Raw genomic sequence first — 144179 nt, 5'->3', positions numbered from 1 at the left:
TAGTAGGGTCTTCTAGAAGCTCACCTGCATCTGTGCTCAGCTTCACATTCTGCTCCAAAGGAACTGAAATAGGCTTACAGCTTGTCATCCCATATTTGGACAGCATGTCCAATCCATACTGCCTCTGTAAGAGCTATATCCCACTTGGTGATCTAATCACCTCAATGCCCAAGAAATAACGCAGCTCTCCCAAATCCTTCATCTCAAACTTTTGCTTCAATAGCATTTTCACATGAAGGATATCTTCATCACTGTCACCTGTCATAATCAAATCATCAACATAAATGACAAGTAGCATAATACCTTTCTCTGTTTTTCTCACATAAAGTGAGAAATCTGCCTTGGAAATCTGAAAGCCAATAGTGACAAGATACTGTCCTATCTTGTTAGACCATGCTCTAGGTACTTGCTTCAAGCCATACAATGCTTTCTTCAACCTGCAAACAAACTCAGGATGAACAGCATGCACATAACCTGGTGGCTGCTCCATATAGACCTCTTCTTGCAAATCACCATGCAAGAAGGCATTCTTTACATCCATCTGATGTAAAGACCATCCCTTTGATGCAGCCATAGCAATGACTGCTCTTACGGTTGCCATCCTTGCAACCGGACTGAATGTTTCTTCATAGTCAATGCTATATGTTTGTGCATACCCCTTGACTACTAATCTTGCCTTGTATCTGTTTACAGAACCATCTGCATTGTGCTTCACCTTATAAACCCACTTACAGCCAATTGCATTCTTACCTTTAGGCAAAGGTACTAACTCCCATGTAGCATTTGCTTCCAAGGCATCCATTTCTTCATCCATGGCTTTCTCCCATTTTTCTTTTCCCATGGCTTGCTCAAAAGAAGTGGGTTCTGGTTCCTGTATCACTTTGACCATATATGCATAGTGAATGGCTGTAAATCCATCATATTTCAGCCTATCCACGGGATATCTAGCTCTCGTAGACCTGCGCAAAGTAGGTTCACTCCCAGGTGCTCTCAAAACATCCCTGGTCTTCCTTACTCCAGGTGTAACAATAAAAGGAATACCCAACTCATCATCAATGCTCTGTTCTGAGCCACTGGATTCACCATCCACATAAGAGTGACCTGCATTCACATCAAACATGGGCTGATCAACCTTCTCTTTTCCTTTTCATGATACCTGCATACCACTATCTGCATTACTTTGAGAAGATTCTCCTGATCTCAATCTGCCTGTCCATGGCGAAGAATGTGAACCACTGCTAGAGGACGCTCCAGGTCCACTAATATTTTGTGACTGCTGCTGTGAATTCTGTGCAGCATTACCATTTTGTGCATCTACATCATCAATTACATTTATTGGTTTATACCAGCTACTCATCTCATCAAAAACAACATCTCTGCTCACTGTAAACTTACGAGTAGAAGGGTTATAGCATCTATACCCTTTTTGCCGCAGAGAGTAACCAATAAAGATGCAATTCTCAGCTTTTGGATCCAACTTGGATCTCAACTCATTTGGCACATGTACATAGGCAATGCAACCAAAAATTTTCAAATGAGAAATATCTGGTTTCCTACCAGTATACCTCTCCTCTGGAGTCATTCCATGTATTGCTGCAGTGGGAGTCCTGTTCATTATGTAGACTGCTGTAGCAACTGTTTCAGCCCAATAAAAATCTGGCAGGTCTTTTTCATTGAGAATGGCACGAGACACCTCTCCAATATGTCTATTTTTTCTTTCTGCAATTCCATTTTGCTGTGGGGTATAACTGCATGAATATTGCTGCTTTATGCCATGCTCCTGCAAGAACCATGCAAACTCATTTGAGAGGTACTCTCCCCCTCCATCTGACCTTAGGCATTTTATTTGCAGACCTGTTTTTTTTTCAACCATAGCTTTAAGAGTTTTGAAATGGCCAAACACTTCACTTTTCTTCTTCATAAAATACACCCAACGTTTTCTGCTATAGTCATCAATAAAAGTGACAAAATAATGACAGCCTCCAAGAGATGCAGCTTTAGTAGTCCACACATCAGAGTGGATTAATTCCAATGGCTTCTCACTCTCTTGAACATGTCTAGGAAATGGTTTCCTTGCCTGTTTTCCAAACTGACAGGCTTCACATATCTTATGCATTTCTGCAACCTTGAATTTGGGCAATCCTGCAACAATATTTTGGGTCTGCATTGATTTAAGTCGCTGTACATTAATATGACCAATGCGTTTATGCCAGATATCAATATCTGCAACTACACTGGTCCCATGTGCAAACATTGCTGCACTCAATTCAGACATGTCTGCATCCAACGTAAACATTCTGCCCTTCTTCTTTCCTTTTGCTATCAAGCGACCTTTATTTTTCATATCCTCAACAAAGCATCCATGAGGATTAAATCTGACCTGCAAGCCCTGCTCAACCATTTGACCAACAGAAACCAGATTCTTAGTGATATTCGGGACATGAAATACATCGGACAGGTATTTCTTTTTCCCATCCTGCATAGACAAATGAATTTTTTCAATCTGCACAATAGGATGTGCAGTATCATCACCAGTCTCCACAAATCCTGGTTTTTCCATTTTCCTTGCATCCTCCATCCATTCTGCATGACCTGTCATGTGGTTTGATGCACCTGAGTCAACATACCATACATCATTGCTTTCTTCTGCACTTGTCACAGAATTGTTCATGTGCTGCACCATGAACAAATGCTCATTTCTGTCATTACCCTGTCTACTAGAAGATGCATAATTTCCTTGTTGCAGTTTTCCATTCATGATGTCATTCTGCTTTTTATAGCAGTCTTTAGCCATATGACCCATTTTACCATAGTAGTAGCATTCAACATTACTGTTTGCATTTTGGCCTCTTTGCCATCCACCACGACCTCTTTGGCTCCCCCTGCCTCTAGAGTTACCACGTCCTCCTCCATAGGACTGGTTTTCTTGAGTTTGCTGCATATTCTGATTTCTACCACGGCCTCCAAATCGGCCTCCTCTACCTCTGCCTCTACCTCTTCCAGCATTTGAGTAGAAGACAGCTTCTTTTGAAGTTCCTCCTGAAGAAGATGCACCACCATTTCTCTGCTCCTCAGAAATTAGAAGAGCAATCAACTCCTCAAAATCAGGAAATCTTTCACGAATTGAAATGGATGTCCGAAACTGTGCATAATCCTTTCCTAGACCATTCAAGGTCACAGAAACTAAATCATAATCTTCCACTGGCGACCCAATGGAAGCAAGTGCATCTGCAATCTTCTTCACCTTCATGTGGTAGTCATTGATGCTCATATTTTCTCTTTGCACATTATGCAACTCTTGCTTGAGCTGCATTTTCCTGGCTTGCGTATTTGTGCTATACATTTTTGACAAAGTATCCCATGCCTCCTTTGGCGTACTTGCATCCTGAATATGCACAATCATAGAGTCTGAAATACTGATAGACAGTCAGTACATAACTTTCCTGGCTCTCTCATGCCATGCTTTGAATGCCTGCATTTGCTGTTGATTGGGAACATCAGGAAGAACTGGTTCTTCTTCATTTCCTACAACAAATTCCCAATATCCTTTTCCCATAAGGAAATTCGTCATTCTAAACTTCCATGCCTGGAAGTTGTTCTTGTCAAGCTTTTCAGTGACAATCAGTGAAAGAGAATCAGACGCCATTACAGAATACTACAAAAAATTCTGTCACTGCAAAAAACACAGCTTCACCCTCACAAGGGCAAATCTGCAAAACTGGCGAAAGTGGTATTTGACCACACAGTCACTTCCTAGTGACGATTTTGCATAAACAGGAACCAAGGATGATTCTGAAACTCCCAATGTCTCTGCGCACAAGCATACGATGCAATTTCTACAGTAACTTTTCACCGACCTGTAGAACAGTGGCTGCACAACATAAAACTGAGCCTTTTCCTGAGTGCGTGCAGAAAACTTCCGTCTGCAAAACAGGCCCCGAAATGGCCTCAAATAAAAAAAACAAGGTTGCCACGGGCTAAAGCCCTGTCCCGCAGCATATACTACCCTCTTGCTTCACCGCGAAGGGCGTCTCAACTTGAGACAATGCACTCCTGCAATTTCCGGCTGTGCTACCTGCAGAGATCTCTGCTCCCAAAACAGAAAATGAAAGCAACACTGCTCCTCTTACCAGACCACCGCGAGCTTGGCTTGCTTTCTTGAGCTCCTTACCACGAACAAGGCTCTGATACCATGTCAAGATTGTGGGAGAGAAGGAAGGAGTCTCGCTTGAAGCTTTCTTGCTTGCACAATGGGGGAAGACACACAAGGGTGGAGGCTGAAAACAGTTTTCCTCTTCTTAGTTGTGTAAGCCAAAAGAACTCTCATACAAAGAAATAGAAGAACCCTATATATGGGTCTCAAACTAAACTAAACTAACTAAGGTGGCATACTAACTGAGCCACGAACTAGAGTAGATAAGGATAGCTATCATGTAGCTATTATTCATGGGCGGTGTACCAACCGCGTCTGCAACTGACAAGTCGGTGACATAAATGCACAACGGTCACCCTGGCGTATCACGAGTGGAGCTCGATATCTCAACAGTGTTGCACGCACGGAATGGGCCTCTCAATGCACAAAGCACAATTTGTTTCTGTGCACTGCACCATAAGGCTCCGTTGCCTTCCTTCTTGCACTGTATGCTGGCACAGGGCCGGATGCACAGTTGCACCATCAAATGCGCACAATGCATACAACCTTTGCACAAGTGACTGTGAGGATTATATTAATGGGTTTCAGGAAAAGGCTGCCCTCCTGTATCTATCAACAGAGAGTGAGACAGAGGGTGGGTTGAGTTTGATTGGAGTTTCTTCAATCACTTACCGAGAGGTGCGTTTGAGGGACGTTACGACACTTGGAGTCAGGTATGTTCCACTTTCCCTATGCACCCACGGGATGGGTTTTTGCCGTCATCACAAGACACATCACCCTATTCTGTACACTGCACTGTAAGGCTCCCTTGCCTTCCTCCTTGCACCTATGCCAGATGGATTGGACGCACTACTGCACCATCAACTGTGCACCTTGGCATACTCCTTCTGCACCATTCCCCCTTGTCGATTCCTCAACCGGGTATGAGATATGGGTTTTAATCATTCTTCCTCGAGTGATATTGGTCATGGGGCGAGTGACTATTCTTTCATTTCGTTTGAGTGATTGTGAGTTGAGTGTAGTATCCCTCATCATCGACGAATTTCCTGCGATTCCTTCCATCAGCCTCCTCCCTGGGTGCTGCCGCATGGTCCCTTCCATGACGGACGTGTGCCGAGAAGATGCCTTGGTCCCTCTAGCGCTGACAACAACACTGGACGTGCCATCGACACTCAACCTTGCTTTTTGACAAAATGGGCCAAGTTTTTCTAACCCTACACTTTGGGTTCTTCGTGACGTTCATGTTTTAAGTGTGGGGACGTTAGTGGATGGTCTATGGCGTGGTCCTAGGCCCCTATTGCTCAGTTAACCCTATCCGTTAAGGTCTTAAGTGTGGGGACGCGTCCCTGCGCGTCTACATTGTATATCACCTGCATATGCCTCAACTTGTTCATGCATGAATGCCTTGCCTTGTTTTTACCTTCATGGGATCCCTTTCCACCCATCCGGTTATGTTCCACCCACCCTTGGGGCTGTTCCCCTGCAGTTTTCCTTCATTCTCTGATTTTGAGGTCCTTCCATGTGAATGCATCCTACGTTCACCAAAGTCCCAATCCAACCTTATAGCCCTGTTCCTCCCTTTGAACTGATCATTTTTCCTTTTTACCTACCTTTATTCCGGTGCACGGTTTTTGAGTTATTAATTTTTGAAGCATTTTGCGCAAATTAGTCGGTTTCCCATATGAACGCGCTTTTCTTGCTTCGGAATCATGCTCTGACGTCATAGCCCTGACCACACTTTTCCCTTGACATTTTTCCTTTTTCCTCCGCATCATTCCGATACACGGTTTGTCCATTATTAATTTTTCGGTTTTTTAAGACTTTTTCTTGCGTCTTTTTGCTATTTTTCCATGTGAACCTGCCCTATTTGCATCGGAATTCCAATTTGATTTGACAGCCGTGTCCCATGTGCCTTCCCCCACCTTTTTCCTTTTTCCTCCACCCTCTTTCGACTTCTGGATTTTTTATTATTCATTTTTAAATGAGTTTTCGGGTGTATTTTTGGAGTTTTTCGCATATGAACCCCTTCTATTTTCACCGAAACTGCGTTTTAACGTGATACCCCTGTGTCACTTCTTCCTGCGGACATTTTTCCTTCTTACTGCATGTCATTCCGGTGAATGGTTTGTCCGATAGTAATTTCCGATCCCATTTTTGGGTTTGTTTTTTGGGTTTTTCCCATGCGAACGCGTCTTATCTCTGTCGGAATTATGTTTTGATGTGATAGAATTGTCGGGCACATCTTTCTGCACAGTTTTCCTTTTTTTTGGACCTCATCCCGATGCATGGATTTTTCGATATTAATTTTTAATTGTGTTTTTGGTTCGTTTTTTTTGTTTTTTACACGTGACCGCCCTTTACCCCTCCCGGAACCTCCTTCATATATTTTTCTTGTTTTCCCTCTGTCGCCCTGCCCACTTTTTGTTTTTACGCTATTTCGTTTTGACGTCCGGATTGGGAGTTATTAATTTTTCTTTATTTTTACGTGTATTCTGTGCCCATTTTGCGCGTGAAGGCTCTCTTTTTCGATTTTACGAGTCTCCACGCGCCCCGGTCGTGTCCGCATGACCCGTCCCGTCATCCTAGCGCCATTTCAATCCCGTCACGGCAAATTTTTTTACCCCGCCTCGCGCACGTGCGCGGGACGGGGGTATGCGCCCTTGGGCCCTGCCTAACCCCCTTGGCCCTGCCCACCCCCCTTGGGCCCTGCCTAACCCCCTTGGCCCACCCTCTACCCCCCCTTGGGCCCTGCCTAACCCCCTTGGCCCACCCTCTACCCCCCCTTGGCCCTGCCCACCCCCCTTGGGCCCTGACCACCTACCCTGCCCACCCCTTCCCCCCAACCGCCCGACCCCTTCCCTCCTACCCCCTCCCTCTCCCTCTTCTCCCTGCGTACTCCTTCTACCCTCCTCTTCCATCTCCTCCTACCCTCCTCCTCCCTCTCCCTCCTTCTCCATCTCCCTCCTCTTCTCCTTTCCTCCCCCCTCTTTCCCTCCCCTCCTCCTCCCTCCCCTTCTTCCTCCTTCTTTCTTCCTCCTTTCCTCCTCCTCCCTCTCCACCCGCTTCTCCATCTTCCCCCCTCCTCCTTTTCTCCTCCTTCCTCCCCTCTCCTTCCCCTCCTTCCTCTCCCTCCAGTGCAGGTCGCCATCGTCGCGTTCCGTCCTGCTGCCGTCGTCGCCCCAGGCGCCGTCAGACGCCCGTCTCGCCGCCGTCAGGCGTCGTCTCCAAGCCCAGGCGTCGTCAGACGCCCGTCGCGCCGCCTCCCCCGTCCCCTACCCTGGTCGCCTGTGGACGCCGCCCTGGTCGCCTGTGGACGCCGCCTCCGTCGCAGGCCGCCCCGCCAGCAGACGCCGCGCCGCCGCTCCTCGCCAGCGTGCCACCGCCCGCCGCCGCCATCCACCTCCCCTTCCTCCTCCTCTTCCTCTTCCACCTCCTCCCTCAGGTTAGTGACTAACCTAATTAGTGTTAACTAACCTAATTAGTGTTCACTAACCTAATTAGTGTTAACTACCCTAACCGGTTCAACTAACCTAACCATTGCTCTTAATTAACTAATCCTAACTAGGACTGACTCGGTTAAACTAAACCTAACTAGGATTAACTAGGACCCTAGTTAACTAACCTAACCCCACCCCCTAACCACCTAACCCTAGTTAGTTTACTAACCCTAGTTAACTAACCTAACCCCACCCCCTAACCACCTAACCCTAGTTAGTTTACTAACCCTAGTTAACTAACCTAACCCCACCCCTAGTTTACTAACCCTAGTTAGGTTACTCTAACCCTAAGTTAGTTACACTAACCCTACCCTAGTTAAACTAACTTTAGCCTAGTTACACTAACCCTCCTTAGGTTAGTCCCCACAGACCTAACTTAGTTTACTACCCTGACTAACCTAACCTGACTTGACTTCCTGTGACTACCATGACTTACCCACACTAACCAGACTTAACTGACTTATTTCTACTTGACTTATGTGATTCACATGATTTATGTGATTTACTTAATTTTTAAATTAATTTTTCCATAAAAAAATTCAAAAAATTTTCTAAAAATTCCCTTTGCTTTTTGCCAATTTTTGGGGGTTTGTCCGCTGGCCATTACCTACCCTACGATTTCTGAAAATTAAATATTTCCTAATTTTACCCCTAAATTGCCAATAAATGTAGAAAATTCATTTAAAAATAGTACAAAATTCTAAAAAATTCTAAAAAATTCCCCTCACCTCCCTTGCTCATTTTTCATTTATTCAACCATAAATAATCACAACTTAACAAAAAAATAAAAAATAAAAACAAAAACAAAAATAAAAAATAAAAAATAAAAAAACAAATAACAAATAATAAAAAATAAAAAAAATAAACATAAACAACCACCACCAATCAAATCCACACATCCGTTAAGGTGTTGTGTTTCTTGTTTCATCAGTGATCTTTACTTTTCCTTTATTGGATTTACTTCTTTTGGGGGACTCTTCCGTGCGCATTTCTGCATTACATACACACCCCTTCTAGGTATTTATTTTATGTATTTTATTTATTTTCATTTCCCCCTTCATCACAAATTAATTGTTAAAATGAACTCTTAATTCACCCACAGTTTTCACGCGCATTCGCGCTATATACACATACTTTTTAATTAAAATAAACCAGCCGTTCACTTAGCACGTGCTACGTACGCTAAAGAGGCACTTTAATTTTTCATTAAAATGAACCAGCCGTCACATGAGCACGCGCTGGCAAAAAAGCGCTCCACATCACCTTAATTTGTAATCAATGAACTTGCATTTAGAGACCCAGTCGGGAATCGAAGTCCGGGAATCGAATAACTGTACCGCTTCACCTAATAATGGGTAATTTAATTTATAATAAGGAACCACCGTTTTCTTGCTAAGGTTTATCACCTAATAACAATTCACTCATTTTTAATAATTGATTAAAATCAACCCTTCATTAAATTAATTCCCCCCTCACTGCACTTACTTCCCCTTTTTAATGAACCGTTTCGTGGGATGGGTATGCGCAGTCATTAGCGTTATTTTCCATGGTCCCGTCTTGGTTTATCACAGATATAGTTTTGATATGTGTCGGATGTGGTCTTATTTTGGTTTCCTGTCTTAGTTACGGTTATGGGTACGGTATGCAGTTTTTTTTTTCTTTTGTTGCCTGATACGGGGTTCTGGGTGTTTGTCTGATGCATCGCATGAAGCTTTCGGTCGCATTTGTCTCAAGGTCATGTCAAATTTTTTCTAGGATGTGGTTTGCTTGGGGTTAGTTGGTCGAGTCACGTTTTATTGGTTATTCTCTTATCCTTGGATTTTGTCAGTTGCTTTGCAGGCATTCTCCTTGATTGTCTGTGTTTGTGGTGTGTGTGTAACCATCTGAATGGCGCCTTCTCATGCTCCTCCCCCTATCCAGTACGTCCCATTAGTTAGTAGGGATTACTCTTCCCTACTTACTTTTGAGCCTCTCACGAAGGCGGGACTTGCTGCTTTTGTGGCCACTCCTTTTCCATTGCTTCCAGAGGATCCGTCGTTATGTGATGAGTTCCTGGCCTCTTACAGCAAGAAGACAGGATTAGTCCAAGGAATGTCTATGACTTTGACACCTCGAGGCTTAGGGAAGGCTCTGTCTCTTCCCTTCAAAGGTGAACCTTTTGTGACCACTCGTCAGCTCTTCTCTAATGAAGAGATTCTCAAGCTGTTGCAAAAGCAGACAAGGGAAATCCTCGATGTTAAGAAGGTGATAAACTCTTCAGGAGTTTCCTTTTCTATGATCACTGATCCCGTATGGAAGACGCTCTGTCAGTTCCTTCAGGACAGGTTTATGCCTGCCAAAACGCCGTCCCATTATTTGTCCAAAGAGCTTTTCACAGCTTCCAGGATGGTGCTGAAAGGAGTTGCTATTGATTGGAGCACTTACCTCCTCACTAAAATGGATCAGCATTTTGTTAAAGTCACCAGGGGTAATGTTACCAATGTTACATATGGATCATATTTGTCTACCTTCTTGACCTATTCAGGTTTACAGAAGACTGTGCCTCCACCTCCTCCATCAGATCCAGTACCTCCTCCTCCACCTTCAGAAGAGTCAGAACCCATTGACATAGAGGATGATGATTCTCCGCCTCCCCTGGTCATACAACGCAAATGCTTGAAGAGGGTAGCGGATAAAGCCCCTTCTGTACTTCCCTCAGTGCCTATCCCTGCTACCTCTGGCAGTGAACTCCCTGGGTATCTCACTTGTAATAACCTGTTCAGAGCACATCGAGAAGGATCCTTGGAGATCTCAGTTCCTTCCCTGAACAGTCTCGTCTCAGGAGATGCCATTCCTTTCCTCTGCAAGGATATTCAAAGTTCCATTGAGTTGTCCGTGACAGCCTGTGTTCAATAGCTGTACGCATCTTTCTATGAAGAGCTCATGCAGTCTAAGGACCAGTTGCATAAGGCAACATCTGAGTTAGCTTCTGCTAAGGATACCCTAGCAGATTTATTTAAGCAAATGGAACAGCAAACCCAACTGGTTGCCACCCAAAGCGATGAGATTTCTTCATTGAAGACGCAGTTACTCGAGGCTCAATCCCAGGTTACTAGCCTTTCAGCAGAGAAGGAGAGGATGTCCAGAGAAGCGAAGGAATTCCATTCTATCTTAGATGACAAACTATCAGCTTTACAGACTGCTAATGACACAGTGGCCAACCAAGCCTCCCAAATCCAGCAGTTGCAAGATCAGCTTGCAAAGTCCCGCTCTGTTCCTCCAAGCCCTCCTGTTCCATTGATTCCTTCTCTTTCACAGCAGGACTTGGCTGCTCTTCAGAGACAGGCTACTTTGTGCCCTCTATTCCAAGATAAAGTGGAAAGATTGCAGTCCAGAATGGACTTGTTATGGTCTACCTTTGAGCAGTTTCAGGAATATGTCTTACCCGACCATTCTTTCTTTGTCCACTACCACTTACAGAAGTTGGTCTTCTATATGAAGCTTTCCACGATGGATTTACCTTTTCCAGAGGATGGCTGGAGTGGGGCTTGGTCTGCTGAGTTGTTGACAGAGGTCGTCCGAATGGTCTTTGAAGATTCTGTCACGCCAGATACCATGTTGATGTCATACATGTATCTCCGAGGAGATTTGTTAATTCCAGATGAGGTAGATATGGCATGGTATGTGGGGGATATGGTCTTACAGGCTGTTTTATATGTCAATCATTTGGAGTTGCGCATAGCTGACATGTTCCAGAGTTATTCCTCCAAAGTAGCTGATTGTCATGATAATTCGTGGCATCCCATGATTGATTCGGTGGTCCTAAATCAAAGACAAAACACAGCTCCTACCTTTGCCCAGAGTACTAACCAACTGAGGATGGATCTCTTAACCTATCTTTCCAAACATAATCCATTTGATGCTACCTTCTTTGATGCCTATCATAGACGATCTCTTCTGGGACCTTCTGTTCCTACCCTCCTCTATTACCAACAAATGGCTCACCGCTATGCTATATATTTTTCCCTTTGTCAATCTAATTCCACCATTATTTTATCTCTTCTTTTCCAACCTTCATCTTTCCCTCAAATTCCTATTTTCACTTACTGTTCCTTTATTGAGGATAGGGTATTTTCCCCTTCTCCACCCTGTCCTTCTCCCTCCATTAATGTACCCTCCACATTTCCTATTTATCAGTTAACACCGTTCCTTAGTGAGTCCTTACAAATTTCTGCCACTCCTTCTTTAACCTTTTCTTCCTTTTATGATTTTTCCTATCCTTCCCTTCATCCACTTTCTCTTATTCCACTACCCTCTCCTAACACTTCCATATCTCAACCACCTCAGTTGGTTAGTGACTGTGACGGGTTTGATAATCAGATTTCCAGAAGAAGGGGATGGAGTTCGGATGATTGCCTTACAGGACCGCAGATTAATTGGCCAGTAATTCCAGGAGAATGGACAGCTTCCAGTCAAGCTTATCAGAATTATGTTCATTTTGCCTAGCAATATTCACAGTCTGCAGATCCCTCAGTGAGATTAACTGCTCACTTTGCTTGGTACCTAGCGTATATGCATAGGCACTCTCATAATGATTCCAAGCCTATTCCAAAGTTGTGCATGAATGTCAATGTTAGCATTGATTCCCAACAGTTGGAGATACTGTATTTTCATGCCCTCTGTTTGCCTAGCAGATACTTGTCCTGTTGGAAAGGATGTGTTGTCTTCAATTTTTTCAAAATCCTCCTAAAAACTTTGTAGATGAATCCTTATCTATGGATCGATTCCGACAACATCAATCTTTTAAGAGGGATCATCTTCATTGATACCTTTCCAATGTATAATGGAAGCTTTTTAATGCAAAACTCTCTTTTTGAAGGAGTCATTCAGATGGTTGTGTTGTGTATTAGTGTTTGTGTTGTGAGTTCATTTATGTCAAATGAATGTGGTGGTTTCCTATTGGATTTCGTGTACGAGCTACGTTTTGGAAAATTGTGGTGATGGGGTCGTGGTTGGAGAGTTGAAGCTGATGCTGATGAAGAAGAAGCAAACTCTTATATCCTTTACAAATTTATTGTGATTTTTTTAGTTTGATAAGAGGTATTACTGTATAAAGAGTTTTCCTTTCTTTGTATTTTTCTATCAGAAACAGGTTATAAGTTGGGGTCGTGGTGGATGGATTCTTTGTGAGAAGATATGGAAGATCAAACTTGAGCTTTTCCCTGAACTTGTATTCCCTTTTTCCTGGGTCGCGAGGACGCTTCCTTATTAAGTGTGGGGATATGTTGAGTGTTGAAATGACTTGTTTTTTGGCTGATTTTTGTTGTTTTTGAGAGCTGAATGGTTGATTTTATGAGATGATTGATTGATTTGGAAGTGGTTTGAGAATGTTTTGGATGATATTGATTGTGTTTTGGAAGATCATGATGTTTGTTGGTGGTTCTGTGATGTTCTGATAGGTTCTGAATGGTTCTGTATACCTTCAGTTTTGTTCTGTTTTGGTCTGTTTTGTTCTGATTATCTTCTGTGAAGAGGGATGGAGTATTGATTGATGAAGAATGAGATATTGTGAAAGCTTATTGAATGGTTTGTGAGAGTTTGGAATGATTTGAGAATGAGTTATGTGGTTTTGATAACCTTCTGTAGGTCTTCTGTAGAGCTTCTGTTTCTGTTCTGTTCTGTACTGTAGCTGTTCTGGTACTGTTCTGTAGACTGTTCTGTATGCTTCTATAAGTGTTCTATGGAATGTATGTGTGACTTTGGGAAAGTTTTCTAGCCTTGGAAAGAGGTGAATACAAGTGCAAAAGAGCTGAAAGAAGTGGAAGAAGTAGCTGCTAAAGACTCAAGTGAAGACTAGAGTGAAGTGACAGTAGTGAGTTATGAAAAGACACTGTAGTGGATCTGGTGACTCTTCATATCAGACATACCTCTTGGGAGGGGTATCCACGACCTAAGAGTGATTATTGAGAGTGATTTTTGAGAGATTGTAGTGAGGATATGATGTATTATTGATAGAGAGAGAGAGAGAGAGAGAGAGAGAGTTAGAGATAGCCAATTTTACTGAAACAGAGTGATTGTATATGAGAGATTGAGAGAGAAGACTATGAAGATATTGAAGATGAATACTATGTGATGTATTTCCATTCAAAGATGGTGTACTTCTTTGCTTTCTTTGTTCTATTGATGGATTTTGTGAAGATATTGAAGAATATGGTTGATTCTATTAAAGCCATGGGAAATCTACATGATGCTGCATGAAGATTTGTTGTGCTGCTTGGTGTTCTTTTCTTCATTGTGATCATATGAAACATGATAAACAAGCTTGTTGATATTACAAGATAGATTTTCTTGCAAGAGAATTCCCTTTTCCTTGGTGTTCTTCTCGGGGCTCCACTTTGATTTCCCAAGAGGATAACAGGCATCATAGGCATAACATTGCTCATGGCAAGGCTGATCACTCAACAAAGCAAATGGCACAATCGTCTAATAGCCTTGAGCAAATCATTCAGCGAGTGCCAAGTCCACCTAAGAGTCCTAGATCTCCTACACCCTCTTTTTCCAAACAGACACAGGAAGCACAACAGCAGTCATTAAGGGCGGCTGCTCAATCCCAACATCGATCTCCATCTAAGCTTCCAAATGTCCAAGAGGTAGGACGTGACACCATCCGTCGCTCTTGGCCCAAGGATATGCCTGTGCAACCTATTGTGACTAGCTCAACTCATGCTCGATCTACATAGGTGAATGCTCAAAGGGCAACAAAAGACACAACCACTTCCGATCGCCCTAGGGACTTGACACTGCAATCCACCAAGAGTAGCCAGCCTACTCGACTAGCTGCTACTACTTCCAATCAAGGATCACAGCAGTCACAGCCCTTGGCCGTGACAATGCCCCTTGCGGAACATGTCCTTAGTAGTTTACCTATGGAGGAGGTGCCACGACCAGCATCCTTGACAACTCCAACACTTCCAAAGTTCTTAAAGCCTAGGCTGGAGGAGTTAAACAGAAGGGAATTGGCTGAAGAGCTAGACTCTTCAAAAAGAGAGGCAGTTGCACCCTCACAACCTGGCGAGGCTATTCAGCAGGCCGCAGCTATCCCGTGAGGACACACTAGAGAGAGAGAATGCTGAGACCCAACCAAGCACATCGATGGTTGATCTAGTCCAGGGTCTTGAGTCATTGAGAGATGCACCTTCAATGACCAAGAAAAAGAGAAGGAAACAACGAAGACAACAACAGTCACTCACAGGTGGTTGGGGATCCCAAGAACATTGACACCAAGAGCACTGGAGAGCTCAGGAATAAAGCATCGAGTCCATCCACCAATGATCCCATTGATGCCTCTCCTAATAGCGGTGAAGCCTTAGACACATTCGTGTGCTCTGAAAAATCAAAGCAGTCATTATCATCAACGGTTGCTTACAACACTCAATCCACCGACAACAGAACTCGCATTAACCAATCAAGAGTGGATACAACACTGTCACAATAGGGTGACAAAATCTATACCAGACACGTCCAAGGAGAACCATGATGCAATAACGAAGCCTCAGGAGAAACATGGAAACCCCGAGAGCATAAGAAATCCTAGCGTTGGCCAAACCTGCTCGTTTAGGCCTGAGCCCCTAGCCATGCTAAAGCCCAGGCAAACTCCTAGAACCTTGCATGAGATAGCAACCGAGCAAGCCCTTGTTGAACATAGAAGTGTCATAGAATGCTTAACCGAGTTGGATGTTAAGCTCAAAGTGTTTGCACCTGTCTATGGCCTGGCAGATATGGGCGCATTCCCTAAAGAGTAGCTTGAAGAATACTTGCCATTTTCCTTATCCTGGGAAGAGCAAGAACATCTTGATGAGCACTATAACAGGCTCCTGTATGAATGCATGCGACTCATCTCTGACGAGGAAGCCGACGAACTACGCTTAACTGTCACATTCAATGATGTGCTCTGCTTACCAAATCTCTTAGAGATAGAGCAACTAAAGTGACTATCAGAGGGTCGAAGTCAATTTGAACAACGTTGGTGTGAAAACTGCATTGCAATGGCCAAACTAGGAGCCCAGATCATGACAGTCTTAGAGGAGCGATTGGCCAAATAGCGGTCTCAAAGAGACCCAACCTATATGGCACCAACTTCCTCTTGAGTGCTGACTGCCATTCGGGGTACGGACTTAGCTGAACCTAGCCAAGAGAACTCTTTGATTGATAAGGTTCTCAATGAGGAGGAGTTACATGTTGCCAATAGACTCGGACAAGGTTCCATGCTACTCGATGTTGCAAAATATCTATCAGTATTGAGTAAGCTGCCACGAGTACTAGATGCGTGTGCCACGCTCCAGTACAATCCAGAGTTCTACAATTGGCTTTTATCCTCGTGAAGTGACATGGATTCATAGATATGTATATAAATAAACAATGATCTTTGTGACCCTGTATAGACACTATCAACACACACAAGTAATAATAGTCAAGCGAGGGAGAAGAGTTGGGTTCAACAGGCTAAGCTCCTCAGGTCCTCCTCTCACTACACATTTAGAAGTTGTGTGACCATTACCACCTCCAAGCGGGGGGCATGCAACCCTCATTACCACCATAGGAAGCCCTGACCAACATCTCTGATGGTGTAGATAGGGTACCGTCTCTTTCTATACACCTTTCCCCCTTCCCAGTCTATCCTTTCGAGGATGAGCCCTGCCCCACTCCATGACCACCAGTCCGCTTAACTTAGCATAAGCCAAGATCTGCTAATGGCTGGATGAACATTATCATGGGGGCCATCCCTCTACAACAAACACTACATGCCTCACCCCTCCCCTTCTCGTCATATGCGCTTGATAACCCACACTTTAATCCCTTCCATGCGAATGGTTTTATCCTATATCAAGGCCTAATCCTTGGTTCGCATTTTGCAGGCCCCCCTACGAGGAAGACATGGAGCACCTAGGGCAGCTGGCTTGCAAAGACGCTCTCCACTGTCAAAGGGAACATGCAGCACAAGCTTTTCTACCAGTGCGCTATGTGCCTACCCTCAAAAGGTATGCAAAGAAATGAGGTCCCAAGTAACACCGCCCGGTAGGCCGAAGAATCCCTAGGACAGGGGAGTAGAAGCTCAAAGAAGCACACAAGGCATGGCAACACCGGTTGTGCAATCCCCCAACAGACGTTTGGGCACCAGGTGCTCAAAGGCAGAAAGGGCAGCTCGAGATAATAAAGAAATCGATGCATTGTTCAAAAGCATTTTGGAAATGGTTGCGGCTAGAGACTACACCATTCAGGTCCCGGCCGACATCTTCCCTGCCCAACCTCACAAGAGCCCCTCACCAGCAGATCCTCAGTTGCCTGACTACCCGGACTCACCCCGCCTCATGCAAATCGAGTAGCCCCTATGATATACAAGCAACTTAACAAGCCATCCTGCCATAACTTTTTGTCTTTTGATGATTAAAGGGGTAGGCTCCCCCCTTGTACACACTTCCCTTACCTATCGCTAATATATGCCACGTCTTTAACAAGCACTAGAATAGGCATTGCAATCAGCATCATAGGATTTTGAAAAAGTTATATCTTGACATGATTGCATTTGTTTGTTGTACTTGACGCATGCGACTTGCATATACTCTCATGAAGTGACAAGTGGATGCAGGATGACACAGGTCTTCGTGCAAACGTATTCAATGCCCAAGCCACCGCAAGACCACCAACCTCACAAAGAACCGCGACAAAGCCATGCTACCGAACGCGAAAAATCACCCTTGCGAGTGCCCACATCGCATGAACCAAAGCATAGTCATGGGCTATGCTCTCTTCCTGGGTCAAGCTCTACAGGGGGCTCACAATGGTTGTTACCTCAATTGTACCAACAACGTGTGTCGCAAAGAGATTTGCAGTGTCTCAAGTGTATCTCCCCATCTCAACAACTACTTCTCTAACAACGAGGCTAGGGCACAATCATCATTGTAATATCCATTTCCTGAGCCTTCGAAGCTTGACATTTTCCAATCCATTGAAAGGCTGATAGCCTCAACATATTGCAATGGTTGTACTCAGGCAACGTCGAAAAAAAAAAGAAAAAGAAAAGAAGAAAGAAAGAAAGAAAGAAAGGACAAGAAAAAGAAACAAAAAAGAAAAGGGAAAAAAAAAAAAGAAAAGAACGAAATGATAAGAAGCACCCACGATCACAGCACAGCACCTAGGGGTCCTCAAATTAGGTGCGTCTAGTGACCTTGGTCGGCTAGCTCCGTCCCTAGTCCCCTAGCCCCCTAGCATCACCCATAATAGTTCAGGGCACATCAAGGGCGAGACATACCTAGGGAGCTTGTCTGACCTTTGGTTAGACTTGTCACCTTGACACACTCACACGATTCCCTCTTGCACTCCGCCTTAATACCATTGTAATCAATTGTGGTAAGCACTGCACGAATGACCATGAAAAGTACATTGTCCTCATCACATAGGTCCAATAGCTACCAGCTACCGATAGTGCAGTGTCCCTGTGTTCAATTATGTTATGTCATGCAGTCACAATGCAAAGGATGTCACATACACCTTCATGTGTACTTCTTCTCAACATGGACAACTTTGCTTCATCCACATTCTTATGAGAAACCAGCCCGTGGTTTTCTAACTACATAATATCTAAGTATGCACGAGCACTCACATAATATCTGCACCAAAATATATACACAGTTTGGGTCCTCAAGTGCAAGACAATGCTCTCAGCTTGCTTAGAGTTCGACCTGTCTCCCAAACTAATTAAACTATGTCTTGTGTACGATAGAGAAGACTAGCACTACCCCTAGGGAGAGACCATCTATAAGAGGTTTTCAATTGCAGGCATTGAAGACTCCAACGAAGGTGTCATTTGCTCTTCATCGACACTCAAGTCTGAATTCCTATCCTTTATCATCCTGCAAGCCCGCCAAGAATCGTCATGTGTAGAACCCCCAACAAACCGCCACTTGTACTCCATCTGCCACCTAAACCACCAATGTGCCCCCAACAACCTTCCTCCCCACCACTACCAACACTCCGCCATGGCAACCATAGATGTCTTTGCCACCCGCATCCTCGGTGCATGCTAAAGCCTACTACCTACGATGGTGAGTGCCATGGGATTGGCACTCATCTAGGAGGGGGGTAATGTTAACTCTCAAATGAAAGAAGGTGAAAAATCCAAAAAAGCTAAAGTAGAAAACAAAGACAAAGGCCAAGGCAAAGAGAAACGGAAGACAAAGACACACAAGGAGAAAAGTCCTAAATAAGGGAGAAAGTCATGCAAGGAAAAGCGCAAGTCAATACTTTAGTAAAAGAGCGCAAGCGCATCATGGTTTAACTCAAAGAGCATCGGCTCTCACCCATACAATTTGTATATGTAGACGGGCGGTGGAAAGGAAGCTAGGAAGATAGAAGGACAATGGGAAAAAGGGCCTAGGCTATGGCCAGCCATGTAAAAAAGGGGAAAAGGGGACGACCGCCCAAAAGGGATTTAGGGTTTTGTATATAAAGTTGAAAAGTGAATGAGAAGCTCATTCTTGTGTGTGGCCAAAAGTAGCTCTCCTCTTCTTCTTCTTCTTCTTGTTCTTGCTTGCTTGAGCTTGTGCTTGAGAGAGGGAGTGTGAGAGTGTGAGGGAGTGAGTGTGTGAGGGCGAGGGACCGGGAAGGAGAAGCTCTCCATCTTCTCCTTTCTTCTTCTCTTCTCTTCTCTTCTCTTATCTTGCTCGCGGCAATGGAGCTTGGAGTGTGGAGCTTGAGGATGGAGCTTGCTTGAAGCTTGCACTTGGATCGTGGAGCTACTGGAGTGCGCGGGAGAGGAGGTAACTCGATCGGCATGGAGGTAAGCTCACTACACTCGTAGATATGGATGGCGCATTGGCTATGTGAGAGGTAGCCATTAGTGCTTGGCTTGGAACACTTGAAACAGTAAGCGGTCCAAGGGTCTTGGCGGTTGAGCAAAAGCTCCCATAACCAATTTGAAGGGAAGAAATTATGAGAAAATTAATGTGGTTTGAGCTAATGTATTCTACAATTACAGAGGCCATGATAGCTCATCTAGATCTGGAAGATCTTCAAATGGTCATGGTGAGGGGAGCTACAAGCTCAACCGACGAGACCTACGGGCCGCTTATTGGTTAAGCATGTCAAGCCGAGTGGCCATGACTACCTCTCGCATAGCCGACGCACCCTCCCTATCTATGGGGTGTATTGAGCTTACCTTGATTCCCGATTGAGTACCCTCCTCTCTCGTGCACATTGGTAGCTCCACAATCCTTGAGGCAAGATCAAGCACCCTCAATCCCTCTTCAACAAGCTCCATCTTCCATAGCCGTGCAAGACAAGAGAAGAGTAGAGAAGAGAAGAAGATGAAGAGAGGAGATGGGGAGCTTCTTCTCCTCGATCCCTCACTCTCACACACTCACTCCCTCACACTCACTCACTTCCTCTCTCAAGCACAAGCAAGGAGGCAAGAAGAAGAGAAGAAGAAGAAGAAGAAGCTTTTTGCCACACACAAGAATGAGCTTCTCATTCACTTTTCAACTTTATATGTAAAACCCTAAATCCATTTTGGGCGGTCATCCCCTTATCCCCTTTTTTACGTGGTCAGCTGTGGCCTAGGCCCTTTGTCCCATTGTTCTTCTATCTTCCTAGCTTCCTTCCTACTTTCCAACCACCTTTACAAATTGCACGGTGAGAGCTTGGCACTCTTAAAATAAATCATGGTGCGCCTTGCACTTTTTTTACAAAAATATAGACTCACACTCTTTCTCGTGCTCCTTTTTCCTTGATTTAGGACTTTTATGCACTTCTTTTATTTCCATATTCTTCTTGGCGTGCCTTCGTCTTCTGTTTCACTTTCTCCTTGGCCTTGTCTTCTTCTTTAGATTTTTCGGCTTTTCCACCTTGTTGTTTGAGGGTTAACATTACCCCCCTCGTAGACGAGTGTTAGTCCCGTGGCACTCACCGTCGTAGGTAGCAAGCTTTGGCATGCACCGAAGATGTGGGTGGAAGGGACTGCTATGGCGGGTGTTGGAGAAGTTTTAGTGGTGGTGCGGATGAAGGTGGTTGGTGGCACTTTGTTGGCCTTCTTGGTTTGTGATAGGGGTATTGAAGTTGGAGATATGACCAGTTTTTGTTGGGAGTTGCATTCATGGGTTGGCACAGGTGTTGATGTTCAGGGGATTCTGGGGTGGGCGACGATTTGGTGGGCTTGCAAGATGATGAAGGATAAGAATTCAGAGTGGAGTACTGATGAAGAACTGACAGTACTTCCGTTGAAGTCTACAATAACTGCAATTGAAAAGCTTTATATATGGTCTCTCCCAATGGTTAGTGCTAGTCTTCCTATCGTGCACAAGATGTAGTTTGATTAGTTTGGGAGACAGGTCAAACTCTCTGCAAGCTGAGAGTATTGTCCTGCACTTGAGGACCCAAAATGTATATATATTGTGGTGGTGTAGATATTATGCGAGTGCACATGCATACTTAGATACTACATAGTTAGGAGACCGCCGGGGGTCTGGTTCCTCGTAGCAATGGCTGGATGAAGCAAGGGTTCGATGGGATGGAAAACATTGTCGATGTTGAGGAGAAGTACACTTGAAGGCTTCTTGAGACATCATTTGTGATTTTGACAACACGATGTAGCATAATTGAGCTCATTGATGCCTTAGCTTTGGTAGTTGGTGGCTACTCGTAGTGGTTGAAGAGTACAATGTACTTTCCATGGGCTTCCATGCCTTGCTTACCACCACTATTGATTGCAATGGCACTGAGATGGAGTGCGAAAAAGAAATGTGTAAATAGTTTAGGGTGACAGGTCCCCAACCATAGGTGAGATGAGCTCCCTAGGTATGTCCTGCCCTTGGTGTACCGCCTTGAACAATTGTGCGGGATGTGAAAAAGGGCTAGGGGATTAGGGACAGAGCCAGTCGACTATTGTCATTGGACGTACCTAATTTGAGGACCCCTAGGTGCCGGTGCTGTGATCGTGGATGCCCCCCTTTTTTTCATTTTTCTTTTCTTTTCTTTCTCTCTCTCTCTCTCTCTCTCTCTCTTTTCTTTTCTTTTCTTTTCTTATTCTTTTGCTTTTTTTTGTGTGTGGATAAAATGAATACAACCATTGCAATACGTTGAGGCTACCAGTCTTTCATTTGGGTTGGGAAATGTCGAGATCCAAAGGCTGTGAAAAATGGATATTACAAAGATGATTGTGTTACTAGTCTGGATGCCAGAGGAAGAGTTGTTGAGATGGAGAGATACACTTGAGATTTTGCAAACCTCTTTGTAACATGTGGGACATTGATACAATTGAGGTAGCGACTGTAGTAGGCTATACATGGACAAGGGATAGAGCATCTAGTGGCAAATGGCATCCTAGTAGACAAAGAACTATTTGCCTTGTCATTGTTGAGAGCATGGCTCCTACCCGGCTATTGAGTTTGGCCAAGAAAGAAAGAGTAGCCAATGACTATGCTTTGGGCCATGCTCAAATGCACTGCGTGCCTTTTGTATGGTTTGTTTTCTCTTCCAACGGGGCTTCCATCATGGCTCTTTGCTCTTTGTGGGGTTGGTGGTCTTGTGGTGACTTGGACCTTAAACACTTTTGTTACAAAGACCTGTGTCGTCCTGCATCCACTTGATGCTTCGTGAGAGTATATGCAAATCACATGCGTCAATTATGGTGAACAAATGCAACACAAGAAGATATTACTTCATCTAAATCCTATGGTGTTGACCTACGATGCATCTCATCGGCGCTTGTTAAAGACATGCCATGTATTAGTAGTAAGGGAGGTTTGTACAGTTGGGGGGAGCTTCCCCTTTAACCACTTAAGAAGAAATAGTTATGGCAAGATGGCCTTTGTTAAGCAGCTTATACAACATAGGGGCTATTCTATTTGTATGAGGTGGGGTGAGTTCGGGTGGTCAGGCGACTGGGGCTGTGTCGGTGAGGGGCTCCCATCAGGTCGGGCAGGGGACCCAGATGGTGTAGTCCCTGGCCGCAATTGTATCAAGAATGCTTTTAAACAATTCATCAAATTCCCACTTGTTTCTAGCTCTCTTCTCCTCTTTCGAGCATCTGGTGCCCGAGCTTCTGGTGAGGGCTTGCATGGCTGGTGTTGCTACACCCTAGGTGCTCCCTTGAGTCTTAATCCTCTTGGCTTGGGGAGTTTTCGGCATGTGTCCTTGGCAGTGTCTCTTTGGGGCCTCTTTTCAGCGCGTACCTCTTTAGAGTAGGCATGTAGCGTTTTGGTGGAGGCGCTAGTGCCTTATGCTCCCTCTGACAGCAGAGAGCTTCCTTGCAGGCCAACTGCACTATGTGCTCCATGACGGCTATTGGTGGGGAACCTGAAAAATGTGAACCAAGGGTTAGGCCCTAAGGTAGGACAGAATTATTCGCATAACAGGGATTATCAAGCGCATATGACGAGGGGTGTGGTGGGGCATGCAGTGTTTGTTGTAGAGGGATGACCCCCATGATGATGTTCATTTTGCTTGGACTGCGGGGCGTATTTCAGCTAGTAGCTTTGCTCTTAAGTTTTTATGCATAGTTCAACTCTTCATTATGTTTTTCCTTTGTGTTATGTTTCCCTGATCACCTTACCCCCTCCCCCTCGTGGAAAGATGAAAATCCTTCCTAGGATTGAATAGGACGAGGCAAGGGCGTTAAAGCACAACGTGGTTTGTTTAATTAACAACAGCCCCACTGGTAGAAATTTGGGTTGTATTCCAATTGGGCATGACGGTCAAGTTCATGCGGTCTAATGGATGCTTGCATGATATACATTAGGACATCATGTAGCACATTGCCAGATTTGAGGCAGCTTGCAACATATAGCTCTTCTTCTGTAAGGACTTGGTTGATGTAAGGATGGGCCAACAAATGGTCGTCAAGCAATTTGTTACGCAGGATGGCCATAATCCTAAAAGAAGTAGGAGCTACGTACGTGGGGTCATATTTCGCAGCCTTGATTGCACGTCTTTGCTCGACATTCATCATAATTTGGCAATCTTTTTGCTCCCATTGGAGGCGTAAGGTGTACCATTGCTGTAAGAATGAAGAGGTAGAGTTTGCAAGACTCATGAGCTCTTCAAGCTCTTGGATTGGTGCAGAGTCGACAGGCTTTTAGTATGAGGTCGGCATCCTACCGATGATTGCTTGCTCCTTTGAGACTTCGCTGCTACTAGCAATAAGCTCAGCTACAACCTTGGGGAATTTGATGGTCGTGAGTTCGTACTCTTCCCAGGTACATGGTAAAGCACGAACTTCAGAAGCAAGTGGCTCATCAAGAAGGCCAAGGTCTAGCTACTCATAACTTGGGGCGAAGGTCGTGAATGTGTTGTCTAGCATTTTAATGCAAGTAACCAAGTCATCACCTAAATTGGTAGCAAGGTCTTTGGCCAAAGCAAGAAATGAGCATCGCTCATATGAAGGCCTAAGACTTGCTAGTGGCTACGGTGGAATAGAACTAGATGGATGCATTAGCAATGATGTTCCGCTAGATTGCTCCTCGGGATGAGCATCCGCTTGGAAGGTTAGTTGTGTGTCCTACAGCTTGGAAGACATGCAACCTTCATCATGAGCTGCTTTGAGCATGCAAGAGTCAGTCGCATTAGATGATTGTGGGACATCTAATTACTGCGTAAGTTGATGGGTTTGTGATCTCGAGAGACATAGTGGGTTCAGGCTACACGAGACTGGCTAGTCGAGTCTTTAGAGACTTTGCTCTGGCATCAGTAGTGGCTGGCTTAGAGCTAGCGGATTGCGGCTTTGGCCGATAGATGGGCTCAAGTTTTGGGGCTTCGGCCTTTGTGGTTGTTATAAATTTAATAGCTCGGGACTTAGGTATGGTTGGTTGTTTAGTGAACACGATGCTTGAAGCAGGTGTAGCCGCAAGCTGTGTAAGGGGTTTGTTCTTAATGACTGATGTCTTGGGCACTCAAATCTAGCTCTTGCCCTCATAGTATCCTTGAGTACATAATAGGGTTAGGGAGACCCATCGCAGCTTAAGGGTGCATTTACGGCTTTGGCATCTAGGCTGCTTTCTAAGCTTTGCATGAGAGTTCCTAGGTCTGCGGGGTCGCATTTGGTTATTGTGGGAAGGCCTGTCTTGATGTTTAGGTACCCATTGAGATGTAGGTTGCTTAACCTTAGGAATGGGTTTGGTGGGGTGATGTTTTGTGGGCTTAGTGGGGTGTGAAACATCACAACCCCCCTACTTAGCCTTAGGCATGGTATTCTCTATTGGTGGCGTGGTGGTCTTGGAGGGACCCGCACTGCCCTTGTTGAAAGTTGTCACAATGCTCACATTTTCTATGGTGAGGTGGATACACTACAGGTCGTAAACGTAACAATGGGTTTGTTTTTTGAAAGTGTGCCCTAGCAGCCATGTATTGCCTGCCTCCTTCGTGTTGGGCAACACATAGAAGATGATTGGCAAACTTTCAGACTCAATAGAGACAATGACTTTGCACTACCCAAGGAGTGCATAGGATTCGCCCCCAAATGGGCTAAGTTTAGCGTTAGCTGGCTGCAATTGGGGTTGACCAATGAGGGTCCAATGAGCATGGTTTAGAATATTAACGTCAACTCCCTCATCGATCAAAGCATCAAAAGAATGTGTCTTTTGGCTGTGGCCATGATTCGTAAATAAGCTGTAGCAATAGCTTTCTCATCATTTGCTATCTCGGTGATGGTTGTGATGCAGACAATGACATGGGTCTCTATCATAGGGGGCTCATGTAAAGTATGTGTGGGAGGGTAGTACTTCTTCATGCGACTGCCATTGAAAAAGCCTATGCCCTCGCCTTCCAATGTTTCAAGTTCCACATTGCCCATCCTACTGATGGCATGCACTCTAAAAGGTACAAGGCTAGCCTCCTCATCCTTGGTCAGGTCGTCTGCTATGAATACATGTCGAGGCTTCTCACCTTCCTTGCCAGGTTGACTTCCGTGACCTTGGCAAGTCCTTCAATAGGCTTGCTAGTCTGGCCCTGCCTTTTTGCTCCTAGCAAGACCGCCACTGTGTCACCCTTCTTAAACTTAGTGAAGCCTTTGGATAGGTCTTGCGGTTTCTTCTATCATTCTGCGTCTGACTCTTTTGTTTGTTTCTTTCTTTTCTCCTTTAGCCGATTGCACCTTAGGTGGACCAGCAAGTTCTTATTGGTGCGTTTGGTTTTTGGATGGCATGGTTATTTCAGGATCGCCCTCTGTATTGACTTCAGACTCCGAGTTGAACTCACAGCCCTCACTAGAGGAAGGAGTCTCCCCGGGTGGTTGTAGTTCAGTAGGTGCATCTGTCCTAAACACAGGTACCACTGGTGGTTGGGCAATTCCAACCTGCTCATAATCCATTGCCCTTATGCGTTCCAACCAAGAGTGATCGCAATCCAATCTCATAACTCCTCTCTTGATCTCATATGCATTTCTTTCTCGGGGCCTAGAGTCTGCTCTTATCTGCTTTATCACCCTTTCATCAGTATCGTACTCCACTGTATCCATTTCCTCCTTGCTCACTGATGGAGGAACAATCCTCATATTCATTGTCATAACCATCACTCCCTGACTGCTCATCGTCTCCTGGGTCCTCCTTTCTAGCCTCTTTCTCATTGGTGACTAGAGCCCAATTGTACAGCAAGTTCAGGTCATGAACTTTAGTCCACTTCCACTTGTGCTCACCTAGGAGGTCTCTGAGGGGGGCAAGATATTAGCGAAAGGATTGCCCTATAATCTGCCTGTCAAATACTCTAGGGTTTCCTAGAGTTCTAACTTATTATTTGGGACATGGAAAGTGACAGTTTTAGGTCGACCACACGCACTCCTTGCCATCATGCAGAGTGGTACTGGAGTGTTCCTCATCTGGCATGCACATGGCTTGTGCGACTTGCTTATACTCATCCTCATCGTCTGAGAATGGGAGATCGATGGTTGCAAGGACATGCATCCAATCTTGCTTATCCTCAGGGCAAGGGATATACTTGGTCAGTGGCCCATACGATGTGGTTGGTTGTGTGTCACCCCTCAATGTGGCTGAGATGGCATCTAGATCAACAGGTGTTGTCTTCTAGGTATCCATCTTCACGCTTATTGCTTCCTTTTGATTCCCTAAGAAGATTAGACCATTGCCCCAATCCTCGATGGCTCATGCGTTCCTTATCTAGGGTCGGCCTAGCAGGATGTTGTAGTCCACTCCCTTCATAACAATGAAGTGTACAGAGAACTGGACACTTACAATCTTCACTGGCCAATTCTTTAAAAGTCCGAACGGCCTTACCTTCATTCCATTTGCTAGTGTGACATTAAACCTAGCAGTCTCAACAGGAGGGTTTCCCCAGGCCTACAAGATTGTGTGGCTCAAGACACTAACCCTTGCGCTCGTGTCTATGATTCCTTTCCGCGTCATGTCTCCTAGGGCCAGGATAAGTAGCATAGCGTGCATCTCGGTGCCCTCCCAAAAAGCATTTACATGCAAAGATTTAGGCACTGAGTGTAGCGTCAAGATCGGTATTTGTGTGACTACATCATGCTTATGTAGGTTAGCAGCAATCTACTCAGTTGGTTCCTCCACCCAGTGCTTCAGTTCCAACCAAAGCATTGGATGCTGCCTAAGAAGGTCTCCTAGGCTCAGGGTTACTGGGGTGGTTACTAATGTCGTGAGGAGGTTACTCGTCATTTGTCTCTCCTCCATTTCCACACCTCTAGGCCATTGGCCTTGGGTGTTTTGTTGGCTTGTGGCTCCTAAGCTTCTCCTGGGTGGTGCTGCCTATGGCATAGGCGCATCTCTTGACTTGGTCGAGAGGGTGAGACTGGGGTGCTCACTCTAGAGAAGTCCTCAGTTTCGTCTTCTATGATGGCCCCAGCATCCTTCATTGGGCTTCCTTTACCCACTCCTTGACCTTTTCAATCGCTTCTAATTGGCACTTCGGGCAGGGGTACTCCCCTACCTTAGCACTCCCTTTATCTGTTGTTTTCGGAGTGGTGCACGCCTCTTCCAAAGAAGTTAGGCGGCCTATTCCTGTAGTATGGTGAGTTGTACTGCTGTGCGTAAGGAAACCTTCTTGGCAATCAACAATGCATTGCATCGTGGCCAAACCTTCCGCAATTTGCACAAGCCTAGATCTTGGATCCTGGCACTTGGCAAGGATGTGATTGCCTCCATAGTGCACACACTGGACTTGCGGTCTAGTGGGTCTCTTTACAAACTCCTACAACCGTGCTAGCTCCATCCTAACTTCGGCTAGCTCTTGGTCTTGTGCCGTGCTCTTGCCCTTATCCTACATGTTAAGGGCTGATCTCTCTCTATAGGTTGTGGCTTTCTCTGTGGTTCTTTGGCTAGAGCCATCTCGATTCGAGTTTCTAGCACTTCTCTCCCTAAGCTAGTCATCTACCCTTATTGCCTCATCGAAAATCCTAGCGAGCACATCTCTCTGCAAGCTCAAGTTGCTTGCCAGTGCCTTGTAAAGTTCCTCGCTGCGGATTTCGTTTATAAAAACGGTAGAGACTACTCTCTCGTTTGGTTGTTCGTTGGTAGGGATTCTCTTAAACAGGCTACGTACATGAGTGACGTAGTCTCTAATGTCTGCTTTGTCATTCTGACTGACATTCATTAGTCGGATTATGAGGTTGCCCGAATACCCTGTCTCTGAAAATCTCTTGATGAAGAGATTCTTCAAGTGATTGAAGTTCGTTTGCTCTGTTGCGTCTAGGCTGGTGTACCACGTCCTTCCCTTATCACCCAAGCAAAGCCCGAAAGCTTGCGAGTGTTGGGTGAGGTCTGTGAGACCGTTGGCTTCACAAACTTGCTCAAACTGCTCCATGAAGCTATAGGGATCGTTGCTGGGCTGGTACTTGTCTAGCTGCTTGGCCACTGCAGGGATCTTGTTGTGGCTCTTCGCCCCTGCATGACTCCTAAGCTTGTGAGCAAAGAGGTAGCTAGTGCAGTTGCACTCTATTCTGCAGCAGCTGTGTTGTCTATGAGCCGCTTGGTGACAAGCTCTCTCAGCGTCCGTCAGGTTTGTCTCTAGCTCCCTCTCCCTCTCTTCGTTCGGCCATGTTGTGCATGGCCTTACCAGCTAAGGCTAGAATGCATAGTGTCTTCTGCACCTCTAAGTCTTGCCGCAATTTCCTTGTCCTTTCCTCACAGTTATACGCCGTGATGCTCTGCAACTCTTTCCTAGCTGCCTTCTTCTCTTCCTCAAGGCTCGTAACTACTTTCTCGATCGGTCTGCTGTGGATCACAGTCCTTGTTAGCGGGTCGTATTGGTCGACCATACGCTGCAATTTGATTGGAAACTCAAGCAAGTCCAGCTGGTCATCCTCTCCGTCTGCATCTGCTCTTGACATTTCTGCAGCCTCTCGCTCCACCAGGTCATCGATCAGTCCAATTAGATTGGGTAGCAACTTGCCCTTAATCCTGTCATCTTCGAACTCTTCGGGGTCTTCAGGGTCCTATTAACGGGGCTATGTGACACCCAGTTATGTCTCAGGGTCCGCTCCTACTCGTGGGTTCTTTGAATTATTATGATTCTATGTGAGTTCCTTGTTATTGAAAGCAGGTGTCAATTTTATTCACACGTGCTTAGTGCTTTCCATTGTATAGTGCTAAATTAGGCTTTCTCCCTTTTAGTGCACTTTAAATGATGAAATCAATGTGAGGTGCGAATGCAAAATGAACAATACACTTCCCACTTTCCCCCCTTTTGTTCATAGCCTAATATGGCTCTAAGCGCATTTCTTGGCTATCCTCTCGTATTGTCTAGTGTCTATGCTATACACTCTACACTCCGTCAAGGCCAGATTGGAATCTGAGGGTCAGTTTTAGCTCTAAGTCTCGTATGTTCTATGGCCTACTACTAGAGGTTGACTCTAAGTTGCCCAGGTGTGGTTTCTCCAATTTCTGGCTTCTGAGAGTCGGGTCAGGTACTTAGGGATGTGTTCGGAGTGGCCTTGGCCTGAGGAGGTGGCTCACTTACCAGTTCAAAATGTTCTGCCCTGGTGGTCCGATTCCCAGAATTGGACACGTCCGATTTTGGAGTTGGTCCGACTGTCTGAGTCGGACTGTTCAATCGAACCGAGTGGTACGACTGGAGTTGTCCGACCGGGTGGTCCGAGTCTAAGGTGGTGCGTTTGATTTTGGGTGGTCCTATTGGTCCACAAGTGGTTCGACTGTGAGAGTTGGATAGTTCGAGTGTCCGATTCTGGGACTTAGACACCTACAGCCTAGTCCAATTGCATTTGCTGCGGCGCAATTGTGAGTACGCGAGCGATGAATGCTATACGTGGGGGTCCTAGTACAAGCTCCAACTTTCCAGATCAAACAAACACAACTTAGAGAAGGTTGAGGAATACCTGGAATGGCTGGGTGATAGCAAAACGACCGAATTGAACCCCTTCTGTACCTGCACTCACACACTCTCTCTCAAGCTCTCTCTCTCTCTCGATGTCTGACTGCAAAATGAGGCCTCCCCTGACCTTTTGAGCCTCTTATTGCCCTGCTCAAGTCTCCTTCAACCTTATGGTTGCCCCTCTTGCACCCATCTACTCAAGATTTAGATTTTATGCCCCTTTCTCCCAATTTTTAGCCTATTTTTAGCAGTAGAAAACCCTTATATTTTCCATGTTTCCTTGGTCCTAATCCTATCCAAGTGCAACAAAAATAAAAAACAGTGGGGCTGAGGTTGATTTATCTACTTGCCTACTCAACAACAAACCAAAATACTTACTTGTTTTGAAGATCAAACCACCTAAATCTCCTATCTATCTCAAGCACTGGTTCGGGTTAAAAACCCTACCTCTATGCTCGATTCGAAGCACATGACGCTCAAGGCTAAATTCTGTCAGTCCCAACAATGGAATCAAAATGGAGGGAGCTACAAGCTCAACCCCTAAGACCTACAGACCACTTATTGGTCAACCGTTCCAAGCCGAGCGGCCATGGCTACCTCTCACATAGTCGACGTGCCCTCCCTACACCTATGGGGTGTAGTGAGCTTACCTTGATGCCCAATTGAGTACCCTTCTCTCCCGTGCACACCGGTAGCTCCATGATCCTTGAGGGAAGCTCAAGTAACCTCAATCCCTCTCCAACAAGCTCCATCCTCCATAGCCGCAGGAGACAAGAGAAGAGTAGAGAAGAGAAGAAGATGAAGAGAGGAAATGGGGAGCTTCTTCTCCTCGATCCCTCACTCTCACACACTTACTCCCTCACTCCCTCACACTCACTCACTCCCTCTTTCAAGCACAAGCAAGGAGGCAAGAAGAAGAGAAGAAGAAGCTTTTTGCAACACACAAGAATGAGCTTCTCGTTCACTTTTCAACTTTATATACAAAACCCTAAATCCTTTTTGGGCAGTCATCCCCTTATCCCCTTTTTTACATGGCCAAGGCCCTTTGTCCCATTGTTTTTCTATCTTCCTAGCTTCCTTCCTACCGCCCAACCACCTTTACAAATTGCACAGGTGAGAGCCTGGCACTCTTTAAATAAATCATGGTGCGTATTGTGCTGTTTTTACAGAAGTATAGACTCGCACTTTTTCTCGTGTGCCTTTTTCCTTGATTTACGACTTTTCTGCACTTCTTGTGTTTTAAGATTCTTCTTGGTGCACCTTCGTCTTCTGTTTCACTTTTTCCTTGGCCTTGTCTTCTGCTTTTGATTTTTCGGCTTTTCCACCTTGTTGTTTGAGGGTTAACACATGGAGACAACTTTGCTTGTGGTTGTAGAGACTTTATCCCTAGAGATAGGGATCTAGAGGTAGAGGACAATCTAGTCCTTATAGAGATGGTGCTTATCATTACTGCGGATAGTTAGGCCATTTTGAGACGGAATGCTACCATAAACAGAGTGCTATGTCTAGAGGTTGTGGAAGGACACAATATGGTCATTATGTAGGTGGTTATGGAGGTACATGCTATGGTTCTAGAGGTGGTTCATCACCTAGAGGTCATTTTTTTGCTATGGAGCATATACTTGGTAGCATGGCACATCCCTTAGAGAGGATGATTGGTTTTTGGATTCAAAAACTACAAGCCATATGACACATCATACAAAATGGTCTGATAGGAAGCAACAAATGCAAAGTGAAGAGTATGTGGTTACAAGATATGATAACTTACATAAGTTAACTCGTTTTGGTAGTATCCCATTGCTAACTAGAGATGGGATAGAGAATGAGCTTAGAGATGTCTTGTATATGCCTAGTATCACTAAGAACTTGACTTCAATTGGATAAACGGCTTGGACAAATGGCTAATCGGGGGCTCTTGGCCAAAATAAAGGTAGGTTGTTGGTATCGGATGCTAGAACTCATATCATATGAAGTTCTATATATGTCGAGACTAGACATGGACAAGACAAGGATGTTGAGTTACGTCATAGAAGAATTGGGCATGCTAACTTTAAAAGGCTTAAACAAATGCAATCTAGATAGGTTGTTCATGGCCTTTTATAGTTTAGCTATGTCAACTATGATCATATATATGAGGCATATTAATTTGACAAGTAGTCTAGACTTCCATTTTCAAAGAGGAGAAGAGAAAGAATTAGCACATATCCTTTGGAAATTGTACATTTAGATATTTGGGGTCCATGTCAAAATGTTTCATTGAGTGCAAGATATAGATTTTATATTACATTTATTAATGATTTTAGCAAGATGACATGGGTTTATTTCTTACAACATAAAAATGGGATTTTGAAAAGTTTTTGGAAGTTAAAGCTACGGTAGAAAAGCATTTTACAAGCTAGATAAAGTGCTTGAGATCAGATAATTCAGGCAAATATATGTCAAATGAGTTCTCTAACTATTTGAAAGATTATGGAATTAAGAGATAGGTTACATGTTGATGTACACCACATTAAAATGGTATTGCAGAAAGAAAGAACATGATCATTGTAGAAGTTGTAAGAGATGAACTAGATACATATGCCTTTGACTTATTAGGTTGATGTAGTACATATTCTAATTTATATTATAAACAGAACTCCTACAACATTGACACATCACATGTCACAATATGAGAAGATGTGTGGAAGAACACATACAATTGCATATTCTAGGATGTTTGCTTGTGTATGTTATCTTCATGTCCCTCATGATTTGAAGGAAAAAAAAGAATTGAAGGCTTTCAAACGTATTTTTCTTCACTATCCAAATGAGAAGAAAGATTATAAATACTACAATCCTATCACTAGAGAGGTCTACATAAGTAGGAAAATAAGGTTTAATAAATATGAGTCATGGTATAGACCTAAAGCTATAGTTGAGATGGATGCATATGAGAGTAGTAATGATGATGGTTATGGAAAGAAAATTACAGCAAACAATAGTCAAAGAAATCAGCACATATGAGGACATGTTTGGTCCTTTAGACCATAAGAAAGTAGTGGGAGTTATAGCACATAGAGTGATAGGTTGAGGATTACATAAAAGAAGGAAAAAATAGCACAAAGGAAGAAATCTATGTATGAGAGTTCACAGGATGAGTCTATGGATGATGAGTTTGGCCTACCTCATGTTAGAACTCTAGGAATAAAGAGTGTCAGGAAGTATGTGCTACTATATGCAAGAACAGTTGAGACATCATCTAGTACACCTTAGTTGAGAAGATCATAAGGAGTAAGACATCCAATTGATAGGTTGACATACAATAACTTTATGAAGATGCATTATGCGTACATGATATCTTATGTGCTATACGTAGAGCCTACTTACTTTGAAGAAGTAGTTGAAAGCAAAGATTAGAAAAATGCAATGGATGAGAAAATAGATGCTTTGACCAATAATAAGACTTGGAATCTAGTTGAGTTACCTTATGGCAAGAAAGCAATTGATTGCAAGTGGGTTTATAAGGTCAATTATAAGTCAAATGGTTCTTTTAAAATATACAAAACAAGATTGGTTGCAAAGAATTATGCATAGACATATGGATTGGACTATGAGGACACATCCAATCTAGTTGTAAAGATGACTCTAGTGAGATCGGTTATTTCCTTGGCTTGGATTCATGGTTGAAATTTATATCAAATGGATATCAAGAATGATTTCTTGAATGGAACATTAAAAGAGGAAGAATATATGGAACAACCTGAAGGATATGCACATTCTAACTATTTTATGTATTCAAGCTAAGGAAGGCACTTTATGGGTTAAAGTTAGCACATAGATTAGTAGATTTCTATGTAGCATAGGATTTTAGCAAATCATGGCTATTTAGTCACTTTATGTTAGACACACAGAGGATGGAATGGTGGTTGTTGTCATCTATGTTGATGATGTTATCATAATAAGTACTCTTGAAAGTGAAATTGCTAAAGTAAAGTATGGTCTACACAAAGAGTTTGACATCAAAGGCATTGGATTGTTAAGGTACTTTTTGGGAATTGAATCGATTGCCGCTCTACATGGAAATTGGTTGGTGCAAATATCGTTTCTTAGAAATATTAGAGAAGTATGGGATGACATCATGTTGTACCAAAACATAAAGATGGTCGATGATGGATGGTATATTGAGGATGTTACCATGTTCAAGAAAATGGTTGGTAGCTTGATCTACTTAGACATAACGAGACCAAAATTTAGCTATTTAGTGGGATTGATAAGCCAATGCATGCAAAAGCCATGCAAGTCACACTTGGATGCAATGAGGAGAGTGTTGAAGTATGTTAAGAAGACAGCTAGCTATGGCTTGTTCTATGAGATAGGGATTGAGCTTACATTGTTTGGATATACAATTACAGACTAGGCAAGATGTATTATGGATAGGAGATCTAGTAATGGTTATACTTTTTTGTTTTGGTTCAATGATGGTGAGTTGGAGCAGTAATAAGCAACCCATAGTTGCTTTGTCAAGCACAAAAAGAGAATATAAAGGAATAGCATTAGTAGTATATGAGTAGACATGGCTGAGACTACTTCTATGTGATATGAGGATTTGAGATAGGTGGTGTAATTATCGTGTATTGTGATAATATCAGTAGTATCATACTTGCAAAGGACCTGGTCTATCATGCAAGAACAATGCATATTGAAGTGCACTATCATTTCACCAGAGAGAAAGTCATGGATGGAAAGAGAGACTTAGTACTTGTAAAATCAATGACCAAGTCATGGATATCTTTACCAAAGCATTAGGTGAAGATAAGTTTGAGTACTTTAGTTCACTTGGGGTATTATATCTATAAGCTCATTTTGAGCTTGAGGGGGAGTGTTGAGAAATATATAATAGGTCAAGTCATATCCTATAGTGGTATTAAAGTGGAAAAAGAGATTGTTTTCAAAGTGTCCTAAAGTCAAAGTATCTATCCAATTTGGGAGATAATCACTTATGTGCATTAAGAGAAGAAAGAAATGAAGATGAAAATGAAGAAGACGTATTGAGCCTCCATATCTTATGCCATCTCCCTTTCCCTCTGCATCTAAATAGAATTCTTTCAAGGTGGATTATTATAAGTGCACAAAATTCCTCACAATATCTACCCTTGGCAAGCACAATGGAGTGATTAGGATAGAAGACACAAATGGTCGACACAAATACACAAGGCCTTGACGTTACCAGAGATAGAAGAAAAGATACCAAGAAGTAAGATGAATGTCTACACAAGGTTGGGTATGAATAAGCAGAGGATGTTCATTAATGATGGTGCAAATAGAGGACATTGTGAACCCTACTATACAAGTCTATGCAAAGTTGATACATTCATTATTTTCTAGCACCATATATAAATCTACAGTGAATAGAATCCCAATGCGAATGCTGGAAACCATAATAACTTAGGAATTGTGGACAAGAGAAACCTCAATGCATATGTTAAGGAAACCACCCATGCAACAACCAAAACTCTAAGTATAGGAATACAAGGCCTTAAAGAATCCAAACCCACGTCAGTAATGAGTAAAAGTGTGGAAAGAAAGAGGCCATAACAAAGGCTACATTAGTAGGATTGGGGGGCATCTTGACTACAATTCTAAAGGAATCCATCAAAGGCTCACATGCAAGAAAGGTGTCAGCATCCCAAAGCCTCCTAATGCATCAATGTAGAAAGTATCTTCCACACTAGAAGGAACATTAGGGCAAGAGCCTCCAAAAGATCTAGGGGAGGAAAAGGTAGAGAAACTACAAAATGAGGTAGAAGAGACCACAAGAAAACTCATTGAAACTCAATAGAAGCTTAAAGAATGACATAGATATAGTAAAATAATATCAAGCCAAGCTTGAACGTGAAGCCCTACTATAGAAAGGAAGTGAACCAAGTAGTATGTACAATAACAAAATCTTACCATCACAAGCATAGGAACAACATTGGAAAAGAGAAGGAAAACAATTGAAGATATGTAGTGTGCTAGAATTCAAATCCTACAACAATAATAGGTAGTGCAACCATAGCAACTAAGGTTAGAAACCTATGATGAGGGAGGAAGAAGAAAGATCATCATTAAGCTAGCATAAAAAAAGGAAAAGGCTACATCTAATGAGGAGAAGATCTCAAATGGAGGAGGAGAATTGGAAGCAAAGGCAACAAGAGGAATAGGAGGAGCTCATGAGAAAAGAAGCAAAGAATTCAACCCTCACTATCAAGAGATCAATAGAGCAACCAAGGATAGCCAAAGAATTAGTGCGAATGGATCCTAACAAAAGCATGAACCAGTCAAGGGGCAAGCCCAAGTGCAATAAGATTTTCTTAGCTTCTACCAATGTTGGGCAAGGCATTGCTAAAAGCTCCACTAGCTCTAATCATGACCATCATACCCTCCATCCCAATGGCCACAACTATAGACAACTCTAAGAGTAGATTGGAATATAGGATATATGAACTAGAAGCACAAATTGCAACCCTCTCACAAGTGAGATAAGAAGAACTCACAATCACAAGTGCCAAAGGGCTAGTAAATCAAGATTCCAAATCTAAGCAAAGAGCACCTAAGATATCTAGGATTGAAGAAACCTTGACCTCCACGACTCTACTCTTGCAAAGCCCCACATAAGAATTTAAAGACTTAACTAGAGAGACCAATTGGATGAGGAAAGAAAGGCTCCTTTGGCCACTCTTGAATAGGAACGATAGACCCATGCAACATACTAATAGAAGGTGATTGGAGGGTCCTTCAAGTTGAAGAATTAATTAGTAGCACTTAGAGCTAGAAAATGTAAAGAAAAAAAAGAGAGCTATAAGAATAATGTGAACTGAGTGAGAGAATAGAGTGTAGTTGGAAAGCAACTATGCAAATTCTATTAAGGACAATGCCCGCAGATAGAAAGGGAACTAAACACATTGACACAACTACAAGAGTAGTTGAAAAGGAAGTTGGAGAAAGCAAGGAAAGCCCAAGATGATGGGGAATAGGGAAATAGAAAGGTTGTGGAGTTGGCAAAATAATTAGCAAGGGTGTTACACAATTATGAGCAACTCTAAAATTGGCTCGCTTATGCAGCAAAGGGCAAAGTTGAGTTAAGCGTAGAAGGATCACCACTCCACATTGGAAATCCTAAGAACATAGCAAACTAGGGCACTCGAGTAGAGAAAAGAAAAAATGGACCAATGGGAAGAGAAGAATGCACCTCCTATCTTTAACATGGCCATGAAATTGGCATAATCAAAGTTAATGTGAATGGAACTTGACAAAAGAATGAACTAGAGTAGTGCAAGAGATGATGCAAACTCAGGAGCAGCAGTGTTTTGTCAATGTTTAGTAGAAGTGATAGAACAAAGTAGAGAGGGAAGACAATTGAGAATTCAAGAAGAAAGTTGCAGCTCACTAGGATTCACTACTAGTAGAGTACGCAGAAAAAGCATTGAAATAAGTATGTCCCAAATGGAGTACATGATGAAAAAGGAGGATTAACTACTATGGTTAAGGGAGATTGGTGAGGAAATGATACCTCCCTCATATATCATACATAGTACATCTAGATATGTAGTGCTCCTCTGCCTTGCACTCTTTGTCAAAAGTTGGCATATCCTATCCTCTATTGGGGTATCTATCCATCCGCTTATCTATGTCCTCCATCTTTGCAACCATGGGTGATGCTATGCAATAAAGTCACTTCTCTAAAGTGTGCTTGCACAACCATGGGTGATGCCCCTAGCTCTACTTTGATCAGAAGATGTGGGATGGAGGGCTTACTTGTGATTATACACGATATCATAATCACGAATGGTCTCCATGTGGTCCCAACCATCATAATGATCTCTCTTTGGGCTAGTCTAGTTAGTGAATGGGTTCAATTATCTGTGGTATAGGCTACAACCCTAAACTTTAGATCCCTATAGAAGGGTAGATGTGACTAGAGTTTCAAATGACCATAGATTAGTGTAAGGTTCTTGCAACTATACATGGGCATGTTGGGTCTCTAAATCCCCTAGTGTTGCATAGTCTCACACCACCTGGCACTTAGTTGCCCCGTCTTAGTGAAAATATCGAGCTAGAGAAAGTGATTCCCAAAGATACATATCTCTCACATGCTCCATCTCGTCTCCCCCAAATGTGAAGTGATATACAGGTCGGAGTCACCTATGTTGTTGAAGCATTGAATACCATGACTTTGGTATTTCTAAGATGCAATAATGTGAGATCTCTATCTCTGCAAAATGTATAGAGTGCATCTAAGTGACACTCAATCCCTTTGATGAATCCAAAATGACTACAATATCATCAACATATAATAGTATTGGTATTAACACTCTAGCTAGGCTAGCTCCAGCTCTAGCTCCACCTCCCCTATCAATGTAGTCAGATACCTTGTCTATGTATAGTTCAAATAGTGTGGGTGAAAGCAAACATTCTTATTTTACTCCTATGGTGGTGTCAATCCTCTCTGCATACAACCTATCACTCACACATAGAATGCATAAATCCCCCATGCAATGCTCCCATAACACTCCAACCTCCTACAATCTAGCCATGAAATGTGCTCAAGATACTATGTCAAATGCCTTACAAAATCCCACAAAGTAACAATAAATCCTATTGTCTTAAGCTCGACCCTCCTCAATGATCACCATGAGTGTGAGGATATGATCCACTTTGGTGTATTCACATCTAAAACCAACTTGCCATGCATCTCAACCCATGCAGTGAACTATTGCTCCATTATTGATCCATATATCTTAGCTAGTGTGTCGCTAATCATGATGGTCCAGTAGTTACTATGGACCAAAGGGTCACCACTTTCAAACAATGGGATGATAATATGGTCTAACCATGCTTTAGGGAATTCCTCACAACATTGTTCAACATTCATGCTAATATGGGTGCCAATGCATCACATGCATGAGAGAGAGAGAGAGAGAGAGAGAGAGAGAGAGAGAGAGAGAGAGAGAGAGAGAGAGAGAGAGAGAGAGAGAGAGAGAGAGAGAGAGAGAGGAAGAGGGAGGGAGGGGGACATGGAGGGATATGGATGAGAGAGAGAGAGAGAGAGAGAGAGAGAATTAGGAAATGTTTCTTATTATAAAAGTAAAGTGTATTGATTTTTAAATTTCAATTGTGTTGGAGTGAGAGAGAGAGGGAGAGAGAGAGAGAGAGAGAATCATGAAATGTTAATTTTTATTACAAATATAATATTCCCTAAATTATATATTTCAAGATAAATTATAAATGGAGAGAGAGAGATGGAGAGAGTGTGTTTGTGCATGTGCATGTGTATTTGTGCTCTGTGTGTAAGATAGAAAGATAGTAAGGTAGAAGATGAGAGAGAGTGAGAGTGAGAGAGAGAGTGTGTGTATGGGAGGGAAGGAGAGAGAAGAAGAGGGAGAGCAAGAGAGAGAGAGGGAGAGAGACAAGATAGAGAGAGTGGGAGAGAGCAAAAGAGATAGACTAAGAAAGTAAGAGAGATTGAGAGAGAAAGAAAAGAAAGAAAGAAAGTTATATTAACGTCTTCTAAAGACCAAAATTGGCCTATGAGACAAACTGTGATACAACTGATGAGGTCCAGCTATCCAAAATAAAAGTGCTGAATGAAAAGCTAAAAACTGGAAACTGAAAATACGGTGCTGTGAGTGTGATAAGTGTCGTGTATGTGTATGTGCGTATGTGGCTCTGGTACTCCAAATAATGGCTACAAAAGGGGAACAAATGTCGGCTGTGATAGGGAGAGAGATCTTACCTCGTCTCTCTCTTCCCGCATAAGCTTAGATACAAGATCATGAAGAGGATGAACCAACCCACATATACAATGCAATTGAGACGAGTGGTGAGCAATCATGAGGATCTAATGATAGATTTGGATCTTACTTACATTGTAGCAAAAATGAGTGGCAACAATGAAGACCAACATATTGGGGATCAAGAGACATGTTTTAACTAGTATGTCACATGTCCATGTGCTCAATGTAAGTGCATAGTTCATCAAAAGCATCATATGTCCATAGAGCATGTGAAATAGTATAGAAAGTTCTAGCTAGAAATCTTTAATAGAGTAAGTTAGCGATTAGTAAAGTGTACATGTTTTGTATGGATAATACATTGAAGACATTCATTTTCTTGCAATGTGCATAACGATAACAATTTTGGTTTGCAATATACTATTTCTTTGTAAATTTGTACAGGATGATGATGGTACATTGCAACCGACAGATCTAGTACATGCAGTGAGAAGAGTTCATGGGCATATTATGAAAGGAGCACTCAAGTAGTTCAACCTCGTGGAGGCTCTTCCTCTAGTGCAACTTCCAATAGGAGATAAAATTGGGGATTATCCAAACTGTTGTTAGATATTAAAGCCTAAGATGCAGGCAATGATCTAGATCATTGCATGATGCATGTTAGGTGTCCCATTGAAGGATACTTAGGTTTACAAGAAAAGTATGGATGGAGTGATGCAAGTGTAATAGAGTTGTTGTAGGTACATAATACATTTGTCGTGCCATTCTTGAAAATTTTTGGATCATGGATAATAATATTTTCTAACGCTTTTGGGATTTTGAGAACATTGAGATGCCACATATTGCCTACTAGAAACCTAATGCCTGAGACTTGTGAATGATGTAAGGCAAGTGTTGGAAAAAATAGGCATGGACTACAATAGTGTACACATATCTCTTTTGCGACAAATATGAGTTCATGGCCCCATGCTTGGAATGTGGTGGTAACAGATATTGATAGCACTTGCAAGGTCAAACACTCCTTCAAAAGGTCAAACGTTTCAAAGTAAGGACATAGAAAGCTTCACAACATGGCATGCACAAAATAGATTCATGGATGGTATCTAGCGTGTACTAGTATACTTGTAAGTGTGGCATCACATTGACTTAGTGTTTTTGAAGTTTAGAAAAGAGGCAATGAATTTATAGTTTGGTATTGTTATGGATAGTATAATCCACTCGAATTGCACTCAACCACTAATAACATATGGCTAGTAGTCCTTATTACGTACAATGTTCCACCATGGCTTTCTACCAATAAAAAACACATAATCCTCAATTTGCTTGTGCTTGGATGCTATAAGGCCATGAATATGGATGTCTATTTCCATTCATTGATTAATGAGCTTAAGGAGTTGTGGGAGGGAATTAAAGTGGATGGCATGAGCAATAACACTAGGAGGCAATCTACCAATACAAGATCCATTCTCATGTAGACTAGCATGACTTATTGAGGTACGAAGAGCACTCAGGCAAATGTGTCTCTATTTTATGTGCTTTCTCTAACATATGCTGTCATGATCAAGTTGGTTATACACAATGGTTGTTTTAAGGCTAGTCATTTCACACTTCCATGCATGTCCTTTGTGTGGACCAAGTTTGGACTCTTGTAGGTCAAGCATGATGAATGAGATAGTTTATTAAGGGCATGTGATGTTTGTGATAGAGTGCCGTGAGATAATGAAGAAGTCCTTAGGTGACCACCTATGTGACTAACTACATCAAGCTGGTATGAGTGAAATATGGTCCATGAAGAGTCACCCCAAGTGAAATGTAATAGTTCTCCATGTCCTAAGAAATACCGTATTGGACTCGGCTCTTTTGATCAATCATCTTTTGGATCCCACACACATTTTTAAGGATGTTGGTAGCTTGTGATGGGACCATATCACAAGAAAAGAGAGACACTTGAGGAGCAATGATGGATTTAAAACCAATAGGTGCAATGGAGGCGTATTGGCCATAGACGACTTCAAATGGTAATGTACAACTACCTTACACTCCTTGGATTTTGCCCATCATAAAGGAGTGCAAGGTGAAGCAGATCATCAAGTCCATTTGTGTGCCAATGGGTGTAATACAACCTCTCAAGTTTGGGTCAAGATCACATTTACCAAGGATGACCAACCAATAGGACTAGATTTAAAAGTGATAGGTGCCATGGGGGCGTATTGGTTGTAGACCACTTCAAATGGTCATGTACAACCACCTTACACTCCTTGGGTTTTGTCCACCAAAGAGGAGTGTAGGGTGAAGTAGATCAGCAAGTCTTTTTGCATGCCAATGGGTGTGATATGGCCTTTGAAGTCTAGGTCAAGAATATGTTTACCAAGAATGACCGACCAACATGACTTAAATCCCACAATTGGCATAAGGTGTGTTAGGTATGTGTAGGCTAAGATAATTGTTGACTTGATAAAGTGCTTGCTATATTTTCTACTTTCCATTTACATGTTATAAATAATGTCTTTTGGTTCTCTCACTAATTTACAAGTTGTTGAACTTGGTACAATGAATCTCACAGAAGGAGATAAGATCATCCTCAATTCAATCGATAAGGTAGGGGGAAGGGGAGATAATTTATATTATTTAGAAGCACTTATCAAAGTCCATGCTTATGATACAAACCCATCTCCTAATGCATGTTGTGGAGGGACGAGGTGGAGATTGAAGGACTAGTGCATAGCTGGTGGATGTTCCTTTTGGAGTAGTTCATGAAGATCTTGAAGGGCTTTGTTTGACAATGGGCTTATCTCAAGGGTACCATGGCTAAAGGATGGCTAGTGCCATAGGCTCTTATACACATTTTTTACTAGCTCACAAAAATGGAGAAATATTACAGATTGCTATGGATTCTTAAAGAAGATGATCAATTAAGTGGGGATATTGTAGTTGGAAATGGGATAGAGAAGAGGATGGATGGAAGCATGGAATAAAAGTAATTCATTTTTGCATACTACACAACACATCCATGGAGAAGTGGCTTGCCACGTATGAGGTTACTAGAATTGAACGAGAGAAAGTAAGGTTAAAGTTCTAATGCAACACACATCAATGATGGATTTGATACCTTGAGGGCCTAGCAAAACTCCCACAATTCATGGAGAAGTGGCTTGCCAGGTATGAAGTTACTAGAATTGAACGAGAGGAAGTAAGGTTAAAGTTCTAATGCAACACACATCAATGATGGATTTGATACCCTGAGGGCCTAGCAAAACTCCCACGATTCATGCCTTTAAGAGGACTACATGAAGCATTGACAAAAGCACAACATGAAGGTGAAAGAGAGGTGGCAATTCTCTAGGAGATATAGCCCAAAGGTAAGCATGCTCTTTCACCCTCATTGTCTTCATCTATGAGCAATAAACTCAGTTTGTTTTGAATCCATAATAAAGGCTTTATAGTGTGACATGGTCACGTGGTCACATGGTATCAAGGAGAATTTTGACCAGGAAAGTTGACATTGAGCTACAGATTGGAACATTATAGTAGCAAAGATGGAATACTTTGGCGCCTTGCAAAGTGTGATCTCAGTGGATTATTGCAACTTTCAGTGATTATACTTGATGTACAATGGCTCATAATTTTTTTGGAAGGAGCGGGGGACTGCCACTCAATGAGGGCTATCTAGATTCTTAGAGATTGAATTTGAGAATAAGTGGAATGATTTTTGAGATAGATTTGTCTTATCAAATATTGCGAGTAGATGAGAGTCCTTGTTTTAAGTAGCTGTGAAGGTCATTCATGGAGTCTTTTAGCTTCCTATCGAATCCCTACACTCATTGGGTCTCCTTCCCAGCAGCCGTAGCCGATTGCTCCCATCACTCCCCGACTTCCCGAGCACCTTCCTAACCCCTTTGGATACTCTCACGGCATTCCAACAAAGGTATTCATTCATCTTCTTCAGGGTTTCATTGAGTTCACAGGTCTACATGTCTGAGAAGAGAAAGGGAGTAGCACCATTGAAGCTCCTTTGATTCATATCTCCTCATAGACCTCTTGTGGCTACTTGAGGCTTCTTGTGTGCCTCCCTTAACACTTGGTAAAGCCCTTGAGCACCCTAAATCACAACATTTACAGTAGCAGTAGACTCCAGTAGCTCATGTGAATAGCCCTCGTTATAGGTAGAAGTGGACAATAGCTCCCCAAATCAAATGATGTTCATGCCTTGCTCATAGATCATTGTGGCACACTTGGCAATGATGGTTGATGTCTTCCAATGCTTGAGCTTGATTTGAGGCATTGTTTGTGAGGCTCCTCCTTAACTGTGTATACAACAAACATGCTATTTATGTCTCACAGACCTTTACATGAAGATTGGAGCTCACCTACACTTCACTTGATGCACCATATGCTATGCCATTGATGCCTATTGGTTGGTGGATGTAATGCTAGTGATTTTCCATGACTTTGGCATTGATCTAAGGGTTGCAAATACTCAATTCTGAGTAGTAAATCACTACTATAACACAGTGGGTTGAAGCTCATCAGCTTATGTTTGCTCATGCCCATTGGAAACGGGACATGTCTTAGATATATACATTGATGTAGTGACACTTGGGGATCGATATCGAGCTTGGATTTGCTCTCGAATTGCTCTTAGATCATTGGTTGAGCTTGAACTCACTTTGCATAGCATTTGGATCTCCATCTTTGATGTACTTATGGCATGTACTCAGCTTATGTATAACCGGTCTTGACATGCTTGGCTTATGCCATCTCTATACATGTTATTTACATTGTTTGGAGTTGGATGCTTCTGGAGCCTTGCCTTGGCTTGACATTTGATTGCGAGGATCTTATCTTGTGATTCATTGGCTTATCAAAGTTTTCCTTTGGATGTACTTGATGTCTATGTATGTTATGTATGGATGCTACACAGGCTACATGCTCGGGATGTCTCATTGATGCTTTGATCTTGGACACTTGTCATTGGTGCACTCTTACATGCTTTGTTCGAGCTTTCTTGCTTGACATTCATGGCTTTTGTGCTAGTGGGAGCATCTTTGGATGCTTAATAGACATTGAGCAAGCGGTTTATGCTACTTGAGCATTCGGATACTTGAGACTGGGATCTTCACTTGTATGTTGCATGGTTGATATGTCATGGTCCTCACAGATATACTTGGGCTAATTTGGGCTTTGCACCCCTTGAGTATACATCTATTTGTGTTAGGTCTTGCTAGTGTTGTGTACACTTTTCCCTATTACATAGGGGGTGTGCCAACTTACTGATGGATTCATTGGACATGCTTGGGTGTTTTCTCAATGTCCGTATGACTGTCACATGCTGATTTATGCCCGCTTGATGTTGGTCATGCTTTGACAGTCAGTGATTGACTTGGTGCATTCATTTTGTCTACAGATTGCTCTCATTGTATGTGGTTGTAAGTAGTATTGCATGGACTATGATATATTTTTCATGCTGAATCATCCTGATTTTATGTACTTTTGATTGTACTTGGTGGGCAGCATCATTAGCTATTAGTTCGTCGTCATTTTGCATTGGTTTTGGTGGTATTTTGGTTGTTTACGGGGTAGAAAACAACAAGCAGTTTTGAATTGTCTGCACTGTTTTGGATTGCAGTATGCCATATTCTTCCACTGACAGTGCTATCTTCAACATTATTAAGCTTGATGGTACAAATTATGCCTATTGGAAGAGCAAAGTTTGGCAGGTATTGGTGCAAAAATCATAGATAAAGCCACTAAGGTTGAGTGGAGAGCAGCCTGAAACTATGACTAATGACAAATGGATGGAGATTGATGAGTTATGCAAGTCCACCCTCATCTTGTCTCTCATTGAACATGTGCATTACAATGTGGTTGAGCAAGCACTAAGGCTTGGTAACTTTGGGATAAGATCAAGAACCTCTATGAGAAGAAAAGTCCAGCAAGTCAGATGTATTGAACTGAAGCAGCTTATGGATCTGTGCATGAAGGAGAATGTGACAATGTCTGCTCATTTGAGCCAGTTCCATACTATTCTCAAGAACTTGACTTCGGAGGGCATTACTTTTACTGATGAGGTTACACCATTGTTTTTGGACTCTGAGTGAGTCATGGGATGTATTCCACACTACCTTATCTACTTCTGCCTACTACTTTGAACTTGCCTGATGTAGAGAGTGCTCTTTTGTAGAAAGAGATCAACAGTAAGAACTTGGATGCCTCTTGTGTGTCGCATGCTTTGGCTGTTAGAGGCAGAGATAGTAATGGAAAAAATGATCGTGGGAATGGCCATGGGAGAGACTCATAGAAGTCTAGGTCTAAATCGTGTGGCAAGTCGCATAGTAGGTCAGTCTCGTGGGAGAAATGCTAATGTGACATGTCACCATTGTGGCAAGAAGGGTCATATATGGCCACAATGTCATGAGTTGTGCAATGAGAAGTGCAAAGAGAAGGGGAAGGATAAAGTACAGGAAAAGTCCTCTGATCACAACATTGTGCCTGCGAAATCCAGTGTGAAAATCAAGGAGATAAATGTCATACAGATTGAGGACTCCAATGGGGAGCACATACTTGCAACTAGTTCTTGTGATGCTATGTAGTTGACCGAGGTTCACTCTATGTATGCACAGTGCTCGCATTTGGATTTTGGTGCTTCATTTCATGTTACACCATGCCGTGAGTGGTTCCACTCCTACCGCACTGTCTCTGGTTTAGTTTGCTTGGGTTATGGCAGCTCACTTGCTATTGTTGACATTGGGAATGCACTGTTGCAGTTCTCTACTAGTAGTACTTTTTTGTTACAGGATGTACATCATGTACCTGTGCTTATACGCATTCTTATGTCTACAGGGTAGCTTGATGATTCTGGGTTTCATGTTTCATTTGGGGATTCTGTTTGAAAAATAATGCGTGGCAGACTTGTGCTTGCTCGAGGTGCCAAGGCTGGCATCCTCTATCCTCTTGTAGTTGATGGGTCTTCTGTTGACCATGTTTTGTCAGTGGGTTCCATCCCACATGTATCTCTTTGGCATGTTTGTTTGGGCCATATGTCCTTGAAGAGAATGAGAATGCTTTCTAGTTTGCAATACTTACCGCCCCTTGACTATACATGTTTTGATTCATGTGAGCATTGTCTTTATGACATACAAACTAGGAATACGCATAAGAAGTCTAGTAGGACATGCATGAGTGAGCCCTTGGCATTAGTACATTCGAATATCTGTGGGCCCATGCCTTGTGAGTCCATGAGTGGTGCAAAATATTTTGTCACGTTCATTGACGATTTTTCACAGAAAGTGTGAGTTTATCCCATTAAGCTAAAGTTAGATGTCTTGGTTGTGTTTCAGAGATGGCTTGCATTGGTTGAGAACCAAACTGATGGGCATAGGTTGAAATACCCTAGGACTGACAATGGGGGAGAATACATGTCATGTACCCTTGAGCAGTTATGTGATGAGAGGGGTATTAAGCGTCAGTTGGCTCCCCCATATACCCACCCTAGAATGGTTTGGTTGAGCAGATGAATAGAAACATCTAGGAGTGTGTACGCATTATGCTTAGCCATGCAGACCTCCCACATAGCTTTTGGGCTGAGATACTTAGTACATTTTTGCATATCATAAATAGAACGTCTATTAGTGGTTTGGATTTCCAGGTTGTAGAGGAGGTATGGACTGGGAAATCTCACTCTTATGCGCATCTATGTGTCTTTGGAGGTGAGGCATTTTGCCATGTGCCCAATGTGAGAAAGAGAAGAAGATTTTTTGTGTGTCTTACTCACCTCCCAACCAAATATACCCTCTTCCCACCTTCTAATCGGGTCTCTAGGGCCTGTTTTCATGGTGCACCTGACCAGTGTTCCCAAATAGACAAGTCCTTCCCAATTTAGCAAGAAATCTGAGGGTACCCCCTGAGCTTTGGGCCTTGGCACTTCTTGCCCTTGTCCGGGACACACTAATTAATGGCCGTCTTGGACTACTTGCCATGTCGAAGGTTATTATGTCTAACATTCTCTCCCCCTTTCAAAAAATCATTGTTCTCAATGATTAGTGATGGGAAGTGTCGTTGAATCAGAGTTTCTGATTCCCATGTAGCATTAGTATGGTAGACCCTTCCAGGCAACTAGATACTCGAGGAGAGTACGATTACGCAACTGTTTCTCTCTCTGATCTAGTATCTTGTCTGGTCCATGGTCAACAATTGAATCATGTTCCTGCAAAGGTACTATACCATCAATTAGATTATCATCACGTGAGATATACATTCTTAATTTGCTAACATGAAACATTGGATGAACACGGCATCCAGGAGGAAGTTCCAATCGGTAAGCTACATCACTTAGCTTCTGAATAAATTTCCATGGTCCACAATATCTTAGAGATAACTGAAGGGGAGCTACGGAGATCTACCCCGAGACCTACGGACCACTTATTGATCAAGCATTTCACGCCGAATGGCCATGGCTACCTCTCACATAGCCGACGTGCAATGCCCACCTTACAACTGTAGTGAGCTTACCTTGATGCTCAATCGAGTTTCCTCCTCTCTCTTGCACTCTGGTAGCTCCACGATCCTTGCGGCAAGCTCAAGCAACCTCAAACCCTCTCTATCAAGCTCCATCCTCCATAGCCGCATGAGAAAAAAGAAGAGAGGAGAAGAAGAGAAGATGAAGAGAGAAGATGGGGAGCTTCTTCTCCACGATCCCTCACTCTCACACACTCACTCCCTCACACTCCCTCAATCCCTCACTCAAGCACAAGCAAGAAGGCAAGAAACAAGAGAAGAAAATGAAGAAGCTTTGGCCACACACAAGAATGAGCTTCTCATTCACTTTTCAACTTTATATACAAAACCCTAAATCCCTTTTGGGCGGTCACCCCTTATCCCCTTTTTTACATGGCCAGCCGTGGCCTAGGCCATTTTTCCCATTGTCCTTCTATCTTCCTAGCTTCATTTCCACCGCCCGTCTACATTTACAAATTGCAAAGGTGAGAGTCTGGCGCTCCTTAAATTAAATCATGATGCGCTTGGGCTCTTGTACAAAAGTATTGACTTGCGCTTTTCCTTGTGCGCCTTTTTCCCTTATTAGGGACTTTTCTGTGCTTCTTGTGTTTCTAGATTTTTCTTGGCGCGCCTTTGTCTTCCGTTTCACTTTGCCTTGGCCTTTTTCTTGTGCTTTAGCTTTTCTAGATTTTCCACCTTGTTCGTCTGACGGTTAACATTACCCCCCTCCTAGACGAGTGCCAGTTCCATGGCACTCACCATCGTAGGTACCAGGCTTGGGCCTGCACTGAAGACATGGGTGGAAGGGACATCGATGGTTGCCGTGGAGGAGTGTTGGTGGTGGTGTGGAGGAACGTCGTTGGGGGCATGTTGGTGGCCTAGGTGGCTGGTGGTAGGGTTGTTGGAGTTGGTGGTAGGGCTATTCTTTGTTGGGGATTACACTGATGGCCAGCACAAGTGTTGGTTTGTTGGGGATTCTGCACATGACGATTGTTGGCGGGCTTGCAGGGTGATAAAGGATAAGACTTCAGAATTAGGTGTCGATGAAGAGCGAACGACACTCTCGTTCGAGTCTTCAATACCTACAATTGAAAACCTCTCATAGTTGGCCTCGCCCTAGGGGTAGTGCTAGTCTTCTCTATCGTGCACAAGACATAGTTCACTTAGTTTGGGAGACAGGTTGAACTCGAAGCAAGCTGAGAGTATTGTCCTGCGCCGCTTGAGGACCCAAATTGTGTATATATTTCGGTGCAAATATTATGTGAGTGCTTGTGCATACTTAGATATTACATAGTTAGAAGACCGCGGGCTGGTTTCTCATACCAATGTGTGGATAGAGCAAAGTTGTCCATGTTGAGAAGAAGATGGTCAATACATCAATGTACATCTCCAAGACATGACCCGAATAGCATAGGCATAAGCATATATGAGTAGAATAGCTTCAGCCCAACTATTAACAATAGACATTCACTACTCCATACTGAGTATTTCAGGCCTCAAATTAGTACAAAATGATGGAAATCCATTAACATAGCATCTCCATACATGTAGACATCATCCGAGTATCAATATGCATCAAGTGATCAATCCCGGTAAGCATAGACTTCAAGAGATAAGTGCTGCCCTGTTTTGGCCAGATCTAGGACTATTCAAAACAGTCAATGACTGAGCTAAATCAGCTCCAAATGCATTTCATATAAGAGGCATAACATCCATAAGTGATCTGGTATCAATAAGTAGAAGCATCACATAAGCCATAGGCATTCAAATACATACTGTCTCAAACCTGAAATCTATTGAAAAATATTTTGTCATCAAAATTTGGCAAATCCGATATCACCATCGCGTTTGGAGCGTGTCAAAACCCCAACTTAGACTCTTACCTTGCCTAAATCGGGTTCCGAATGTTCGAGATATGACAAAAAGAGTGATTTTTGAGCCATTTTTGCAAAGATGCACAAATAAAACGTGAGCATGCTATACTTGAGGGGCCAAATTAGGGTGGGTAGGGGATAAGCAAGAGCCCAACGAAGGCTTACACAAGCCTAAGACAAGTCCAAGCAAGAGGTGAAGAGAACAAGCTTCAATGATGGAAGCTATGGCTGCCTCTTCATGAAACCCTACTATTCATGTCAAAGAATGGTTGAGAACTGAGTGAGAAGCAAGCTCTCATACCTCATATAGATGCCGAGGAAGGCTGGGAAGCACTCAAGAAGGACCTGCTCTGATACCAATTAAAAGGTGAGAAGGATCGAAGCTTGCACGCGAGAGCTATGGCGGGAGAGCAAGAGCAAGAAAGAGAGAGACAAGAAATGGAAACTCCAACAACCACAATGTGTGGCCGGGCCTTCCTTTATTCAAATTGTCACTAAAAGAATAAAGAATAAGTGACTGTGATGGGCACTCACCACCTGTAGTGTGCAGTGGTGGGTACTGTCAGTGCAGTAATACACAGGTGGCTAGGCAGAGGCGCCTTTACCCGCAACAAGAAGTGTACAGCTCTCTCTACCACCGAGGCCGAGTATGTTGCAGCCGCTGAGGCTTGCAAGGAGGCCATATGGTTGGGCAGTTTGATTCATGACCTTGGGATTGATTCTATACCTACGCTGCATTCGGATTCTATGAGTGCTATTCAGTTAGCCAAGAATCCGATATTCCATGCGAAGACAAAAACACATTGGTGAGATATCACTTCATACGTGGGGTCATGAAGGATAGGCCTATTGACCTTATCAAGATCTCCATTGATGAAAATCCTACAGATCTACTCATGAAAAGCCTCACTACTAAGTGCTTTGCCTTCCTCAGGAGATTGATGGGCGTTGAGATGACGTTTTTCCTCATCCTATTGTATGTGTACATTGTACAATTTTTTCTTTTTTTTTTTTCTTTTTCACTCCTCACAGGGGCAGATTCACCTTTAAGTGGGAGGTTGTTGGGGGTAAAGGTGCCTTTGCCTAGGCGCCCCTATATTACTACATTGACAATACTTGTCATTGCACACTGTAGGTGGTGGGTGCACATCACCGTCACTTTATTCTTTATTCTTTTAGTGACAATTTGAATAAAGGAAGGCTTGGTCACACATCATGACTGTTGGTGTTTCCATTTCTTGTCTCTCACTTTCTTGCTCTTACTCTCCTACCATAGGTTTTCAAGTGCAAGCTTCGATCCTTCTCACCTTTCACCTAGTGTGGAGAAGGAGGTGTGCAATAAGTAGAGGATAAAAACTTCTAGGAAGTGGAGGACAAGGAGTGTGGAGGAGACATGCTCATGAAATTTGGCATAAGAAGTGGCAGAGATGGGACTATAGGAATTCATTGAGAATGAATTTGTCTCCTCTCTTTGTGGAGACCTCTATAAAGATCTTCTAATGTATGCCAAGCTATGCCATGATAAAGTTATGGAGTCCTAGATGAAATTATGTGCATGTGAGCTTACTATTACAATTGATCACTCATGTTGGTACTCCATTACATGTTTTTTTCTTTTGTGCAAGTCTATATACATGCTTTTGTTTGTTTATCTTTGTCCCCCACACTAGACTTATTGATGTCTATTTTGTCTATGTGGGTCAGCACACTTGGTTACAGGGGCATTATGAGCCCCAACAATATGAAAATGAGAAGCTCAAGTGGAATTTCACATTGATGTCTCTCGATCAAATGGTCCATTTTAAAGATAGAGTGGACATCTCTTTGTTGTGTTTACACCTTCACATTTATAGCCTAGTGGCCCTCATGCTTTTAACATGCTTAACTATAGTGCACACACACATATTCCCCCTTGGCATGGAAGTAATTGAGAAGAAGGGGTTAGGGACAACTAGTATAGTGCATTAGACAAATGTGCCAATGTAGTGCATAGTGCAAACACCCACACGAGTGCAAGGGCTAGGGTAAGAAAAATCATACCTTTAGAACATGGCATGTTATGTTTGTATCTTAGAACGTACCCCTCCCTAGCTTTTTCTACTTTATTGCAAGCTTCAAATCATACACGAGTAACACAACAACCATAAACATGACCAAAGCTCCCTAATAAAGAGCACATTATAAGTCAAAAATTTCATGTTACATAATCATCAAGTATTAGGAAAAGACTCTGCCTTTATGGATGCTCGGTTTTTATGGTTGCCTATGTCTATGGATGCCTATTTTTGACAAATGTCTACATTGTATGTAAGGAGTTTACGTTTCAAAGAGCCACCTAGGGAGACACTTGTTGATCTAGACAAGTTTGCAATGTTGTTAGGCTATCCATTGTTTGAAAGTTTGGACACACACATGTAGGTTGACATGCACAAGTTAGCACAATCAACCTTGACTAGTGTGTTCCATTGTCATGAACTTGTACCATACACGATAGAGGACTTTGATGAGTCCACAAGTGCCTTGAAAAATGATGTACTACATCAATTAGGAATGGCAAATCCATGTGGATGTATTATTTATGTGACCTCATCCCTTCTCTCACCTTGTTTGACATGTCCATAAATATGTTGGGATAATTTCTATTTCACACATGAAGTACTAATCGCTCAAAATTATAACTATAGTAAGCACTTTATTTATGTGTCAAGCTCACTCTAGTCAATCCATAGAATGCTTGATAACCATGGGAAGGTGATGTGTTCCACAATTTCAAGGACACATGCCATAAGGAAATGATGCTTTATAGTCCTTCATTTTGGAAAGCAGATGACTGTGTGGTTGCTTGATGTGTGCCAAACTTGAAAATAGAGCACCCTATTTTCAATCATAGTTAAACTACCTTAGCTTGCCCAATACCTCATGTGCAGAGGGTATCATGCTTCTTTCTCTCTTTTGGACTTTGTGAGGTCGCTTGTTTTTTCTCTCCTTTACATAACCAATGGCAATTGATCGACTTACAAGTATACCATCGTTAGAACTTGTGTGTGGCCATGTTGCTCTACCTTGATTTACCAACATGTGCAAGTTCACATACTTGCACGTGACTAAGCTTTGAGAGGGTATGCTAACGATGGTCCGAGGCAACCCACTTGTGATTATCAAGGATTCAAAGTTCAAGTACTTGCACGTGACTGAGCTTTGAGAGTATATGCTAACGACGGTGTGAGCCAGCCCACCTATCATGATCCAAAGATTCAAGAATCAAGATTGAGGAATATTCGGGCTTTTACTACAAAAACGTTCTTATTGGTCAGATGCCGAAAGGAGGAACCATGTTTGACTCTACCCTCAACCGTCCATTTAATGTGATATCCAATTATACTAGAATTTCTATAGTGTCAGATCATATCATCATATTTATACATTTTGTTATTCTATGAACGCAAAAAAGAAAAGAAAAGAAAAGAGGAGGTGGGGACAAGTGGTCTTCTTCTTCTCTTCCTGTTTTCCCTCAACCAAGAACCTTATCCTCTCTCCGTATAAATCCAGCGTAAAAACGCCGCTTTTCAATGCTGGTTTAGCGCCAGCCTCCCTCCGCCTCCTTCTTCTCCTCCTTCAAGGAAAGAGAAGCGCAAATTCACTCAGCCCCAATGTAGTGTTTTTGTCAGACTCTGTTCGTGAGAGACCGACCCAAACCAGTTTAACGCATTGAAGCAGAACAGAGCGCACCATAATTGAGGTGGGTCTTCCCCTCCCCCTTCATTAAACGGCCAATTAGGACGACCCACCAGTTACAACTTACGACCACCCAAACAGAAAGAAAGAGACAGAAAAAACAGAAGCAGTGTTAATTAGCGTTACATTCCTCCCTCCCTGTCCTCTGCTCTCTTCCAATATCTGGCGACTGGCTTTGTGCCATTGTGGCGAGGAAGAAAAGGGGAGCACGCATAAATGGGCTCTGTGGGCTCCAAAGGGGTCAGCAATTCCTCCCAGAATGGGTGCGCCGAGGAAGGGAATGACAGCGACAGTGTGGGTAGCCAGCTCTATGTCTCTCTGAAGATGGAGGTGGATAGCTGCAAACGCCTCGCCGGATTGGTGCCTCACGTGTATGGGTCTGGACACATGGTTGGGTCTTGGGATCCATCTAAAGCTGTGAGTATACGATTGCCTTGTTCATCAGTCATCTCCCATTTGTGTTCTTATATTGATCAGGTGCATCATAATGCACTTCATTATTTCTATGCCAATTTATGACTATCTGTATAAGTAAGCACCAGTGTGAGTGGTGTGAAATGACTGTTTGAACATATTCAAGTGTTTATTCTTGCGAGGCAGAAACACAGGCACTTGTTTGAGACTAATATGATGTAGTGCATCTTTACCACGAATCAGCAAGAACTCAATTATACACTGTTCAACTAAAGCAATGCACTTAGCTATTAGAGATGGACTTCCTTCACAGCGTGTGTAGTCTCAAGGGCACCTAAAGAGATCTTCAATACATTTTATGCTATTCTCAGAGAGAAAATGGATAATCTTTTGTACAGTTTTCAAGCGGCTCTGCTAATTGGCTTCAACTTCTGATCTTGGAAGGATAGTATTCACAGGGCCAAGGTAAAGCTCATAGGCGTTCATATGTTGACTTCCTATGTGATAGGAATTGTTGTGGTAATAAGGGTGGTGGGCATAGTTACCACGAACGGGGAATGGGGACCCCCGGAATGGGGGGAACACCCAAAGTTAGGGAACGGGAACGGCATACATACATACATACATACATACATACATACATATATATATATATATATATATATATATATATATATATATATATATATATATATATATATATATATATATATAGAGAGAGAGAGAGAGAGAGAGAGAGAGAGAGAGAGAGAGAGAGAGAGAGAGAGAGAGAGAGATCATATTAACCATAATTCGTGAAATTAGAGACATAATAATCAAGTTTCAACAGTAATAAAGATTCAAAACATTGTAATCAACAATGGATTGCCACATTCATGATTCAACATTATAATCAACAAGGTTACATAAGCCCAACAAGTGTGCATTGCAAAGACACAAAATATGCACTAAACTTTAAAGTCTAAAGATCCAAGTTACAAGAGCTCCAATTTCCAAGTCATACTCTAAAGTTCCAAAAGGTAAGCCGCTAAGTGCTCTGATTTATGGAAGATGGCTCCATTGTGCCTGAATGCTCATCTTGCTGAATAACATCCTCACCATCACCATCACCGTCATCACCATCATCGTCATCTTTTTCCCAACGCATAAAAGAATCAACCTTTGCAACTGATGTACGAACTAGTAAGCGAAGATTGAAGCTCACATAAACTAGGTCATTCGTCTTCATTGTACCAAGACGATTTCTCTTCTTTGAGTGAATGTGATTGAATGAGCTCCATAGTTGCTCTAAACAAGAAGAGCTAATTGTTTGGCTAAGAATACGAATAGCTAAACTTTGCAACTCTGGAGCTTCTGCCCCGTAGTTCTCCCACCATAAAGCAGCCCTAATATTTGTCCTGTCCTCTAGTGCATCCTCTGTACCAAACATCCCTAATATTTGTTGATATATAGAGAGCTAATTTTTAATTTTGTGTTGCATTTCACGGCTAGGATAAAGCCTTGCAAGCAATGTGTTCCAAGCCTTGACCACCTCAAGGTCTCTTTCTTGCATCTTTCCTTGAAACTCAGGTTCAAGCACATATGCTGTAACATGCATAGGAGAGTCATACTCATTCCATCTGTTGATGCATAACTCCTTGATCTACTTATACCTGTGTGCATTTGGTTCCAAACTCTCCAACCTCTCAATCATGCGATCCATACCTTCATAGATCTTTCCAATGCATGGATCCATGCCTTCTGCAAGCCTCAACATGTGCATAATAGGATCAACCATTTGGTTGGTGCGATTGATCTCATCCCAAAAATCTCTATTAGAGACATATACATTACATAATATAGCAGTAGCAGTGGCAGCCCCTGTCCAATTTTCATACTCATCACTAGCAAATAGCTCCCTAATTGCACCTTTGCAATAGTGTAATCGACCAAGCATAAGAAAGTTATATGCAAATCGTATATCCGAGTATTTGAGAAGTTATTTGTCACTTCTCTTGCGAAACTCAGCATGCAAGTACTGATGATTACATATAAATGTGATAATCTTGCTATCTTTTGCAACAAGAGATGCAATCCGTGGCAAGTCCCCAATATCCTTCAACAAGTTATTCAAGCAATGCGCCATGCATGGACTAAAGGTGATATATGGTTACATTGCCATTAAAATGTTTCTTGCTGCTCTGTTTGTAGGTTCACCATTTGTCACAAACTGCACTACATTTTTTGCCCCAACAGCTTGCACTGCCTCGCACCACTCGAATGCCAATACATTTGCACTCTTTCCAGTCTCTGAAGCATTATGACTACCAATGAAGTATACATTCCCACGAGAATATGCGACAATACCATGTATGGACCTATGGCGTGTGTCACTCCATCCATCTGCTACTATCAATGTCACTCCATTTCTTGCTCATTGATTGCGAATATTTGCTGTTGCAATCTCTATGGCTGCTTTCTCCTTCTAAAGCAATGTAGTCCTGATAGTTTCTGATGAAGGGGGCTTATATGTGGGTCCATACTCTGCAATCTTTGTCACCATATTTAAAAAATAAGGTGACATGACTAATTTAAATGCAATATGGTCATGGTAAAAAAAGCATGCCATTGTTGCATCTGTTTCTTGTTTTTTCTTTGGTTTCCATGAAGTGTGCAATGAACTCTGTCTAACACCACGACCTGCTGCCACTGATGGCCCACAAGAAGGCTACATAGCCACTAATCCTGGTGGTCTTCTGCGCATGAAGCACCATGCCCTGCTGGCCTTGGAGTCCATGTTGTTGGATGCATTGCTGTATTTGGCGTCCTCTTGGCATGTGAATTCCCCATAGAAGTGGCTATGCGGTCAAGTAACTCTAGCCTTTTCTCAATTGATACATTGGTGCAAAAATGCACCTCTTTCCCCTCTTCATGTAGAAGATGGGCTCTCATTTTATCAGTCCCACTAGTGCAAGTATAAGAGCAAAGTTTGCATTTCCAAGGGAGAGCCCCTTCACCTCCCAATGGCACCCCTGCATCTACCTCATCCCACCATGACCAAGTAGTGCTTTAACTTCGTCCAGTTGTTGACGAAGTACCTGCTAAGGATGATGAAGATCCCATAGATGTCAATGCTGCCATCTATATAAATGTGACAAATAATCAGTAAAGTTCAATGAAATTGCAGAAATTTGCAGCCAAAATTTCAACATGCATGTGTCAAATGTTTGCCAAAAATGCCTGAACATTGGTGCTACTTCAGCCTGCATTCCTTTTATTGAAAATGCCACAAATTTGGGGCATTCCAGCCTGCATTCCCTTGCTAAAAATGCCCCAAAATTTGGCGTATTTTCAGCTCCCAAATTTGGGGCATTCTAGCCTGTATTCCCTTGCTGAAAATGCCCCAAAATTTGGCCCATTTTCAGCTCCCAAATTTGGGCCAATGACTGATTCAAAATGCCCCAAATTTGGGGACTCTTTTAGATCCTAGGATGATGGATCCCAATGCCCCAAATTTGGGGACATTGCAGCCAAATTTGGGCCCTAATCCTTGAGAAAGCCCCAAATTTTGGGGCAACTGCCAACAATTGATCCAAAATGCTTCAAATTTGGGGGATATAATGGTCCTACTGAACAAAAATCAGTACTGAGTAGACAAACACTTTGGTTGGTGCTTTATACGAGATTCCTCACCTGATCGCAGGCGGGAGTTGAGCTAGACAGGCGAGGCAGGCGGGAGCGGTGGGTGAGGTAGGTTGGACAGGCTAGAGCAGGCGGGGAAGGCGGGAGCAGTGGGTGAGGTAGGTAGAACAGGCTGGAGCAGGCGGGGAAGGCGGGAGCAGCAGGCGAGGTAGGCGGGAGTAGGCGGGAGAGGCGAGGTGGGAGAGGCGAGGCAAGCGAGAGAGATGGGAGAGGCGGGAGTTGTCAGGCCACCAACGAATCGCGACCTTAAATGGGTGCCAGCAAATGACTTTAAAAAAAAAAAAGTCCATTGCTAGGATGGCCGTTCCAAATAGGGAGTAGCCTTGGAACGGCTAGGGAACGGCCCAGAACGAGAGGAAACAGGACATGGAACAGTGTGGAATGTTCGGCTAGCATTTCCTGGGCTCGAACCTCTCGAAATGCATTAATCTGTTCCTATGTGCCGAAATGGCCGTTCCCTGTCTCTATGGTGATGGGTAACATATTTATATCTCCTTTTTCATGATCCAGTGGCTACCCTAATCATAAGACACTTGTTTCATTAACCCAATGGCTTGGGTTCAAATCTCCCCTTCTCTCTCTCTCTCTCTCTCTCTCTCTCTCTCTGTGCTTACCAACAGTTGCTACAATTCCCCTTGTTCTAGACCTTTGAAGTGCATGCTTGAGACCAAAATGAGGTTCATTTTGTGAGGTGTGATCTCATTGGGAATGGTCCACTCAAAACTTAAATGTGATGGGCTGCTATAGGTGGTTGTGTATTAATTAATTTAGTACTGTCCGTTCAACGGCTAATAAATGCTTAGGAATACTTGGATGACAAATTGGCCTAGTTACTTTAATTGTTGAATATTAAAATTATTTTCCTAATTAGAATTATTAATTAATGTAAAATTTTAACGCAGTGTTTTGAAAATTAATTTAATTGGGCTGTAAATTGTTGAAAAATGCAATTATAAGGTTGCCACTTGGATAAAAGCTTTCCATGCGAGAGACGAAAGGCACTAGTAGAGGCTAGTGGAATCTCATTCCAACATTAGGAGAGCTGAAGTGAGGAGGAGAGAGACCAAGTTGCTATAGATGCCTCTTATGGAGGTTGTTCCAACCGTTGGAGAGTGCATAGAAGACAGGTGACAGTTGATCAAAGAGTCCTACAGGGTGTTGATAGTAGGATTGATCATTCTAGAGGATGGCAATTTCATTTTGGGCTCCAATGTGGGTTTGGCTGCAAATCAATCAGCCATTCATAGCATTACAATATTAGATTCCAACGAATTTTATTGGAGAGTGCACAAAAGGCAAGCGACGACTGATCAAGGAGTCCTATAGGCTGGCAATAGCAAGATTAATCATCCTAGAGATTGGCGATTGCATTTTGGGATCGAGTGTGGGTTTGGCTACAATCAATCAGGCATTCACAACATGAAAACATTAAATTTCAGTGAATTTTGGCGATGAAACTTTGAAATTTCAGTCTCTCTAGATTTCTCTCTATTCTCTCAACTAGTTCACAACTTCTCTCAAGAGATCTCAACCAAATTTTTAGGCCTAGGAGGATGCAATTGAAGAATTCTACTTGCAAAACTCTAATTTATAGCAAAAATTAGGGTTTACAAGCCATGAGGCCAGTTAGCCAATATTAAGTTCGGGGCAAAATTTGCTTCCCAAGGAACAAATTGAAGGCTAATCCCCAAGGAAACCAAGGAGTAAATCGGTTTGAAGGCTTGCTAGTTACTATGGACAGCAAGATGTATTGAAGATTGAAGGAGATAAGGCTAGATCTTAGTATACTTCAACCTTTAGCAATACAAGTTAAAGAAATGCCACAAGAGACACTAGTTTTGGGGCCAATCAGGTGTCTATTGTCCAAGATTAAGTGGTAACATTTGCATTTTCAATTTATGTGAATTTTATGCTTCTCATAACTAGCGCTTAATCAAGTTATTTACCACCCTATTCGAGAAGGAAGACTAGTTTCATGGTTTCATTACTGAGGATACCATCAAATCCCTTGAATTGGTGGGTATGTGGCACATGCTTCGATTAATACTTTAGTGCTGATTCCTGAATTTGTAATTAACTAAGCTTTACAACAAGAATGTCTTCATAAAGTAAGATGGCATCAAACAGTGATGAGGCCTCTTAGTTTGAACATTCACAAAATGTAGGGAAAATGCAATGCCTAATCTTGGATAAGGTACTCAGCATGGGCAGTAAGCTGAAAATGTTGGTGTAGACCAAATGCGGGTCCTTCTAGGCCTCTTGAAGCCAATCACCAACAAGAGGAAGAAGAATTTAATGACCAATTTAAGGATCATCTGATGATAATATTTAAAGTGTTTGTGTAATCGGCAAATGTTCCTCAAAATGCGCTTTTTGAACCCCTTGAAAGAGGGCAGCAAAGGCAACAAGAGGAAATAATCTTCTAGAGCTTTGGAATTGTAGGATGTGCCGAAAGAAGAGCCAATGCAACAATATGATGTTCCAAATGTGGATAATGAGCAAAAGCAAGTGATGCTAGTAAGGCAATCAATGCAAATGCAAGGCCATCTTGGTAGTGCCAATCCAATGGTTTTTGGATAGTAAGGCATGCATGCTAATGTGGGTCACTCGGGGTACTTTGGTGGTGGTTTGGTCCAAGCAATGACTAGTAATGCTTTAGTCGTGGGACTGCATTCCCAAATGTATTTGGTACTTGTATTTGGGAATGCTAGGACCAAATGTATTTGGGATGTAACTATCTATGCATGGTATGCAAGGCCCAATGCATTCGGCTATGAAAAGTGGAATATGAAATCCTATGTATATTGGCATTGGGACAATACTTGGGGCATAAGGTAACATGTTTGGCAATGTATATATGCAGCCCATTGTGTTTGGGAGTCACGGTATTAATATTGGTCATGTAGATGCTCTATATAGTGTTGGTCATGAGGAAAAACACAACTAGTAATATATGCAATGGATGGGAAAATGTATCTTGGTATGGCTGGTAGTATGCAAACTCCCATGCATTGTCACATTGCAATGGTCCAAAGTATGCAAACAAGAATTGTCCATAATGCATTTTGTGCTCCTACCATGTGAGTTATACATGGGAGCTAGTCAATTGGATACGAGGTTTCATGTTGGTTAAGATAGAATTGTAGCAATTTGAAAGTACAAAGGATCTCCATGCTCTAGAGGAAAAAAAGCCTAGAACCTAGTGTAGGTTTTGGGACATGAAGAGTTAGGGGTGAAGTTTCCATGTTTTTCTTGGTGAAGTTTTAGCATCGTTTCACTTATGATGGATACAAATGGATGGAGGATGGTGACATGGTAGATTATCCTTAGTGTGGCACTTTATTTTGATGAGCTTTGATTGGAGCTGATAGTGGATCAAGCTCTTTTAGGTTCAATAGAGCATAGAAGGTCCAGAGTATTGCGTGATGCTCAAGGGGGAGATTGCACCTTGGCTTTCCTGGTGGTGATGGACAACTTAGTTATGTAGTGTGTGTTGATAATACTTTTGCCATTGGGATCACTATTTGGTGTACTAATCACACTGTGAGTTCGAATGCAAATTTGATGCTTTTGACAAATTGTAGTGCAATTAAGGGAGATTGCAAGGATTTCAAGGGGGGAGGTTAGCCGATCATGAGGATGTGAATTTTTGATTCTTTGTTTAGCATTTGATAAATTATTAATCAAATGTGCAAATGTGAGGTGTACATGTGATGTGTTGGTTAGTTATTTCACAATGATAGGCCAAGGATCGTTAGATGTTAGTGGTGGGTGTTAAAGAAAAAAGTTGCAATAAGTTATATTAGTTAGGTACTAGGTCGTGATAGATTTTGCCCTAGAATATTTTATTAGCCATTAATGTTAGTGGTGACATTAGGAACTAGGCATTAATTAATTATTTAATACCATTAGATATACTTGCATGACAAATTGGCCTAGCCAATTTAATTGTTGGCTAGTCTTTTTTTTTTTTGAGCAAAAATTTCTAACTAAAGTAGTTTTAAGAATTAATATTTTGAAAATTGATTTAATTGGCCTGAAAATTACTGAAAAATGCAATTGGAAGGCTGCCACTTGGCAAAACCTCCCCACGCAAGAGGGAAAAGGGCTATTAGAGGCTTGTAGAATCTCATTCTAGCATTGGCAGAGCTGAAGGGAGGAGGAGAGAGGACAGGCTGGTGCAGATGCCTATTGTGGGGGTTGTTCTAGTCGTTGAAGAGTGCATAGGAGGTAGGCGACAACTGATCAAGGAATCCTATAGGTTGATGATAGTATGATTAATCATCCTATAGGTTGGTAATTGCGTTTTGGGCTCCAGTGCAGGTTTGGCTGCAGTCACAATCAGCCATTCGCACTAGGGCAGCATTAAATTTCAATGAATTTTGGTGATGAAACTTTGAAATTTCTCTCTCCCCAACTTCCTATCTATTCTTTCAGCCAATTCATAGCTTCTTGCAAGAGATCTCAGTCAAATTCAGTCCTAGAAGGGTGCAATTGAAGAATTTCTATTGCTCAACCCCGGGAAGAGTGCTTAGAATTCAAGGTCTAGTACTTGAAACTCAACACTTTAAATATGGGGATTTCAAAGAATTTCAAGGGGCCAATGAGCCAACAGTAAGTTTGGGGCAGAATTTGTATTTCAAGGAGCAAATTGAAGGCCAATCCCCAATCAAACCCAAGGGTAGATTGGTTTGAAGGCTTGTGGTTGCTATGGACAACTAGATGTATTGAAGATTGAAGGAGATCAGGTTGGATATCAGTGTACTTCAACCTTTAGCAAGATGAGTTAAAGAAATACCACAAGGGGCGCTAGTTTTGGTGCCAATCAGGTGTCCAATTCCCAAGATTAAGTGGTAACCTTTGCATTTTCAGTTTATGTGAGTTTTATGCTTGCTGCAATTAGTGATTAATCAAGTTATTTACCACCCTATCCCCGAGAAGGAAGGTTGGTTTCAACTTTTGTGTATTAATCATTGAATTAGAGATAGAATGACTTGGGGGGGGGGGGAGATCTTCCTTTTCAGCCCTTGAAGATGATTGACTGTACCAATCCCTCAAAGTGTGTTGGTGCCATGGGAGCAGGCCTGGGGGCAGTTCTTTAGTGAGGTTGGTTGAGACATCTCTATGAGTGTTTTCATGTGCTCTTGAATGCCAAGCTTTCTGAATCAAGGCTTAGGTGTTGGTCAAGAGCACCTAGATTTAATACCATGTAGGGAAATGTTGGGGCAAACATAGAGAAATGTAAATGTACAATACATGATAACAATTTGATAACTCAATGACAACAGTGTATATAGATGCTAAATGGTACAAAAGGGCAAAGAACCTTTGTGTCTCAAGGATTGGGGCAGAGGTGAGTCAAGAGTGGTGTTGGAGGCACTGAGAACAGCTTTGAGCATGTGTCGTACTTGAGGCAGATCCCAAACACAGCAGCAGCGGCCCACCATGAATGATGATGATGTGGGCAGCAATGGAGGAAGTGAAGCACAGTCTTCGAGGTAGCAAGATGTCGTAAGGGACTTTGGGAAACGAAATTTAGGTGATGCTGGTTGAAATGCGGCCCAATTTGGAGTAGTTGATACAAACGACTCTCCTCCACCTGGCAGCAGAAAATGCAGGCAGCAGGCTGTGAAATGCAGCGACAGCTGGAGAATGAGGATGTGGCAGCAGGTGATAGCTGTTTGGTGCCTGCTGGCTGCAAATCCGGACAGGCGGGCAGCTGGTGGCAGCAGGTGGTAGCCTCTAGAGGGCAAGGCGGCAGCCTCTTGGATGAAGGGTGGTAGCTCTTGATGCAGTCATGGCCAGCAAGGGTGAAGCTGGATGGCTGATGGCTGGAGCGGGAGATGAGATGATAGTGATGAGGGATGAATGAGGATGACTACATGTCCTTTTATGGTAGATTTTTGGGCATTGGTCCTACTGTCATAAAAAATAAAATGCATTTTTCATAAATAGCTCTTTCTGTTTTTGTGGAGTTAAATTAGGCTGAAATGCATGGTACTTGCTTGACACGGTCTACTTTTCAAGATTTGTGTGAGCAATTCACACATGCCTTTGCCAGAACACACATGGCTGCTTCAATGATCAGTTTCTATGTAGAACATTCATGTTTGCAGGAGACAAGCTCACATATTGTGTGTGCTTGGATTTTTAACTAGGTTTGGAAACATCTGGCCTGAAGCGATATCTTTAGTACAATGCTTTGTCTGATGGTCATGGAGTGTTTGCAGGCGGTCTGTGGTCGTTAATTGTCCTAGTCTGGCAAGTAGTATTATTGATTTTATTTCTGAAGATGATGGTTATTGAGGGCTTACATGAGGTCTGTGGCCATTAATTGCCCCAGGGTGGCAAGTAGTCTTATTGATTTTTGAAGCATGATATCATTGAGGAAGAATGTGTAATGTTTTCAAGTTTAAAGAGTGATTGGTCAGGCTCCTGTGAATTCTTGATTGATCTTAGCTCAAACATTGACCATGCAGCTTGCTATGGAACGAGAAACAACATCCATGTGGGAAATCAGCTTTGTGGCTCCTTCTGATCATGGTAAAATCACTGCCCACAATGTGTGGTATACTGTTTTCCACCAACATTTACTTACTGCAAATTGCTGCAAATGCTTGTAGAGACTTTGGATTTCAAGTTCCTTCTCAAGCCACGGCAAGGAACATCACCTTGTATACTAGAAGAAGGTTCTAAACGATTACTCAGTGGAGGAAACATTATGGACAGAGATGCTGGATCAACTGCTCTATTTCGCCTGCCAGCAGAGAACAGTGCAGATATTGTGGAATTTCCTGTTCATGTGAAAGCAGACAGAGTTTCTCCCTTTGCCCTTGCAGGTAGCTGGAGAGCTTATAAGGAAAACTTGCAATCACATGGGTCCATGGTGCGTGGAATTCCAGATGTGAGCATAGATTCTTTACCTTTGGCATCTTCACTAGAGGTATCATTTGCTGTGCTCTGCTGCTCTCCCTTTTCCTGTTCTTCTGCTCTTTATTATAGTAAGAATCTTATTACCAGGTAGCTTGTGAAACATCGTGTGTCGCCATAAGCCCAGTTCCAGGAAATTTTTAAAGAATGTAGTTGTAAGTGTGTAAGGACACATACATCAGTGTTGCAGCCACTCAGTAAAGGAAAATGAAATTTTAACACGTTACAATCAATAGTAATGGAATAGAAACTCGTGTGCCATTTATAGTTTGGCGACTAAGGCTTGAGGTTTGGAAAATAATCAAATAAGGTGACTTGACATTATGACAAGGCTAAAAGGCCTAAATACGTTTTACGGATTGCAAGAATTTAAGCATAGCTGCTACTTTTTACAAGTTGTAGAAATGATTTTACTCTCTTGTTTTCCATGCAGGGGAATGGGCCACAAGCATTAGAATTGGATTTGGAACATTATGAGGTTCCAACTCCTGCACTTGAAACTACTAAGAATGGTTACGAAGCTAATACTACAGAAGACCCTAGGTCTATCCACCGTGCTCCATCTCTGATCATAAGCTCATCTTATGATGATACGATTCCTTGCATATCATTTCCAAGGGAAGTGTCTACAAAATATTTACGATCTTCTTCTAATCTTCTTCATGTAAGGTTTGTTGAATGTTTTTCCTGTGTATGGAAGTTAATGTATAGTGTTGCAGCTATGTCACTGTATATAATATAGAACAAGGTAAGCTAGTAACTTTGGGCCTGCAGTCTACCCGAGCATCCCTTCACAAAATTTATGGAAACTCTTAGCTGCATCAAGATTGTGATGATTTATATTATTCTCTTAAAATTGGAATACCTTTTTTTTCTCATTTGAAAGTGCTAGCTGAAAAGTATGCCGCGGTTTTATATGTGTGCTCTGTATATTGCTGTCACAGATACTACTTTGCAGCAGGTAAGTCTGGGGTGACTGTAAAGTAGAGCGAAGACTAGGATGGAGGTTTAGAGAAATGAAATATCATTGTAGCCTTGAACAGGATCTTCTATATTTTCCCAGGCCAGGGATTAGTATTTTATGTGAAAGAGCCCATTTCATTCACTGGTGTTATCTGACTATCTTTATTGGTTTTTGTTAGCTTATTCTTGAACAAGGAGTGAACAATAGCTAAGAATCTGTTGCACCTTACCTGTATATCATATTGAAAGTGAGAATGAAAATTTTAGTAGTCCAACAGGCATGCAGCTTATTAAGGGGTGTTGGAGAAGCACTGGTTGGCTCATGCATACATGTAGGCATGTGCAGCTGTGGAGTGGACAGTTCAACTTGCAGGCCAAAAACGGACAAAATTCAGTTTCTGTAGACAACTTTCTCCTCCTTGGAAGGTAGCAGGTGGCTAATTGCAAGCAGGCTGGTCAATTTCACCACAGGTACAAAGCCTCTATGGTGACAGATTGTCAATTTTGAACCAATCCAAAACACAATGACGCCTTTTGGAGTTGAGGTGTAGATGCAGGAAGAGGATCTTGGAAGCCTTGCTTTCTTGACTCTGAAATCCTTATGATACTGTTGTTTTGATTTTGGGTTGAATATAAATGTCCCTGTGGAGCTTATTGACGATTGAGTTGAGGATATCAACAGAGTAGATGTTTTTATGAAGCACTATGTAGAGATTTACTTGTAGATTTACCGGTCTAGCAGAGTTGTGTTCTGAGATGTGTCTGCTCCTTTTAGGTTACCTGAATCTTTGGATATCATTGGATCTGATCCCTGAAAAACTCAGTTCTTTTATGGGAATTATGACTTCATAGAGGGGTTTGTATGCACGGATGAGTCCATTGAACAAGGGATATAGAGGTTTTGAAGTATAGTGTTATTGCTATTTTCTGGTTACAACTGAACCATAGCTATCAGAACAGGATGTAGACAACTGCTAGCAGATATATTTTAAATCAAGTGTGATATTGATGCCTTTCCTGTCTCTGTCTCTGTTTCATTTTCCTTTCTTTTCTCTGGGTCAATTCTGTGGCTTTCTTTTTCGTTTCAATCGTCACCAAAGAAAACGGCCTGCAAACTAGTTTTGTTTGCAAGCTGTTGTCAGTCTAATGTAATATAGGTAGAGTTATGTGCGTGGACTAGCTTTATCAATTTTGAAGCCATTGTTTATTTCCTTTTCAGTGTCCTATTGGTTTGTTTAGATTGAAAGTTAGGTTGGATTTTGGGATAATGAACGGTTTTTTAGTACAGGATGCACTGGTTGCAGGGTGTGAATCTCATGCTTTGACATCACCATCAGTCATGGGTGAAGTTAAGTCAGTTGGGACAGATCAGTTTGTACATCGAGGAGAAGCTTTGCAGGGACAATATGTGGACAGGGGTGTTGGCAACTCCCCCCGCCCTTTTCGTGTTGATAGTGGGAAGAATTTACTACAGAGGGATATTAAGCTGGATACTGCACCAGAGGTTGGAACAATAACCTCTTATGTCTGTTTTTTTATATGGATTGTGATTAAATCTTAACAAGTAGCGAACAAAGTCATGGGGCAGAAAAATAATACCTTATTTATTGAGGTTTATAACCTGTTAATATTCCTAAATTAGAGGCACCATGTTTTCTATTCTTGGAAGAACAGTGCATTAATGGGTTTGCATGAATGCTTAGAACTGCCCAATTTTTGCAATGATAATTTGAAGCTGCCTTTGTCTTTAATAGAGATCTTACCTATGCATGCCTTTGTTACTTGGTAAAACAGGACATGCCGAAAGCGGCTGGTGCAGTTGCAGCTGCTGCAGTTGCTGACAGAATGTTGGGGCCAAAGGAGCACAGACAACTAGCAATAATTCTTGTATGTTACCTGTGTGCATGTGTATCCTTAGTTCATTTGCAAATAATGGATTGTTTCTGTGACTTTTTAAGCATTTTTTTCCCATCTGGAGTACATTTTAGGTTGGTATAATGGCTATTCTTTGGCAAACTTGCCGGTGGACATTCACAAAATCTTTAAATTATGGAAAACTTTTATGCTAAAAAGACTTGAAAAGCCAAAACTGTATCCAAAATTAAGTTGAAAAAACTGAAGTGGCTGTAGTGCACTCTAGGAAAAAAAGTCATTTCTTCATGTCTACACATGTTAGTGCAAACTTTTGTGGGAATATCAGGCGCATATAATGGTTAATAACTTCCCCCTGGTGTTGGTCAGATGTGGCTATCACACCAGAACTTGTGGATGCCACATATGGGCCTTGTCCTTGGAACAAGAAATGCACTAGAGTGTTCTGGGTTGTGTCCTCTTCAGGGTAGATGAAGAGATGATAGTCATTCGAGAGCAAGTTCTAGGAAGTACCATGGCTATTAGCACCTCACATACCGTGAATGATGACTTGCTGCCTAGGTAGTAGGTGGCACCGAGTTTCTAACAATGGCTAATAAAATGATCTATGCCAAAATCTATCACTAGGTGCCACCTAGTACCTGTCAAGTATGACTTTTTACAAAGTTTGCCTTTGACATCTATTGACTTCTTAGGGTCCTTGGCCCATCATTGTGATATAGCAAATGCTCATCACAAGTATACCTCACATTTGCACATTTGATTATTATGGAATCAAATGCTAGGCAAAGAACTAAAATTTCACATTCTTATAATATGGGAGATGGTGCCAGCATTTGAGAAGCCGGCCTTTTCTCGGGGGTGCCATTCATAAATCACAATACTTTATAGATTCTTTGTGATAAGAACATGTCACATCATATATATGCCCATATAGGATAATTGGTGCCATCGAGCTTGTCATCAGCACCAAGCATGCCCAATAAATTATTGTTATTGCTGGCCATGAGTGCAAATCAGCAATAAGATAATACTTTCCAATTTAAGAGAGAGAAAATAAATCCCCCAAAAATGATGAACCATTGATAGAATAGTTGCTGGTTGCTTCAATTGAGTCAAATAATATGAAATAGTATGTTTCTCTTACTATTTTCTTGTTGAGGAGAGAAAAATGGAAGAAATGTATTACCCGAACAAGACAGCAATCATTAACATGCAGAAATTAGAGATTAATGGATGAGGATGCTCTGGATATGCGAAAATTAGCAGAAATAAATAATATTTGCTAAATAAATGGTGCTCAAAAGATACAATTTGTCTTCAATCTTAATGGAAATCAGCACGGATAGTCTTGTAAAAGATATCTTCAATGTGCAATAGCCAAAGAAGATGATTTGAGGCAAAAGCCCTAATTTTGGCCCAAAGGTAAAGAAGCACAAAGACAATGCCGGGAGGGGCTGTTCAAATGCCAAGGAAGTGATATTGGGAAAAAGCCCCAAATTTTTTTGACAAATGGAAGATGAAGTTGCAGACATTATAAAGAATTGTTGCCCAAATGTTGCTCGATTAATGCTGAATGTTACATTGATTTTGATGAATTGGGCCGAATGTCAGAAAAGCCCCAAATTTACCAATGAAAATTGGGTGAGCTTGAGTATCCGTGTCTCCCTACAACCATCATCATACCAACCATTTTGTGGGGCTTAGCATCTTGGTGGTGTAATGGATTGCATCATGTGTGGGAAGGCATGGGTTGCTGATGTATGTAATCTTTCATCCAAAAGTCTCATAAACTCATATAATGGAGTTTGTAAGTTTAATATTATCAATAAGTTTCAAATTGTAGCATTATATACATGTGATGTTGCCTCTATAAATTCATACCGTGGGAATCTAGGCGCATATGAGCATGTCTCGTATATGTGACCACATGCCACTGTGAAAGTTAGGATAGCATGGTCTGCTTCTAAGCCAATCGGTTTGCCTAAGATCTCAAAACTCGAAATAGATCAATGAACCAATCAAGTAATCACAATACTTACTTCTTTCTTATTATTCCAACATGTGAAACCATCTGATCTTGGCCACTATGATAGCCCATTAAGGATAGCTAAGCTATGTGCACTCCTTAATGCTAGTAGGTGTGTTCCCTATTCCATCAACTCTCTATTTTGGGCTTATTTGAGTAATCCCACCTCAATGCAAGCTTGATTAAAAGCCCCAAATTTTATTAGGAAATTGAAGAGAGATTTGAAAAATTTTATCAAATTTTTATCCAAATGTGCCAAATTCACCGAAAGATGCTGAATGTCGCACTTGAAGATGAATAGGGCCTCAATTTTGAAGAAGAACGCCAAATTATTGAAAAGCCTTAAATTTGTTATTCAAAATTGGGTGTAATTTGACCACTTTGATGAAAAGCCCTAAATTTGGCAAACATAGGGCTGGATTTCTTCAATTCAATGATGAATTTGGGAAAATTGATTAAGAAGCCCAAATTTCTAATGTAATTTGGACTAGATTGGTGAATTTTATGAAAGGCCTTAAATTTGATTTAATTGTGCTTGGGAAGGGCAAAAGTCTGAGGATGTGAATAGGGGCTTTGCTGAGGGCTGAGAATTAAAGGAAATTATTATATTCCTTTTTTAAAATGAAATTCAATGTGTCAACAAACACGAGATAGGGGTGTTGGCTAATGTGTTGGTTGTGGCAAGTGTGATGAGTCTTTGTCTTAGTTGTCGATGAAGATGGAGCGATTGACTCATTAATAACTTCTAGGTTGTGTCGACATGAAGATGACGATGAATGTGTAGGGCAGATAGATCAAGGTGGCGATGATAGGTAGCTACAAGGCTATGGTGGTGATGATTTCCGACCATTGTAGAAATGAGACATGTTAAAGTGGTAAAATTGAGACTATAGATAAAAACACGATAGGGTAGGTAGAAGTCAACCAATCCAAGCTATTGAGGGGCAATAAAACATGGCTAGGGGGACGAGTTGGTGGAGAGCTATTGGTAAGCCGGTGACTAGAAACAATAGCTTCAAAATACTGTGGCACCTTCAATAGGCACTTCCCAGGTAGTAATGAAAAGCAATTGATGTGGTGCAAAGAGACCATGTGGTGGCAATAGTGATTGAAACGGTGACGTCCAATTGTTGATTACTACTTGTCGAAGTTGATAGAGGCTAATGCAAAGGCAATGGCTTTGGGTAGCAGAGCTGGCCGAGGTGTGGCACTTCATGGCAGTGGCTACATGGGAAGTGGTCTCCAGCGATGGTGATGGAGGTTGTTATGAGGACGTGTATTTCTTAATACTTAGCTTTGGCATTATTAAGTTGTGCACATGTGAGGTGCACTTATGAAGGGAAATTTAGTTAAGTCACGGTGGCGACTTAAGTAATCCAAGTGAACAATGGGTGTCAAAGGCAAAAGTTGTAATAAGTTATACTAGACATATATTAGTTTTGGCCTAGGGCATTTAATTGACCAATAAGTATTAGTGATGACACTAGGAACTAGGCATTAATTAATATATTAATACTAGTTCAAGGGTCAATTCATGTGCATGACCACTTGGAATCAAAATGGCCTAGCCAATTTAATTGTGGATGGGCACTGTTAATTTTGTGAGTAGGGATAAAAGAATAAATTCATTTTCAGAGTTATTAGTCCTAAAAATTAATTAAATGGCTAAAAAATGCATTTAGGAGGTTGTCACTTGGCAAAGCTTGCCGATACAAGTGAGGGAAAGGCTATAGGCTAATGAAGCCCCATTTTTGCATTGTGGAGGTTGGGAGAGGAAGAGAGAGTTACTTCTACAATTTTCAAGCCATTGATGATCAGCCCAACCATCGGAGATTGTCAAAGAGCTGCCCCTAGCTAATCAAGAGGCCATTGGAGGTAGGTTACAGCCCTTGTACATTGTCTACAGGTAGGTGACAGAAATTTGGAGGCCTACAAGGATAGGTGATTGCTGTGGGGCTCTTGTTGGTGGTGGGCTGTAGTCATTCAGCCATTTCTAGTACAGTGACAACAAATTTGAGCACTTCCTCGTAATGAAAATCAGAGATTTCTCTCTCCTCAATTTTCTCTCTCATCTATAAGAAATCCCTTAACAATTCTCAGCCATTTATAGTAGATTTCAGCCGTAGAAGGTGGACAACAGAGCATTTGCTGTTGTAAATTCTAATTTATAGGAGAAATTAGGGTTTAGCAGCTACTTGGGGTCCAATTCTAGGAGGTTAAAGGCCTAGTACTTGAAATCAATAGCTGGAATTCGAGGAATTGCCAGAGATTTCAAGAAGCCAGCTATCCCAATTGAATTTGGGACTCATTTTAACTAGTGAAGGGTCAACTAGAGGCCAATTCCCAAGCAAACCAAGGGGCAAATTGGTTTGAAGGCTTGCTGGTTACTATGGGCAGCAAGATGTATTGGAGATTGAAGTAGATCAGGCTAGATCTTAGTGTACCTCATCCGATTGCAATACAAGTTAAAGAAATACCACAAGGGGCATCAATATTAGGGCCAATTAGTTGTCTACTGTTCAAGATTAAGTGGTAACATTTGCATTTCACTTTATTTGAATTTTATTGCCCATTGTAATGAGTGCTTAATTAGGTTATATACCGCCCTATCCAAGAAGGAAGGTTGGTTTCATAGGTAAGTGGATTTGATGCTAGTGTTGGTCTAGGCATGAAGTAATTGCACAATTAATTGGTAGAGAATGAAAGATAATGTGAGAATTAATCAATGCACAATAACTCAATCACAAATTGAGAGGTAATGTGTTAATGAGTAACAGAAAGTACAACACTCGAGGCAATCATAATGAATAATGCCACACTTCTGTGCTAGTGAGGACAAAGTGTCTTTTTATAAGAAAAGCTAACTTTAAATGTCTTAGTTGTCATAAGAAACCCTGGGGTAACAATTGCGTTTAATGATAGTTCAAATGCCTAGGGAGACAAAATCATGGATCAAAGGCTATCAATGCAGCTCTAGAGATGGCCTATGAGTTGTGGGGAAAAACATAGAACATATGGCAAACATGGTTACAAAGAAAACTCAAAACATAGAAGAAGAATGAAGAATGAAGAATAGTGAATCATGCTAATACAATGGAGCGGAGCTAAGAGATGACTGCATTGTCTTGGCTGATAAAGCTGCAGCACCTATGGATGGATCTGCATTGTGAAGGGAGCAAAATGGAGTTGTTTGGGCAGAGGTGTTGATGAAAAGTAAAAGAGTTGCTCTATGGAGGGAGTGAAGCACAGTCCTCCAAGTAGTGGAATGTGGGAGTATTCATTGGAAAATGAAGGACAGCAGTAGAGGGAGTGAAATGCAGTGCTCAAGACCATCAGGGCAGCCTGCTGAATATCAAAATGCTGTAGCAGCTGGTGTGAACACAGCCAAAATTAGCAAGTGCAAGGGCTGCTGATGTGGTCAAGTGCTGGAGGAGTTGGTGATGAAGCTGGACAGCTGCTGAATCTGCAAAACATGGTGAACAGCCTGAAAAATAGGTCACTAGCATGGAAGAGTGTTCACCTGTAGGGCAGGTGTCTGCTGCAAAAATGTAGGTGTGACAGCAGCTGATGGGAAAATACACAGGTGGGGAGCAGTCCTTGGGTTGGGTGGCAGGCTGGGTGGCAGCTAGCTGATGTAGAGAGCAGCTTCAGATGATGTGGGTGGCAGCAATCAGCTCCGAATGAAGGCAAGTGCTGCTGAAGGCAGCAGCAATAGCAGCTCCAATAGGCAGCATCCATTGGGTGTTGAAAGGGAGAGATGATGGTGATCAAGAGTCACTGAAGAGGGAGATTGAGTGAGGAATGAATGATGAATGTGTGGGGATGGATGACGGCTGATGCCCTAGATATTGGCACATGAGACATTGAACTGTCAATTGTTTGTTGATGCATGTAATGGCTTTGGATGTCCAAAGCCATTAAGTGCATCAACAAACAATTGTATTGCATTTATTCCTTATTTTGGTCTCCATTTATAGTCCAAAAAAGTGTTTATTTCTATTATTGTTTGGGCCACTTGAAATAGCTTGGGTGCCATCCTAGACAATTTAGTGTCTGATGTGCCTATAAATAGGGCATGGGCATTATTGTCTGTATCCATCCTCATTCATTCTATACACTCAGCCCATCTATCTTATCCAATCTTTCACCTCTCAACACTCTCCATTGCTGTCCATGCCCTGAGACAGAGGACATCTCAGCTTGGAGGATCTTAAAGTGCTGTCTACTGCTGGGTCTATCTTCCATCACCATTCAGGCTGTGTTTTCAGGGCAGACCTGTTTGTCCAGCTAATTGGGCTTCATCCTCATGCTAGCAATATCATCCACACTATTGGCGACCGTCTTCTCAAGCTGACAACCTGTTTGCATGGTTGTTCAGACTTGCATTTTGATGGTCCATCTGCCCCCAAGCTTCCTCAGTGGCTCCTCATCAGTCAACTACACCAGCTGACCCTGTGTTTTGCTGATTCCGGCCCTGTTCCACAAGCTGCAGCTACATTTTGGTCTACAGCAGGCCACTCCATTGGTCTTTAGCATCTGGAGCACACTTGGATTACTGGTCATCAGCTTTCTTCCTCTCCAACAGCTCGTAAGGACTACGCTTCACTCCCTCTATTGGTGTTCTTCAATTCTAGTGTCTTCTTTGACATTTTATTGCCTGGAGGACTGCATTTTGCTTCCACAAAGCAACTCTTTTCCTTATCATTGACACCTTTGCCGGAAGGACTGAGTTTCACTCCCTTCACAATGTAGTTCCCTTCCAAATGCTGCCTCCCTAATCAGCCAGGATTGTGTAGTCATCTTTGAGCTCCGCTCACCTCAGTATTGGTCTTAGAGACACGGTCAGCTTGAGGCTCACTCTACGCTCAGCTCCATTTTATTAGCTTTTAGGATTGAGTGTTCATTATTCTTCATTTTCCTGTGTTTCTGAGTTTTCTTTGACACAGAGTTTGCCATACACTTTGTGTTTCTGCCCGCAAATCCTACTGTTTCTTGATACATGCAGAACACCGTGAGAGGCCTTGTATATATGTGATTTGATTTGCACCAGCCAAGCTGTTGAACATTTGTACTTTTTTGGATTTTCTTTCATGTAATATAATTAGTCACACCTTTTCTTGTAAAAGAGCAAGGCCTGTCAGCATGGTCTAGGTGCAAAAAGTGAAAGGAGCCAAATGGTTTGAGTGCTGCTCCATTGGGGGTTGCCATCATATGGCATGAAGAACAAACTATGGTATCTCCTAGTATGGAGGAATTTGTCTAAGTTCTGATTGATATCTCGAGTCTCCCTTAAGCTGCTGCCAAATTGTGAATAAACTGAGTCAATGATGGAGGACCTGATCTTGACAAGGATGGCATATACGGAGGGGGCTGTCATGGCTGAAAACTGTCTAGCAAGGGGCCTTCCAGATACACCACCCTGCAAGGCTCCCAATGTGAAGCTCTTATATGAGAAGAACATTCTTTTTGCATTGTGGAAAGTGGAGGTGGAGTTTTGTTGTTTTTCAAGAGATACACAATCAACCTCATGAATAGTTGGTTTTTTTTGACAATGTAGTATATTAACAAATTTGAATTTAACAAATTGTTAGCTCTGATTAAAGAGAGCTTCTTTTAGCTATGTGCTGCTCAATTTTGATCAGTATTAGAAAGCTGCTTGTATCTATACCTGCTGCTTTTAAAAGATTATGTTTCTTTCAAGAAAACAGAAATCAATTAGTAATTACCTCAGAAAAACCTTCCCATGGTAAGAAGTCAATACCTGTCCTAGACTTTTCATAGCAAAGACTAGTGAAAGGATATCTGCTAGCTTAAGTGTTTAAAAAACTGAATCTTGATGGTCAATGAGTTTATACATAGAAAAATGCAGCAACGTAAAGTGCTGTCTTAGCTTCAAGAAAATGAGGGCTCTTTCATGTAGTGCCACACATGTTCTGGCTTTATAGCCTACCAGATTGGTGGTTCACTCAACGTCTGTATTTATGATGTGCTTAGGAGTCCCTTACGGGGTAAGAAAATGAGGGCTCTCTAGCTGTATGTCAAAACGTCTCTACTTATTGTGGTGTAGCAATTTCCTTTGTTTGCTACTTCGCAGTCTTTGCTGTCATGAAGTTCACAGCCTTGTTCAGTTCTCTTTTGGTTTGAGCTGTACACAACCATCTTTCCACTGTGTACTAAATGATATTACTTTTCTCTCTCACAAATGGTTCTACTTTTGTCATTGGAACGTAATGTTTGTAAATTTGGCTCCTCTATTTAGATTTGATGATGATCTCTACGACATGCTAATTTTGCAAGGTGGGACTTCCTGCTCGTGGAAAAACGTTCACAGCTGCAAAGCTAACAAGATATCTCCGTTGGCTAGGTCATGACACAAAACACTTCAACGTTGGAAAGGTATGCAGCTTGTTAAGGTTAATGCTAAATAGAACAAAGACTCGCAAATTTATAAACTGAACATACCCTAACCCTAGAGATAATCACAGCAAATCAAATTTAGCTCTTGCATAAGCTACGATTCTTTGAATTGTACCTTCAACATGACTGATGCTCTAAAGGGATGCTTTAGCAATCGATTTAGTTGAACTTGTTCTGAAGGTGTTTGGTTCATGATTACTTAAAATAGACTAGTAGGCTTTAAGTATTCATGCTGTTTAGTTTTTTAATCAAACTGATGACTTTTTTCTTTCTGCTGCAGTATCGAAGGATAAAACATGGATCCACACAGGTGAGGCAACTGCTTTGTGGCTTTTTTGGCCCATAGTTATGATTATTGCTGCAATGTCTGTTTAGCTCAAATTGAAGGGGCAGAAAATCTGAAAGTATTTGTGTATCCAAATTGTATATCCTTTTTAGTAAACCACTTTAAATTTGGTTATAAACTTCTAGACTGCAGATTTCTTTCGAGCAGACAACCAAGAAGGTGTGGAAGCTCGAAATGAGGTATGTCATCAAGCTCTTTAAATTTTAGTAGTATGATGATGGATTGTGTACATTGGACAATTGTTAGAACATGGCATTTCTTGTTATTGGTTTCCTATAAAGGTGTCAGAATATCGAATCCAAGCACTAGGTTGTCATATAATCTTATCATTTTCTTAAGAAAAAAAAGGGGGGGGGGGGGGGGGGGATTTTCTTTCTTTTACCTAGTAAGTGCTCTACATCGTACTAACTTCTTTGATCCCTTAGGGATATACTTGGCTGTTGGGAGACCATATGGAAATGTGCAGAGAGAGAGAGAGAGAGAGAGAGAGAGAGAGAGAGAGAGAGAGAGAGAGAGAGAGGAAGCGATGGCGGATCTGGATCCCCCCTAACCTGGTGACATGCATCCTGCCCTGTGCGCTGCGGGAGTTCTCCCTTCAGACCTGCATGCGGTTCTGCTTTGACGTCAACATCGAGCCATCGCCCTGCCGACCTGTAAGTACCCTGCCGCCCTGCACAGTCTACTGGCATGCGACCTGCCATTCTGGGTCACCCTGCTCTGACAGAGAGAGCGACAGAGAGAGAGAGACAGCGCGTTGTTGGACCAAGGCACTGCGGGTCCCTACTTCTGTGCGCCCGTCTGGCTCGTTTGGATCTGCTCGTGCCTACCCTGCCTGCGAACAGTCTTCGTCCTGTGCTGCGCGCCCTTCTTCCCTTGGCTGCCCTTCTCTGCAACAGTGTAAGAGAGAGAGAGAAAGAGCGTGAAGGCCACTTCAGACAGCCTGCTTAATATCGAACTGTCAGTTCGTAGTTCCAAGACCTGCGCAGAGAGCCTGTAGCACATCCTGAGGGTTTTGCACAGAGTAGGAGAGAGAGAGAGAGGAAGAATTTTGGGATCGGAATCTGCTTCTGCTATGGAAAATCTGCAGGAATCTAATGGTATCGATATGGCCTTTCTTGATCAGCAGATTGGGCAAGGGAATGACAAAGACTTGGCTGACTCGGATGGTGATTTGTTGGCAGATGAACCCGGGCTGTTACTGGATAGTGTAGAGATGGGCAAACGTCGTAGGTTGTTGGTTGAAGAACCGGCCTTCAGCCCAAATTTGCCTCAGCTTGAGGTTCATGTTTCCTGTTTGCAACCTAATGGGTCTTTACAATTCATGCTAGCCATTGCCAATCATCTTATGTCGGATTATGCCCACTGTAATAAGGATAAAGCTAACACATTACCGGAAGGGGATCAAGTAGTAGCAGTCATGGGAACCGACCTGGTCCTACAATAGATAGCTGCTTTCCATGAGAGGGCAGCCATATTTTATTTTATTGGAAGGACTCCTTTGATCACCAGAATTCATGCTTGGCTGCAGTCTATGCTTGTCAGTTCTGAACAGTGCCCAGATGATGCTTCAGGGGATATGCAAGTTCCCCTGGTTGAAGAGATTTATGATGGCCCGAAGGGGTTCTTTGAGGTTCTTTTTCGTTCTCCGGAAGTATGGGCTCTTGTTATGCAACACATTCCTTTGTTTATGGATGGGCAGCTAGTTCATGTGGTCCCTTGGAGGCCCATGGCTGAATTTCAAGACATGCTGAGACAGGCATGCCCAATTTGGGTAGAGGTGGTGGATTTTCCTGCGCATCTTTGGAGACTCCTCCCTATGGTACTGAGAACCCTTGGTGAGGTTTTGGTGGAACCTCGGTTGGCTTCCCGCAACAGGAACATGGCATGTATGCTGTAGGATACAGGCAAACCTCGCCCGACAAAAATTCGTTTTGAAGTTCCAGGCTTACAAACGTTGGTGTATGAGTTGAAATGGGGTACTTTTGCAGGACATTGTTTCAGATGCGTCCAATTGGGCCATTTCGTTTCGGAATGTGACAAAAATACGAATGTAGTGCAGGGCCCTATGGATCAAGATATGGAAATGCAAGACCACCACCCTCAGCAGATGATTCAGCACAAACAACACCTGATCCAGAGCAGCTTCCCCAACAAGATTGTGAGGAAGGCAAGAAGAATGATCCGAAGAGGGTGGGGAGCATCCTTCGACTGTGGTTGGGTGGAATTTGTCTCCTCGGGAGGATTCTTGGGTCATTGTGGTTTGTCGTAATACTAGGCAAGATTCTAGATTGAATCCTACCCATCCTCCACTGCTCCCAATCACTCAGACCTTCCAATGCAGAGGTAGGGGTTTTTATATGAAACCTCAATCTTTGCGTACTCCAGTAGTGGAAGATAAAAGGACTTCTGATTCAGCCTTGCGATTCGATGCTTGTGGAAGGCTTGTGCCCCCTCGGGACGTTTTCCACTCCCAGCAACTGCAGTTTCCTTTCCAAGCTTCGATTGCAGGTCTGTAGAGGGCAGATCTTGTAGATGTTATACGTACTGAAATGGAGAGATTCCAGGCTGCCAAGGCTATTGATGTAAAAGGGAATGGGAAAGTGCTGGTTTAGTAGTTTTTCTTATTGTCTGATTGATCATGAAACTTGCTTTGTGGAATGTGAAAGGTATTTCTTCGGGCAGCAAGCAATATTGGTTGTGGAAAGTTGTGCTTGCTGGAAATTGGGATGTTTTTTATGCTGTGGAGCACAAACAACATTTTTTGGCTGGATCTTCTTATGTGTATAAGGATTATGCGGTCTTTTTTAGTGGTCGCGCTCCACATAAATTGGGAGTTATGTTGGCTGTGAAATCCTCCTTGCAACCAGCTTTGTTTTCTCAAGATACCCGCGGCTGATTTCTGATCCTGGAGATATGTTACGAGGGGGAGGTTTTGTGGATTGTAGGCGTGTATGCTCCTTCTAATGCAAGGGACTTCGTCAGCTTTGGGATGACCTACACTGCCTTGCCTTGGCTCGTCAAGGCTTTGTTATGGGTGATTTTAATGCTTGTGTTTCTGCAGATCAGGCGATCTCTCAGCATTCGGTTATGGATGGTCCTGAGCGATAGGCTTGGGATGCGCTTGCAGTGACATCTTTGAAACAGGACATGTGGTCCTGGATGTATCCATCACAAGCCGGATATACTTATCGCTCTTTTCAACATCCAAATACTTGGGCTAGATTGGATAGGATCTACATCTGCCAAAGTGACTTCTTTCTTCCTGCAGTCATTGATATGCGGGTGGAAAGACAACATGTTCTATTAGATCATTACCCTTTGTTTCTAGAAATGAGCCATAGGCCTGTTCATGCATTCAAGGCTCTCCTTGCCCATTTACCTCTTCGGTTTAATCAATCTTTTTTGTGGAAAAATCAGTTTTTGAAAGCTGTTCAGCACCTGATAGCTTCTTTTAGCTTGAAGGTTCTATCTAGAGGGATGGAAGCATGGGCGGTTTTTAGGGATAATGCGTGAGCGTTATCCTGACAATATGGTATTCAGCATGCTTTCTCTTTTCGAGCTGAATTGCAACATGCTCAAGATTTATTAGCTCATTCCTCGTCTTTGTGTCAGACTGGGGATTCTGATGATGACTTGCTCACTTGCATTGAATGGCTGAAAGGCAGGGTCCAATCTCTTCAGGAAGAGGAGTATGCAAAATACAAACTGTTAGCTAGAGCTGAAGCTTTACATGACAACAACTGTCAAACTCATCAATTTTTTGCTCGTCTGCATCAGAAATACGCATGGGAAAATATTGTGCGCTTAAAGGATGGGCAAGGTGATTTGATGACTAATCATGCCTCCATTATTCGAATGACTGTTGACTTTTATAGGGTCTTGTTGGGTCTGCAAGAGATTCTTTCGGATGCTGTTCTCTCTGCTCGAACATACATTTGTGATCTGGTTAGTAATCAGGTCAAACTAGAATGGGTGAATTTAATGGAGGTCAATATTTCTGAAGAGGAAGTGGAAGAAGTGCTGTCTCACTTGCCTCGAAGGAAAAGTCCAGGCTGGGATGGGCTTCCTAGTGAGCTGTTTTCAGCCAATGTGCAACTGCTTAAGGACCCATTAACTCGATTGTGTCAGCAGGTGTGGAACTCGAGTATGATGCCTTCAAATTGGAAGATTGTAGTCATCAGGTTGTTGCCCAAAGTTCCCTCTCCGACCTCTTTGAAACAATGGAGACCCATTTCAGTTATGGGATCGTTATATAAAATTTTCTCCAAGATTATTGCCAACAGATTGCAGAAAGTATTTCCGCACCTCATTCATCCACATCAATACGGTTTCATTAAAGGTTGGAATATAATGCACAACATTTTGAATGTCCAGCTGGGAATCGATTATGCCAAAGCTTCTAGCTAGCAGGTTGTTATGCTTCAATTGGATATTGAGAAGGCATTTGATCATGTTAGTTGGTCATTTTTACGGCAATTGATGTCTACAATGGGTTTTGGGCCCGGTATGATTTCTCTAGTTGATACCATAAGTGAGGGGGCTGTGGTCCATATTGCTCTTAATGGAGGGATTACGGAGGAAATCACCTTATCTCGGTCTCTTCAGCAAGGCTGTCCACTCAGCCCCTTGCTGTTTGCTTTGGTAACTCACCCGATGCTCTCATTATTGGATAAGTTGGCAGCTCAAGGTGAGATAGTTGGCTTATCTCTTCCTGGCGGTGATTAGCTTGTGGGTCAATCTTTGGCAGATGATTCCTTTATGTTTCTCAAGGCGGATCATATTAATGTCAATCGGGCAATGGTGGAACGGAACCTTTTTGCTTTGGCATCGGGTCTTCACATTAATACTTAGAAATCCACCCTTCTCTCTTGTACAAAGAATGATCTGCAAGCCTTGGGATGGAGTGGAATTGTGATCCCGAGGGGCAATATAACCAAACACTTCGGATATATTATCTCGCACACACTATGTGCAAAGCCACTCAGCTTGTACTTTATACTGTCAAATTAGAGCAATTTCTGTGATTCCTGCAAATTTCCAGGGTTTCCCCAACCCCTCACTAAATTTTTGCAAGCCTAGTAATCTTTTACGAGCCCAAATGCCTTCACACTGTTTATAGTCACTGCAGAAATACAAATTGCAGCACTAGTCAGTGCATTACTGCATACTCCAAGACATGATCAAAATCAAAGTCAATGCATCATTGCATATCCACAAGCTAGTGCATCAATACATTCACCTAGGTCTGCATTCATGTCATTCTGAGTACATTTGTATCATATCAATCTAATTACATCTGCAATCTTAGTACATGTGGCATCTGGGTCTGTGTCAGTACATTACTGCATATAGTACGCCTGTGTCAATGCATTCAGTACATCTCTGCATCACTATAGTGCTAACGACAGGTCTGCCTCATGCCAGGTACATTCTTGCTCACGACAGGTCTGCCTCACACCAAAGAGGTGTGCGCCTCACGACAGGTCTGCCTCACGTTAGAGGGATACTGCCTTACGACAAGTTTGGCATCACGACAGGTCCCTCATGATAGGTTTGACATCACGACCTTTTCTTGATACACCCGTTAGTATTCACCCATCAGCATTTGTCACATGCCCGTCAGCATTTTCCCGTCAGCATTCGCGTGTTAGCACACGCCCATCATTAGGACACACTCATCAGCACAATTGACCATGAGACAAAGAAATGAGTACAATTGACCATGTCATCTCAACTAGAGAACAACAATTTAAATAAAAAACGATGAAATATGTTGATGCTTACAATCGTAATGATTGCAAGTATAAGCTACTATCATGTGGAAAATGATCTCTCGATGATTCTTTGTTGACCTATAGGATCCCACCCTGCTCAATAGGACCTCGCTCAATTAGTCTCATCTTTACCAAGGTTCACTAAAAGCCCATTGTCCAGTGCATAAGAGTGTAATGCATCTGAATGTCTCTATAGCCCCTTGGGAAGAGTCTAACTATCAACACAATGTCATTTACATATAGTAAGAGGAGTATCTAAGTACTAGCTAGCAGAGCTCCTCTATCGCTCCTCTATCTCCTACCTAAGAGATATAAGAAATCTTGTCAATGTATAGGCTAGATAGGGTTGGAGAAAGAGGTCATCCTTGCTTCACCCCAATGGTGGAATTAACACCTGCTGAAAGGCCTACAATTGCCTGTACTCTACCAATAACCCTCATATGTGAGCTTTGCAGAAGTCCACAAAGCTGTAGTAGATCCCTTCACCATGAGCTCTGCCCTCGCTTTGAACGGAGGATGTGATCTAGTGTAGAAAAGCCTCTCCTAAAACTGGCTTGTCCCTATGCTTTGAGACCCCATCTTTGTGCCTTGCCGCTCGGCTCATGCTCAATAATGGAGGCATAGAAATGAGATAGATGATCAACATAAGTAAGAGAGGAATGCGTGCTACATGAGAGAAAAAAGGACGAGGGTGCCTTTTCACACGCGTGCGCGTGCACACACACACACACACACACACACACACACACACACACACACACACATGCGTGCGTGTTTGTGTACATATACATATACATACACATACATACATACATATACACGTACACATACATACATACATACATACATATACATGTGTATGTATATGTATATGTGTGTGTGTGTGTGTGTGTGTGTGTGTGTGTGTGTGTAAAACGTTGTAGACCAAATCTGAAGTGTCCTGGGTATTGGATGTGTGCCCAAAATGGCCACTAATAGAAAGCCCCGAGCCCAAAGAGGCTAGAATGCTTTTTGGATGTCTGCCCAAATTTCAGTGTGCTCACAAGTAGCAGTTCTATTTTCTTGTGGTGTGGAGTTTGTGGGACATGTTTCTGAGTTACTCAATTGCAAACAGGTAGCTATTTTGGCAATGGAGGACATGCTAGCCTGGATGAAAGAAGGTGGACAGGTAGAAGAAACATTTGTCTTACCTCTCTTTGCTAGCCATATCTGGTTTACAGTGCTTTTGAAATAGAAATGCTGTTTGTAACACAGGTTGGCATTTTTGATGCCACAAACACCACAAGGCAACGCCGCAATATGCTTTTGAAAATGGCGGAAGGTAAATGCAAGGTATGAGCAGTCCTCCTTTTCTCTGAGAAGTAGATTCTCGCCACTTTTAATATGTAGTGGAAGGAATCATCAGAGCAACAAGTTGTCTTTTACCTTGTAGCAGAATAACTATCATGTTAACAACAGCATGAGATGCTCTGGGAAAAACCTCAGAATTGTGGTCTAACGGACCTGCTTTTCGATGATGCATAGGTTATCTTTTTGGAAACTATTTGCAATGACCGGGTGGTAATAGATAAAAATATTGGACTGAAAATTCAGCAAAGCCCAGACTATGCTGATGAGTATATCTTCTTACCCAGCTTGGATTATGTTTATGTTTCGATTGCATCTGTACCGTGGTTTTGAATGCTGCCATCCTTACTGCTTGTTCTGTATATACTCACAGGTTAGACTATGAGACAGCACTGAGAGATTTCAAAGATCGACTCGCCAATTATGAAAATGTTAGTTACCTTTCTCAAGTTCTTACTCTATTAACCTCTGGGTCAGGCATCATGATTGTTTTCAAAACAATTTCTTTATGATATTTGGTATTATCTGGTTTTTGTTTCCAACAACAGTTATACAACAAGTCAGTTGGTGATGAAGATCCATTAATATTTGTTGGTTAGGGCACACTAGGGATCAAGTAATGTTAGTTAACTTGCTGATTTGGTAGAGACAGGATGAATGACTAGAACATGCTTTCTAACATTGTTGTTTTCTTCTTCCTATATGAAATAGCTTTTTGTTGAATTGCCTTTTTTAAAATGCTCACTCACCCACAGTAATCTTGTGTGATTGTGTCCATCCAAGCAAAGCAATCTTTGTCCCTTGACTGTTCACACTTGGTTACATATTTTGTTTCCATTGACGCGCATGAAGGCACTTAGTATCCAAACACAGTTGATATTTGTTTAAAATACCAAATAAACATCTGAGAGACTATGATACTATTAAGATAGCCATTTCTATGAGCATGCAAACAGCTTTCCAAGAGACACAAATCATCTAGTTACTTCTTTCCCAATAACATACATAGAATCTCATTGTAGTCTGTAGAATCATAACCTTCCCTAAGGTCAAAAACCTACATAAAAGAAAACAAGCACAGGGAATAGATATGTCCCAGCTTTCACTTTCAAGGAAGAATGCCTAGTAGAAGGACTAACAGAAAAGCCAGAAAGTTCCAAAATCCTAAATGTCTAAGTAAGCATCTTTCTTTAGCCTCTCCCAGGCTCTTAACCTCCTTGTAGCCTCTTCTATTTGCCTCTTAAGTGCATTTATCTCTGCATCTAGCTATGTAGGCACACTATGCAGTACTACAGGATATGGGCTTCCATCTGTGATAGTGTCATGAGGTCCAGTATGCCATTTCTGTGAGAATGCACAGAAGAGTGAAGAGCAAAACAGAATCAAGAACATGAACATGACAAGAAAGACAGGGACACAAGATCACCTAGAATGGACTTGTCATAAGCATAGAGACAATATTATACAAGAGCAACAGCAACATAGAAGCTCAACAGGACTTTAGCTCTCCTCTGCTTAACTCTCCAAGCACTGATCATGATAAAGAAGAGAGAGGGGCTCATATACATAGCCACAAGCCACATAAGTGGGCTGCCCATAAATCACATAAGTAGGTGGCCATAAACATGACCTATAAGTGACGTAAGCAATATCCCAACACAAGACATACGTAAAGTCCATGAGATGCCCGATAATTACAATGCTAACTCTCTTTCATATGATGGGTGACTGGTATGGACTATCAGTTACTTAGTGGCCGAGCTCTTGTACTATTCTTGTGCCTTGGTGATTCCATTTTCTGAGGATATCCTTTGAGTTCTTGTGTTCCTCGCAATGTTTCTCTGTGTTCTTTGTGTTCTTGCAGTCTATTACAACAGTGTCCCTTTGTTTCTGTGGGAGCTTTCGCTCAACCGCCAAGACCCACGGATCGCTTATTGTTTCAAGTGTTCTAAGCCGAGCACTAATGGCTACCTCTCACATAGTCGATGTGCCATCCACATCTACGGGTGTAGTAAGCTTACCTCCATGGCGATCGAGTTACCTCCTCTCCCGCGTACTCCGGTAGCTTCACGATCCAAGTGCAAGCTTCAAGTAAGCTCCATCCTCAAGCTCCACGCTCCAAGCTCCATAGTCGCGAGCAAGAGAAGAGAGGAGAAGATAAGAGAAGAAGAGAGGGGAAGATGGAGAGCTTCTCCTCCCCGGTCCCTTACCCTCACACACTCACTCCCTCACACTCTTACACTCCCTCTCTCAAGCACAAGCTCAAGCAAGCAAGAAGAAGAAGAGGAGACCCACTTTTGGCCACACACAAGAATGAGCTTCTCATTCACTTTTCAACTTTATATACAAAACTAAATCCCTTTTGGGCGGTCATCCCCTTATCCTCTTTTTTACATGGCCGGCCGTGGCCTAGGCCCTTTTTCCCATTGTCCTTCTATCTTCCTAGCTTCCTTTCCACCGCCTGTCTATATTTACAAATTGCACGGGTGAGAGTCCCGTGCTCCTTAAATTAAATCACGATGTGCTTGCGCTCTTTTACAAAAGTATTGACTTGCGCTTTTCCTTGTGCGCCTTTTCCCTTATTTAGGACTTTTCTGCGCTTCTCGTGTTTCTAGATTTTTCTTGGTGCGCCTTCGTTTTCCGTTTCACTTTGCCTCGGCCTTTGTCTTTTGCTTTAGCTTTTCCAGATTTTCTACCTTATTCGTCCGACGGTTAACATTACCCCTCTCCTAGACGAGTGCCAGTCCCATGGCACTCACCGTCGTAGGTAGCAGGCTTTGGCATGCACTGAAGACGTGGGTGGAAGGGACATTGGTGGTTGCTGTGGAGGAGTGTTGGTGGTGGTGTGGAGGAAGGTCGTTGGGGGTACATTGGTGGCCTAGGTGGCTGGTGGTAGGGTTGTTGGAGTTGGTGGTAGGGCTGTTCTTTGTCGGGGATTTTGCACATGACGATTCTTGGCGGACTTGCAGGATGATAAATGACAAGAATTCAGAGTTGCGTGTCGATGAAGAGCGAGCTAAGCTTTCGTTGGAGTCTTCAATGCCTGCAATTGAAAACCTCTCATAAGTGGTCTCTCCCTAGGGGTAGCGCTAGTCTTCTCTATCGTGCAAAATAGTTCAATTACTTTGGGAGACAGGTCGAACTCTAAGCAAGTTGAGAGTATTGTCCTGTACTTGAGGACCCAAACGGTGTATATATTTTGGTGCAGATATTATATGAGCGCTCGTGCATACTTAGATATTACGTAGTTAGAAGACCGCGGGTTGGTTTCTCGTAACAATGTGTGGATGAAGCAAAGTTGTCCATGTTGAAAAGTACACGTGAAGGTGTATGAGACATCCTTTGCATTGTGATTGCACGACGTAGCATAATTGAACACAAGGACACCGCACTTTCGGTAGCTGGGAGCTATTGAACTTACTTAATGAGGACGGTGTACTTTTCATGGCTATTCGTGCGGTGCTTACCACAATTGATTATAATGGTATTAAGGCAGAGTGCAAGAGGGAATCGTGCGAATCGGTCAGGGTGACAGGTCTAACCATAGGCGAGACAAGCTCCCTAGGTATGTCCTACCCTTGATGTGCCCTGAATAATTGTGGGTGATGCTAAAGAGCTAGGAGATTAGGGACGGATTCAGCCGACCAAGGTCATTGGACGTACCTAATTTGAGGACTCCTAGGTGCTGTGCTATGATCGTGGGTGCTTCGTATCTTTTCGTTCTTTTCTTTTCTTTTTTTCCTTTTCCGGTTTCTTTTTTCGTTTTTTTTTTTTTTGTTGGACTTGCCTAAGTACAACCGTTGCAATATGTTGAGGCTATCAGCCTTTCCATGGGTTGAAAAATGTCGAGCTTCGAAGGCTCAAGAAACGGATATTACAGCGATGATTGTGCCTTAGCCTCGTTGTTAGAGAACCAGTTGTTGAGATGGGGAGATACACTTGAGATTTTGCAAACCTCTTTGCGACATGCAATGTTGGTACGATTGAGGTAACAACTGCCATGAGCCAAATGTAGAGCTTGACCCAGAAAGAGAGCGTAGCTTGTGACTATGCTTTGGGCCATGCGATGTGGGTGGTCGGTAAGGGTGATTTTTGCTTTCGACAGCTTGGCTTTGTCGCGGCTCTTTGTGGAGTCGGTGGTCTTGCGGTGACTTGGGCATTGAACACTTTCGCACAAAGACCTGCGTCATCTTGCATCCACTTGTTACTTCATGAGAGTACATGCACGGCATATGCCGTAACTATAATAAACCAGTGCAAGGCAATGATACATCGCTTATCTGAATTTCATGGTGTTGACTTAGATACTCATCACCTGCGCTTGATTAGCTTTTTCTTGTGCTAAAGACGTGAAATATATTAAACGCAAATATGAAAAGTTTGTACAATTGGGGAACATGTTAGCACTTAACCATTTAAAGATAAAAAGTCATGGCCAGGTAGCATGTGATAAGTCCTTTATACAGCATGGGGCTACTCTATTTCTACGAGGTAGGGCGAGTTCGGGTGGTCGGGCGACTGAGGTTTTGCTGGTGCGGGGTTCCTGTGAGGTTGGGCAGGGAAGATGTCGGCTGGGACCCGGATGGTGTAGTTCCTGGCCGCAACTGTTTCCAGAATGCTTTTAAACAATGCGTCAAATTCTTGCTTGTCTTGAGTTGCCCTCTCCTCTTTCGAGCACCTGGTGCTCGAGTGTCTATTGGGGGCTCGCACGATCGGTGTTGCTATACCCTGTATGCTCCCTTGAGCTCTCATCCTCTTGGCTTGGAGGGTTTTCGGCCTACGTCCTAGGCGGTGTTGTTTAGGGCCTTGTTTCTTTGCATACCTTTTAAGGGTAGGTACGTAGCGTCCTGGCGGAGGAGCTTGCGCTGGATGCTCCCTTCGACGGCGGATAGCATCCTTGCAAGCCAGCTGCACTGAGTGCTCCATGTCGGCTACCGTAGGGGGATGTGCAAAATGCGAACCAAGGATTAGGCCTTTGGGCATGATAAAACTATTCGCATGGAAGGGATTATACAGTGGGTTATCAAGCGTATATGATGAGGAGGGGAGAGGTGAGGCATGCAGTGTTTGTTGTAGAGGGATGGCCCCCATAATGATGTTCATTTTACCTCCAGCCATTAGCATATCTTGGCTTATGCTAAGTTGCGTGGAGTGGTTGTCATGGAGTGGAGCAGGGCTCATCCCTGGAAGGATAGACCGAAAAAGGAGAAAGGTGTATAGAAAGGGACGGTGCTCCATCTACACCATCAGAGATGTTGGTTAGAGCTTCGTATGGCGATAATGAGGGTTGCATGCCCTCCTCCTGGAGGCGGGAATGGTTACACGACTTCTCAATGTGTGGAAAGAGGAGGACCTGAGGAGCTCAGCCTGTCAAACCCAATTCTTCTCCCTGCGCTTGACTATCATTGCTTGTGTGTGTTGATCTTATCTATACAGGGTCACAAAAGTCATTGTTTATTTATATACATATTTACAAATCCATGTTACTTCACGAGGATAAAAACCAATTGTAGAACTTAGGATTGTACTGGAGTGTGGCACATGCATCCAGTAGTCGTAGTAGCCTTCTTAATAACATCAGGTATTTTGCAACGTCAAGTATCATGGTACCTTGTCTGAGTCTACTTGCAACATATAGCTCCTCCTCAGTGAGAACCTTATCAGCCAGAGAGTTCTCTTGGCTAGTTCCAACTAAGTCCGTATCCCGAATGGCAGTCAGCACTCGAAAGGAAGTTGGTGCCACATAGGTTGGGTCTCTTTGAGACCGCCATTTGGCCAATCGCTCCTCTGAGACTGTCATAATCTGGGCTCCCAGTTCGGCCATTGCAACGCGGCTTTCAAACTAGCGTTTTTCAAATTGACTTCGACCCTCTGATTGTCGCTTTAGCTGCTCTATCTCTAAGAGATTTGATTGGCAGAGCACATCATTGAATGTTACAGTTAAGTGTAGTTCGTCGGCTTTCTTGTCAGAGGTGAGTCGCATGCGTTCATGCAGGAGCCTGTCATAGTGCTCGTTAAGATGTTCTTGCTCTTCCCAGGATAGGGAAAATGGCAAGTATTCTCCAAGCTGCTCCTTAGGGAATGCGCCCATGTCTGCAAGGATGTAGACCTGTGCGAATACTTTGAGTTTAGCATACAACTCAGTTAAGCATTCTATTACACTTCTATGCTCAACGAGGGCTTGCTCGGTTGCTATCTCATGCAAGGTTCTAGGAGTTTTCCTAGGCTTTAGCATAGCTGGGGGCTTTGGCCTAAATGAGCAAGATTGGTCAACGCTAGGATTGCTTATGCTCTCGGGGATTGTGCGTTTTTTCTGAGGTTTTGTTGCTATTTTGTCATGGTTTTTCTTGGATGTGTGGCTGGTATAGATTTGTCACCCTGTTGTGACAGTGTTGTATCCACTCTTGATTGGTCATTGCGAGTTCTATTGTCGGTGGATTGAGTGTTGAAAGCAACCATTGATGGTAACAGCTGCTTTGATTTTTCAGAGCACACGGATGTGTCTGAGGTTTCATCGCTATTAGGAGAGACATCAATGGGTTCATTGGTGGATGGACTCGATGCTTTATTCGTCAGCTCTCTAGCGCTCTTGGTCTCAATGTTCTTGGGGTCCACAACCACCTGTAACTGCTGTTGTTTTCGCTGTTTTCTCCTCTTTTTCTTGGTCAATGAAGGTGCATAACTTAACGACTCATGACCTTGAACTAGGTCAACCGTTGATGTGCTTAGTTGGGCCTCAACATTCTCTTTCTCTAGCGTGTCCTCATGGGACATAGTTGCGGCCTGCTGAATGGCCTTGCTAGGTTGTGAGGGTACTGCCTCTCTTTTTGGAGAATCTAGCTCTTCAGCCAATTCCCTTCTGTTTAACTCCTCCAGCCTAGGCTTTAGGCGCTTTGGAAGTGCTAGAGTTGTTAAGGAAGTTGGTTGCGACACCTCCTTCACAGGTGAACTACTAAGGACACGTTCCGCAAGGGGCATTGTCACGGCCAAGGGCTGTGACTGCTGTGATCCCTGATTGGAAGTAGTAGCAGCTATTTCAGTGGATTGGCTACTGCTAGTAGATTGCAGTGTCAAGTCCCTAGGGCGATCGGAAGTAGTCGTGTCTTTTGTTGCCCTTTGAGCATTTACTTGTGTAGATCGAGTATGAGTTGATCTAGTCACATTAGGTTGCACATGCATATCCTTGGGCCGAGAGCTACGGATGGTGTTCTGTCCCACCTCTTGGACATTTGGAAGCTTAGATGGAGATAGAGATTGGGATTGAGCAGCTGCCCTTGACGATTGTTGTTGTGCTTTTTGTGTCTGTTTGGGAAAAGAGGGTGTAGGAGATCTAGGACTCTCAGGTGTACGTGGCACTGGTTGAATGATTTGCTCGAGGCTATTAGACGATTGTACCATTTTCTTTGTTGAGCAATCAGCTTTCTCACGAGCAGCGTTGTGCAATTGGTGCTCATTATTCTCTTGGGAAGTCAAAAGCTCCTTGAGCACTAGTGGTCTTTGTGCACGCTCAATGGTTACATATGACATCTGCTTATTAAGCATGCTAGGCTGAGGCTCTTCTTTCGAACACTCATGTTTGGTTTTTTGCCTCGAGACCTGGAGTTTCTCTTAGATTTCCTCTTGTGCTTCGTTGCTTTTGATGCAATCTGGCCTTCAGCTGATAGAGGTGGTTTAGCAAGGGGTTTTGGTACCCAAATCCATCGGTTACCTGCATAATACCCTTGAGCACGTAGCAATGCTTTGGATATCCATCTCGGCGTTGTATTGGTTCTCCATCGATGCCTTCGTCTATAAGGCTTGGGCTTTTTTTGGAATCTTCTACGATATTTGTAAGTCCAAAGCCCGTCCTTGGCATTGTCTCTTGATCTTCTTGTTTCAGGCATGGCCTCACTCATTGGTTCTCGTTGTTTGACCTATGCTTGTATCAACTCTTCCAACAAGTCCTTACTCTCGTTAGTAGGCTTGACTGTTATGTTAGCACCTTCCTTGCCTTTCCCTCGAGATTCGATGAGGTCACCCTTGCTAAAGGTCGTGACTATCCTTACACCCGGTAGTGTCAGGTGTATCCTTTGTGCTACATAGTCGGTCTCACACTTGGTCGCCCTTTTGAAAGGTTTTCCAAGGAGGGTTCTCTTCTCGCAATTAGCACTATTTGGAGGAACATGAAATATGATAGGCAAGCTTTCAGTTTCAATTGTCGCAAGGATTTTACACTTCCCTATGAGTGCTTGTGGGTGTCCCCCGTAAGGGCTAAGAGTTGTATTAGTCGGTGTGAGCTCTGGTTGGCCTTGTAGGGTCCATGATTCATAGGTTAAGATATTAAAATCTGCTCCTCCATCAATCAAAGCATCGATAGTATGCTCTCTTTTTGCGGTGAGTTTGACCCTAAGATAAGCAAGTGGTACTATGTCTTCATCTTCCGGGTCTTGGCTTGTAAATTTAAGCCTTTTGACAAATGCCCTTGAGTCCCCAACTGCACGACCAAATGTGGATTCTCTACTGGTGTCTTGGATCGTCAGTGCAGTGCTATTCAAGGAGCATCTATTGTCAAGACTGTCATATCTAGTCATTCTCGCTATTGTAGCTTGATGTTGTCGCTTTCTGCTTTGACTAGATGCAGTCCGAATGCAACACGTATGTGTTTTTGCAGTGTGGTCTTTTTGCCCTTGTTGGCTAGATGGGCCCATTGAGGTTCTAGGGTCTCTGTTTGTCTCTGTTCGGGTACGGGCTTTTGGTAGCTCTTTTGCAAGTGAGAATCCATGCTCGTGTAGAGCCATTACTACACTAGGGTTTGTTTTAGAGGACATATCACGGCGCGCGTTTTCTCTCCAACCTACTCGAGGGAGGTACGGAGGGGGCAGAGCCCCCTTTGCGGGGGTCCTGAGGGGGGCAGTCCCCTCGGCCCGCAGGGCCGTTATGATAAATACCATGCGCAATTTGGAGGACCGTTTATAGCCAAATTTTGAACTACTTACTCTAAGTTTCAGCCCAGTGATCGATCTATGATATGGTTTCGGCTCTATATGGTCTCTTGGTTAGTTGCAGGGTCTACGGGTTAAAATTTGAAAAAAAAATCTAAATTCGGCCCAACAGGTCCGAATTGCAGGGGCCGAGTGTTTGATTCGGACCGTCTGAGGGCCGAGTAGAAAGGGCCAAATGTAACTTGTCCAAATGTCAAATTCGGCCAGTCCGAGTCTGGTTGTCCGTGGGCCGAGTGGGCCAGGGCCGAGTTAGGTGGGCCGAGTCCAGTGGGCTAAGGCCGAATTTCGAAGTTGGTCCGAATGATCAATTCGGACGGGCCGAGCAGTGGGTGTCCGAGTTGAGTGGGCCGAGTCAAGTGGTCCTAGTGGTAGTGGGCTGAGGGCCGAATGGCCAAGCGGTCCGAGGGCCGAATGGCCAAGCGGTCCGAGGGCCGAATGGCCAAGCGGTCCGAGGGCTGATTCTGGGACTCGGCCCAGAATCGCCGTAACTCGGATATGCCGAGCGCGGCGCTTTTTTTTCGCCGGACTTCACAAGATTCGCAGCGCCGAGCGTTGGAGGCCTTTTCCCTAGTCGAGCAGCTCCAGATCCAACCTACTCATGTAGGAAAAGGTGTAGAATTACCTGGGCTGGGCAAATAACTCCCGAATGGCCAGATCGAAGCGAATCTACGCGACGAAGCTTTCTCTCTCTTTCCTGCTCTCCTGAAACCCTGCAATGCATAATGTGGCCTTTCTTGCCACTCCTAGCCCCTTATCACCCTACCCAAGTATATACTCACCTTAGTCTTGCCTCCCTTACTAACATTCAACCCAAAATTTTCCTTGTTTCAGCCTGTTATACAGCAACAGAAAACCCTACTGTTTGCTCCAATGTTTTGCTCCTATCCTTCCTAAATGCAAGAAAAAATCATAAGGAAAATATTTACACTACTCCATCATACTTTCCCAAGTCCAAAACAACAAAAACCTACTTGTTAAGGAGATTGAATACCTCTTCAAACTCCCTCGCTTCCTACCTATCTACCTCAAGCACCGGTTCGGGGAAAACCCTACTCCAATGCTTAATTCGAAGCGCGCAAGTGCTCAAGGCTTGAATCTGTTGGTCCCGGCAACGGAACCAAAATATGGGAGCTTTCGCTCAACTGCCAAGATCCATGGACCGCTTATTGTTTTAAGCGTTCCAAGCCGAGTACTAATGGCTACCTCTCACATAGCCGACGCGCCATCCACATCTACGGGTGTAGTGAGCTTACCTCCATGCTGATCGAGTTACCTCCTCTCCTGCGCACTCCGGTAGCTCCACAATCCAAGTGCAAGCTTCAAGCAAGCTCCATCCTCAAGCTCCACGCTCCAAGCTCCATAGCCGCGAGCAAGACAAGAGAAGAGAATAGAAGAGACAAAGAGAGGGGAAGATGGAGAGCTTCTCCTCCCCGGTCCCTCACCCTCACACACTCACTCCCTCACACTCTCACACTCCCTCTCTCAAGCACACTCTCACACTCCCTCTCTCAAGCACAAGCTTAAGCAAGTAAGAAGAAGAAGAAGAAGAAGAAGAAGAAGAAGAAGAAGAGACCCACTTTTGGCCACACACAAGAATGAGCTTCTCATTCACTTTTCAACTTTATATACAAAACCCTAAATCCCTTTTGGGCAGTCATCCCCTTATCCCATTTTTTACATGGCCGGCCGTGGCCTAGGCCTTTTTTCCCATAGTCCTTCTATCTTCCTAGCTTCCTTTCCACCGCCCATCTATATTTACAAATTGCACAGGTGAGAGCCCGGCGCTCCTTAAATTAAATCACGATGCGCTTGCGCTCTTTTACAAAAGTATTGACTTGCGCTTTTCCTTGTGCGCCTTTTCTCTTATTTAGGACTTTTTAGCGCTTCTCGTGTTTCTGGATTTTTCTTGGCACGCCTTCGTCTTCCCTTTCACTTTGCCTTGGCCTTTGTCTTCTGCTTTAGCTTTTCCAGATTTTCCACCTTATTCGTCTGACGGTTAACAGTTTCCATTGTTGCTCACTATTTTGACATGGTATCAAAGCCTGTTCCACTTGGTTCTGGTACTGTCTACTGCTGTCTTTTAGCTTTGATCTGTTAGGCTAAAGAAGGTCAATTACCAATTAAACAAGGTGAATTACCAATTAGACCTTGATTAGCTCAAACTAAAAAATGAAGAAACTTTCTGTGTTTTATAAGCAAACACCCAAACTTTGGAAGGATCCACATTTATAAATAGAAGGCTGCCCAGCCAATATATCTATCCTTGTTTTGCAGGTTCATCTACTTTTGGCACTGGGTTCCATTGCTTTCCACACCCCTTGCGGAGGATATCTCAGTTCATGGTGTTGTCTACAAGCCAGGCACCTTGTTCAGCTCTTTTCTACTGCTGTGTCTCCAAATTTCAATTGTTTGCTGCCTGCTCAGAGCCATTCAACACTTGTCAACTGCTGATCAGCTTGCGTTTTCTGCACAGGCCTGTCTGTAGACCAGTGGTGTCATCATGTCAGCTGTTACCCAGCCTCCAGCAGGGTGCATTTACTGCTTGCAGCTGCCGCCCTGATGACACACTGCCTTTCGGAGCTATCTTCTACATTGTTGTTACTGTGTACTTCACCAGATCAGTCTACATTAGTTTCAGCCCTAGGTTTTTGGGACTGAGCAGCCTGCATTGCTGTTTGCATCCATTTACAGTAGCTGTCACTTAGCAGGAGGTTGCCTGCTACATTTCTGGATCCATTCTGAGTACAACATACTCTTCAATTCATCTTTGCCATGGTCCATTTTGAGACAAAGCTTTGAGGTTTTGTATTCACTCTTGCGTCGTGTGTTTATTGCATTCATTCTTCTTTTAGTTCGAGTTTCTCTTCACTTTTGAATTCTTTTGCTTGATCATTGTGCCTTGTCGTACACTTTGTATTGATCTTTTGTGCTTGATTATTTCTTTACATTTTATCTAGGTACTCATTGAAGAAACCTAAGACTTGGTTTGAAAACCGAACATTGGAGACTAGAAAAAACTCTCCTAGATTTTTTGCCATGTTCTTGACTCCTAGAATTAGTTGGGATTCCAACCTTTGCCATGTTCTAAGACTAGAAATAACTCTGAATAGAAAGAACCTTTGCCAAGGATTGAATAGGAGTGGTATTCATAACTCACTCTAAGGGAGTCTGAAACGAGGAGATAACACTAACTATTATGGACAGTACAAGACATATTGAAATCTCACCAGCCGAGTACAATTTGATTCTTGTGCATCAGAGTCACCAACTTCTTAAAAGTAACTATGACAAAGTCCCCTTAGATAATGTGCATAGATTTGAGGAACTTGTAGGACCATCTAAGTCTCGTCTCCCGTACCTAGTACTTTCAGGGTGTTTCTTACTTGGGTAATCCACCCAAGCATATCCATCTCTGAGTGTTGACCAGTTGGTATTATATTTTATTTACATGACATTACTTGGTGGACCTTCTGGCTATGTTCAAGTGCCACAATCTATAGTTTGGCAAGGATTTTGGGTTCTAGTGCTCTTGCAACACCTTATGATATTCCAAATACTATTTATGCCTTTTCATCATATCCATCTTACTCCTCTTATCAAACACCTTGCAGTTTTCACTCATCTGTATCTGCAAATAATGCTTTTATTGACAAGACTTGTTTGAATAGGTCTAATTACACTACATGGTCCAATTTTATCAGACATGTTCTTGACTCTTAGATTTTTTGGGACTTACTAAAGGGGTTGGAACCCCAACTAATAACTATCTTCCAAAGGAGTCTGATCTTGGAAATCTAGAATTGCTTTTGCCATAGTTAAGTTAATGTAAGGCCTTCTCCCAGAATTTGACTCACAGTTATAGCACTTTGACCTTCCATTTGGGTGGTGGGGACACTTGACCAACCACTATCTAGCTTGGGATAGAACCCATTGTATCAGTCTCGACCATGAACTCAAAATCATAGATTAGGATGACCTTAAGATCAAGTTAGCAGAATACTAGTGTTTACTCATAAAGTTTGCTACTATGAGGCTTCCTAATTCCCCTAATAACCAAGCCACTTTGTTCTTAAACAAAATGCCCCAAAAATATTTCAAATTTTTCCAATAAATGATCTCACGGTCTACTATGCTCACATTTTATGAGTTTAAACGTTAGCTACTATGTTATGCTTAGTTGTTTGATTAATATCATAAAATTGTCTCACTTGTATCTACGGAGAGGGGGCCCTTGTTTTCATTTAGAAGGGGACAAAAGGGAAGAGCAAGAAGGATCAAAATCAATCTTAGACACCTAGTGAGTTACAAGGGAACACCCAATCATAGCTTCAATTAGGATGACAAAATGCACCCAAGAAAAATAGATACTATCAACATTGTCGAAGGCTGCCATTTTGTTGACGAGTATTGCTCAAAGGCTAATGGGACAACATCAAAGAAAAACCCCTTTACATAAACCCCTACCCTATAGTCGCAAGGTAACCCCCTATAGTGGAGGCAAGGTGGTGGCAACTAACAAACTAAGGGGTAGTTGCAATCTGAGTCACATTGCCACCAGTCAGTCATCATAGTTGGCACAATTCTCAACTGCATATGGCATGCTGGATTGGTCTGTTGGACCTTTGATGGGCTTCAATTCTCATGCATGTCTCATCTCTGTAGAGACATCAAAGATTGCGAGCTTGATCACATCGAGAGTTGCCCACACATAAGGCGACCACAAAGGCTCATCCTATATGACCTAGTAGCCATAGAGGCACTTGGATTGTAGACAATGGAGCTACACATCATATGACTCCCCTTGATGACATTTTCATCTTCCTAGCCCCTATAGCTAGGAATATCTAGTGGGGAAACAACTCCTTAGTCAAGATTCAGGGCATTGGTCTGCCAAGTTTTGAATTGACAAAGGCCTTGATCTCGCCTCATTCGACCATGTTTACCATGTCCCTCAGCTTTGGGTGAACCTTTTATTCGTCCATCAACATTTGTAAAGCATGTCAGTTAGGGAAACAACTTGATTTCCTCAGCAAGCCTCATATAGAGCTAAGGGGCCCCTTTGGTTGATTCATGTTGACTTTGTGGGCTGGCATTCACAACAGCCATTAATGGCCCATTGTACTTATTTCTCATTATGAATGATTATTTGAGTCATAGATGGGTCCATTTTCTCAAAAAAACATCTGATTTCTTGTCATATTTCTCCATATGGTTATGACTTGTGCAAAATCAAATGGATGTTTGTATAGGGACAATGAGGTGTGATAGTGTTGGAGAACTTGCCTCCCACCAGTTTTTGGAGTTTTTACTATATGTTAAGTATACTTATTTGTTTGGCTTACATTATGGTGAAGGTTTTACTTTTGTAAGAGTACCCTGACTTTGATTTAGTAGGAGATCATGACCCTTGTCATTTCCATAGTGGTTATATCTTTTTCTTGGGCATGTCTTCCATTTTTTGGTCAAGCCATAAATAGGAGGCAATGGCTACCTCCACTGCCAAGGTTAAGTATTAGGCTCTATTAATGATACCATGGAGGCCATATCTTTGAGGAGCTTACTATCAGAGCTACAATTTCCATGTAGCATACTGGTTGTGATCTTCTGTGACAACCAGAGTGTAATTGCACCAGCTGGTAACCCCATCATCAATCTGAAGAAGAAGCATGTCGGTGTGCAATATCATTCTATGGGATAGTAGGTAGAGCTAGGCACCATTTGCCTACAGTTTATGCCTTCATTTGACAATTTTATAGTTATCTTGATCAAGAAATGGTCAATTGTCCCATTCTCTAGTAGCTTTTACCATGTATCGGAGTGGGAGTTTCCTCCCCTTCGGCATCGTTGTGATGGGGAGAGAGGGTCTACATAGCTTTCCCTTCTTGTGTGCAGTGGTAAGAGAGGGTGGTTTTTTCTCTTGGTGTTTATAGGATTTTGATCACCATTCTTTTAATTACCTTTGTACTTTATATCATTTTCCGTTTGCATCTTGATGATCATGATTGTTAAAGGGTGCTTGAGATAAGTGAACAATTCCCCTATGAGGGCACTATCCAAGTGGCACCATTGCATAGCATTCTATTTGAACATGACACTTTGCATTACCTCTTGCATTGAATCACGCATTAGCATTGTGTTTTTGTGAATGGAGGGCTTTGGATGAGGGGAAAACCTATCTTTTGGTAGGTGCCATCCTAGGATGAAAGTATTCTTGCATTTGTGCATACCACCCTTCCTTTATTGAACTAAGATCCACATATTTGTGGGAGCTGATATGGCAATCTCCATGGTAGGGTCTATATGATAGCATCTGGCACATAATTCTATACGTCACCTTGATGGGTCATTGGGATAGTCTTTTATTTTGTAATGTTGGAACTAACCGTCTCTTTACTCTTCCTCGTAGACAAAGATTTTCAAAATGAAAAAACACAAACAAAGACGAAAGAGAATTCTGAACTAAATGAATGAATGCTGTAAATGAAGAAAATAGTGTACAAGATGCTCAAAGGTACAACTATCCAACAATGGATGACTCTTGTGAGAGTGGGATGAGGGAGTAGTTAGAGAGTGACGTCCACCAGAGACGAATTTTGAGTGCTGTAACCACCAGTCAGAGCTGAGAAGATGTTGAAAGTAGAAGGGTGGCAGGTTGGAAACCAGAATGCAGTAGTCTTTGGGGTTGGAACTAGTAAACGCAATAGTATAACCAGTTGAGGATGGGGTCAGTTGATAATTGAGAGAAGTAGGAGGTTGGGCAATTGTTATAGAAGGTGAAGCCAATGTAGACTAGGCCTATGTTGCAGAAAATGCAAGCTGAAAGATGCTTTCAATGATGCTGAATAGCAGGACTAGCAGCTGGAGGTAGTAGGTGGCAATAATGGATAGGGAAGTAGTTGCTGTGGCATGGAGAACCGATGGGTGAAAACCACTTTGAACTTGTTTTTCTTTTTTTTGGGGGGGTTTGTATTTTTGTTTTTGTTTTTGTTTTTTTTTGCGGGGAGGGGGGGGGGGAAGTAACTATGCCCATGAGGGAAATAAAGGGATGGCTAGATCCAACACCACAAAATAGAAGACTATCCCAACCACCCTTTGAGGGTGTTGTTGATGAAGGAAATGGTGAAGAGGTATGGTGGTAAGAGAGCTACCAATGGAAACAACTTGGGATCCACTCAAGGGTACTCTGCACAATGAGATGCATAGATGAATGCTACATGATGCGAACACACATGTAACAAGGTGCCACTTGGATAGTATCCCACATGAAAAATTGTTCACTTGCCCAAGTGCACTTTTACAAAGATAACCATGATCATGCAAGACAAAGGTTGGATGCAATAGGTAAGGGAGGCCAATATTGAAGATAATGCTGAAATTTGTAAATACCAATGAAAGGGAAGACATCCCTTCTCAACCATAGATGTTGATGCAGAAGGAGGAGGATTTGATGTCAGTCTTTATGCGTGGTATTGAGAACCAAGATGAAATGATGGAGTTTGACGATGAAGATAGGATATTCTCTAAGTTGGAAGAGCCAAAGGAGAATCAACCATCTGGTATGTAGAACATGCTTGTACTTGGTTTTGGGAGAGGGCTCTTGTGCTCGTCAAGTGGCATAGGTAGCTCGAATCTCAACCTTGAGAGTGTTCCATGCTAGTTGAGAAGCATGAGGATAGCAACCCACCATGCAAATAAATGAAGAAGGTAAAACTAACACTTCCCAACTAGAAGAGCATGGGAAGAGTTAGGTGTAAAACTAAAAATGCATTAGCCTGACTTTAACAACCCCAAAACATGCTTCATTAATGAAGAAACCTTCTTATTTTAAAATAGAACATGATAGTAGAGAGTTTGTGTTCCACATGCAAAACCCTAATTTGGGTGCCCCAAACTTTCTATAAATAGGCATGCAGCCCACCACTCTCCCTTAATCTCATCTTTGCAAGTTTTAGGCCCTCTAGCATTGGTGTCCACACCCCATTCATGGAGGACATCTCATCCGAAGCTGCCCATCTCTGTCTACATCAGTCTGACGCCTGTTTCCAGCCTCCATCACGCAATCTACATTGATTTCTGTTGTGTTTGTTGATCAGCCACATCATCTATAGTTGGCGAATTGTTAAACTACTGCGTTTGTGATCTATGCTTGCTGTATGGATTGGCTCATCATCATACTTGCGTTTTTTGATGTTGTCAGCTTGTCATGTCATCAATGCATGCGTTTTTGTTGCCATCAACTTATCATGTCATCATCAGCTTGCTGTAGTTTTTCTCTCTCCTCAGGTACTTGTGTGTTTAGTTTTTCTCTCTCTCCTCATTGCCGTGTTTCATCAGACCGAGCCTCTGTGACTGCGTTTGTTGCCGCTTGACAGATGAAGGCTGCCTTGCTACATTTCGGGATCTATTCAGAGTACGACACACTCTCCAACTCATTACCTCTACCTTGGTCCTTGAGACATAGGAGTTCGAGGTTCAGTATTCATTCACTACATAGTGTGTTTGTTGCATGAGCACTGTATTTTCAGTAGACATTCACTTCAATATTCTCAAGTTGCCCTAACCCTAATTGTGTTTTGTGTTATCAATTTGTGCTTTGTTGTACAAGTGGTTTTGTGTTTTCTGTGTTTAGAGCATTTCTTCACATGGTATTAGAGCCAAGTTCTCTTTGCGATACCTAGGACTTTGATCGGAAAGCTCAGCTGCAAAAGCAAGAACAACAGAAGGGTCAAATGATTTAAACACTTCCACACTGCTTCAGTCTCCACAACCCAACATTTCTAGAAACAATCAGTCGTGGGTCTCCTAGCTTGCCTTTGAGACATTTGGCATGGCTGGAGAGACTTCAGACTACCATGGAGTCCACTGACCATATGAGAATTTAACGGCCATCCACAAGTGGAAATTGGCATGAACTATATACCACTTCCATTCTTCATCTTTACTCGTGTCAGGTATGAAGACATCTATTTATGGTGATTCCTCTTTTTCTCAAGGGTCGGGAGATCCTCTTAATGAAGGGACTATCCATGATAATTTCTGGTTTATGAGCAATCAAGAATACAAATATTCATTTTTGAACTCAAAAGAAGGTATTCAATTGAATGTAGAAGTTGTAAGTATCCCTTCACCTCCTTTTCCTTCAAATGATTTTGTTTCTCATGGTCAAACTGTGCATCCACATCCACATCACAACTTTTCAATTTAATACATTTAATGGACCAAAGGAACCCACTTTATTTCCCATTTCCACACCTATTGTAAATCCTTTTGGGCTTCCACCCATCCCACCCTCACATTCCGCTACACCTTTCTTTGAGCCTCCATTAAGTGCATCACATGTTCCACCACATAACACCTTGTGGGGTTCGGTACACTTAGGCATAGCCTTCACGACACCTCCTTCCCTCTATCTAGGCATCATACTTGTGATGGAGGATGCGCCTCCTTCCCCACATTTCGTGGGTATCCCTTTGGGAGTGTATCCCAAACATATCCGAGTGTCCCCCAATTGATACCATAGTTTTCCTTTGTGGCCTTACCTAGTGGCTTGACTGGTCATTCTTCCATCCCCCAGCCAACATTTGGACAAGGCTTACGTATCTCAATGCCTCCAGCTCATCCGCCAAAGCTATCCCCTCCCAAAGCTTCCCATTCATCCTCATCCGCCAAGCATGCTTTTTTAGACAAGACTCGTTTTAACGGGTTGAATTTTACCACTTGGTCCAATTTGATAAGGCATCTATTGGATTCCCAAGGTTTGTTGGACTTATCCTTGGACTTTGATGATGAGTGCCGTTTAAAAGCTAAGAGCAATCCTCGTACCTCGAGCCCTTGCCGGATCTCCTACCCCCAATCGAGATAGGAGGGTAGACCCACTGCTCACATGGTAGTTGGTTGTTTTGATACCTCTTCACTTGAGAAGTTGTTAGAAATGTCTACCCATCCTACTGTTGTGGACTTCAGTTCTCCTCCGGCATCTATTGCCTCTCTTGAGGACCTACTTGATGAGTCTCCTTCCTACTCTGAGTTGCCCTCTCCTTCGAGTTTGCAGCCAGAAGCACTTGAGCCCACTTTCTCTAGAGACCATTTGGCCTAGCAGATTGTAGCACCTTTCTCCGGTTCAGATGTCCGTGATACTGACCATGATTCCTTTCCACTCTCCACCTACACATCACTTGATCCTTGTATGGCACGCTCTTGTTTGTGTTCTCTTTTCCGTTGCACATTTCTCCTTGTTTTATGACCTTATGTAGTTGTTTTGCTTCCTTTTGTAGGTTGACATTTGCTTCTACAAGACCTATGGCCTAGTGAAACCTTGGATCGTTCGGCACTCCTTCCCATGGTTGCATCTTTTGGTGGTGCTTCTTTCACAAGATTCGTCATTGCCTCTTCGGAGGCCACCTCGGAGGCTATTCATTTCATAGGTAATGTGATACGAGTAGCATTGCACAAATGAGCTATGACTCTAATACTCAAATTGTGTATGATAGTGTAGCTAGAACTTCAAATATTTGCATTCAAAAGGTTGAAGTTATAGACTTGTACTCGGAAGACAATGAATAATACCGCCTACCTATCTTAGGGTCAAACTTACTGCAAAAAGAGAGCATGTTGTTGATGCACTTATCAACGAAGGAGTGGAGTTTAATATTTTGACGTTCAAGCATGGACTGAAATAAGCCAACTAGAGCTTATACCAACTAATGCCATCCTCAACCCTTATAGAGGAAACCATGTTCTCTCCTAGAAAATTGCAAAATCCTCATAGTTATTGAAACCAAAAGCCTGCCCAGGAGTGTGAGTGTGGTAGTGACAGGGCATCATAGCCTCATCAATATGTTGGTGCACTGGACTTGCTTTTCCACGCCTTTTTGAAGTTTGGCAACTTTTGGAACCGTGGAGTAGGATTGACTTCCACATTCATGATGAGCTGTTTTGTTTGACAGAGAGTAGTCTTTGCTTCTAAGTTGAGCTCACATGAATGACGAGGGGACACTATTGCAGTGTGGCTGAAAGTGGAAATCTATGGTCAAATATGCTATTGCCAGGCATTGGTGACATGCATGGAGATTGGCATTGGTGTCTTTGCGAGGCACCTTGGTGGTGGCTTAATCACCCACTACTCGGTATCCATGGTCCTCTCTGATGGTCATCGTTGTACGTACTATGATGAGTCATTATCATTGTAATTTGATTATACTGATCACCCATGAACTAAGATAGGGTGTTAGTAGAGTGTACATCTCATGGGTGGGAGTTTGTAGAGTGAGGTGCACTTTTTATTTTATACTAGTTGCATTTTTTAAATTGGTGTGCCCGTCTTTTTGGGCACCTACAAATCTGGCCGATTGGTCATTTGTGTGGCATTTGCCTATTTATAGGCAACCTCTCTCCTCCAGTTAGCCATCCATCAGATACTCATTCTTTAGCACAACTGCATCCTAGTGGAGAGTGGAGAGGGAGACTGGTGCCCATTGCTGGTGATTCAGTGCCTGAGCCCTTGTATTGTTCTTGTGCCTTGGTATATGGATTCCATTTCCCCAGCATATTCTCTGAGTTCTTGTGTTCTTTGCAGTGTTCCTCTCTGTTTTTTGTGTTTTTGCAGTCTATTACAGGAGTTCTCTTTGCTTTTATTATTGCCAGCTATTTGGATAGTCCCATATCAGAATAGGCACCAAAAAGCCCACAACACAACCCACAACATCATTGTATATATGGCCATGACTATAAATGCACATGCATAGATATGCCTCAGAGTAAGCAGACAGTGCATGTTTGTCTATCATGAATCATAGATCCACCACCTCTAGCCATCTTGCTAGTGCATCCTCCCATGTGAGATCCAACTAGCATGGAGCTAGAGTTAGCTCAAGGGTTTGAAACTACCAGATAGTGATACTTGTGAAAATTACCACATTAGTGGTCCATATTGCATCATATATGCAGGTCAAACATGAGCATCATATTGCATCATCATTGGACCTCATCTTCTGTAGGTGTCCCTTTGGATAGAGCAGTGGCACTTAGCCGGTCTAGGCGCCCATGTCCACCCGGACGAAGGCCTAGACATCCACACCACAGACAAATTAAAGCCATCATTGAGCACCACAAGAGACAGATGCCGAGACGCCTCAGCCATGCAGAGATACACCTCCCTAGAGAACAAACATATCATTGATGGAGAGTTTTCCTTTCTCTACTCTCACTTTCAGATCATTGACATGTTTCCCTTTTATAGGACACTATTTCATTTCCTTTTCAGTCTTATAGGCATGTTTTTCATCTTTTTTCTCGTTCCAGATGAGAAACACACCATCATTGTATGTACTGCTTTGGTCTCATAGGCCACATTGGCCTTTTAGAGACGTTAATATACACACACACACACTCTCTCTCTTTTTTTTTTTTTTTTTTTTTTTCGTAAAAGGTAATTGTATTAATTATGAAGAAAGTACAAGATTACACGATTACACGAGTACAAGAGGCACGAGGGCCATAGGCCAACGTGTGGGAAATCCCCGGACTAGGGTACTAAAAAGTTACACCAATCATGGCAAGGACCCAGAGGCAATTGCCAAATGCCAGGAATACAAATCCTCCCGAGGGAGCAAGTCAGAGTGCCTGATGAGATCTAGCTGCCAATGCAAGAGCCCTTTAAGCCTTGCAATATGTCGCGGTACATTAGAAGCCGAATCAAAGAGAAAAGCATTTCGGGTGGTCCAAATGTGCCAGCATCCCCAGTATCTGAAAAAATGGAATAAGATCTTCATATGTAACGGTGGTGGTGTGGGATACTTCGGGCGCACAAAAACCCAATCGAAGGGAGTCAGTGAAGACCCCACCACCGCGTGCCAGATTCGTGACAAGAGTGACCAGATATTCTTGGCGAGCGGGCAAGAAAGAAAACGATGTCGGGCCGATTCCGCCGAAGTGGTGCAGAAGAAGCAAGTGCCATTCGAGATTCGACGCTTGGAAAGGGCCGAGGCAAGAGGAAGACCACCAATCATTACCCGCCACAGAAAGACCTTGCATTTGAAAGGTGTCTTGTTCTGCCATCCCTCCATCAGCGTTGCCTGCCACCATGACAGTGATTTCCGCACACACACACACTCTCTCTCTCTCTCTCTCTCTCTCTCTCTCTCTCTCAGTTTCTCTCTAGGTTGGGAACACATGCGTGCCACTCTAGTACTATAGAACAACAACAGCCCCGCCCCATCTAAATGCATGCCCTAGAGGAGGATGAAAGTCACATCAGAGATGTCCACGAATGAAAGGATGTCATGGTAGCATATGGTTGCCAATGACTGTACATGTGTGCTGAGTTGGGGTTCAGTATAGCAATAATTTATCCACTAATACACTAGAAATAGCCATGCCAATAAAGAACTGGATGTGCTCTCTGAAGTGCTCACAATCACTTATCCATCTACATGAGTAACACCGAGGGAATACTGCAACAACACATCAGCATAGCGTAGGTGGACCACCACCAAGGCTGACAAAGAAGCATATCAAGGATTCTCAACCAGCACCATAAACCATGGTCCTTTAGGAAAGCCTCCAAAAGCACCAGAGATGTAGAAAATTTCTGATGAGCTGAGGCTGTGGTTTGAGTACCAAGAGAAGAACCTGTAGCTAAGACCAGGTCTTGGAAAAACTGTTAGCCTGTAGAGATAGCCTCGAAGGAACAAGGTTAGGACATGGTGACTCGTGAGTGATAGGCCATCAGATCAAAGTGCCACAAGGAAAGAGGATGTGCAAGGAGATGGTGAATCAGAGTCACCTTAGATTCTCGGAGGAGCAAAGGGCCAACAACAATGTCAACTACACACAATGCTTTTCAAACTAGTCCAAACATGGTACAATGCGGGAAAAACACACACACAGAGGAAACATGCATATGAGCAATTGTTAAACAGTCTCCACGTGAGCAAGCATTGACCCTCGGATGAATACAATTTAAGGCAATCAAAACACATAAATGCAAGTGTAAACCTGTGATAATGCCATCGTGGCATACCACTAAAGGCAGTGCTAGTCACGTAACAAGACAGCATAAACACTAGAAATAGGGTCAGGGGACAAGGGCAAGGGATGGCCACAATCAGGGGATCAGCCTTCAGGATAGGGGGTGTGAGAACATACATGAATAATAGTTTACATTTCATAGTCACTAAATGTACATGTGATCTGGTGGGTGGATGTGTACTACCACAAAACATATGCATTTGCATGCACACACGTATGCTTTCCAGTTTGGAAAATTGTGCGTGTGATGTGGGCTGATTTGGTACAACTCCATGTGGGAGTATGCTGATTTTGTATGTGTGTACATGTGGCAAAAGGTGAAGTAACAAATATTATTAGGATATTAAACTACTTGGAAGAAGAAAGGCTGAAAATTCCATCTAGTCCCTTGTCAGCCATCCTTGACAAGGGGATGTGGTAGGGGATGACCCGGATGAGGGGACTGCTGTTAGGAACAACCTGTATAACACACACTGTCAATTTGCCTTCTTTTTGTTGTCAGGTCTGTTGTCATCTCCACATTATGTGACCATATATGAGTTAGTGGCTATCACTTATAGCAGGATCTTTCCTTTGAAGAATGATCCCATCCAGGTGTGCAAAGTGTTCAAGTTTGTCCTTCAATCCTCAAGATCCCCCTCCAAAATGAGTGCATCATTAGCCAACCTTCTCTAAGCCTTGTCTTTGAACATCCTAAGGAAGGCCATCTACTTATTGGTAGCGAAGGTTGGCTATTTTGATAAATTACTACAGACTCATCAATGGTTGCTTTAGTGCATCACTAGATGAAAGAAAAGAAGTTGTAGGTGAGGGTTGAGGGAGGTATGGACCATGTGAAAAGGAGGGAACTGTGCAGGAAGAGCAGGGAATTGTTCTGGCAGGTTCTTTTGGGTGGAAGGGGGACCAATGTGTAGAGCTCTAACACTACCCTTTCCTTGTATGATTGCTTTTTAAATTCTATCTTTTGTTGCTTACTGTATTTGGGTTTTGTTTCTTTTGTGAAGTGCTCTAAATCTGGCAGGGGAAAATATTGACATGTGGCACACTTATAACCTGCCACCACACGCTTTTCCCACAAATGGAATTCTGTTTAGAGATTTTTTTTGGAATTTTCAATTCATGTGTTGCTCACACTGCTTGCTTCTATTCCTGTGTCTACTTCTGATGTATAATAGTGGTTGGATAAATTTTGCCACGATCATTTGCTCAAATACTGAAGTGGATATTTAGGTTTATGAACCTGTTGAAGAGGGTTCGTATATTAAGATGATTGACATGGTTAGTGGTCAGGGAGGGCAATTGCAGGTATGTATAATGCACTGTACTTGTCCATTGTGAAGTCAAACTAAAAGTTTGATGACAGTGCACTACGTTGCAGGCCAAAATTTTAGTGTATAAGTTTTAACTTGTAGTCTTTTCTAAAGCATCTATTTCGCAGGTTAACAACATAAGTGGGTACCTACCAGGCCGCATAGTCTTTTTCTTGGTGAGTATGCTGTTCAGCCACAAACATTTGTGACTATATGTGCTCTTGAGTTTAAGTAATTGGCATCACATTGATGAGGTGCTGGGTTGATAAACTTTGAGACTTCTATATTTTCTTTCGTGAATAAGTTTATATTAATGTATGGAAATATTTACATCAGGCCTTCAGGCCAACCAAACAGAATGGATACAACTCTCAAATCAGACTTTCTGATCAGCCATGAAAATCATGTCAAGGACAAGTCAAAGCCAAAAGCCTACTAAAACATAACACACAAATATCATGCAAGCAGGGCAATTGGAGTAGAGCGAACAATGTGCAGCCAAGGAATAGCCATATCAGGAAGGACTAGGTCTGCTGAAATCATGAAAGAAATCTGCCATAAGAGTAATCCTCAAACACGGGCCACATGACCACGAACGCCTGAGACTGAATAAAAAATAAAGGCATTATGGGTATGCCAAATGTAATAATGGCACTAGAAAGTGGAAAAGGTAGGGATGATCTGAATGCAAAGAAGACAATGAAGGCATCTTGCGCAAGACCCAATAATGGATGGGCATTTTCTGCGGAGTCATTGAGGTCCATACACGGAAACACAGCTCCAAATCTGTCTTGCCAAAGGGCAAGACATGAAGAGATGAATTGATGTCTCATCACAAGTAGTGCAAAAGATACAATGGCCCCGTGAGATCATGCCGAGCACGTAGGACATCCGCGGTAGGAAGTCTAGTGATAAGCACCGTTCACACAAAAACTTTCCCGTGGTAAGGAATCTTGGACCTCCACAATTGAAGAAGTCTATTCTGCCACTTCTCTTTGCTATCCTAGGTATGCTAGACTTTATTGGCTTTCTCCATGATCCATCGCTTGTCCTCTACCATCTTGTGGTAGATTTGATTAGGCGACCTTTTTAAAAAATCATCATGTTTCATAAACATCCAATCTTGCCAAGTAAAGAAACGACTATGAAAATATAAGAGGCCTCATAAAATTCACCACATGCCGCCATGATGCCCAAATAACCATGTGACCACAGGAGATACCGGTCTCCTTGATAAAAAATTTGCAACATTAGTCCAAGGATGACTCTACACACAAAGGGCTTGCAAAAGTGCCATTCTCAGAGCTATCATGTGAAGATGAACATCCAATAAAGTAGCTCCCCCCAACCATTCCGGAGTAGTAATATGCTGCCAAGATATGCACACATGACCCAAATGATTGCATTTCTTTTTCCAAGAGAGACTTCTTGGTCCAAGGAAGCAAGGGTAAGAAATAAGAGACTACACTAATCATGGTAGATTGTGCCACTTTGAGCTGTCAAGACAGCCTTGAGATTTTCAATATATAAACCTATTGTGAATTCGGGAGGACATCCAATCATGCAGTGCTCCGGGAGGGACATCCACACCAATGGGGATATTCCAAGTGTGGGGTAATGTCTCCTTTGGAAACTACAACTCCCTCAAGCCCAATTCTTGCAAATCTATCTTCGTACAAGAGACCAATGTTGATATTTGAGCATTAATATGAAGGCTTGAGGCCAAACCACACAGACTCCAAACTGCCATTGCTTGATTGACATTAGTTTGTTGGTCAATCTTAAGAAACATAAAGAAATCATTTGCCAAGATTGACCCAAAAGTTGAGAACCAGTGGAAAGAGATAAACCAACCATATCTCCATTCTCAGCCAATCGATCCAACAAAGAAGCATGGGGGGAGTGACCAATGCAAACAAAGGATTGACAGGGCATCCTTGACAAAGAGAATGAGATAAAGCAATCTCGTTTGTAACTCCCCCATTAAGCGCATCATGTGGCATTGCATCTTGATTAATAGTGTCAATAAGAGAACTCATGTGGGGTACAAGGCCATGGTAGACATCGATTGCTGCATGAAAGACTAGCTGATATGATCAAAAGCCTTTTGAATATCTAATTGGATCATAATTACCTATTGGCCAGAGGCTTTGGCATAATCAATCCCCATTTGAATATTCAAAATATTATGCATGATGTTTCGTTCCTTAATGAACTTGTATTGACAGAAATGGGCCTCCATTGTTTTAAAGCGGATGGGGAAGGAACCCTGGGCACTAGATGAATATATGAAAAGCATTGATTGGGATCTCCATACGTGTTGGGAAAGGTGGATCAATGGATCCTTAAGCTATTCCACATTGGCTGAAAACAACTCATTAGGGAGGCCATCCCAACCAAGGCTTTTCCTACGAGGTAAATGGCATAGCACTTTCTCCACTTCTTCCTCTCTGATATCTACTTCCATCAATTCCCTCCATTCAGGCTTGACTTGATTTTGAAATAACCTCACGTTGTCGAAAACTGGAATTAGAATAGAATTAGAAATAACCTCACGTTGTCGAAGTGCGTAGGGCTGAAGGTCACCATAGGGGTTTGGTAAGAAAACTGGACAAGATAGATGGAGATGTGTCTTTATGAGATAAGTAGATTACAGTGAATGTTTGAAGGTTCAAGAGGAACTTCACGGTCAATCACAAGGGTTTGAGAGAGAAGAATGTATGGGGATTCAAGAGCTTAGACTTCGGAGATGGTAGAGATGAGGGAAGGGTTGAAGGTTTCAAGCCAAGTTCTTGAAGATGTTAATAGAGCTTCCAATTGCATGTTCTTAGCAAAGATCACAAGAGTATTATCTCATAAGTTTTAACTCAAATCAAGCTTGTTTTCTTGACTGTAAGAGCAATCACAAATTATAAAATCAAGTACAATATGCTGTAATGTATCATAAACAACTCTGCATCCCATCATTCATACATGATGTCATAGTATGAATCAACTTTGCATAATTACATTCAATGTAGACTGTTAGGGACAAAAGCTTATGAGTCAATTACAAGGCTTGTAGGGCAAAGAGACTTGCTTCAAGAGAGCTTAAGAAAAAGCTCCTCTTAATTCAACTCAAAGCATCTATGAATGATCTACAAACATTGCCTTGCCAAAGGGGCGCATAATACTTGCATATTTTGACAAGATGTCTTCTGTAGAGTAAGAAATGAATTAAAAGAACACTGCTGAAGATATCAGCCTCGAATTAGCCCACGGAAGAGAAGGGGTTCGAAGAAATGGAAGACGTAGAAGAATACTCACAGAAAGAAATAGAAAATGTATAATAATACTAACAGAGATGAAGCCTGTCAGTTTGTTCCTACATTATGAGAAGACAAAACTCTTGTAGACAAAAACGTGTATAAAATAATACTTTCCTCTATGCTGCTCAGATCGCCAATCTGATGCTTCCATTGGCTCTGAAAGAGGGGTAAAATACTTGCACGCCTGGCCAAAATTCTGCTAGATCACTCCTTCATCTCCCACTTCGGAGTACTGTTCATTGCCTGAAAACAGCGGTTGCACATCGTGCGATTTCACGAATCTTTCTTTTTACATAAAATCCTCTCAAATTAGCTGAAAGCTACATGCTTTCTTTTATATGTTATCATAATCTGGAAGTTGTCTACAGTTTTATGGATTTTTACAAGAGATAATATCTAAAATATCAAAAATTGGCTAAAACTTGTCCAAAAATCTAATATTTTTGAACCATGGACATTAACACTAATGTCTAAAATGACATTGGCTCTCTAAATCAATAAGAAAGCCACACTCTAGATTTTTTTTACATGGTGTGGACGTAGCCCACGACATCCACCCTCTCCTAACCTGCACATCCTCTGGCATGTGCCAAAGTCTTTACGGATCTACAATGTTAGAAGAAGTATTTTCTGCCATGTCAATGTTTTCATCTTTTGCCTCTTCTTTTTTTTCTATGTCTTCATGCTCTTGAATTATATCCAAGTCTTCTAACTCATATGTTGAACTTTCTCTTCGTTTGAAGAGCTTGATTCTTTTTCCAGCTATGGGTATCTTCATGTTTGTTCCATCCAATTCAGCCAATGAATATGTAGCATTGTCATGAATGATCTTTACCACATACGGGCCAAACCAATGCTTTACCATCTTCTTAGAAGCATTGTATTGATTGTCTAGGTTGCTGTCATAGACAAGCATCCATCATTTTCTTGAATTGCTCTTGGCCGAAGTTGATGTCGCGTATCAAATCTTCTTTTGTTATCTTGTTGTCTTTAGCTTCTCAATGCTGCTTGAACATCTTCAGGCCTTCTTTCTAGCTGCCATATGCGTAAAGTCAATATCTCTTCTCTACTGATGCCTTCCTCCTAAGGTAGAAGACTCCATGTGAGAATAGATTATTCAATTGGCATAATTGGTTGTTGTCCATGCATAAGTTTAGCTGGCATATAGCCAGTCACTGTACTGTGAGTAGTCCGGTCAGCCCATAATGTAAAAGGTAGCATTTTAGGCCATTCTTTGATCTTTCCTCCACAAGACTTTGCTAGAGCTTTGAGAATAGACTGGTGCCCTCTCTCACTTTTCCCATTGCCTTCAGGGTTGTAGGATGATGTTAAAGCCAACTTAATACCCAATTGAGCAAAGAAGTTGCGTGCCTCATCAGTATCCGATTCTTCTCCTCTATCTACAGTTACTTTACCTACATAACCATATCTACAAAACACTTTTTCAAGCAAAAAACGATAAACAGCTTGAGTGGTCTTGGTTGTTAAGGCTTTGCCTTTAACTTGATTGGCTAGATGCTCTCTTGCAAGCACTAAATATTTCATATTCCATATTCCTGTAGGCATAGTTATAAGATCAATAACCCATCTATAATGTATAGACAAAGGATGAGTTGGTTGTAACCCATCTCGATGCTTGACCATAGAATACATCTAACACACATAATAGGTTTCAACAAAATGTGCTATGTCTCGATACATGTTTTGCTAACAATATTTTTCTTTGACTTTACTAAAGGTTCCCCATATGCCTCTATGGCCAGCTCTTAGGCTTTCATGAAATTCCTTCATTACTTGTTGTTGCAATATTTTGTTACCTAAAACTTGGACATGTGCTCATTTCTTCTTCTTTATGTACTTCCATAGATGCCTCTCTTTAAGAAAAAAGCCATAAGTTTTCCTCTTAATATGCTTGCACTCTTCATTAGTCCAAGTCTCCTTCTTCTTCATTGTGCTCAAATATTGGCCAATCTTCAGCCAATCTTCTTCATAATCTTCTTTAAGGAAATGAACTAGAACTTGAGCAATGCAATGAGCATGCTGGCTTCTAGTTGACCACCCTTCTTCCATAGATAAATCTTTGATCTTTGTTGTTGTATGCTGATTTACAGTAGTACCTTTTCCTGTTCTTATTGTACTTAATGCTATACCATTAAAAAGATCAGCTTCACCTACAAGATTCAGCTTTGGGTTTGTATATGCAGCAACTGAAAAGGTACTTTCAACAGCCATGGAATGAAATTCAGCAAGTATAGATTCTTCAGCTTCATCTTCTTCCATCAGCTCTTCTTCATTGTCATATCTTACACGTGATAGCATGTCAACATCTGGATTTGCCTTTCCTGCAATATGCTTTAATTTGGGGTTGAGAGATTTAATATATGCAATCCATCTTAGCATAGCAATGTTGGGTGTAGAGCAGTTTGCAATCATGCCCAAGAGTAAAAGACAATCAGTTTCTACCACTACAGAAGCACCTATAAAGTATTCATGATCACACTTTAATGATATTACAACTCCCCACATTTTCCTTTTTACTTGTGCATACCTTCTTTGACGTTCATTGAGAACCTTTGCTCCAAAACGAATTGCATACCTATTACCTTCAAAGTCTTCTTGGCCAACAGCCCATCCTATCCCAATGGGACTTGTATCCACAGTAAAGATGATGGGTTGACCATTTGAATAATCAGCCCTTTTGAGAGTGGGGGCTGAAATTAACAACTTCTTTAGTTTGCGTACAGTGAGAGTATGCTATTTCCCCCAAGAGAATCTTTGGCCTTTTCTTAATAATTGATAGATTTTCGGCTACATGAGCAAAATGTGGTATCCATATGAGATAGAATACACATGCGCTAAGAAATTTTCTCACCTCTGAGATACTTGTGCATTTTTCTTGCATTCTGCTGATGGTATCTATCTTGATTGGTGAAGGTTTACGTCCGTAGGGGCCACACAGATGTCCGACCACTAGGACTTCTTCTACTCCAAAAATTGACTTAGCTCCAGAAAGGGTAAGATGTACCTCTTCTAGCCTTGTCAAAATCATGTCACAATCATGAATATGGTTAACTACAAATGTCTTGCAGTCATCTTCGTCAAGCTCCTCATTCTTTTCATTGACTTCACATCCCCTGATAGGTACATTATCAAGAAATGGAAGAGTAAGTTGAGGAATAAAGTCCCTTAAGACTTTGTGCATGGTATTCATTAAATGGGCTATGGAGTTTGTTGCATCTTGTGGTAGAGTGCATATGCGGACCAATCCAAGAGGTGTCTTCATTGTGGTAATGTCTCAGCTTTCTAATGAAAGGTGAAATTAGTCACAACCTGAATATAGATCGCCCATAGAATAAATTGCTCTACCTGCAAAAGCTTCAACAAACTTGTCAACAATTGGACCCGAACCAACATTTCGGATTGTGACATGATTAATAGGCTGTAGATCTTGGATAAATCGTAAAGATCCATTTTTCTTGGGCACGATAAATTATTGATTTGAGTAAGGTGCTGAAGAAGATTCTAAAATCTTCATTTTTGATCTTTTCATTTAGAAGTTCCAGTAATTTGGACCAAGGCACATGTGGGACCGTAAAAATGACCATAAGAGCCATAATATTTAGATTTACACAGCCTCTTTCACTTGGTTGAAATGCAAAAGCTTTTTCATTTTTCATTAGCATTTGTATAAAAGAGTGTTTTTCAACCGGCGGTGAAAGGAAATAATTATTACCTATTTTGAGTTCTTTTATACTTTCAGATGTGAACTTGCAACCAATGTTGGAAAGATCACGAAGACTTGGCTGATTTGTTGTCCTATCAGCCAGCCCTTCACTTTCAGGAGGCAGTGGGACTTCCACAAGCTTGACTTTTTTATCCACCATCTTGTATTTTGTCTCCACTTGTGCTTTATCTTTGTTGAGTAAACCAATGTCTTCCTGCTCAATAAATTCTTGAATTGTTTGATAAAAATCCAATGTACATACTTCTATGAATTGATTTTCCATTTGATTTTTTGTATAAGCAGTTGCGTACATTTCAGTTAATGTGTTAATAGTAATTAGTCCAAAAAAAAAACTCAAAATACCTTCATTTTCAGCCATCATGTCATAAGTTTTCAGCATCCTTTTTACATGACATAAATATTTTCTTTCAGCTTTAGTCATGGTTGGAAGAGACTTATAATAGCCCATACTATTGGTTGTATATGCATATAGATTTGCTAGAGACATAGTTTTTGGGGCATAAGGAGGTTCAATCTTTTTACATGATGCACTGCCATAGCCTCCTTTTATAGCAGTGCAGCTTGAAAACCCTTGAATTCTCGGGTATTAGGAGGCACAGGATAATCACGCAGTCGATCTCTGTTTCGATGATGGTTAATACACACAGTAAGAAATTGGACAGCTTGTTTATTATCCTTGCTTTGGATTCAAGCATAGGAAGAACTATCTTCAAGAGCTTTTGTTTTCAAGCGGGCTTCAGAAATGTAAGGTTTCCCAAGAATGATAGGGTAACTACAAGAGTCTTGAACAAAAAAGTGAAAATTGTCTTTTATGTCTCCAATAGTTACCTGCACATTAGGACATGCAGCATAGAACTCTCAAGAAGAGTTGTTTGCAGCTCTCATTCGCCAACTTGGATCAACATCTATGGGCCATCTGCCACTTTCATAGAGACTTCTTGCCATGACGTTTATCTCCGAGCCATGGTCTAAGAGTGCAATACATGATGTTTCTTTTTCTCTAATTTTGACGACTATCTCCGTTGTTACTCTTGCCCAATGCGGTAGTGACTGCTTGGAATAAACCGAGCCTCTTCCTCCTCATGCATGTGCTGTAGACGGTCTTCTTTTTCAGAGGTGGGCTGCCCAATTGGTTTGTACTAGCTGACCATTACATTTTCAGCTTTCACTTCTTTAATTTTTACATTCATGCTTTCTTTATCTTCAACTTCAATTGCTACAATTAATTCTTTAACTGCTTCAAGATGAATTCCTTGTGCAGTCAACTTCTTTTCATCCTGCACAAAAACTTAAAGAATTTGCGAAAAAACATGCACTGTTTCTTGAGCTTCATTACCAACATATTGTCTTTTCCTTTTGCTTACATTAATACTTACATCATGGAATTCACGTTTGGCAATTCCAAGAATTTCGCCTTAGGTGAATTCAATTTTGCTTCCTAGAATTCGTTCTTCTAGGACTCGTTTGAGATCGGTTGCAGATTCTATGTCAGACTGCAATTTGTAGCTTGGCTGCTTGTCTTTCTTCTTTCCTTCGGTCTTCTTTATTTGTGGCATATCTTCCATCTCTTGAATTGGGGTTATATTTTCAGCAAGCTTTGGTTGTTCAAACATTCTTCTAGTTACCCGTTTCGGAGGGCCAGGAGAGGAAAACCCTAGTTCATCTTCTCTTCTTTTCTTGTATTCAATCAAGACTTCTTTATGATTGATGTTAGTCAAATGTACAAAGGCGGAATAAGAACCTACCGGTTATTTCCAACCAGTTATTACTCGAATGCACTGATTGGCGTTAGCCAAATTTTCTTTGGCTGCTTTACCATGTTCCATTTGATCTAGTGCATGTATCCATACTTTAGATTGCACATTAGCTTTACATGCTTTCGAATTTGATTTAGTTGGTTCAATTTGTAGCCTATAGGTAGTTGTATCAATTGCTGCGTAGGCATTCTTTATAGCTAAATCTTCTAATTTTTTCTTCAGTCCACCATTGTTAAAAATTGGCTCCAGTGGAAGACCAGTTTCAGCTACATGAATTTTTACGTCTTTCCAAAAGACGAGCTTCTGTGCTTCAGCCTCACGGAAGGCAGAACACTCCCTTTTGTCATGTTGTTGACTGTCACACCAAGTACAACACCTCTTAAAGCCTTCTCTCATGGGTCTTTGAGTTGATGATCGTCCTCGTTCTTCAACTTTGACATCCAGCTTCTCCACCTTGGAACTAATTTTAGTAAGATTTAGATGAAGGTCACACATGTTTTTAATGAGTTCATCCATGACATCATTTTTAGAAGCAACAGAAAAAGAAAGAGTTGGTTGATTAGTAAAAGGAATAGGGGATTGTGAAGGTGGAACAAGCTCCATCAATGGAGTTGTTGAAGTTGAAGTAGAGCCCAATCTTAGTCACATCCGCTCTCTTTGAGCAATCATGTTAACTGCATCAGTAACATTTGCCCATGTAGTCTTGACTCTTGATTTGGAGGTAGTATCTTCTAGACAATCAACAAGCTTTTCTTGCAGAATGGGATCTGCAGCCTTAAGGAATAATTCAATCTTTTGACCTTTCATACTTTGTTGGTCTTCAGCTTCAAGTTGTCCAAATTTACTTTCAAACTCATGGTATAAAGCTGTTGCAGCTAAACCTTTGTTGGGTTTCTCAACCCAATTAGTGAAACTTTTCTTCTTCATTAGGTTAGAGTCTTCTAAGAAGAATTCTTCGCGTAGGGATTTTTTGAATGCAGTTCAATCCGCATCTCACTGAAAAAGACCATGGATTCTTTTTTGAAGACCATGCTTGGCTAGTCTGGCAAAATAGCGACTCCATGCATGTTGCGATATACCAAAGAAGAGCATTTTCTCAACATACAAGCGAATGAAAACAGAGACATTTTGACCATTAAATTGTTTTAATTCCCGCCCAACTTCCTCTAGGTCCTTGATAGCTGTGGAATCAATCTTCTCTTCGTCTTGCCTTTGTTGTTGTTGTTGTAACATTTGGATTTATTGTTGCTGAGTCTGCTGCAGTATGCATACCAATTATTGTAGAGTATCTCCTGAAGAATCCTCCATCTTAGAGTTCTCTTACACCGACCTTCACGTCGGATTTACCAATGTCACAGCGCGTAGGGTTGAAGGTCACCATAAGGTTTTGGCAAGAAAACTGGACAAGATAGATAGAGATGCGTCTTCAAGAGATAAGTAGATTACAATGAATGTTTGAAGGTTCAAGAGGTACTTCACGGTCAATCACAGGGGTTTGAGAGAGAAGAATGTATGGGGATTCAAGAGCTTAGACTTTGGAGATGGTAGAGATAAGAGAAGAATTGAAGGTTTCAAGCCAAGTTCTTGAAGATGTTAATAGAGCTTTCAATTGCATGTTCTTAGCAAAGATCACAAGAGTATTATCTCATAAGTTCTAACTCAAATCAAGCTTGTTTTCTTGACTGTAAGAGCAATCACAAATTATAAAATCAAGTACAGTATGTTGTCATGTATCATAAACAACTCTGCATCCCATCATTCATACATGATGCCATAGCATGAATCAACTTTGCATGATTACATTCAATGTAGACTATTACGGACAAAAGTTTATGAGTCACTTACAAGGCTTGTAGGGCAAAGAGACTTGCTTCAAGAGAGCGTCAAATTGAGTTCCTGATAAGGATAAGTTACCACAGTCAAGAAATAAGAGAAAAAACTCCTCTTAATTAATTCAACTCAAAGCATCTATGAATGATTTACAAACATTGCCCTGCCATAGGGGTGCATAATACTTGCATATTTTGACAAGATGTCTTCTGTAGAGTAAGGAATGAATTAAAAGAATACTGCTGTAGCTAATTCTTTGAATATGGCTGGAGATAGCAGCCCCGAATCAGCCGACGGAAGAGAAGAGGTTCGAAGAAATGGAAGATATAGAAGAATACTCACAGAAAGAAATAAGAAATGTATAAGAATACTAACAGAGATGAAGCCTGTCAGTTTGTTCCTACATTATAAGAAGATAAAACTCTTGTAGACAAAAACGTGTATAAAATAATACCTTCCTTTATGCTGCTCAGATCGCCAATTTGATGCTTCCATTGGCTTTGAAAGAGAAATAAAATACTTGCATACCTGGCCAAAATTCTGCCAGATCACTCCTTCATCTCCCACTTCGGAGTGCTGTTCATTGCCTAAAAACAGCGGTCGCACGTCGTGCGATTTCACTAATCTTTCTTTTTTACATAAAATCCTCTCAAATTAGCTGAAAGCTACATACTTTCTTTTACATGTTATCATAATCTAGAAGTTGTCTACAGCTTTATGGATTTTTACAAGAGATAATATCTAAAATATCAAAAATTGGCTAAAACTTGTCCAAAGATCTAATATTTTTGAACCATGGACATTAACACTAATGTCTAAAATGACATTGGCTCTCTAAATCAATAAGAAAGCCACACTCTAGATTTCTTTTACATGGTGTGCACGTAGCGGCACGACAACGTGGACCCAACAAGGATCTAAGTATTCAAGGCACATCTGAATGATAGATGTGGGCTAAATAACCATTTCCCCTTGCTCATTCATCAATTGCACAATATTCTCCTAGGCATATTTTTGATGCAAACGGGGCCAAAAGTGACGAGTCCATCAATTATTATCATGCAACGCATCCAAACGAGCCACCAATCGGAACTTAGCATATTCTTCCTCTTGTAGAGCTTGAACTCTGCATTTTAGCCATTTGGAACATGTGGCCAAGTCATTAGAGCTGCTGTTGCATATTGAGTGAGTGTCCCAACAAAGAGTGCAAATGCTGCAATTTAGCACAAAAAATAGAGGCATGTTGAATACCATACTATCGGGACAAAACACGTGCATTATTCCTTAAAATAGGTCATGCATCAATACCCCCAGATAGCACTTGCGTGAAAAACTAACCAATCAACTGCTGCACGTACCCAAAAAACTGATTGTTCAATAGAAAAGACCGATGGAAATGTAAAGGCGAGCGGGTGAGAACCTACCACGAGCATTGGAATCGAACGAGTGTTGAGCATGGTGTTTAACCACGGAAATCCAAGGAGCATCCTTGGATGCCTGATCTTGACATGTAGAATGTGACTTAGCAACAAGCCTGGTATGAAGTGATTTTGTATTAGCATTTCTGTGCAAACCCTGAAGTGAATCTGATGTAACACTATTTTTGTTCCCATGACAGCCACCACAGGATCACCATCCGGTAAAGAGCTTGCTTTTCCGTCATTCGCACATGCATAATTGTGCATGAGATTATTTGTGCTAGCAAGCATATATTGAAGAGGCTGATTAGTCTGCGAGGAAGGGGTACAGATGGCCTACTGAGACATGTCACCTTGGTACTTGTATCCTTGCTTCTGCAAAGGAGGGCAACCACCCTGCTGCTGGGGTTCCAAAAGAGTCATGTCTCTAGGTTCCTTCAGTATCTTGCAACATTTGCCTGCTTCATCGTCTTCAGCATCTCGGGAATGTCCTCAGCCTGAGGCCCCTCATCCCCATCCAAATCATCTTTACTGTCTACCCCAGCCAAGTGCTGATTGAGAAAATCCATATCGATGCCACAAGAGGTCTCCATCACTGCCCCTATATGGCACTGCACTGGACTGACCTGAATCTCTCTCTCTCTCTCTCTCTCTCATACACACACACACACACACACACACACAGATGTGCATACTTCCCCTGGAGATCTGCTGGTCAATCAGCCTTCATTCTGCATCTCTGCATGCATGCTGGTTCTGACTCCTCAGAACTTCCACGCAGGTCAGTAAATTTCCCCACACAGGTCTGCTGGCCTTCAGAACTCCCCATGCAGGACTTACCACCACATGGGTGTGCAGGACTCCCAACTCTGGCCTTCAGAGCTCCCCACGCAGTCCTGCAGGTCTCCTTGAAGTACACACAGGCGTACTTTAGGTCACACAACCAGGCATGCAGGTTTTATGCACTGGTCTGCAGTTGACAACCAGCACTGCAATCAGCCCATTGAAGGAGGAATGGAATAGCCTTTATAAAAAGATCTGTCAAAATGTCTTCTGAACAACCAGCCCAATCACAATCCATGAATCCATGCATAAGTGAAGAAACAGCCTTGAAGAAAAGGCTTAAATCTCTTGGTGTCCTTGAGGTAAGTCAAGATACTCTTCACTCTTTGCCAATGATTCACAAAAGGGCTGTCTGTTATGATGCTTGATTGGGCAGCTGAATACTTTGTTATTGATGAAAATATGCCCCCCTCAATGGTGACAAATTAGGAAGCCATAGGCGGGTGAAGAACACCAATATAAATGACAGCAAGTGTCGAGAGAACTGGAGCACCAAACGAGGGTGAAGCATGCCAAAACAATGAAAGAAATTGGCTTGGCTTTTGGACCAAAGAGTCTATAGGCTTTGAAGGATAAGCCCAAAGCCTGAAGCAAGCCTGCTTTTGACAAAGAGACTCCGCTCTCAGCTCAACCCATAGACCAACTGAGTGGTCCTTCTTCACTAGTAAGATGGTTAGAGATGCAATCTATAGATTACAAAATGGGAGGGCACAAGATGAGGATGCTAGTGGCAGAGCACTTCTCACATGGTGCATACGACACATTGGCACCCATGTTGGTAGGTATATTCAACAAAGCAATATGTGAGGGATTCCTAGAAATATGGTCAGACCATACTATACTTCCACTCTTTAAGAGTGGCGACCCTTTGATTCCTAGTAACTATATGATCATCATGATGGGCCACACATTAGCTAAGATATGTGGATCGATATTGGGGTGTGAGCTTAGTGCATGGGCTGAGATGCAAGGCATGAGAGCATAGGAGAAAGCTAGTTTTAGGCATGTATACACCACATTGGGTCATATTCTCAAACTCAAGGCAATCATTGAGGATGCCAAGCTTGCTACAAGAGGATTTATTATTGCTTTGTGGATTTTCACAAGGCATTGGACTTAAGTACCTCAAGCATGTTTCATGGAGAGATTGCAGGAGATTGGAGTACTAGAAGGTATGCATTGGGGCATTTATACATTGTACGAGAAATTGATAGGCCGTATGTGGACACCTAGGGGGATGTCTAAGAGGATCGACAACACCATAGGAGTAAAATAGGGATGCCCACTTTCACCCACGTTGTTTGGACTATACATAGATGAGGTGTTTGACTACATTGATAGAGGAGGTGGAGCTGGAGCTAGCCTATCTCGAGTGTTAATATCGATGCTATTATACGTCGATGATATTGTACTCATTTCAGACTTGCTAGAGGGCTTACAACATCACTTGGATGCACTTTATACCTTTTGCAGAGAGAGATCTCACAATGAATCTTGGAAAAACCAAAGTCATTGTATTCAACACCTTAGCAGCATGGATGACCTGGTCTATGTATCAATTCACATTCGGGGGAAATGTAGTGGAGCATGTGAGAGAATATGTATACTTGGGAGTCACTTTCGTTGGCCTGAGATTTTCATTGAGGGGGGTAGCTAAGGTTCGGTTGGTATGAGGCTATGTAGCACTAGGGGCCCTTGAGAGCCAGTGTGCCCATATACAGTTTTAGGAACCTCACACTAAACTATGGTTGTTTGACACACTAGTCACACCTACTCTTTTATAAGGAGCGAAGGTCTAGGGTTATAGCCTATATCACAAACGATTGAGCTTGCTTGTTGACCAGACTAGCCCAGAGAGAGACCATTATGATGGTTGGGACTGCATAGAGAGATCATTGGTGATGATGATATCTTGCATGATCAGGAGTAAGTCCTCCACCCCACTCCCTATCATCAGAGGTAGAGTTAGGGGCGTCACCTATGGTTGTGGAGACACTCTTTAGAGGAGTGACTTTCTTACACCGGATATGAGAGCTCTCATGCCACAAATATCCCAAATTGGCATTGACTTCCTCCACATAGCTAGTAGAGGCAAGCGAAAGGGATTTTTGGTACTCACAGATGGCCGCTTGGATGAGCTTACTTGGGCTAGACATCAACTAGCTTCTTCCCTTCAACTATAGCTTGGACTGTCCTACACTTTCTCTCAGTTGATTTGAGCTAAATTCAGTCATTATGGCCGATGTCCTGAGAGTTGAGACAAGGAGGACCAGCCCACTGCTCCCTCTAGGACTGAAGATGGAGTTTTACCGGACACTTCCTAGATCTCTCTGAGGATGGATTTATTGTCCAATCACAATATATGGACACACACCTCTCCCACAATATGTAGGCTGTTATTGGACAGATGTGCACCTTCTCCCGTTAGTTGAGGATAGAGATAGGTAGGTGGACAGATATTTCAGCAGAGGATAGGATATGCCAGCTTTGTGAGAGAGCTTGAGACAGAGGAGCACTAAATATGTAGATGTATAGTGTACTATGACATACAACGAAGGTATCACTACCTTCTCCATGAGGGCTTTGGACCTCTTCATCATATCATGGAGTATGAGGACTAGAGATGTCTCGGGCTTTTCCTCCTGAAGCTCCAAAGGTGCCGCACAACACTACTATGAGATAGGAGACTAGCTTGCCTAGAGGGACCTAGGCAAAGAGTAGTGACGGCTTTCTTTCATAGATCAAACCCCACATGTACTACTAGCTCAACAGACAAATCCATCTTGCTAGACTACCCCTATTCCACACTATAGAGTCAAACTAGACAGGGCCATTGCACTTTGTGGAGCATAGCGACCTCAACCACGTGGCCGATGACTGAGGGGCCCATACTAAAGTCAAATCAAAGCCATTATTACCAGATATAGGAGACTCACCCCTCCATACATCAGCATGACAGCTGTGGATCACATCATGGTTGGGATCATGCATTGGTCTTGACATTTAGAGAGGAGCCACTATGGCTAGACATTTCATACATTCCATTTTTTAGACATAGAGATCTTTGGATGTTAGCCTTATACTAGGATGCATTTTTCTTTCATTTTTCATGATGAGATAACATTGGACAAATATGTACTTTGGTTTTGTCTCACAGGCCACATTGGCCTTTTGTAGACATTAATATATCTTTCTTTCTCTCTTTCTCTCTCTCTAGACTTCTATATTCTAGGGACCAATCTAACAAGCCCTTCTTCCCATGAAAGGGACATGAGTCCTTGGTGCAAAGACTGATTTATCACTGTGAGTTGTGATACATTTAGAACATTCAAAAGTACAATGATGATACCCTCTAGAATAGCGAGTCTAGGAGCTCTATCTCTTCTATATATTTTATTCCAGTAGAGAGAAATATTTGTTATTTTTTAGGCATTTTAAGTAGTAGAAGGGTCGTTTTCAAGGACATACAAAAGTAGATACTAGCCTTTCTCACTCTCTTAAAGTTGATGCGTGCATTACATTAAGTTCACTATGGAAATCATTTTCCCAATCCTTCAGCTAACTTGGCACATGCTCTATGGTAGATTTTGTCAAAAGATGACGTAGCAGTGAGACAGTAGGGTTTGCGAGGAGGAACACGGAGTGAATCCGGTAAACATGGAGAAGAGAAGAGAAGAGAAGAGAGAAGAAACTCTAATGAATGGAATGATGAAGTTCTGAATCATGGAGTGAATGTGATATAAGGGAACAAGGGTGCCATAGCACAAGGAAGATGATGATGACAGCTATGAACCACAAACCGCAATGTCCTCCTGAAGGGGTGTGAGGGTAGTGGAGAGGTTGGAGAGAAGAGGTGACGGATTGAATGAATCAACCGTAAGGAATGAATGAGAGAGTGGCCTATAAATAGGCACAGTCAGTCTAGGGTGGCGCCCCTTTTTGGGGCTGCAAATCCTAAATGCACAATGCAGAAACGCAAAATGCAAACTGCGGGTGAAGGGTTTCTCAACACCCCCTCTCAGGCCCAAAAAGGGAAACAAGAGAAGAGTGAGGTGGAGATGAAATGCTACATGCTGAAGAATGCTCATGTAGCAGGTGCCACTTGGACAGTGTCCCTTGTGGGGAAATTGTTCACTTGCCCAAGCGCCTTAGTACAAAGAGGATGAAAACATGTAATGCATAGGAGGAATGTCGAACTTTGTGTGGTGCCAAGAACCACAAGGATATGCCCGTACTCAATCTTGGGAGTTGGCTCCATGCTGACCAAGGGATGAAGAAGATTGACCTTGTAATCTGAGAATACCACCTGAAAGGAGACCTTTGAAGATAGTTAGGAGATAGGATGGGCTGTAGAACTTGAAACTCAACCTCGGGAGAGAAGCCGCTAGCTCCATGACTCCATGTTGGAAGGAATACAAAGGCCTAGCCACCAAGTCATTGCTGAAGATGGAAGGGCCCCGATCTAGGTAGATCCTCTAGATCTTGGGTATGAGTAGAGGAAATGACTGCTCAAAGGAGAGCCACTCCTCGAAAGTGAAAGGTAAAGATTAAAAACGCAAGAAAAACCAACAGTAGTAATCAATATGCTGAAATCAGCTCCGAACAATGTGTGGTAGATTGGAAACAGGTACCAAATTGTTATAGACTGCAATGGCCAGCTTGGACCGTGATGTCCTCCGCATCCGGGGTGTGGACAGCAAGCTGGAATACCTGAAATCTGCAAAAATAACATTATTTTTGGAATGGAGAGTGATCAGCAATAGTCACTTTGTTGTAAACAGCTGCAAACTGCGGATGGAAGGTTGGAAACAGGTGCTAGACTATAGATGACAGCAAGGGACAGCTAAAACTGTGATGTCCTCCGTGAAAGGGGTGTGGGCAGCAAGTTGAAAACACCTAAAACCTACCAAAACGAGATATTGATGTAGTGGAAGAAGAAGAGAAGTGGAGGTTGAACCCGCCACCAGTCTTTGCCATCACTGGAGTGGAGGATTTTTGCCGTTGTTTGAGCAGAGCCAAATCTGATACTATGTCAAAAGACGACGTACCAGCGAGACGGTAGGGTTTGCGGGGAGGAACACAGAGTGGACTCGGAAAACATGGAGAAGAGAAGAGAAGAGAGAAGAAACTCTGATGAATGGAATGATGAAGTTCTGAATCATGGAGTGAATGTGATACAAGGGAACAAGGGTGCCGTAGCACAAGGAAGATGATGACGACAGCCACAAACCACGAACCACGAACCACGAACCACGAACCGCAATGTCCTCCTGAAGGGGTGTGAGGGTAGTGGAGAGGTTGGAGAGAAGAGGTGACGGACTGATTCATTGGAGAGAAGAGGTGACGGACTGAATGAATCAGCCGTAAGGAATGAATGAGAGAGTGGCCTATAAATAGGCACAGTCAGTCTAGGGTGGCACCCCTTTTTGGGGCTGCAAACCCTAAACGCAAACGTAGAAATGCAAAACACAGAAACACAAAAAACGCAAACTGCGGGTGAAGGGTTTCTCAGCAGATTTTTGGAACTTTTATGCAGACATTCTTGGAGGAGGACTCTTCCTGTTATTCTTCATGATAGATTCCCACTGAGAGATTGCTTGGAAGCTGCTTGCTGGTTTTTCAGCTTTCATGTATGTCAGATGTGGTCCATACTGCCTGATTCATAATTTCTTATGGTTTGGTTTGGAGGGGTCACAAGATTTCTGAGGTGAAGTGGCATCCAATACGATTCGGCACAGATCAGAGGGAGGCTTAGGGATCATTGTCTAGAGTGCCAGATTTAGGCCTTGCCAGGCAAGTGGATGGTTCATGGCCTTACACCAAGTGGACAGTGTTGGAAGCTTCCATTGGGAGGGTTTGCAATAATGCCACCCCTTCTTGAGAGGCAATTGGTGGCCTTCTCTGCTATGAAAATTTACATCAGCAGTGACTACTCTCCTTTCTGTGTAGCCCATGTGGCTGACAGTTGATACTCAAGGCATTGGAGCAAAATCCCCCAAGTTGTCTAGAGCGGTTTGATAGATAGTGAGTAATCTGGAATAAGAAAATTAGGGACAGGGATGATTTCCAGCTTGAGTGGGCAGCCTTGGAGGTCGCTCCTATCTGTTCCATCAGAATTTGGAGGGGCACCTAGCAGCTAGTAGATGAGGCAGTTCTAGAGCAGGTTGTGGGGAGACGAAGAGGGGAGGGGCTTGCAGGTTATGATGTTGCAATTTCTTAGGAGTGCCTTGAATAGCTTGGGAGGAAGGAGATCAGTGGGGCTAGTAGGCTAGAGAGTTGATGCTGTGATCCCTTAGGAGTGTCTCTCCCATGGACTGTGGCATTATAAACTGCTGGACTGATTATCCTAGCAGCCTTGTATAGGACATCTCCCTTGAGTAGAGAGCCATATGCCTCTCTTATTTTCATGTATTGGAATTTTGTAATGTTTGTATTGATGATTATCAGTAGGTGCCATTTAATAGAATTTCGTAGAAAATTTGACGACTATGTTGTGCACCAAGTCATTTAGTCAACAAGTTCTTGGACCTTCTTTTCAAGAGGGGTCAGGTATGGCTTGTGAAATAGAGCCTGTGTATTGCATTGTGTTCACACTGTGATTAAAATTGTTTCCTCTCTCTCAAAAGACAATTTATGATGGTACAAATGATTCTAATTTCAGGTGAATACGCATATCACACCAAGGCCAATTTTACTTACACGGCACGGAGAAAGCCAAGATAATGTAAGGGGTCGCATTGGGGGAGATCCTGCTTTAAGGTACTCTCCTCGTTTTAATGAGTAGGTGCTTTACTAATAGTGTAGTTATTACAAACCATAAAGGAACTTCTGGTTTACATTCATTGGGTTAAGGTAGCTGCAGTAAGGCAGAAAGTGCTTTTGAAACAAATTTTGTGGGTTTGCTTTGAAAGCGGCTAGTATTTATGGAAAGGAAAATTAAAATCATAGTGAACATATGAGTTATTTATGTCAGTGGGATATGGTATTGTTGAGTATGATTTGCAGCAAAGACTTGTTGTTCAAAATGAGTCGTTCGAGCATGTTGCTGATCATGCGGATGCTGACACTTTCTTAGCATGGATTTTCAATCCTTATATGAGCGTTGTCAATTCATGTCAACTGTCATGATTTTAAGGCATGGTATTTGTCCTACTGCCGCATCTCTTTGCTTATGGTCATTAAATGGTTTCTCTTTTTAAACAGTGAGGCTGGAGAAAGATATGCCAAAAGGCTTGGAGATTTTGTAAATAAGCGGCTGAAAAGTGAACGAACAGCCTCCGTATTTTCTGAACTATGACCTTACATTTTCTTTTTATGTTGATATATCTTTGCAATCACTTATGATGAGTGTATACAAGGTTTAGGGATAGAATTAAGGTAGTTTTAGATAGAAAGAAAAAACTGCAATATGTGGTGCAATGGATAATTTTAGGTGTACAAGATGTGAAGGTTTGAAAGAACTGCATTTTGAACAGAATCATGTCTATCATGAACTGGGGATGGGGTGTATTCAAACAGCCATTTTCATCAGCTGCATACCAGAATCCTGCATGTGTATTGAGGAGCCTCTTCAAAAAGTAACAACTTTTTGGGTTATAATTGTAGATTTGGACCAGCACGTTGCAGAGAACTATTCTGACAGCCCGCCATATTCTTGGATTTCCAAAGGTGAGACATTGTAAGTGATAAACTGAGTGAGCAGAGCTGAGTTTCCATGATATCACGATTAGTACAAGAGAATTTGGAAAATATATTGAGACCAGTTTAATCTGTTCCAATTTGAAAGATTCCACTTTAGACACTCAAGAAGTCCAAGATCCAAACTCCCAGTTCACTAGAAACCTCACTATCACCTGTGTTCAAGTCCTAATTTGAAAACACTTTATGTGTGGGTTTTTCATCAATACAACATACCCTTTTCTTAATATGTGAACATCATCCCCCCACCCCAGCAGCTGCTGTGAGGATCCAAACTTCTGTTCTGTTAAAAAAGGCTTTATGAATAGTGCACTGCAAGAGGAATCAATAGATTTGTCCATCTTGTGCTGTCTTATTCACCAGATTAGGATCTGCTAACTGACATTTATTGCGCATTCTCTCTTAAAGAACATATTGAGATCACTGTTTAATCACAGGAAGATAACCTTGGGCAATCTTCTTTGACCAGTGTGTGATCTTCACAGTTGATGTGTGTAGAGTGGTCTCTAGGCTGCGGAGGTTGAAAATTCCAAAAGCCAAAGATCCGAGACTACTATTTTAATTCTCTTGAAGTAGTCTCTTGGGAAAAAATTATGGTTGAAGAAGTTAATGATAATTATTTCTTGCGATTAAAGCTCCCCTCAGTGCAGCAGCAGCATTGAAGATGTGCAATCAGATGCTTGCAAGTGTTGGTGTTCTTCCCAATAGATTTGCAATGATATTTAATATGTCTGGTTATTTATTCAAAGGGCACAACCTGGCTCGCTAAGGGTACCTGGTCAATTGAGATGTTCTGCCTAAAAATAACTTGGTTAATCAATCACATGTGGGCAAAATTCAGGAAAAATGAAATTGGAGAATTTCATTATGAAATTGGAACGCATTGGCTTGCCCTCTCCAAGGCTTGAAGATTGTACATCAAAACCAATCATTAGTTTTGCAAGGCTTTGGAACTCTGAAGGCTGAGATCTAAACAGCCTTGCCTGTCGCAATCCCATCCTGTCCAATTCAGTTTGTTCTTCTTATTTACTTCTCTTCACCTTTTTGTGTCTTTTATTCCACTTTATTATAATCTGCACTTTATTAAAGTCATGTACTATTTCACTTGTGTGGCAGCCACTTATCTTAAATTGTGTGTTCCTTGGGTTGTAAAACTCCCCTTTCTTGTTTGCTCATTTTTTCAACAATTCTCTCTCTTCTCTGAACATTTGTAACGTGCCCGCTCCTCAAATCGCGGGATACGTCTTAGCAGCCCATCGAGAAATATGTCTAGAAGATGCCGCCCGGCACTCCCAAGGAATGACACGGGGTTTGCCAACTAGGGTCTCTCGAGTCTGCCCCGCAAGGAACTTATCCGGCCATTCCCACTAGGATCGACCTGAAGTCCGGGTTCCTTGTAATCGGGTCTTCCTAACAGCCTTCTAGCATTGGCCGACAGCCGCTCCACTTTACGCAGACACAACTGGGCCAAAGCAGACTCATACTGCACTTGGTTCAAAGAGAATGGGAAACGAGAGGGATGCATCGTTCAACCTCTCTGCCCGTAGGGCGTAGTCCCATTCCGGTCCCCTTAAACGGTATGAATCAGGGTTCTAGCCAACATTGTCTAAGGCCATCGACTGACTTTTTCCTACCATTTCTCGTTAACATTTCCTTTGAGGAAAGCTTTCCGCTAACCGAGACCACCCTTCCGTAGGATAGATCCATTGGTCACATCCACCACGCTTCCCTCGGGGATTGTTTTAGTTATATAAATTACCTACCACATTATGTTTGACACATAAAAGCAGCTTCCTTAATTAACCTGTTAGTCACAGGTTCCTTTACGTAATTTAGGGCACTGACACGAAGACAAGATAAAACAAGATCAAACACTTCCTTAACTTATCTTCAGATTAATGTTTGTCTCCCGCCCATACAAGAGAATTAAGTGTTCCTTTCTGCCTCCGCAGAAAAAACCCTTTCGTCTCCCGGCAATAAAACCCGAAGGTTTATCCTGCCAAGATTTCGCCTTGTAACTAGTATCAAGGCCTCGAGATCCCATCTCAAGTCACGTAGAACACTTGTGTAGGGTCCGAAGGCATTGGGATTTACGGCCAGAGCCCCCACTGGCACCCAAGCGTCCTCCTACGCCAAGTAATTTCCACGGAGAGACCTCTCGTGGCGAGTTCAGTTCACATTCCTGGCGCAGATTCATAACCCCCTTGGTTAGGGTTTGGCGGTTCGTAGGGGGTAGCTAGTGCCATCCTTCCTTAATTAACCCTTTAGGAAATCAACCACAGCTGAAGCAACCAGCCTAATAACATTTACTAGGGAAAACATCCCTTTTGTTCCCATGGCAATTTATCCTTACAGTTTCCGCCATGAATATATAATCACTTGGATATTCATCCAGATCCACAACCAATCCTTAAGTATCATTTCGGGATCAACCAAGCTGAAACAACCAGCCTAACATCCTTTAATTAGGAAAACATCCTTTTGTTCCCATGGCAATCAATCATCACAGACTCGGCCATGAAATCATCAACCACACCCCACTTGGGTTAACATCCAAAACCACGTTAACAAACAGTTGAATGCACAACCTCTTGCTTCAAGGCGTCGCAATCCCATTGCATGCACAACCAGAATTTAACTTGGATGTATCAAAACACTTTTACAACCTTTTCAAACAACCAAGCATAACTTGGGTCAACAATCCATCTTTAACAAGATCAACCTTCGTTAAAACCATTTCAACAGTTCCAAGCAACATGCTTAGCATGAATCAACTACCCTAAAGTTTGCTCTCCCCCTTGGGTTAGGGCTTCGCAGGGTCGATTTAACAAGTTCCTTCTAGATCCTTTAAATGAACTAAGTGATTTTATCTTGACCTTTATTAATCGTGGCTACCTATTTAGGGTAGAAGATCAACCCAATTCCTAGATTAGCTATCTAATATCATAGGTCACCAGGTGCTAACCCATATTGCTAGTACATCACCAAGAGTACATTAACGAGATTCCAACCTGATTAGCCATAGGTTATCCGATCTTCATCTATTGGCTAGAGTTTGGACAAGGATCTCTAAACGGAATTTCTTTTAGAACTACTGTTCTAACAATGTTTATCGTGCAATCCCATTGTGTGTGCAAGTTAGCATATATCGACATGTGCATGATCTAACTGTTACTTTAATGTGCTCTATCATCCTTGCGCATGAAAAATTGGTTTGCAATCTTAGGATGCTATTATATTTTTTTGATAAGGGAGTATTTTTATCTCTTTCGATGTGAGGCTCCAATTCTTTTCATGAAAATAATGCAAGATTCTAGCTCTTTCTAAATGCAAACTAAGGTAATCCATTCAGCGTATAATACAAAAATATATTCTATTATTAATTAGTAGAATGTTCTTCATGCAAGTGTTTGTGTCAGGCATTTCGGCATCTTATAATGCGTTTTCCTTAATCAAATTTACCTATCATTTCATTGACCTTAAACATGAAATATCTTATGATTATTATAGCTATCGCAACTAGATTCATGCCTAGGTTCTTTACCTATCAAACCATGCAATATGAATTTTATTATGATCCCCTATCCTCATGAGATAAGCAAGATATTGAAGCAGTACCTGATTGTGGGGAGAAACTTTAGTGTTTACCCTTGGCAGTGTGTTTGCATGGGTGGTGGCATCTTGACCCGAATCTTCGTCCGTGGTTGTGGGATTCCCATTCACTTGGGAAGATCTCTGCTTCGGGGCCATCCTCAATTATGAGACTCTCTGAGTCGTGGGGAGAAAGTCTGTAAGAACCTTGGCCAAGAGACAATGTACGAATGCCACCTGAGCATATCTTGATGATGAAGATATACTCCCAAAGGCACAAAAAGGGAGCCCGGGCGTGAATTGGGCTAGGGGGGGGGGGGAAGGTTGGAAAAGTTCTAGAACCTTCTCTCTCTCTCTCTCTCTCTCTCCTTTCAGCTTGTCGAAATCAAAAGGGGGGGGGGGGGGGGGTGTTACATCACGGCCAGGGGGGCGCTGAAACCACGAGGGCAGGGGGGGCGTCCTGGCGGCCTGGCGGAGCAGGGGAGGAGCTGGCGTACTGGGAGGGGGGGGGGGGAAGCTTGCTGAAGGCGTAGCAGGGGGGCTGCCTGTCATCGAGGGAGGGGGAGGAAGGCTCCCCTTTATAGGGGGAGGGAGGACGGCGCCACCCGCCACCTGGGGGGGCTGCATGCCCCCCCATCACACAGCTCACTCCCTCTCTCTCTCTCCCCGCCATGCTCACGGCAGGGGGAGAGAGAGGGAGGGTAAAAAAATGTAAAAAATGTAAAAATTTCTTTTGGGGGGGGGGGGTTCTTATGGGAACATTACAACATTCTTCATCGTGATTTCAACTACACCAATCACAAGATTTTTTATTGGGTATTCTATGCTATACCTTATGGTTCATTAACTCCACAATCTCCTACAATCCTTCAATCCTACGTGAGTTCACATCTCCACACTCTCAAGCAGCAGGCATCTTCCCCAATGAAAATTCTTTTTGTTAGCTAAAATATGGTTCAATGTCATGATAATTGTCCAAGTGCATGCACCATTACCTGAAAATAGCTCATTCATATGGGCTCTTCATCCTGTAAACTGGGGCCATAGGTGCCTCACTCGACTATTTTGTCAACAAGCCCTCCCAACTGACCATGATTGACCACCAGGTGTCTCTCCCCCAGGTCCATAACTTCAGCAATTTCTTTGCAGTGATGCTATGCAATTACTTTTGGAAAGAAGTGCCTGAGAGTCATGAGATCCACAACTCCAAGTGTCTGCTTTTTCCAAAGCCCATCAAGTGTGTAAGGGTGTTCCTAAGGAGGATATATTGACTGAAAACTAAAACCCCCAACACCCCAAGCCCTGCTCCCCGGGGCCCTAAAACCCTGGGCCCCAGGACAAAACGGGAGAAAAATCCTGGCCCCCCACTCTTCCCTGCCCCTTTTACCTCCCCTTTTATTTATATAGATGTATGCACAAGACAGGTCTTGGTATTTCCACATTTCCTAGGTTGTGTTCTGTAAGGTGAGGTAGGGTCTACAAGTATGGTAGGCTGCAGTCTTATCACATTCCTTTAAAGGTGTATAGTGAACTTTATTTTATGTACTGTAGTTTATGCATTAAATATGAGCTCCTTTTTTAATGCAATGGAATCCATAGCCTTAAAGTTTGTCCTTTTCCTCTGATTACCAAGATGAACCATACATATCTAGGCTGTTTCTTAAAACAGGTAAGTAGAAAGTGTTCAGGGGAATCTTTGTGTGGATTTATACATCTATGATCAAACTGGTTTTACATGCAGGTGCAATGGCGTGCTTTAGATGAGATCAATGCAGGTGTCTGTGAGGGCATGACATATGAGGAGATTAAAAAGAATATGCCAGAAGAGTACGAGTAAGTATCTGAGATTTTTTCAAGCACCAGAAAGTCCTGCATCAAATGAATGCATGAAGCCCTTCAACATGTGCTATTTGAACTAAATGTTCATGTTGTTGGTGTTGTGAGTTCTTTTGTTGTCATGTTTCTTTACTTACATCTTAAAGTTGCAAGCTGTATGAACAAATTTCAAGGTACTCCCTCTTGCTGTGATAATATTTTATATTACATTGTGAAAAGTGTTGCTTGTTATTTTCCAGAGTTTTTCTTCAGTATACTTTGTTTTCACACTATATTACTAAGGTTAAGCCTGCATGTATATCCATAGATGCAGTAGTTTGAGACTGTTATGATGGGACAATCTAAACCTTGGTCTTGGAGAGTGTAGAAAGAGGGGAGCAGTGATTTAAGCTAATCCGAAGGGTAGAGTTAACAACTGATGCCTTTCAAAAACTTGGAGAGTTTCTGACCTAAGAGGGCCTGTACGCCATGAACATGGTGTTACTATCAAAACCCAATTTTGAAAGTGTGCGAGAGATTGTTTTAATGAGTGAGAAATCATTCAAATCATGACAATCTAGAGAACTCACAAAATGGTTGATAGCCACTGTCAATGACACACAGACTTTTGACACTGTAATGTCTTGAAATGATATTTGCACATCTTGCACGAATGATGCTAAACTACTTAGTATTTATTACACATTATAATCTGTAAATTGTCCACATCAGCCACAGTTACTCATGAATTCGAACTCTCCCAACCTTTTTAACTGCACATGTAGTACATTGCTTAGAATTACCATGCTTGCTGAAGGTAGCACTTGCAATTCTCCTGCTTAGCATGGTAACCATTCAATCAAAACTCCCTCTTTACTCGGACTGGTGTTCCTATGCCAGTGCATAGAACATGGTTGGTCTCATTGCAACAATACACTTTTAAAAATGAATCAAAAGAAGGTCAACTGAAAGTTGAATGATAATCTTCATGATATGACACACAAGTTAGCACCTGCCTTTAAAACATGGAGATGCTCTCTATCAGCAAGTTATCAAACAGTATGATGTCAGATCTTTGCTCGAGAGTAATTCACTACTTTTTAATGCATCCTACTGGTCACGGATGATGAATTGTTGGTTTACAATCTGAAATGAAGCCTTCAGTGATAAGCTGGCAATAATATACCATGGTGCTCTCAAACGATACGTGAGCCAGGCTGGATGGTTAAGAAAGTACGAAAAAAAAGCTGTATTATGCTTTGGCTGTGGTTGATTCTGTTTTAATGGTTCAATTCTGAGTGCCATTTCATGAAACATAGTTGATTCTTTTTGAGTTTGGAATGATGTACTATATCTTTTTGTCATTGAATGAGCTAGAGCTGTATTGAATTTCTGATTGGTTATGACGTCCATGTGCTGTCATATGTGCACATGCATGATAACACCAACATTTCACACATGCTTGCTCAGTGCTCGCAAGCTGGACAAGCTGCGTTATCGGTATCCTCGTGGTGAATCCTACCTTGATGTCATTCAAAGGTGAGTCATCACTTTGATAACCAAAATAATTTCCATTTTATATCATTGTGATGCTTTAACTGAATGGGCTTTGGACTTCAGGTTGGAACCTGTCATTATTGAGCTCGAGAGACAACGTGCACCTGTAGTAGTCATTGCACATCAGGTGTGGTATGGATAATAGATTATCCATATGTTGTATTTTCTGGAGATTTTGGTGATCCATAGCCAATTTAAATAGCTGATATGTTTCTAAGTAATATTGATTGGTGGTGGCAAAAACAGGCTGTGTTGCGTGCCCTGTATGCATACTTTGCTGACAAGCCCTTGAAGGAGGTTCCACACATTGAGGTAGGATTCATTTCAAAGCATAGGTTTTAAAAATAATACTGGGCTTCAGTTGAAGGAGTTTCATGTTTAATAGTGGGTGAGGTTGTGTTACAGTGCCATAAACTTTTGTCCCTTGGTTACCTGCCTAGTACTGACAATACTACCTAACGATGCAGGATTGGTTAGAGGCAGCTTTTCAGTGATAGGTCTAGGCTTTGAGGGAGGGTTTGAAGGGTCCTGTCAAGGCTTGTTTCAAACCGTCACATTGTGGACGTGAAAGTTTGATAAGTTGCTGAAGTTGTGTCCTGTTAACTCATTTCACATTTATTAGGACATTGTGGAGGCTTGGCATTGTGCATTGCACCTGTCTCACTTGGGGTTTTGCTTTTCTTTTTTGCATTTAGACATTGATGAACTACTTAGCTGTTTGATAGAACTGGTAGGTATGGTAGAGAATCACACAGAGATATGTGAAGGCAACTTACAGCCCTTTACACAGAGATAGTTGTTGTTACCTCAGACTGGTCTGCTGTCTGGGCTGTATCCCCAGGACAGTGTAGTCTTGCATGATCCACCTTACATTCTTAGGTGAAACATGATCATCATTGATATACTTTAGCCAAGGAGGTGAGATGTATGTGGAAGGTGCACACGTGCAGGTCCTACTATTTCCTTGGATGTTTACACTCAAATTGAAGGTCTGTCAGCAGCAGGTGTTTCTCAAAAATGAATCAATCCACATGCATCCACAGTAGATTGAATGGGACATCTTCTGTGTGTATTGTCCTCTTCCCATGATGTGTGGAACGTCCCCCTAGGATCCAACTTGCACACGAGACACGACACAAGCTATATCCACAAATAAAAGGCATAGGATATCAGACTCACCTCCTAGCTAGATATCCAAAAGAGCTCATCTTCAGGGCCTAGGAGCTAGCCGCACTTTGGGTCACGACCACATCCCAAGGGCTGGCATCCCATCCCACCAGCCCACACCATTTTGGTGTATGGATGCATTAGCCAATGTGTCAAGACTCCAAGAGTGGTGATCAAAGAATGAATGTGCATAATAGGGCCTTGAGTTCTATAAACAGGACTTGGCTGCCATAACCCTGAAGTGTCCTTAGTGCATTCGTACTAAGTCAATTGATAACCATTGTGACCAATGCTACTAGCGTCCATCCGGTGGTCCAAGGAAGTAACACTTCCCCCGTTATGGATGATTGTTGTCCTTATATCCTCAGGGACAAAGTGGAGAAAGTGACTCTTCAATGAAGGTACTGACTTCCATTGTAGCCTCCATCTCGGGTCAATTTTTCCACTTGGCCAAATACTTGGGATAAATGGTCAGACATGATTGTTTAGTCCTAAGGTTAAGAACCAATTCGGATTCACATGGAATATAATGAGTAGTGTTCTCAAGCTGTGGGACTTCCCCAATCGGAACAATCAGTTCTCCTTGTTCCAGTCGTTCTTTCAAACGACTCACAAGGAATAGAGGGTGAACTTGGATTTCAGTAGGTAAATCTAGCTTATAGGATCCACTAATTATCTTCTTAGTAACTTGGAAAGGACCACAATACCTTGAAGACAATTCATAGCACTTTCCGGTAGACATTGAATCGGAGTCCTTTGAGACTTTAAGGTAAACCCACATGCCGTCTTGGATATCTTGAGGAGTAGGATGTTGATTACAATAATACATAGCATGATCTTGGGCCATTTTAATGCTTTCCCTAGCAATTGTCAATCTCTCTTGTATATCGTGCAGAATTTCCACCCCTCTGAGCTTTGTGGCAATTGGTGGTTTCAGTTTGCAAGAGAATTGTATGGCTTGCATGGTCACACAGATTTGTTGCCTCACAACTTACACTTTTAAGGATTTTTCAAAGAATCGAGGACCACATCTTTTGCCTCACAACTTACAAGCACATTGTCTAGAGGTAATCACACACGTATAGATAACACAATGGCCACGAGCAATCTCGTAGAATAAAGTAGCTTATAGTTTGTAACCTTCCTTTTGAGAGCTACCTGTGTAGCTGATTTTCCAATAGGGAATATGGCCAAACTAGAATACCTTTTGTGATTCCACATCAAAGATTGCTTGGGTTCCAGGTTTGCTGCAACCACATCTTTCTTCTATGTTATCAGTAAATGAGGGTCATCCAAACTATGGGTACAGTGATAACTATAACCTTATTGTCTTCAGACACAAGAATAACATCATTCACTTGGGCTAGGTGAAGCTCTTTGATGAGGTCATTAGGTATTTAGGCTGTGATTAGTGGACTTCTTAGAGCTGCAGTATCAACATGTATGGCATCTTTTGTTGATTGATACTTATTCATCTTAATGCCTGCTGTTATTACCATTTGGACCTATGAACGGTATGGTCAATATATACATGTTAATTCTTGTTGTTAGTTCCTTACTGGCTTATGAAACTCATGGCTGTTTAATGTGACTGTTCATCTAGAGTTTGAACCTGTCACCTTATCTCTCCAATAACCATAGGCCATTTCTAAACGTTGCTGGAGAATGCCATGCTTTGGTGACCAACCATAGTGTTTAAACAAATTAACCTGACCAAGAGATACAGCCGTGTGGTATGTTGGAAATCCACTGGTATGTTGAGTGGATCTTTTACTATCATTTACAATCTCTGATGTAAACTGATGTCATCTCTATTTTCCGAGCTCCACACATTGTATATAAGCAAAGTTGTGCCTTTTTTTTCCTTTTGGGTGGAACTTTTTGTAAATCTCTACTATTGCACTGTAATTTGGAACTGCATGAGTTAAAGGCATATATGAGGTGATGTTGCATTCTTTTGACATGGTGTGCTGGCAGGTCCCTCTCCATACAATCATTGAAATCCAAATGGGAGTTACTGGTGTGCAAGAAAAACGGTACAAACTCATGGATAGCACTAGTTGAGATACATGCACTTGAACAGCTCGAGGAGCTCCACAGTTGCAGTAAAGATATGATGGCATTCAGGCCACTTCTTTCCTAAGAGTTCTGGGAAAGGTGGTATTTGATCCGTGTTTAAGCTGGATGTCTAGATAATCCATGCCCCTCAATGGTCTGCCATGAGGCAGCAGTGAATGTAGGTGCTTGTGGCTGTTCTTCATGTGCTTTAGGGTTTGTTCTTTCTGTGCTTTTGATGTATGCATAGCAGGAATGCTCTTGATTATTTGAAAGGCAAGGTCCTATTCATGTGACAATAAAATGCAAATGGGTTCTGGTTGAATCTTTAATAAGATGAGCTCCTTGTTGGCCAGGCTGCCTTTCCATCATACTGAACATTGTGTTTGTTATTGAGCGTCCTCTCCCTTCAGGATGAGGTGGGGCCACAGGTCTCATTCTGGTTTGAGTCGAGAAAGGATTTCTCTGAAGTACCCCTTGTTATTGGATGCACTCACTGACTAGTGGGATATTGATGTCAATCAATCCGATTCACTTTTATTTGAACCGCCTTAATTACTTTGAAGGAGGACAATCTATGCTATTCTGCATAACTAATTCATGTTGTCAAAGGGTTAAATAGGGCCGTGCATGAGAAATCTAGAGGGAGGATTCATCTCGGGCATCAAAATGCTTGTGGTTCCTCTAGGATGGCCTATATGTATGTACTCTGTGTGTGTGTGTGTGTGTGTGTGTGTGTGTGTGTGTGTGTGTGTAATAGGTGATTGTATTGATTATGAAAAAGTATAAGATTACAAGATATGTGCCGTATGCCAAGGTACTAAATCATCTTTGACTAAGATATCAAGATCATCTCTCTTTAGAGCTCTATGTTTTACACATAGCCATAGTTAGTTTCCTTTCTTATTTTGCTTTGTGCTACATATTTATTTTGCCCAAACAGTTGTACCATCATACACATGATTGTAACTCATGGTCACATAGGTCATTTTGGCCTTTTGTAGACGTTAATATATCATTTCATTTTTGTGTGTGTGTGTGTGTGAAAGCTTAAATTAAATGAAAGTATTTATATTAGGCCTTCTGGCCAACAATTTCGAAACCGTGAAAGTTCTAGTGATCACAAGTTAAACCAAAAGGCTACCAAAACATAGCACACTGACATCATGTAGAAGGCACAATAGAAGTAGAATGAACAATATCTAGCCAAGGAGTAGCGATGTCAATAGGGAGGACCATGTCCATTGAAACCATGAAAGAGAGTTGCCATAACAGTAACTCTCAAACACAAGCCACATGACTGGAGATAGCATTATGGGTCCCAAATGTATCTAATAGCTATCCATTTGAGAAAATGGAAGAGGAAAGGATGATTTGACTACAAAGTGGACAAAGAAGGCATCTTGCCTAAGACCCAAGAAGATACGAGCATTTATTGGCAAGTCACGGAGGTTCAAACACGGGAAACAAAGATTCGAATTTGTCTCACCACAAGCAAGAGATAAAGAGATAAATTGGTCTCATCACATGTAGTGCAAAAGGTACATCAACCTAGTGAGATATTTTGAGCACATAGCACATCCTAAGTGGGGAGACTCCCAATAAAGTAACATCCATACAAAAACGATCCTCTAGTAAGGAATCTTAGACTTTCATAATTGGAGAAATTTATACCATCATTTTCCTTTTGAATGATGGACACGTGATACTCCATTGCTCTTCTCAGTGATTTATCTCTTGTTCTTTGCTATCTTATGGTAGATGTGATTAACTAATATTTTCTAGAAATCGTCAAGTTTCATAGATATCCAATCTTGCCAAGGTGAAGAAGGTTGAAAAGTAGGCAATGGAGTGTAGTGTTGAAGCTGCTCTTGTAAGGATGCTAAATCTAGTTATAGCCTCTAGGTACCCAAAAGCATTGGGGAATGCAACAAAAAAAGTAAAGATGGGGTTACCTAGGAATGACAACATCATATATTGTCTATAATCCTAATTGAGCCATTCAATTAAAATCTCACAACACACACACACACACACACACACACACACACACACACAAAGCAAGAAATTGAAATTTATGAAGGGTTTCATGGTCAACCAAGTGGACTCAAAGACAAGTAAAAATGATACATTGAGCAAAAGGCTAGAAAAATGCACAATTACAACACTAGGAAATCATGAAGTAACACAATTAGAGTGGTATAGAGGATTTTCATCCTTAAAGCAATCATTGCTTTGAGGATCACACTAGTAGAGGCCACAGAAGTAACTTGACATAGTAATAGCCCTTGAACATAGCCTACGGAAGTAACTTGACATAATAATAGCCCTTGAACATAGCCCACATGATCATTTGTACTTAAGTACTAACTAAAAATGAATGCATTCTGAGTTTGTCAAATGTAAGAAAAATCTAACACAAGATATTAAAGAGATAGGTAAGCTCCAAGTATATAGTAGTCACAGATGGGATCTTGCTCGAAACCAAGAGCAAATAACATACATCGACATGTAATTGAAGACCATACTTGGAAAATGATACCCTAGGCTTCTCTAGCAATTGGGCAAGGAATAAAGAGATGATTAGGAGTCTCATTACATGTTGTGTGGAAGACACATCTACCATTGGAGATCTTGTGATGTTGCAAAATAGTGATTTGGGAAGAGATGATTAGGCGTCTCATTGCATGTTGTATAGAAGACACCTCTACCATTGGAGAACTGATGTTGCAGCATAGCCTTTGTGGGAAGACCTTGAATAAGCAACTTGCATATAAAAATGTTTCCCTAGTTAGGAAGCTTAGGTCTCTGTAATCGAAGCAATTGATTACACCACTTAGCTTTATTATTTCAAAAAGGCCAAACTTTATTTTCTTTCTTAGTCCCTGATCACTTATTCTAAATCATCTTATAATAAACCCCAATTGATTGATCATTTTAGGACATCAATTGGGTGCACAAAAGCAATGTTGAAATGCAAGCAAATTGGAACATTGTTAAATGTGTTCCTTTGAGTTGGTCCAAATAAGCTTGTAACTTTAAGGACATTGAAAGTGTTGAAGAATACAATGGAAAGAATAAACCTAAGATAGAGCTATCATTCCTTTGTATCAATATTTATCATGGTCCATGTGTTTATTAGGCTAGTTGAGTAACCTCAATGTTACCAAAACCTCAGTTTGCTCTAAATTAGATTGCCTTTTAGATTTATAGAAATGTTCAACATCAAAGTGGAGGACCTCTTGCTTAGAAGTAATAAAGGGCAATGTAATAACAAACCACATAATTGATTTCTTGGGTTGAATTTAGTATATGCTACTAGGAGACTTGGTTTCTAATGCGATCATGTGAGATAACTTCCTCAATGAAAGCAAGAGTAATGTTTAGAAAATGGTGTGATTGCTCACATAAAAACTATTATAGAGCAATTTGCAAAGTAATGATATGAATCTTGATAACCAATAAGGCACTAGCATCCAAAATTCTTTAGCATGATAACTTGATGCACCAAGAGACCCATGTTTGATCCAAAACAATTTCTTTATTTTTTCATAGTAGAAAATGAATAGGTTGCATCAGTTTTTGCAATTTATTCAATGCTCAAGATACCAAGGCAAGAAGTAAGAAATCATACCTATCATAACTGTTTATGTAACTTTGAGATGCACCTGTAAAGTCTAGCCCTAAGATTTTCAATACTTAAACTTGTCATGAATGTGCGAAGACATCCAATCATGCAATGCTCAAAGAGCCACATCCATCCTAATGGGATATCCCATGTTTAGTGATATCTCCTTGAGAAATGATTCCACTTGCTAATCCAAGGCATGCCATAATCTCTCTTTGTACAACCAATGAGAATGGACTTCTACATTGATGTTGAGGCTTGAGACTAGACTAAATAGTTTGCCTATGATCATTGCTCTATCTAGATTAGACTACTTAGCCTTGAGAGACAAGTAGTTAAGATAGAACTTAGATTTCGACTACCTAACTAATCACAGACTACAATTATAAGAAGGTACACTTAAGACTCCCTAGGTACATATACTAACACATATTTATCATGTCCTATAAGAGAATGTAGGATACCTAGATACATGATAAACTATAATGGCATGTAGATACATGATAAATATTTTCTTTTCTATTTTTTATGATAAATAATGGTCTCAAAAATGCCTTTTAGGAGATAGAGAGAGAGTGCTCTAGACCAATAAGAGAAAAGTTTCTGTAATGGAACTTTTATTTTAAAAATGGCAAAAAATCACTTTACAAATTTGTATTATCAATATCTATTTTTAGTCACTTATATTCATGATTATGATATTTTTTACATTAATGACATATAGTCTCGATCACTTTTATTTAATGATATGTCTAGATTAATGATAATGATCAATTTAATCTGAATTCAAACTAGTAAAAAGTTGGGCACTTATTTTAAAAAGACGAAGATATGAATGAGAGCTTGCTCATCTCGGCTTGGAAGGGTAGAATCCGAGATTTCAAGCTTGGAGTAAATAACAATAGCATAAAAGAGGTACTACTGCAACATGCGTTATGCTATATTTGGAACCTGGAACTTCAAATCTTTCAACGCATAGACCAAATTGTTAGAATTTAATTCTTAAAGTCTTTCTTTTCTTGAACTTGGTTTAAGATTTTTCATTATAACACTTGTTTGTATGTCTTATAGATGTCTACACCTCAAATCTTGAGGAATGGCAACTGATCGAGTCTATTGTTGATGTTATTGATGTCATGCATGGTTCGATTGGAGAAGAAATTTACAAAGGTAGAAAGAAGTTAGAGCTCATAGAGAATGTAATATTCTTTTATGACCATTATTATATTGTCCCCATATAGCACAACCAATGGGGATCAATATCCCCCCTTCCTTTGCTAGATTTTTCAAGCTTTGAGTGGCCTTTGCCAAGTCCAACTACTAGTGAGAGCTATAAATGTAAAATATTTTTTGACATACAAAGAGCATTAAAACCTAATATCTCAAGTAGGCTAAGCAAAGTTACTTTATTCATGCCTATTCATATATTTATTGAATTCTTTTCCAATGATGAGATAAGAAGATCAAATGCCATGCTTTCAGTGAAGAGACTAACATATGCTCATGCTATACAATTTGTTGATGAGGGATGGGACACTAGGACAGAAGAAAAAATTATATGTAAGATAGATCAAGACTCTATAGCTTGCAAATATATATGCTTGTATAATTTTAGCAAAGATCCTATAGTAGATCTTGATGTTTGGTTCAATGAGGACATTATTGCAATCCTAAAGGTTAAATCCTCATGTATGCTACATCATGAATGAAGATATTAAACTATCATGCTCATGTGTATTTTAACTTAATAACAAACGAGTAAGTTTTTATATCATATTATATTCACTTAGATTTATATTTAATTTTACTTTTTAATTAATAATCATTTGTAATATATTTTTTGCAGAT

General features: G+C 42.1%; 2 protein-coding genes across 4 annotated transcripts; both read left to right on the top strand.

Moving 5' to 3' along the window:
* Positions 1–53600: 53600 nt before the first annotated feature.
* On the top strand, positions 53601–139258 carry F2KP (fructose-2,6-bisphosphatase). Of its 3 annotated transcripts, XM_087682953.1 has the most exons (24): positions 53604–54244; positions 64402–64465; positions 64546–64865; positions 65286–65516; positions 67104–67319; positions 67610–67702; positions 76014–76112; positions 76414–76443; positions 76605–76658; positions 77079–77132; positions 83368–83421; positions 83508–83585; positions 83778–83869; positions 83974–84031; positions 107840–107914; positions 108048–108095; positions 127482–127579; positions 128024–128099; positions 128426–128488; positions 133851–133942; positions 135395–135463; positions 135545–135608; positions 135728–135793; positions 138626–139258. In XM_087682953.1, exons 1-24 carry the CDS (start codon positions 54044–54046, stop codon positions 138710–138712), a joined length of 2382 nt encoding a protein of 793 aa, XP_087539079.1. In that variant the 5' UTR covers positions 53604–54043; the 3' UTR covers positions 138713–139258. The 3 variants fall into 3 exon arrangements, 2 of the variants coding, with proteins under 2 accessions (XP_087539079.1, XP_087539080.1); XM_087682954.1 differs by lacking the exon at positions 77079–77132 and having other exon boundaries at positions 53605–54244; XR_015691608.1 differs by lacking the exons at positions 135545–135608; positions 135728–135793; positions 138626–139258 and having other exon boundaries at positions 53601–54244; positions 128426–128498.
* LOC148032331 (uncharacterized) lies at positions 77143–83357 on the top strand. Its single transcript, XM_087682955.1, has 2 exons — positions 77143–77376; positions 77606–83357. Exons 1-2 carry the CDS (start codon positions 77167–77169, stop codon positions 77921–77923), a joined length of 528 nt encoding a protein of 175 aa, XP_087539081.1. The 5' UTR covers positions 77143–77166; the 3' UTR covers positions 77924–83357.
* Positions 139259–144179: the final 4921 nt, after the last annotated feature.

The sequence above is a fragment of the Lygodium microphyllum genome, chromosome 8 (assembly GCF_053477565.2).
Source record: "Lygodium microphyllum isolate KBCC chromosome 8, Lygodium_microphyllum_v1.1.10, whole genome shotgun sequence".
Taxonomy (NCBI): Eukaryota; Viridiplantae; Streptophyta; class Polypodiopsida; order Schizaeales; family Lygodiaceae; genus Lygodium; species Lygodium microphyllum.
Note: the sequence above shows the minus strand (reverse complement) of the source record. Positions and strands in the feature narration are given on the sequence as shown.

Coding starts and splice junctions, on each gene's coding strand:
- LOC148032331 (XM_087682955.1), top strand. CDS start 77,167: ATGCGACCTGCCATTCTGGGTCACCCTGCTCTGACAGAGAGAGCGACA. Junction 77,377..77,605: donor CTGCCCTTCTCTGCAACAGT/GTAAGAGAGAGA, acceptor CTTGATCAGCAG/ATTGGGCAAGGGAATGACAA.
- F2KP (XM_087682953.1), top strand. CDS start 54,044: ATGGGCTCTGTGGGCTCCAAAGGGGTCAGCAATTCCTCCCAGAATGGG. Junction 64,466..64,545: donor TGTGGCTCCTTCTGATCATG/GTAAAATCACTG, acceptor AAATGCTTGTAG/AGACTTTGGATTTCAAGTTC. Junction 67,703..76,013: donor GACAACTAGCAATAATTCTT/GTATGTTACCTG, acceptor TAATTTTGCAAG/GTGGGACTTCCTGCTCGTGG.